We start from the raw sequence: 127775 nt of genomic DNA, 5'->3' as shown, positions 1-127775 counted from the left end.
CTCTCAGTGCAGCAGGTCTCAGTGCAGCAGCTCTCAGTGCAGCAGGTCTCAGTGCAGCATGTCTCAGTGCAGCAGCTCTCAGTGCAGCAGCTCTCAGTGCAGCAGGTCTCAGTGCAGCAGCTCTCAGTGCAGCAGGTCTCAGTGCAGCAGCTCTCAGTGCAGCAGGTCTCAGTGCAGCAGGTCTCAGTGCAGCATGTCTCAGTGCAGCAGCTCTCAGTGCAGCATGTCTCAGTGCAGCAGGTCTCAGTGCAGCAGCTCTCAGTGCAGCAGGTCTCAGTGCAGCAGCTCTCAGTGCAGCAGGTCTCAGTGCAGCATGTCTCAGTGCAGCAGGTCTCAGTGCAGCAGCTCTCAGTGCAGCAGGTCTCAGTGCAGCAGGTCTCAGTGCAGCAGCTCTCAGTGCAGCAGGTCTCAGTGCAGCAGGTCTCAGTGCAGCAGCTCTCAGTGCAGCAGGTCTCAGTGCAGCAGCTCTCAGTGCAGCAGCTCTCAGTGCAGCAGGTCTCAGTGCAGCCTGTCTCAGTGCAGCAGGTCTCAGTGCAGCATGTCTCAGTGCAGCAGCTCTCAGTGCAGCAGCTCTCAGTGCAGCAGGTCTCAGTGCAGCAGCTCTCAGTGCAGCATGTCTCAGTGCAGCCTGTCTCAGTGCAGCAGGTCTCAGTGCAGCAGCTCTCAGTGCAGCATGTCTCAGTGCAGCCTGTCTCAGTGCAGCAGGTCTCAGTGCAGCAGCTCTCAGTGCAGCAGGTCTCAGTGCAGCAGCTCTCAGTGCAGCAGGTCTCAGTGCAGCAGGTCTCAGTGCAGCATGTCTCAGTGCAGCAGCTCTCAGTGCAGCATGTCTCAGTGCAGCAGGTCTCAGTGCAGCAGCTCTCAGTGCAGCAGGTCTCAGTGCAGCAGCTCTCAGTGCAGCAGGTCTCAGTGCAGCATGTCTCAGTGCAGCAGCTCTCAGTGCAGCAGGTCTCAGTGCAGCAGGTCTCAGTGCAGCAGCTCTCAGTGCAGCAGGTCTCAGTGCAGCAGGTCTCAGTGCAGCAGCTCTCAGTGCAGCAGGTCTCAGTGCAGCAGGTCTCAGTGCAGCAGCTCTCAGTGCAGCAGGTCTCAGTGCAGCAGGTCTCAGTGCAGCAGCTCTCAGTGCAGCCTGTCTCAGTGCAGCAGGTCTCAGTGCAGCAGGTCTCAGTGCAGCATGTCTCAGTGCAGCAGCTCTCAGTGCAGCAGCTCTCAGTGCAGCAGGTCTCAGTGCAGCAGCTCTCAGTGCAGCATGTCTCAGTGCAGCCTGTCTCAGTGCAGCAGGTCTCAGTGCAGCAGCTCTCAGTGCAGCATGTCTCAGTGCAGCCTGTCTCAGTGCAGCAGGTCTCAGTGCAGCAGCTCTCAGTGCAGCAGGTCTCAGTGCAGCCTGTCTCAGTGCAGCAGGTCTCAGTGCAGCCTGTCTCAGTGCAGCATGTCTCAGTGCAGCAGGTCTCAGTGCAGACACCGCTGGACGCATGAACTGCAGCTCTTACTGCGGGATGTCACACCGTGGGCACACACACCCTCTCGTGGTCGAATAACGAGACACTTGTGTGCTTGAAGTTGGGTGTGTTTGGCCACGGGCGGCCACTAGAGGGAGACATTTCTCTTTACCAGCCCCGCAGCTCTCGCAGCTCTCTGATCTGATCTGTTCTGTATGGCAACAGCATCAGCATCAACATCAGACACAAGTAAGGGGAGTAAAGTTATTTCAGCAAAATAATGAAATAATAATATATATAATAATGTAATATAATCTAAAGATCAATAATGGGGGGGGGGGGGGGGATTAGGCTGGTCTAAGCTGATGGTCAAGTGAAAACACACTATGCTGGTAAGCTATGCTGGTTAGCCAGCTCTGACCAAGTCATGCTGGTTGTCTTGGTCAGATTGGTCATGCTTGTGGACCAGTTAAACCCTCAAACTCAAACTAAAACATGCCCTATGCTGCCCGAGAGCTGAGCAGGTCAACCAGCTGGACCAGGCTGGACCAAGTTTGTTGGCTAAAAACATAACAGAGGAGTAAATTCCAGCAGGTAGTGAATGTAACTGGTTACTACTGCCTCTGGAAATAGGTCACAGAAGTAAATAGGTCTCAGCAGTAGAGAGGAGGCCAGGTTTCAGCGCTGCTAGGCTACTGTAAAGCAGAACGTGGCCACAGTGGTTTTTTAAACCACATGAAGTATAAAATGGTGTGTTTTCTTTCCCCAGTGAGCCTCTTCTGCGCTCTGGTTTGCATGAATAAGTGCAGCAGAATGCGACCAGCTCATTTTTTCCATCCTCCCTCCAAAAAAATCCTGATGACAAAAAAGAAAACACTGCTCTTGCTATTTCACCATCTGCGTTAGTGTTTAAAGGAAAAGCGCAGGCATCGTCCCAAGCCAAACAAGCTAACTATAGCCGGCTATGCTTCGACCTTCTCCTCGTTTCCCCAAATTCTTTCTTTGGACTTAGATTAAACTTTAAAATGCTACTGACCTGATATCTATCTGTCTGTCTGTCTCACCTGAAAAAGGAACATTTTAATGATGTCTAGGAAACAATTTAGTGAGGAATGCTTAGTCTCTTTGAAGCAGCTAGTCTGTCTGCAGAAATATGGCCAAAGAATAAGTAATCAAGCCACAAAATGAAGGATTTGAACTTTCAGCATTTGAAAGGTATCTGCTTGGTTCATAGTTTCACTCTCCACTAAATGTAGCTTGTTTGATAGTTTAGCACTGAATTCTGGACTCTTGTTGGATTTGGTCCAACATTGTTAGGCCTAAATACAGCCTAAATAATTGCCTAATTGCTTTTTATTCCATAGTCTATCTATGTATCCATACATATTTTAGCAGAATACATTATTAATGAAGAATATACAATAATAAACCGTCCTGCTGCCCCAAAATGATCTCCTGTAAAATGAAAAAGTGGGGAATTCACACTGGGTGCTTGAGAAAGTTAGCCACTCTTAAACAGAACAGTGTTTCAAATGGTTTGTTGAGTGATGGTGTAGAAGGAACGGTTTTGTGGTGTAAGCAGAACAACGCCATTAAAATAACCGCTTGACTGTAATAGGGAGAACAGCACTGCTATCCGTGATACTCCTGGCCTTTGATGCCAGAAACTGCGCTGTGAAACTCTGGACAACGCTTGTGAGAATTATGTAGCGCTGTGTAACCCGCTTCTTACTTGTGTGCAGTCCTATAATGTTACTCTGCCGCCTCGGCCCACACGCTTCTTTCGGTTCTGTATCTCTCAGCTTGTCCAGAAATGCATGTAACTAAAGCCAGGCTTACATCTAGTGTTTACCCCAGTTCTAGCCCCCGATTCTCAGTCTGGCTGAGTCTGTGCTGGTTGGCTCTAGTCTGCAGATTTTCTCGTCAGTCGGGGTCGGCAGTTGGAGATAGAATCAAGTAGTGTGTGAAGGGCACAGACCAGCATTTCAGACCAGCCAGAGCATATCAGATTGTTTTCGACCCAGCTCTGAGCATAGCCTAATAGTGTACACTAATCAGCGACTCAGTCTGAACTCGTCCCGTCGATAGCCAATGAAAACCGAGCTCGGAAAGTGCAGTTTTTCTGCAGTTTCTGATTTTTATTTTTTGTCAACATCTGCCTCGATTGTAGGGTAGCTTCCAGTATGTGCTGTGCTGCTCACCTCACCTCCCTCACCTCAACTCCCATTAGACCATGCTAATTCCGTTGTCCCACACATGACCTTTCACCTTTCTTTCGCTTTCTCAAAAACATGGTTTTACGAATCTGTGTCTTCTAGTTAATGCGAAGTATGCAACAGACCTTTTTTCATTTGTCATACAAATCTAAATGAGAATTCCACTTCCTGACTGTAGGGGGGGCCCAATTCTCGCATAAAGCTGCTTTAAAAGGTTTAATGGACCTTTAAGGCAATTTAGCCAATTTAGATGCTCTTCACACAGCGGCAAACATAGTTATAGTTATAGAACCAAACCCAGTTCCTCTATGGCATCATTCAAAGAACCATTTGGAGCTCCTGTATTTCTTATTTAATGGTTAGACTGAGTAAGACTCGGACTATGGGAGAACCAAAAGGCTTTTCCGAGCTGTAAATGGGATTTAAAGGAGAGAGCGAGAGCTGTTCCGTGGGGAAACCGTGGGAATAGAGACTGTGTTTTTGCTTACGCAACTTTAGTTGTGTCTTTATTTATGGGCCAGGGCAAACAAGCCGGGATCGAGACGAATGTCTGCCGGCAGAAATGTTTCGAATTTCATGCTTATCAGCCAGACAAAGCACATTAACGTCTATTGATGTGTAGAGCAGGGGTGGGTGGGGGACTGAGGGCAGAGCTCCCTGCTCTAACACACAGACTACACCAGGCTACACCACAGTCAGGAGGAGCACAAACCTGTACAGGAATCTGACCCTTTAGGACTGGAGTTCCCCACCCTTACATTAAAGCATGAATGACACATAGAAATCTACTCTCTCTCTCTCTCTCTCTCTCTCTCTCTCTCACTATCGCTCTCTGTGAGCCAAGTAGGGGTGTATGTGTGTGTGTGTGTGTGTGTGTGTGTGTGTGTAAGATGAGTGCATAGGACTGAAAGTGAGCTGTGGGTTGAATAATGCATTCCTCTGATGCACTCACCCTATCTCTGCTTACAGCTTTTACCAAGCTTATCATGACTGTGCATTAGAATAATATCTCTCTCTCTCTCTCTCTCTCTCTCTATATATATATATATATATATATATATATATATATATATATATATATATATATATATATATATATATGCCCCTACCCCACTATTCTACCCCCTCCCCCTCTCTCAGTCTTCTGTTTACTCCTGGTCCTATTAATTATTACTGAGTTAATTATAATTCTGCATATTGTTATTATTATTATTATTGTTATTATTATTATTATGTCCAAATGTACTGTGCAGTAAAGGCTTGTGGAATGTAGGTCAGCTGTTTTCATCCGTCTGTCCGTCACTCTGCCCTGCTCTGTCTGGGCTGTGTGTCAGGTTCAGTTTTAGACTTCATTTTCTTAAGTAATGTCTGTCACTCAACACCCTCCTCCCCTTCCTGAAAATTTTAGCATGCCACTAGTGGCTCAACTGAGCACCAGTATCCATCCGTCTGTCCATTCACCCGTTCACTCATCTATCCATTCGTCCGTCAGTATTTATTCATTCATTCATCTATCCATTTATCCTTTAATCCATCCATACATCCATCTGTCCCTTCACCCAATATCCCATCCATTCATCTATTCTCATCCATCCGTGCCTTTATGCATCCATCCACATCCATCCATGCATTCATTCATCTGTCTATTCATCTGTCATCCACATCTATCCATCAACATCCATCCACCCATCCACATCCAACAATTCATTCACATTTATCTGTCCATATTCATCCATCGATCCATCCACATTCCTCCATCCAGTCATTCATATACATCGATCCGTCTATCTATCCATCTATAGACATAGACATCCATCTGTACACATCCATTTATACACATGCATCCATCCATCCATCCACATCCATGTGTTTATCCACTGTCCATCCGCTTATAGAGCTTCGGATATCTTTTACATACCTTTTGCATTGTGTTTTGCATATTCCTGATGTTGGAGTGTTTGCACAGTCTACATCATCTAATGTTTTCAGAGCTCCAGAGTTCAGAGCAGTCTGGGTGGATGCTTTAATGAGGAAATGGTTTGAGTGTGTGTGAGTCTGTGTGTGTGTTAAAAAGGGAAGGGTGTGTGTATGTGTAAAAGCTGTGTGAAAGGATGGCTAAGGCAGGGTTCTTTTAATGTTTCCATGATTTGTTCAACAGCAACGCTGGTTTCCTGCAGCCTGGTGTGTGAGCTTTACTCTATTACACACAGCGTTTGTTTCCCAGCACTTGTGTGTGTGTGTGTGTGTGTGAGTGAGCGAGTGTGTACTGGAAGGAAATCCAGGTTTTTCTTTAACTTTCTTTTTTCCTTTTTTTCTCCTTTTCTCTTTGTCCTTCTTACATTCCCTCCCTCCCTCTCTCCTCTTTTCATTTTCCCAACTTTCAGTCCCTCTTTCTCCTCCTTTTTCCAAACTCTCTGTCTGTCTGTCTGTCTGTCTGTCTGTCAGTCTCTCCTCCTTCTGGGCTCTCCTCATCCGTCTGGCTGGGTCTGCCTCCTCAGCCACTTCAGCTGTGCCACGCACTCCTTCCTCCACATCCCTCACTCCTTCTTTCCCTTTCCTTCTCTCCGCGTCCATCTCTCTCTCTCTCTCTCGCTCTCTGTTTCACTATCTGTCCTCGCACGGCCAGTGGTCAGCTGGGGGGGGTGTGTGTGTGTGTGTGTGTGTGTGTGTCTGTATGTCTGTTGGGGGGTGTTTGGTTTCCTTCCACAATGGAAACTCAATCAGGAAACAGAGCAGAGGAGTTGAAAGGCGAGGGACACACATGGGCCGCTGATGCCAAAGAGGACCTGCAGGAGAACAGGCGCATCGAAAGGTTCGACATACCGCTAAGTAGCCTCAAGAACATGTTCGAGAAGCCCCCAGCGCACAACACGGTGAGTAAGCATGTGTGTGTGTGTGTATGTGTGAGCGTGAGAGAGTGCTGACTCAGCCAGACTGAACTACTTAAACTGCTGTATCCGTAGAGGGGTCCACACTCCAGGTCCTTCCTCTCCAAGCTGCAGAACCCACAGAGTTAGTCTTTATACTTGGGTTTAAGAGGTTCTATCAAGTTTGACTGAGTTTGGATCCAGAAGCATCCAGCTTTTCACAGTGACAGCGCCGGTCTCAGACCTACGTCGACCTAAATGTATATATGTTAACTACAGTAGGGACGGGAGAGAAAGAAGGCCATAAATGGATTGAGAAAGTGTGTGAGAAAGTGAGAAAGAGAGTGAAAGAATGGACCACAATGCACCAGCTGCTTCTCTTTCTTCATTGCGCAACTTAAGCAGCTCAGAGACTCAGTTTCTCTTCAGATTTCCTCATCGGATTTTGACCCCAGTCCAGAAACACAGCAGGGCTTAGACAACACAGGCTGCGTTCCAATTCTGTACTATTACTAATACTAACTATTGTCTTAGTGTGCAGCATGTAGGATGGATAAACATGTCCAAGTTGAACATACTCAAATATCCACAGTACATTTGATGGACGCTATTATCCCACAATGCAACATGAAGCAGAAAGTGTCCTGTGAGCTTCTAGTACAGCTAAGCTCGACCCGCCATCCTTTAAGATCCACGGAAGACAAGCGTCCAGGGTTCTTTCTGTCCTGCACCGAAGTGGTGGAAGAAACTTCCCCTGGGTGTCTAAACTGTCTTCAAACGCAGACTGAAGACCCTTTACTTCTCTTGGGTGAAGTGTAGTGTCGATTATTGGGGTCTCCATACTGACGTTTGTATTTAGTAGTATCTAAGCTTAGAGGTCTCTTTTGGATGCTAGCCGGAACAAACCGGCTAAGGGTATTTTCTGAGTAAACAGTGAAGGAGTTGCTCTGGAAGGAGCATCTGCTAAACGCCTTCAATGTAAATGTAAAAGTAATGCAGCGGCAATAATGGCTGGAGAACTTGCTGGAGAGCAGTGTTGGCATAGCAATGCTTCATCACTTCCTGTTAGTAGAAATCTGGTTAGTACGTTAATATTTTGTGTACAAACCTGCCAAACTCACTATTAAGCACTATTAAGATTAGTGTATAGCATTCACCTTATAGTATTAGTGTGTAGTATGTAATTGGGCTTTCATGGTGTGCTCATGAATAATTTATGATGAGCTCTGCTCTGATTGGCTGGTTTACAGCAAAGTGGTTTCCACAGAATCAACGTAGCATAGCATAGTCTTCATTTTCAAATTCCTGCCAATGCAAGTCATACCTGATAGTGTGGCTTTCATGCCCGGCTAGCTGAATGGCCTCATCAAGGAAGGGTTTCTGACATGGTTAGCTTTTAGCCTGGTACCTGCTCGCATCCCATGATTTTACGCCTCCTCCGATACATGCAAAGCCAGCCACCGCCTCTTGTCAAGCTGCCACCGATGCAGCATTTTCAGGCAGCCGACACACTCTGGAGAAAGCAGCGCCTGTGCTGACCAACATCACTTAAGAGTGATAAGGGGAGAGATCGCCATCTACCCACCCAGAGAGAGCATTGGCAATTACGCTCTCTCAGGCTCCAGCTGCTGATGGCAAAGCAGCATGGCTGGGGATTTGAACCTGCAGCCCATAGTGGTAACGCATTAGAGTGCTGTTCCACTCAGGGCCCCCCTTTGACGATCCTTCCTAGTGGCTTCAGGCAAAGCTGCAGTCACGAGGTTCACATAGCAACACAAGCTCGCACTTTTGAGCCACAACTTAAACTAAATGGTGTTAGTCCGCTGAAAACCTCCATTGGTGTTGCCAAAACAGCTCTGACCTGCTGAGGCATGGATTCTGCAAGACCTCTAAAGGTCATTTGTGGAACCAAGCACAAAGACATTAACAGATTTAGCATTGTATCCTGTCCTATAACCTTAGATAAGACTTGCACATCCCACAGATGCAGGATCCGGTTGAGATCTAGGAAACTTGGAGTTTAGGGCAACACCATGAACTCTTGGTCATGATCCTTAAAACCGTTTCTGAACAATGTGGGCAGTGTGACAGGGCTGCTGATAGAGGCCACGGCATCCAGGAATACCATCATCGACCCACAACAATGTTTAGTAATTGGTGTAAAATTGATACCCACATGGAAACCCTTTCCCAAAGCATAGCACATCTAATACTGGCTTGTCCATTTCCCAGTGTGTATCCTGGTGCCATCACTTCCCCAGATAAACGGCACAGCTGTACCCGACCATCCATGTGATGTAGTGGTTGGTGTGGATAACAATGGACACCAATTAGAGTCCTTGGGCAAAACACCTAATGCTACATTCTCCTACCTGATTGGACCAGGTAACCTTCCATTCTTCCAAGGTCCAGTTCTGACACTCTTGTCATCTGACAATACAATCTGACAGCCGTAGACGCTTTCCACGGTGGACAGGAGTTAGCATGGGCACTCTGCACTGTGTGTTGCCCCACCCAGAATGTCTGTGACTCAGTAGGTCTCAGTAGGTCTTTCTCTCAGTTGGGACCAGAGTGGTGTACCTTTGGCGTCCAACACTGCTGCCGATTTGTGGAATGTGCCTCCTCAGACCACTGCTGACCAAGAGGACCCCACAGCTCCTGCTTTTTCGGAGATGTGCTGACCCTGTCATCTGGCCATAGTGATTTGGTTCTTGTCAGTTACCATAAAACAGGCCTCAGGTAGACCTTGACCACATCATTTTATCTCTAAGTGGTCATAATGATTGGGCTCGTGATTGCATAATTACATCTCTCTAGAATAATGGCAATGAATTCTGAACTGAATCTTTACCACAGAAAATCAAATCACAACCCTAATGTCTATTTGTTTGTTTGTTTGGTTGGTTGTTTTTTTGGCTGTGTACACAATTGGTTTTTGCATGTCATTGGTCAGTCAGAGTGCCATGGCTGAAGGCTACAGTGGCCAACTCGGACACAACCTCTTGTGGTGTTGTAGCAGCTTTTTGGCGTTCATGCAGGCAGCTCTGAGAAGTGTGATTCACCTTTTGGCAAGCCTGAGTGTGTGTGTGTTTGTGTATGTGAGAGAGAGAGTGTGTGTGTGAGGGAATAAGCAGGACAGAGAGATTAAATGTTTCCATTCTGAAAGGAACATTAAGTCCTTCAGTGAATATTCTGAGGGGAAGAGAGAGAGAGGGAGGGAGAAACACCAGGTCACCAGCAGAAACATCAGTAAGATGAAGATCAACCAAAAAACAGTTTCCCAGCTTTCCCCTGAACTGCCACCGCCAGAGCAAACTAACACACAGTAGCAACAAAGGCTGCAGCTGGTAATAAACTTGTAAGAGCGGGGAAACTGCCACTTCAAACACACACACACACACACACACACACACACACACACACACACACACACACACACACACACTCACAGCCCACATGAAAATTACAGGGTTATTTATAAGAAGGCCAATGTTGTGGAGAGAGTCCAGAAATAAAGTTTAAATAACAGAGTGCTACTTTGCCTGTGTGTGTGTGTGTCTGCATGAGGACATGTGTGTGTGAGCTTCCTGAGGTTTCCCAAGGTTATGACAGAGAGAATGGAAGTCATTTTTTATCTTTCCCACATGGAAAACTGGTTGGTGTGGCGCAACAGATAACACCACCACCTACCGTTGCATTACAACAACACCATGTGGGAGACCAGGGTTCGATTCCCAGTCTGAGTGACTATGCTGCGCTACATCAATAAGAGTCCTTGGGCAAGACTCCTAACACTACATTGGCCCACCTCTGTAATACGAGTAACCTTGTAAGTCGCTCTGGATAAGAGCATCAGCTAAATGCCATAAATGTAAATGTGAAAACTGATGTACAGCCAAATGTGCACATATATCATAAATAATTTGCCATAAAAATACAACAAAACAAAAATATATAATCATATTTTTTGGCATATGTACATATATATAAATATTTGATTGGTAGGAAAAGTACATATATGTCCATATATGTAGTTAAAAAATAAAAATAAGTAACAAATATAACATAGTTGAGTGTAGCATACAGGTATTTTCTGTTTCATGTAAAGTTACCATTTTAAAAATATATGCACGCTAGCACCAAACGTCTATTATATCAGGCCCCTGCAACTGATCCAGGATGCAACAGGACGGCTGTCTTCAATGTCCTTGGGCAAGCCATCCTTTAAGATCCACAGAGAACCAGCATCCAGGCTTTTTTCTGTCCTGGCGGAACAAACTTCCTCTGGGTGTCTGAATGGCAGAGTCGCTCATTGTCCAAAAGGCAGAGTGTAGTGTATGTAGAGTGTTGTGGTCTCCATACTGATGCCTGTATTTAGTAAAATCTAAGCTTAGAGGTATCTGGATTCCTAGCTGATTCAAACTAGCTATGGTTATTTTCTGAGTAAACAGTAAAGCACAGTGGGTTCGATTCCCGGGCTCGGCAAGCTGCCACTGTTGGGCCCTTGAGCAAGGCCCTTTACCCTCTCTGCTCCCCGGGCGCTGGAGTTGGCTGCCCACCGCTCTCTGTGTGTGTGTGTACTCACTGCCCCTAGTGCACTAGTGTGTGTGTGTGTTCAATACCACAGATGGGTTAAATGCGGAGGACACATTTCGCTGTACAGTGTACACTGTACAGTGACAAATACCTTTACCTTTACCTTTACTTTTGTGGGTCACTCTGGATAAGAGTGTCTGTTAAATGCCTTTAATGTAAATGTAAATAATATGTGTTATATATATATATTTTACATGTGGAGCTTTGCTCTTTTGCACATGAGCATCAGTTAGGAGCATGACATGCTCAGATGCATGTGAGATATAGGTATACACAGCCTAAAAATCACATCAGATTAGGTGAGAAAATCTGATTTGGGACACTTAAAATATAATGCAATGTATAACAGCAGTTTGGCGCTTTCATATTTTCAAAATAGCAACTTTAGATGATACAGAAAATACCTGTATTATACACATGTTACATATCTGTGCTATATTTGACATTACTTCTAATTTGAATTGCATATATGGACATATATGTCTTTGTCCTACCAATCACAAATATCTGTATAATATATATGCATATCTATATTACGCATGTGGTTGCACCGTGGTTGGTGTGTTGTATGTAGTTTAGTAGTGTAGGAACAGCGAGATGCAGTTTGAATGGAATGCTTATTAGAGATTTAGAGCGTCGCTCCTTATGTCTATCATTACTAGCATTTTGAGGATCGTTTCACCCTGCAGAAGCAACCATTACAACCATTATGAATGACAACAGTATGCTAATCAAAGCATGCTACACTCTAAACAAAAAGGGTTCTATACAGAACCATATAGGGATGGTTTTCACCAATGCAAAGAACCCTTTCTAGAGGAAAAGAACCATTTAATAACTGCAATGAGTTGTTATGCCTTTACTTAAGAATCCTTTAGCATTCAGCATGTAGCATGTAGCATGCTAAAGGGTGCTAATCTAACTGCCCATATTTTTGTGTCTTGTTTCTTTCCTTTGCTTGTTAAACATAGCTAGTTTTTCCATCCTAAGACTCGATTCTTAGACCAGATGAACTAAAAGGCCTGCAGAAAAAAGCCCACCGCCATTTATTTACAGTAACTCCTGATTCGTTCTTTTAGCAGACGCTGAAATCTAAGCTACATTCTCTGGATTTGCTCTTGGCTAGGAGTCACAGTCACAGTTTTTTCTCTTTGTGTGTGTGTGTGTGTGTGTGTGTGTGTGTGTGTAAGCTGTAGGCGACATTGATTGTTTTTCGGGTGATATACCCTCTGAATGGCGGTAGACTGAGGAGTGTGTTGCGGTGTCACTGGTTCCTCCAGGCTGGATTAGAGGATGGGAGAAGGCAGATTTTGTAGAGATCCAACGATCTCAACACTCTGAAACATGACCTCTCTATTCCCCAGTGCTGCTTAATAATTCACCAACTTTCTGCTCTCGCTCCCTCCCTCTTCCCCTCTGTCTCTCTCCCCCTGCCCCTCTCTCTCTCTTTAATCTTTTATGAAGCAGTCAGGGGGACTGACAGGAGGAGTGGCAGGAAACCATGGTAGACTTTCCCTCATCCACTCATTGCAGCACCCCACTGTCAGTCGGCATAGGCCACAGAACAAGTTGTGGTTTGGTGCATAAATAGTATGTATACTTTAGGACAAAAGTATTGGGACACTCGCTCATTCAGAGTATTAAAAAAAAGAGTCCCTCCTGCTTTGGTTGGAGTAACTGTCTCTACTGTTTAGGGAAGAAGAAGGCTTTCTACCAGATTTTGACTAAGCATTGCTGTGAGCATTAGTGAGGCCAGGATGCTGGATGATCAACACCCCACCTCATCCACAACTCACCCAACCTACAGTGGGCATCCAAATGTGGGGTCAACCTGGAACCCATCCTGGTTTCCTATTGGGCTACAGGCTCCATACAGGCCCTTTTCTGGAGAAACGTACCAAGTCAGAATTGTTCACAGCTGTGGTGATAAGGAGCAGACATCTGAAGAGTTTAATGGCTCTTAAGCTTTGTGCACTTTAGTAATCTTATCTTTCCCAAAAAAACATGTTGCTTAAAGATGAAGAGGTACAGAATAGACAATAGAGGCCAAAGAAAACATTACTTTGCGATTTGTCACCATTAACATTACATAAAAAACTCAGAAGACACTTGTAGGTTCACTGGAGGTTTGGGATAGTAAGCAAAACGTGCTACATTCACTATATGGCCAAATGTTTGTGGACACCTCTTCTAAGGAATGCATTCAGCTACTTTAAGTTGCACCCACTGCTGACGCAGATGTGCAAAACACACACACACACACACACACACACACACACACACACACACAGCTTGTCTAGTCTTGTTCAGACAGGCATTATAAAGTCCCCCAGCATTGAGCTGTGGAGCAGTGGACCTGTGTTTTCTGGAATGATGGATGGTGATCCATCCTATACTTTTGGGATGAATTGGGACGTTTGGGATGAGGTGGGGTGGGGATTATTCATGCCCTGACCTCACTAAAGCTCTTGTCGCTGAATGCAATCAAATTTTCACAGCAGTGTTCCTCCAAAATCTAGTAGAAAGGTTTTTTTTTCATGGAGTGTAGAGACAGTTACTCCAACAGGATGACCTCTATGTTAATGGCTTTGATTTCAGAAGGAAAAAAAAGAATGAGCAGGTGACCCAATACCCATAATACTACCGAGTGTGCATATGGGCCCACCCTTCAATTCCTCACTCCTACTGAATTATTCACATGCCACACCATGCCACATACCACACCATGAGTTCAAGGGCTCAGTATCTGTAAATGAGTGGTAAGAAATAGGCAGACACAACTAAAATAACCACCAGATGGCAGTGTAACATTTGGACAACTGTCCATTCGTACCTATAAATAGTACACCAAGCGATCATGTGTGAAAAGCTGTGTCTGTAGGGCTTAGAGTCATTTTAAGTATTTGGGATATTTAGGGGCTATTCTGTCTGGTGTGAGAAGGTCCAGACATCACAAAGTCCAGTCACATATTTGCTTGTTACAGTGGGCTGTCGGGGGAGGCTTATTTGCATAGGTTTATATAGCAGTGGCATAATAAACAAATGATGTTGCTATGATGACTAGAGACTAGATGAACACGAGCAGACTGTACATCATATTTCCTGGAGCAGACTTCATCCTGACCAGCATTTTCACCGAGCCACATTATGAACCTCTGCCATCGTGTCCGCATTGATCAGCAGGCCTACTGTATGACCTATGCATGATCTGTTGGTCATCATATAGAAAAGAGACTGTCTGTCTTACTCTCTTTCTGACTCACAGTAGAAACGCAACACTCAGTCTTTACTCAGTCAGATACTCAGTCTTTTTTAAGCTAAAGCTATGCTAACCGGAGCAGGCCAGCACCCCCCAGTCATCTGCTTAAGTACCCACATCCCTGTGAGACTAAATATAGGTTAACTGACACACACGGTAGCCTCATGTCTAAAAGTGAAGAGCACATAGGCGTGCTGTCATTCAGGCCTCTTTAAATACTCATGCTAATGCTACGAGTGGAGCTCAGGTTAAATGAAGCTCATGGTGCTTTTCGCTACCATTGCGGCTTTGTTAAAAAGGGACAGTGCTGCTAGTCCTGTCTACAATAACTCAGGGCTCTATGACGAGATGTTCGGCATGTTGGTGGCATGTGTGTATATTTGTGTGTCTGTGTAACACGTATGGGCTCTCTCTAGAGATATGATGTCAGTGTCAAGATATGATCCATCCACTGTCTTTTATTCTTTTTTTAATTTGAATAGAATAGAATAAAAGCTCAGAATCCAGTAGAACAAAGCATCACCTGTACAATACAATAGAATCCCCCCTGAGTAGTATGGAATAAATCATAAATATTATAGAATATGTAGATATAGAACAAGTCAAAATAAATAAAATAGAATAAGTAGAATAAGTATAATAGATCATAATAGAATGAATTAGAATAATAATAGAATAGAGTAGAACAACATAGGTAAGAAGGCAAAAACAATAGAATACAACAGAAAAGAATAGAATAGAACAGACCAGAATAGAATAAGTCAGAATATAATGTAATAAAATAAAATAGGTACAAGGGCAATAGATCTTAATAAAATTGAATTTATCAAGTCATAATAAAATAGAATAAAATAGAAAATGTCATACGTGCATAGAATAAGCCAGACTAAAACTAAATAGGTCAGAATAAAATTTAATATGTCCAAATAACATAAAATAGAATATGTCATAATATAATAGAGTCTATCACAAGAATGGAAGAATAAAATAAAATCATTACTGAGTTGAATGGAATACATCAGAATAGAATGGAATAGAACAGAATATTTCAGAATAGAATAGTATAGGTCATAATGGAGTTGAATATATCATATCAAAATAGAATAGAATACATCATAATAGAATAAAATAGAATAGAATACATCATAATGGAATAAAATAGAATAGAATAAATTATGTTAGTATAGGATAAGTCAGAATAGAACAGGATAGGTTAGAATACAAAAGAATATGTCCCAATAGAATATGTCACAACATAATAGAATACATCACAATAGAATAAAATAGGCCATAATTGAGTTGAATACATCATAATACAAAACAATACATAAAACAATACAGTATAATAGAAAATATCATAATAGTATAGAATAAGTCAAAGTAGAACAGAATATGTCAGAGGAGAATAGATCAATAGATCATAAAGGAGTTGAATACTTCATAATAGAACAAAATATAATACATTATATTAGAATATAATAATATAATTATAATAATCATAATCATAATAATCATAATAGAATAGAATAATTTACAATAGAATAGAATAGAATAATTTACAATAGAATAGAATAGAATAGAATAGGTCAGACACTAATAGTCTAATAGTCCCCTCAGCAGAAGGATCCCCTTCATGAATTACATTCTTCGCATGAGAGCGTGAGACTGTGGTGCTCTGATGTCGCCATGTTGTCTTGTTTGTCTGACTCCAGCTTGGTGACTAATGTTTAAAAATGTCCACTTATCAGAGACTGCAGAGTAATGAGAGCCTCTCACTGCTGCTTACACAAACAGGAAATCCCCTCTCACACACACACACACACACACACACACACACAACCAGTGTTTTAGCGGATCAGTGAGTATTTAACCACGAACAGTGTTCCTCCTCAGCTGAATAGATCTTAAATAAATGACCCTGAGCTGAGGTCAGTCTGAAAGGGCTTTGTAGAAATCACCATGCAGCAGCCTTCGCTGAATCACGGCCTGGAACTCTAAAAATAAGCAAGCATATGATTATGATGAAACGGCAGCTCATGTTTGACTGGAGTTATTTTGATGGAAACGTTCTCTGGGTCTGCATGTGTGTGTGTGTGTGTGTGTGTGTGTGTGTGTGTGCGTGCATGGGGCTCTGTCCCGTATTACAATTATTTAAAAAGCAGCCGGGGTGCTTAACTCCTTATAACTGTGGAGTGACTGGTCAAGACTAAATGTGGATCTCCAGTTGACCTCAGAGTATTTTAATATTATTTTAATATTGATACACTATTGATAACTAATAATACTATTGATAATATCAGTTCATTATATTGGCAAATCATCAAGTGATATGAATTTTTGAGGTAGGATGCTGGCCTAAAAATTGGAATGTTGCTATACTTTAATTGATCAAGCAGCATTATCACTAGCAGTGCCCCTAGTACTAGCAGGGTGAAGACCAGCTCATGTCTCCTCCAACACATGTCCAGCCACCGCCTTTTTCTTTTTGAACTGCTGCATTACTAATGCAGCATCGATATGGCAGCCAGTCCGCTCGGAGGAAAGCGCGGCTCCCCAGTTCCAATACCACAGCGACCAGGCGCCTGTGCTGGTAAACATCCCACTGGGAGTGGTTGATGTGGGCAGGAAGTGTCAGTAACCCACCCCGGACAGATCACAGCCAGTTGTGCTCTCTCTAACTCCGGCTGCTGATGGCAATTCAAGCAACATTATGGAAGAATGGGCATTTCTTGCTCCTGGGCTCCCCATACAGTCAGGAAGTGTACTTCAAGCTTTGAGCCACCCCTAAATGACACGCATTTCTGGACAGGCCGAGAGAGTGAAAGAAGCATGTGGACTGAGGCGGCAGAGTAATACTAAAAGATTTATCACAAATATGACTCAGCGTTACACAATTCTCACGAGTGCTGTCCTGCTCGCTTTACCAGAATTATACACATCAGTTCAGCGGAGCAGCAACATGATTCTGAAGCTGCGATTTTCAGATAAATCTGAAAGCAGGCCTTGGCGGACCTTGAGGTATGCTTGGGATCATTGACTCAAAGGTTTTTGACCCCCTGCCTCCTCAGGAATCTGATATCTGCCAGCGATAGCTTCCTCTGTCTGCCACATCCAGGTAGTGTAGCCAGTGTTCCTTTAACATTGAACTTGTGAATTCTACTTCCAGCTAAATCTCTAGGGACATTCAGTGCTTTGCTCCCTTTTTGGACCCTTTTCCTCGTTTATGAAGGCAGTGATCTCTTCTCTGAACTTTCTGGACAGTTCTCTTGACCTAGCTGTATTTCTAACATGCAGTCAAACGTGACAGTCAGCAAATTCCAATAGCCAGTCCAGGTATTTCATGTTTGGGGTTTTATCTCAAGCACACCTGATACGACTAATGGAGGCTTGGCCACCTGATTTGTACATGTGTGCTCTTATGAGGGATTCTGTTCAGCGGGGTTGAGTAGTTGAGAGACTGTCGTCGTCAATAAACAGCTGATATTTTGTACATTTTGCTAATAAACCTAATTTGCTCAATACATTTTATTTAGAAAAGTGAGGAGAATTCAGTTTTCCAGATTCAGGGATTTTATTCATTAGGCTATGGCTTAGTAACTGTAAGCGAGACCAGTAGGACCATTGTAAATATTGTAGTGGTGTGATGTGGTTGTGCTGTAGCCGTTGCATTGACACTAGGGTTAGTCAGTCATTTCCCCTTTAGCCTGACTGCCCTGGCCTTTCTCTCTCTCTCTCTCTCTCTCTCTCTCTCTCTCTCTCTCTCTCTCTCTCTCTCTCTGTGCGTGTGTGTGAATGGTCCCACCTGTTTCCCGCTGCGCTCTGACCTCTGAGCTCAGTTTAGGCCAGACCGCTCTGCTCTGTGTTTGTATAAGTACGGCCAAAACACTGTAACACCACTCTTCAAAACACACCCTTGACTCTAGTGTGTGAGTGTGTGTTAGAGAGCGCCGAACATGCTGATCTCCCTGCTGTCGGTATGGTCTTATCCAGCTGAGCGGTTGTCGTGGAAACGCTGCGGGGAGCGTATTTGATTTGCAAATATTTTTGGAAAACAAAGTAGCGAGATGAGATGGAAGTAGAGAGGAGATGGTGGAGGCTGATAGTGTGCGGCTAATATCCGCAGCTCTGGATCCTTTAGCGTTAGCAATTAGCCTAAAGCTCAGTGTGAAACAAAGCCATGATGAGCTGATCATGATCGGGAGGTTTTAAGGGCCCACGTCATAGAAAACGTATGGATGTTTTTAGCATATGTACACATTGCAAAGTAAATCTTTGATAAAGTTTAAAAATGGAACCGTTCATTCTTTAAAACTGCAAAAACAGACGGTTTAAACTTCACAAAAAACAGCAGATTTACATACAGCAGTTTTTCTGTTCGGCCTACAGCACTTCATCCCTGCCGGTTCAAGCTGAAGGCACGGTAATAAAAACAAGCTAAAATCAATTTGGACTTTTTTCATCCATTATACCACACAAAGGTGGACCTCTGGGGAAGACTTAACTTTAGTAAATGGATTAACCCCTTACAGTGTTATTGCAGGCTTCTATTACCAGACAATAGCCTCAACAGTTGTACAGAAGTCTCTGTAGACTGAGTAATACACCTTGGTGTGTAATAAACCTTGGAGATTTATTAAGTATTATGAATTTAAAACTTCTTTAAATTAAAAAATTGTGCTCTAGTAAAAATTTCCATTCCAAATGTTACAAACAGCTGAAGTAGACATTGAATGTTTGTGTGATTTGATTGATCAAAACACTCCTTTTTTACATTATCATTTTCCAACTTCCCTTATTCTTTCAAGTTAAACAGGTGGCTTCAGTTAACTGTTCCTTTAAGAGTAGAAATGCTTCCCTTTATTGGACGTTCCTCTTTATTCCACATTTCCCTTTATTGCACATTTCAGAAAGCTGTCTGGGCTGAAACGTCCTTTTAATGTTCACGGCATGAATGGACAGAGCTAATCTGTAGGCTGAATAAGCCTACATTATATACAGGCTGTTTTTGCAACAGTTTTGGAATTGTTAGAGACCTCTGTAGGCATTTTGTGATCTGCTGTTGGACTGAACTTGCTAGGATGGCCTGATCTGACCATGTTGAAAGTTGTTTGCAGTTGTAAATGATTTAGCTGACAGCCGGACGTCTGATTTCAAAGTGTTCTAAGATCTTTTTAAACCCCTTCCCAGACTCATCTGCATCTACACCCTTCCTTCTGAAGGCCTCAGAGAGCTCTTTGGATCTGGCCATGGCAATCAAGAGCAGACCAGACTAAATGAGGTTTAAATAAGACAGGCTGCTCCAGAATCCCCTCTAATGGTGTTCTAATCATCTGCAGCTGATGATGTGCTGCACCCATATATACATCATATTAAAAAATGAAAAATGGAAAAAATGGGGATGGATTAATCAGGTCTAACCAGGTCTGATCAGTATCAGTGTGGCTGATCGGTTTGAGAGTGAATGATTTAGTGTGTTGGATTTCTACAGTGATACTGAGGCTCGCAGCTGGTGTAGCATGAAGTTTTCCACGTACTTGTAGTGCTGCGCAACATGACTGCTCTTCAGTCAAGGACATCACTGTTTACTCAGCGCGGTTAAGCTAGAGAAACATTCCGCCCACCCTTTAACTTATTAAATCCCACTGTTGCTATTCTGCTCGGCCGTTCCACAGCATATTGCACAGCATATTCCTCTCACTGTTCAGTTTATTCGATTATTAATCTCTCAATTATTCAGCAAATTCTATCTAGCAAATGCAGGTTATATGGTTATGAGAAAGAGGAAATACGACCCATATCTATATCCTGGACTGTATGCCCACATGCACACATACACACACTCTCTCTATCTCTCTCTCTCTCTTTCTCACACACACACACACACACACACACACACACACACACACACAGAACTGCTATCCAGGCCGTACTTTGCACACATGGGTAACCCTTTCTGGTACATGCAAACTAACATAGGCAGCAAATTATTATTTGTGTAACCACCCCTCCCTTCCTCCCCACCATCTCTCTCCCTCTCTCTCTCTCTCTGTAGGAAGTAAAGGGTTCTCCCTCCTCTGCTAGGAGAGCTCTGGATCAAAAGAGCATAGGAGCGTCTGGAAAAGAGGTGTCCAATCAGAGTGAAGATATGAGCTTCTGTAAGTACCACCGTCTCGCCTCGTTTTCATGCCTGGCCCGATGATTTGATTGTGTCAGTTAATGTGGAGTGTTTAACCTGTGGGATTTCAGTGAACTGAGTACTGGCTTTGGTTGTGTGTGTGTGTGTGTGTGTGTGTGTGTGTGTGTGTGTGTGTGTGTATGTGTTTGTTTTTGTACATTTGCTGAACAAAAATGTCCTGACTTTGTAGGAAAACTACCTGTAATGTCAGAACTGATGGTTACTTTTAGGGTTAGGATAAGAATATTGTTACTACATAAACACCAGCCAGCCATAACATTAGCACCCCTGACAGATGAAGTGAAAAACTGATCTGAGATCATCTTCAAAGGGTGGATATATTAGGCAGCAGAAAGTGAACAGTCAGTTCTTGAGGTTGAAATTCAGATCAAGCATAAGAATCTAAGCCACTCTGACAAGAGCCAAACGGTGATGGCTAGACGACTGGGTCAGAACATCCCCAAAACATCAGGCAGGTCTTGTGGGATGTTTGTGGCATGTAGTGGTCACTACCTACCGAAAGTGCTTCAATATAGGACAACCTGTGAGCCAGAGACAGTATCATAGGCACCCAAGGCTCATTGATGCAATCCATGGAGGTCTCATCTCATTCAGGACTTAAGGATCTTCTGCTAACGTCTTGGTGCCAGATACCACAGGATGCCTTCAGAGGTCTTGTGGAGTCTGTGCCTTGAATGGTCAGATCTGTTGTGGACCTACTCAATATTAGGCACCATTGCGACCAATAGAAGTAAATAAATAAATAGAAATTTAATAAAAAATGTAATAAAAAAATTTGCATTCTCCTGTGCAGTTTACATCTAAAGTATATATATAAAGGGTAACATGTGGATAACTATTTATAGTTTCTTTTTGTGTGTCTTTTTTATATATTAAGAGGCATTAAACAGCCTCTATAGCCAATCAAACCTTTTACACAACAAGCCCTAAATCATCAGTGTGGCCTGTGCAACCATTTGGACATTCTAGAAAATCTGGCCTGAGGTACGTCACCAATTGTAATTAGGAACTTTCCAAGCTTTAGAAATCCTTTTCAAACCTTGTAGCAACACTCAGGTAACATGAGTGGGCTGCTCTAAGCTTCTGTGTAAAGATCTGAACATGAAAGTAGTCTATGCCCTAAAGGCAGCGAAAGGCTGTGATTCTGTTAGGAAATCAAACCAAAGCCTTAATATGACCACATGCCAAGCTGAGGCAAGAGAGGGATGGTGCACTACTCCACTGTGCAGCACTGCCTGCACAAACCCAACCTTCATTCAAGAGTTGCAAGAAAGAAACCCTAACTGTGACCCCATTTGAGGTATGCTACAGAACATCTAGACAAGCCAGATGAGCTTGTGTCATTGGGCCAAGGATGACTTTGAGGAATTTGTGCCACACTAGCTCTTCTTTGGGATCAGACCAGATGGGCTAGCCTGTCTAACCCCCTGTCACCAGTTCACCGGATGTCCTTCGCTAGAGCACTTTGGTAGGTACTGACCTCCGCATACCAGGAACACCCCACAAGACCTGCTTGATGTTTTGGAGATGTTCTGCCCCAGTCATCGTCTAGCAAAAGTTTCCCAACTGTAACCAAATAATCAGTGTTATTGACAGTGGTTTTGTTGTCACATACAGGACATTTTGCTAGTTCAGACCCTGTCTTCAGCTTATGATGATTTGGAAGAAGACTGGAAAAGAGGGGGGAGAAGTCTGAGGAGTTTTGGACTGGAGTTTGGGTGGCTTCTGCTTTGTGGTAGGAGGCCAGTGCCCCCTTTGATATGTGGAGCCAGGAATGATAGACGCCCGGGTTAAAAGGGAGGTGACGGGGTGGTGGAGGTGACAGGGGGTTGCGCAGACTTGCTGTAGACACTTAAACAAAGTAGAGATGGATTTTATAGGATGTTAAATTATGGAGGAGGGGCATCAGGCATGTTGCTCCTCCCACCATGCTGTTTTACAGTGTTTTTTTTTTACATATAGGTTATATAGGTGTTGTCAAGATGATATGATTGAAGATTCTTCCCTGTTGCCCTGTGACATCATGACAAGTGTGATGACAGACTAGGCTTAATGTGTGTGTGTGTGTGTGTGTGTGTGTGTGTGTGTGTACTTCTATCCATCAACTTTAGTTTGAAATAGACAACCTTGTTTATAGTATTACTTTTCTTGTTCGCTGGACTGACACACTGCTGTCTCACATAAACACACAAAACACACACACACACACGCACGCACACACACTACAATAACACTTCAACCCCCATCGCCACACACAGAGCATATTTTGGACTTGCTATTCATCACCAGAGTGTTTGTTGCTGCATTCCCGTAAGTCAAGAACTAGTTCTGCTTGGAGACTCACCGCGTCATGTTTAAGAATGGATGTGCCTGATGAGCAAATGTGCAGAGACAACTAGGCCATCTAAGAAGTGTTTACTGTGTCATAATTCTGTATGAAATTGTTTTTTAAATAATTGATATCAGTATTTATATTGAAGAAGGGTTAGATTGAGTTTACTCAGACAGAATAAAAGTGTTCTAATGCATAAAAGTGTTATATATGGGTTATACATATGTAAGTGGTTGGTGTTGCGCAACAGATAACAACACCACCTGCCATTGAGTTACAACAACACCATGTGGGAGACCAGGGTTCGATTCCCGGTCTGGGTGACTATACTGCGCTGCACCAATAAGAGTCCTTGGGCAAGACTCCTAACACTACATTGGCCCACCTCTGTAATACGAGTAACCTTGTAAGTCGCTCTGGATAAGAGCGTCTGCTAAATGCCATGAATGTAAATGTAAGTACCTACAGTATATGTAATAAAAAATGTTGTGTATATACAATACTGTGCAAAAAATATAGGCACCTGTAAAAATGAGAGGGGAAAAGCTGCTGATCTGGGCAGTAAGTGTTTATTAGCTCAGTAAAACACTAATATTAGAATAAACACTAATAAGATTCAGACAGAAAGTCGTGGTGGTTCTCCATCACTGTGTTCATTAAAACATTGAAATCTACTATTATTTATAGCCCATCAAACACCTAGTTTCAGTTAAATCAGGACTTAATGATGGTAAATCAGGTGAGCTGCTGCTAGGGGGGGGGGCGTCCAGGAGAAAGCTGAAGGAACCGAGCTCTGTTCTTCAGACTAGCTCACAGACAAGATCTCCCTACTTTCTTTCTTTAGAATGAGAAGATCTTGTTTCTCCTTTTTACTGGATTTATGTTTACCCGCATCTGTTCTGATGAGATCTGGAGTTTCTATAGTAAAACTCTCTCACTGATGAGAGAAGTGCTTTTTAATAATGTGCTTAATATATACACAGTCAGTAAATGACACTGGTCTGTTGAACACTTATTTAAATGTAGTGCTTTATCAGGTTGCCCCAGTCATGGGGCCACCCCATCCAAAGTGATATAAGCATAACAGGACACTTTTTATTCACGTTTTAATAATCTATTTTTAGCTTATAGAGATAATTCTGTCTAATTCTATAACCCAAATACTCCAATATAGGAAAATAGACATTTAAGGTCTCCATGATGTGTAATATTCATCTCAGACTTTACTTTTAAACTTAGCTGTTTGTCACCTATATTTAAGGCTGAAGTTTAGTCAGTTGTAACTAAATTAAGCCAGCTGTAATAGTTTCCTGCTAATAACAGAGCTGGTCTTAACTAGTCAACGCTGGTGGAGGTCGGTCGGTGCTACATGATCTACAACAGTGGCAGCATTCACATTCAAATGCTATGACAAGCTTATGAACATCCAAACACACAATATAAGCAGCTAGATTTCTTTTTTTTATTCAGTTTTATAGATTTATTTTATATGTTGAACAGCTTCTTGTTGACAGTTTTAGCACAGAGACAGAGTGCAGTGTCTAACATAATGGCTCAAGATATTATTGATCTATTTTGGCATTAATTAGCTGCAGACTCTCTATGTTGATTTAATCTCAGAAATCACCTTCATGTTTTTTCTTAAGTAATATGAGGGTATGGTTTATTTGTTTGCCAGTGCTCCTGGACCTTGCTTCTTGCGGTCAGGTTGTGTAACTACTGCCAGGCAAAAACGAGCAGACATTAACTTATGTATTCCATTATGATTTATCACTTTTAGTTGTTGCATACTGTATAGAAATTGTAGGTATTTTGTTCAATATATGCCATTTCCACCCAGACTATTTCATTTTGCATTTAGAATCTGTACTAAAAACTGCCTATAGATGCTTAATTAAGTTTTACTGTTCATCTGCTACTATACAGTTATTTGCCCTGAATGTAGTTCATATCTCCGGCCACTGGGGGGCCTTCTCCTAGACTTCTCTTCTCCAGCTGATGAAGATAGGTGCTTTGCTCTGGAGGGAAAATTAAGACCTGATCTTAGTGTTTCCATTTACAAATGTCAGTTCTAAAATTTTAATAAAATAAAAAACAAATAACAATAAAAATTATATATATATATATATATATATTAATATTTAAAAACATGGTTACAGGCTACTCCAATATTCAGGATAGTGCAGTGATTCTCCTTGATGATTTATTAGGTTCATATGGAAATATTGTAAACATTGGAGGTATTTCAGTTCAGTGCATCTCTTTTTTAGTGTACAGTGTTTTGTCCGTGTCAGACCCTTCCAACCTTCTACTATTTACAGACTACTCTTTACCCACTAATGCATTACTTCCACCTCATTGCCTGGTGACATCAGTACCTTTGTATAATTGACTGACTCAAAGCTTTCATACATAATATAAGGAGTGAAGCACCGTAGACATGTGCTTCCTGTACAGTGTGTCGCATGTTAGCCGGTCATAGCGTGTAATGTCAGTTTGTCACTTCAGTCAGAGCTAATGAACTTGTAATGGACTTTACTCAGCTTGTATTAGTCTTGGCTGTACAAGTCCAAAAGGGTAGGGCAAAGCTTGTGGAGCTTTAAAATGGAAAGAATTTTGATATTTTAACAGTTCATATGAGTTCATATGAGTTTCATAACAGTTCATATGAGTATTGTCTCATAAATGAAGGCAAAGATAGAAAATCAAAACGTAATACAAAGAATTTAGTATCAAAGTAAAAGTAAATGATTTAACAGATTGAATTAAGAGTTATAATCTCAATAGAATTATTGATTTTCTCTAATATCAAAACAGTGGCATTTTTTGGATGTTTTCACCTATTTTGTTGAAATTAAAACTTTTTGGACATTTGTTTCTTATAAAATTATTAAATACTTATTTACTAAAATAATATACTAAAATGATGACTCTTTCTTGACAAAATAATGATTATTGGCTGGACATTTTACATATTACTGGCAAGTTATAATTTCTTTTAAATATTTAAAATAATTTTGTTGAAATAAAGACATTTTTTTTCTTTTCTTTTTTTATTGAGATGATAATCATCCCACCTAAAAATGCACTTGCATTCAAATTCAGACACTTGTTGTTCCAAATACTAAGAAATTCTTAAATTCTGAATTTTTAAAGATTCTTTATATATTTTTATGCTGATAAAATAATTAAATAAAAACTTAGCATTAAAATGAAAAATAAAATGAAAATAAAATGTATTAGTGGTGTCTGACTGCTGTCATTTGTTAGCACTCGTTTCAGCCCATGACGTGGTGTAAGGGAATCAATGAAATGACTGAAACGTGATCTTGCGTGATCATCCCATTACATTCCCGTTCTCAAAACCCACCCACAGACATACATGTTCTCTTATTCACTCATTTCTACTATGTGCTGTTTTACTACCAGACTCTCTTTTATGTGAAATCCTCAATATTATACCTGCAGCCTAGCTTCTGTTGCTGTGTGTTTTGGTGCAACTCCATGTATAGACATACACTGTAGATTCACCTACATGTACATCAGCTTTGTCAGCCTTTTTCTGAAGTAAGAGTGAATGAGTCTGAAGTCTCGTTCTCAGACTGTATGTGTGTGACGGTATAGGAGTATTTGTGTGTGAGTGAGTGAGCGAGTGACACCGTCTCTCTCTATGACTTCAGGTTAAGGGCATGTCTGGCAGCCAGGCTAAAAAAGGGACCACCATTGCTGCCGATCCTGGTCATCTTTTTTTAAAGAGACGAGGTGGATAGAGGCTGGCGATGGGGGGAGGTTGGGGGGTTGGGGTAGAGGAGGGGGGAGTTGTCTAAAATAAAACCAGCTGTCTCCGTCCTCTGCCACTCTGAGGTGAACAGGACAGAAGCTGTCTGGAGCTGGTCTCCAAAAACTCACATTTACATCCATACACACACGCACAAGGAAAGGCACTGGGTGTCCGGGCTAGCCGAAATCTCCAGGTGGGATCTGTATCGTCCAGGTGACGCTGGTGACATCGGTGATAGACCTCTATTCGGTAAGTGCTGTTTCACTGAGATGGGGCCTAGTGTGAAGCATGTGGTGTAAGACATAAGGAGTGTTTTATTTATTTTATTGTTAGATATCTTTAATACCTGCATCCTGAGGACTACTGGGGTCTACAGGAAACCCAATAGAGACATTTATTAGTCCATGTGTTTTCCTTTGGCTTAATATCCTGGGGGTTGTGTAGTTATTGTGATTATATGCTGATCCATGCACAGTGTAGCATAGGTCATCTTCAGTGCATGGCTTTGAATTGAGAATCACCCTAAGCTATTTGACTCTAGCCTCTGATTTAATCAGGCCCTTGATATTCAGGCTAGTCAAGTCTCCTCCGGTTGGCGAGCGGTCGTTAATTATGTATTGTTAGCTCGCATGTAACTCGATTACATCACAGTGAAAAATGAATATTGATGAGCGTGATTTACATCAGGACAAAGTAATTAGAGAGCGCAGAGTCGCTCGTAATGAGTCACTCTATTGTTTTGAAAGGGAAGAGTTTCGAATGACGGCCGACTTACGAGATAACTAGTGTCAGGACTTCTCCGAGGGAATTATTTCCTGGTGCTTCAAAATACAGAGAGGATGAAGGATTTGACAAATCTAACACAGCAACACTTGAGCAATGAATAAAGTTAAGAAGTTAAGAGGGTTTTGATTCTGATGTCTCCAAATAGTGGCTGCTGATAAAATGCAGCCCAGCTCAAATGGACTGTATGCCTGGGGCCTCCGTAAGTGCTTTCAGAATAGAAGAGAGTCAAATGTTAGACCTCTCTGGACTGCTTAACAGCAGCTAAGGAGGGGGAGGAAGAGAGATTTATCCACCGAGCGGTTCATACCTGTGTATTTATGCTTGGTCCCCTAAAATTGCCTAAATGTTAAAAGAATTGTTCAGGAAGAGAAGTTTCACCACAGAGGTGGTTCATACGTGTACTTAAAGCCAACTCGCTTGAATGTGCTAATGTCATTTTAGAGGCTTTTTCATAAATTATATAATTGTAAAATAAGTTTGCGGAGTGCTTGGTCCTTAAAATTGCTTTAAAATGACCATAAAATAGACCATAAAGAGCTTCATACAAATATTTTTATGCCCGAATTGTAATATTATTATTATTATTTTTTGTTTAAAGTAATTAGTGTTATAATACAGTTTATTAAGTTAATCTTCTTTTCAGTTTGTCAAGTGCTTGGTCCCCAAATATTACTTTACATCATATTTAGTTATATTTTTCTTTTTATTTTAGTTTGTTGAGTGCTTGGTCCCTGTAAAATTGCTTTAAATATTGAAGGAATAGTCGAGAAAGAGAAAAATAACTACAGAATGAATCATACACATACTTTAAAGCCCAACATTTAATCAAATTGAATGTAACTTAATTTCCTATGCTCATATTTTAGTTTGTTGAGTGCTTGGTCCCCGTAAAATTGCTTTAAATAGGAAAGTAATGGTCTAGTAAAGTAAATCAAGTGTAAAGGGAATAGTCTAGAGAGAATATGGGTGGGAAACCAGTGGATTTTAGGAACCAGAAGAGCTTTCTGGAAATGCTCCCTCGTGCTTCTGACATTTAGGAAGTATCTCTTCCTGGTATCTCTCTCTCTCTTTTGCTATACCTCTGAAATATGACACTCAGCAGGCTTTTCTATAAATGAAGTGGTTTAATTTTATCTACTGCCCAGATTACTCTACAGCAGCAGAGAATGAAAATCGAATATATTGTTAGATATTGTTAAATTATATATTTCAAAATATAAACAGCAGATAGAATTTATTCTATATGCAGTTATTCCATATTTCATAATATAAATAGAAGGTGTAATTTACTGTCAGTGGGATGTGTTGGGGTATGTGTTTGAGCACGGCATGCTTTCAGCACCTTCGGTTCCACATTGTTGCTGGAGTTTTGTGCCATGGCATGCGAAGGCCTGTCTGTCTCCCCTGCTGATATGTCTTTCCTACCACCATGACAAATGGGTGCGTGATCCCTCTGTCTCCGCATCCCTCCATCCGCCTGTTTGAAGAGTGTCGAATGTCCTCTATCTCTCAGGTGTAGAGTTTCGGACCAGCTGCTACTAAAACCCAGCTTATTCGAGACCATCTCGCTCTTTCTCGCTCTCTCAGGATAGCTTTACACTGACATGCTCTAAATAGCAGGCCCTGCTAAAATTAACGGCCCGGGGAACATATCTTCGTCACATGGTGCCGTTGCGGAGGTTTAACTGATGTAAGAGAGAAGCGTGTAGGTTTATGACACAGTGACGGTGAGTGGCCTAAATGCATCACCGCTTAGCCGTGCGCAGCATCCCCGCCGCAGGCGTCATTCCTTTTGACACTCAGCTCCAAGAATGTGCAAAACAATTTCAGATAGCTTTTCCAGAACAGGGACACCGGGAGCGCATTGTGCAGTGAATGCCGAACGCCTGCAGTGAAAATTCCAGCACGGAAACGGCTCAACGTCAACTTCATTTAGACAACACTTGTGTTGACGTTTTAGGTCTGAGGTGTTTTAGAGGGCCCATATCCTGCAAAACATACCAGAACATACCAGTGGTACCTGCATGGGTGGCACAACCAGATACCAGATAGTTTTATCCACAGGTTCCATGTTGGCCCCACCAGAGTCTGGGTAATGGGACCAGGAGGGGTTAAACATGGGCCCCATTTGTGCATGGATTTGTACACAGGGGCCTAGATGGGGCCAATGTGAGATTAAGATGGGCTGTAATGATGGGGCTCATTTGAGAAGCCCAACTCGGTTGCCGTAACAACACATGTACAAACCCATTCAGAGCTAGTGCCCACCTGGAACCCACCTAGCTCACGTTCCACCCATGTGAGCCCTAATTGAGCATTTTGTCTGGGCTGTATCCACCTGTTCAGCCTACAGCAGTCTATGCGCTTGGAGGAAAGTGCAGAGTACCCAGCTCTGATTCATTGTCTGGCAGACAGCTGTGCTGGCCGGTATCACACTAGAGACCTATGGGGAGAGAGAGAGAGGAAAAAAAGAGCCATCTACCCACCCAGAGAGACACCCACCCAATTGGGCTCTCTCTGGCTCCAGCTGCTGATGCCAGGCTGCATGACCTGGCATTCTTTTGGCATTTTCTTTGCTTTTGCTGAAGGAAACCTATTATTTTCAGGCAAAATTCTGGTTTGTAGACACCCCTTCTAATGAATGCATTCAGCCACTTGCAAATTGCAAATGCACACACACACACACACACAGCATGTCTAGTCCACACAGACAAGTATTGCCAATAATATAGGACTCCCTGGAGCAGACAAAAATAGTAGAAAACCTTCCCTAGATAGTAGAGATTTTAATACCTTTTATTTCAGAGGGAGCTCTGCTAGAACACAATGGTAAAAACAAAGGATGGAAACTGGATCGGGCCTTGCAATATCAGTGGGATTGAATCAGGACATCTCTAATTTAAAGCACTGTTTCTAGAACCCTTTTAAAGGTTTAATGAAGTTAATGTGAAGATTCATTTCCAATTAGGCGGGGTGGTAATCATCCAACATCCTGCTCTCACTAACGCTCATGTCGCTGAATTGAGACAATGCGTCACAGCAGTGCTCCTTCAAAAACTAGTAGAAAGCCTTTTTCCTGGACAGTTAGAGACAGTTACAGCAACAAAAGCAGAATACACTCTTTTTAATGTCATTGATTTCAGAAGGAATGAATGAGCAGGTGTCCCAATACTTTTGTCCATATAGTGTTAATAGAACCTTTAAGTTTTCCAAATAATTCTATTTTATTATGCGCTTAGCAAATCGTTTTCTATGTAGTGATGCAAAAGATTATTTAAGCAGTAGAACTAATTAAGTGGTACTTTAAAGAACCACAAAAGGGAAGAACCGCTACGCAAAGAACTATTTAGGACTTCAGATGATTCTACATAGAATATAGAAAATATACTCTTAGTAAAAAGGGTTCTTTGACACAACAGTACTGGAACCCTTTGTAAATGACACATTGAACCATTTTAAATGTTTCTTTAAAGAACCATTTTAATCAAGCCTAGAACCAATAAGAACTATTACGTTCCCTATAATAACTAAAGAACCCTTAAAGAACCCATGGTTTACGGTTTTAGAGTACATGTAATAGACATCTCCACTGAAATCAGTTGGGTCTTCTTAAAGCTGAAGGTTGAGCTAAAGTCGATGTGTTGGTGATGAGGAGCGTGTTCTGAATGTTAATTCTGATTACAGTGGAAGACAGAGGAGGTGATTGACAGAACCGACTCACACATTTTACAGCAGCATACCTCACACTTCACTAAGACTGCAGGTCTAACTATAAGTAGAAAGAGAGAGCGAGCATTAGCCATCAGTCATTATTCATGCTGTCAGGATGGATATCTGAATATGCTGTTTTTAAAATGCTGCACATGGTCTAATGAAATATTATCATTGGGCCAAGAATGGGTCAGCTGACTGCAGCTGTGGGGGCACTTGAAGGTGTGTGTGATGGTGTGTGAGTCATCTGATAAAGTTCAAAAACAGTCCTAAACACTACCTTGTATGACTGCAGCTTATATAATTATGAGCTAAGCCAAATAGTCTCGCAGGTACAGGTATCTTATGGTGTTCCAGAGGTCAAAGAACCAGCTGGCTGTGAACCAGCCTGTCTTACTGCTGGTGCTATCCATGCAGCCATGCCAGAGGGAGCTCTGCTAGAACACAGTGGTAAAAACAAAGGATTGAAACTGGATCGGGCCTTGCAATATCAGTGGGATTGGATCAGGACATCTCTAGTTTAAAGCACAGTTTCTAAAACCTTTTTAAAGGTTTAATGAAGTTGATGTGAAGATTATTTTCCAATGAGGCGGCGTGGTGATCATCCAACATCCTGCTCTCACTAACAGTCTTGTTGCTAAATGCAATCAAATCATCACAGCAATGCACCTCCAAAGTTTAGGAGAAAGCCTTCTTCCCTGGACAGTATAGACTGTTACTCCAGCAAAAACAGGATGATTTTAATGTCCTTGATTTCAGAAGAAATGAATGAGCTGTTGTCCGAATACTTTTGTCCATATAGTGTATATGGAACCATTGGGTTTACTAAAGAATCCTGTTTATTTCTACTTTACGCAAATCGGGTTCTTTTTAGTACTACAAAAGATTATTTGTCTCATAACAGTAGTGGAACCATTATCAGTGATTAATAGAACCAGTTTAGAAGGTTCTTTAGAGAACCACAAAGAGAAGAACCGCAAGGCAAAGAACTATTTAAGCATTCAAATGGTTCTTTGTTGGACCATTTCTCTTACTAAAGAACTCTATTAACACATTCACTTAGCAAAAAGGATTCTATATAGTGCTCAAATGGGTTCTTGGACTCACAACAGTAGTGGAACCCTTTATACATGATACATAGAATCATCTTAAATGAGTTTCTAAAGAACCAAATAGAGAAGAACCATTTTAACCAAGCCGATAACCATTAAGAACCATTAAGGATTCAAAAGGTTCTTTGAGTCGTCACTTCAAAACTGAAGAAAGCTTGAACCCTTCAATACTCACAGCTCTTTTACAGTGGTGAAAGAGCTGTGGAGCCAAAACGGTTCTACGGCATCACTCAAAGAACCCTTCGTAGCAACTCCAGGACAATGTCTGCATGTATAGATTAGACCTGCAGTAACTTCACCTTGGAAAAATACCAAACCACCACCTGTCTCTGTCTCTGAATTTCAGTTGCAGGCAGCGCAGGTGTTTTAGGGGACCCACAAGGAGATACTGAAGGCGAGACTGTTCCTCTCAAACAACGACTGGCCTTGTATCAGGCTGCCATCAGCAAGGAGGAGAGAAGCCCTACTAGTGTGGTAGGCATCTACTGTACATGCATGCACTCATGCATACAGACACACTCACACACACACATACACTCACACAAAATGATCCGCTTACTATCTTCTTCCACGGAGAGGAGGCAGGCGAGAGGTTTCTGCTTCCCTGGGTTACTCTCTCACTTCCTGATTAATATTGATCACTGTGTGAACTAATCTGAGAGAGAGAGAGAGAGAGAGAGAGAGAGAGAGAGAGAGAGAGAAAGGACTCTCAGTGTTTTTCTACATTGCGACGCCTCCTGCAGGTCAGCCTAAGCAGCAGCCCGAGCAGCAGCCCTTTCTGTAACTTGGCTGTGTTTGTGTAGGTCATGGAGGACTCCGAGGCGTGCTCTCTGCCAGGTGGTCTGGCCAGTGTGAAGAAACAGTTTGAGAGTCAGAAAGTCAGCTCCTCTTCCTCCTCCCAAAGCACCGTCACACAGTACCATTACCAGCAAAGACAGGTAACAACCCCCCCACACACACACTCACACACACACAGTACACTGTCTGATGTCTGATTACTGCTATTTACTGCCATCATCTGTATTACATATCATTGCTGTTACGCAAAAACCCTGTATCTCCATTTACGGAATTGTATATTTCTTGTTCTATATATTGTGTCCAAGTGTCATGACAAATGGAGTGATGTGGGGAGAGAGAGTAAGCCATCTACCCACCCGTAAAGAGCAAGGCCAGTTGTGCCCTCTCAGGCTCTGGCTGCTGATGGCAGGCAGCATAACCAGGGATTCGAAGCAGGGACCCAGCAATCTTCGGGTCAATATTGGCCTGTGCCTCATTTATGCTGATATAACAACAGGGATCCCCAAAGTTCCCAAAAAGTTTGTCATTGTGGAGATACAACCTTTTTGCTTGACAGCGACACACAACAGGTTTACTGATCACATACTGGTCACATTCTTGGTTCCTGACACAACCATAACCCCGCTAACATGTCTATGTGGGGCCTGTATGGTTAGCCCAACTGGGAACCAAAACATTTTTGTCCTCTGGCTCAAATATATCCACATATGGATGCTCACCAGTGTCAGTGATGGGACCATGGGCCCCATCTGGGTTGTACACTGGGACCCATGTGATATTAAGGTGGGCTGTAACAATGGGGTCCATTTGGGAAGCCAACTAGGTCCAAATAACAACATAAGCCCAAACCCACTCAGAGCCCATGTCCACCTGGAACCCACCTAACCCACCTTCATATGATGTAAAGGACGCCAAAGTATTGATAGAATTATTCATTAGTTCACATTAATTTCTTTTTAATTAAGATTAATAGCATTAATACATATTGAGAAATGTCACACATATATTTTGCACCTATATGAACTTGTGAGATATCTAACGAGATGGTCTACCTGTCTACCCCTTCAGAAAGTATACTGAGTTGTGTGTGTATCCATGTGTTTGTGTGTATTAAATCTGTTAACAGGAGGTGGCAAGCTCATCTGAAATGAGTGTGAGAAGCAGTGTGAGAGAAAGTCACAGCACACAGGTATATATATATATATATAGATATAGATATTATATAAATATAATACAGAAAAAGACAAATGGTATAATAGTAATTACAGAGAGTTTACGAGCTGCTGTTGTTTACGACGTGTTTCATGCCGCTGCACAGGTCGCACAGGATCACAGAATTCAACAGGACGTAGCATCCAGTTTCGGGAACCACTTTGATGAAAAAGGTAAACTCTGCCACTTGCATCTGACCTCCAACTCCAAATTGTTCCTAGTTGCTCCCTACTGGTTTGTACTTTGTCTGTACATTAGGCAGTCATATACGCTAAACGGACAAAAGTATTGGGACACTTGCTCATTCATCATTTCTTTCTAAATCAAGGGTATTAAAAAAGAGTTTATCCTGCTGTTGTTGGAGTAACTGTCTCTACTATACAAGGAAGGCCTTTGACTAGATTTTTTAAGAGATTTGCTGTGAGGGTTTGATTGCATTGAGTGACAAGATTGTTAGTGATTGTTAAGATGTTAGAATGTTGCACCTCACCTCATCGCTACCACAGCTCAATGCTGGGGGGCTTTAATACCTCTCTAGCCCACGCCTGGCATTAGGCACGGTGCCAATAGGTTCCTGTTTATCTGCTCCAGAAAGTCCTATTCTATAGGCAATACTTTTCTACAGGGACTAGACAAGCTGTGTGTAGTGTGCATTTGCACATTTGTGTCAGCAATGTGTGCAACTTAACATAGCTGAATGCATTTGTTAGAAAAGGTGTCTACAAACACCTTATTCTAATTACATTTCGGCTCTCATTTCTTTCTCCCTCTTTTCTCCTGTTCTTCTCAGTGGTCATGATTGGAGGTCAGGAGCTGCCTAAAGTCTCCACCCAAGCTCTGAAACAGCAGCATGAAAAAAACATAGAAGGAGCCACTCCAAGCAAGCACGTCAAGGTAAAGAGGGATCCTGATCACACAATGTCAAATGCTCAGTTCATGTATTTGCGGTTTGTTCTTTTTATCTGAATATTTCTGCTGTCACTGGGAGGTCTTTCATAGAGCTGAAAAAAATAATTTGATCACTAATAATACATTATGATATGTTATTAAACTATGTGATACTTTGTAATAGTAAGTTAGGCCAAAACATTTGATCTTTCAGGTATTATCAGGTAAGCAGAGAATTTTGTAAAGGTTTCTTCTTTATCCTCTGAATCTTTGCTGTTTGGTTCTAGCCATTTCATACACACTATGTGGACACTCCTCATAATCATTGAATTCAGGTGTTTCATTTGGTCCCACTGGCACAGGTGTATAAAATCATGCAATCTGGCTTTACAAACATTAGTGAAAGAATGGGTCATTCTAAAGAGCTCACTGAAGTGGCTCAGCAGTTTAATAAGCTTCCACTACGGCCCGGGGGCCGTGAATTCGAATCCCGGGCCATGCCACTTTGCCATCAGCAGCCGAGAGAGTGCGGTAGGCTCTCTTGGGGTAGATGGCGCTCTCTCCCTTCACAACTCTTAAAGTGATGTTGGCTAACTTGAAGCTAGTGTGGCTAGTGTCTGGAGCATTGCTAGGTGTGGCTATGAATGGGTGGGTTATTTGGCCACAAATTATTTAGAAGAAGCAATTTGCTGATTCAAATACTGCAGGGTTTCAAACCTGCTATTAGAGCTGCAAAGGGGGGATGGGGGCAACTGTATATTAATGCCTACGGACTTAGAATGGGATATTATAAAAGCTTCTGTATGTGTATTGTGTAAATGTCCCAATACCTTTGTCCAAATAGTACATATATCCTTTAACCCCTCTACAAAATATGATCAAATCTTCGGCCGCAGTCTTTTGACCATAACCACCATTGTCCTTTTCTCCCTCAACAACAAAGATTGACCTTGATTACAGCCAGTTTCAGTGGGCACCGGTTAATGTATCATCAAAAACAGCAACAGAAGGTACTTATCAGTCAGTTACCAAAACCATGAAGGAGACCTCTTCTGCCTCCTCTTCCTCGGCTACTGCCCGTTATGACACCACTGAGCACTTTCCCCTGCCACCGCCTGCCACCGAGTTCTTTCAGGTACCAGCAGAGGTCCCAGAGCGCTCATCCTCTCCCCAGCCCGCTGATCAAGTGGTGCCTGGTGCTGCCCAGAAATACCCCGTCACCAAGGAGCAGTACTCCAAGCAGAGGAACCTCTATGAGTTGAAACGTTTGTACAAACACATTCATCCAGAGGTGCGCAAAAACCTGGAAAGGGACTTCATTACCGAAATGGAACACTCTCACATGGACAGCGACGAAGAAGTGAGTGGCGACGTACAGCAAGCACGGTACGTGTTCGAGAACAACGGCAGTAGCCCTGGGAAGTGTATGAGCCCGGAAAGAGAGTATCTGGAGTGGGATGAGATTTTGAAAGGGGAAGTGCAGTCCATGCGTTGGATGTTTGAGAACAAGCCACTTGATGCCATCAAAGACGACACACCAGATGAGAATGAGAGCAGGAACATCGCCCAGCAGGAAATCATTGCTGGGAAAGATGTGAAATACGCTACTTGGATGTTTGAAACAAGGCCTATGGATGCTCTAGGTACAGAAACACCTGACTCTACCGACCACAGTGGGAAAGTAAGAGATCTGGCAAGAGGAGACGTCCAAACTGCAACCTGGCTTTTTGAGACACAGCCTCTGGACATCATGAATAAGATTTATCGAGATGACCAAGAAGAGCAGGAAGTGTACACCAAAGATATCACAGGGGGCGATGTAAAAACTGCCAGATACTTGTTTGAAACTCAGCATCTCGACTCTCTCGGCCACACTGAGACAATAGACGAAACACACTTTCTACAACTGAAGTCAGAGCTTGAGGAGATCAAAGGGGAAGTCAAAACTACAACCCGAATGTTTGAGACCCACCCTATGTGTGTCATTAGGGGAGACTCTGGTGAAATGCTGCAGATTACAACTGTGCGACGTGAGGAGACGGAGAAAGGCGACGTGAAAACATCACGTTGGCTCTTTGAAACTCAACCTCTAGATATGATTAATAAAGACCCAACTAAAGTCAAGCTCATCTGTGGAGTCTCCATGGAGGAGGACTTTCAAGGCGGCGTGAATCGGGGCAGGTGGCTCTTCGAGACCAAAACTCTAGATCAAATCAAAGATGAGGAATGGGAAAACTCCAAAACTCAAAAGGAGGAGATCATCGGAGCAGACGTCCGGAGACACTGCTTGGCCTTCGAGACACAGCCTATGGATACACTGAAAGACAACACCAACGCTAAGCCATTCGAACCAGAGGACATCTTGGGAGGTGATGTAACTTCAACCAGACATCTGTTTGAGACCGTGCCAATGGAAAATCTGAAAGAGTTGCCTGAAGTTGGAAAACTGCAGAAGGTCATTGCCTCAGAGGAGGAGAAGGGAGATGTGAGGCATCAGAGGTGGTTATTTGAGAGTAAACCTCTTGAGCAAATCAGAGAGGACAAAAAGGAAATCACACGAACAGTTAGGCTACAAGACCTGGACAAGGGCGATGTCACCAACTATAAGGAGATATTCGAGACCATGGATCTGAGCAAGTGCACAGATACCCAGAGAATAGCAGTGGAAGGGGTCACAAGTGGTTCGGTAAAATCCAACAAAGTGCTGTTTGAGTCCACGCCCTTGTACGCTATGCAGGACAGCACAGGGCAATACCACGAGGTCAAAACCGTGCACCGTGAAGAAGTTGTCAAGGGTGATGTACGAAGCTGCAAATGGATGTTTGAAACCCGGCCCATTGATCAGTTTGACGAGAGCATCAACAAATTTCAGCTCATCAAAGGAATTTCTAAACAGGAAATTGAAGCGGGTGATGTCAAAACAGCCAAGTGGCTGTTCGAAACTCAGCCTCTTGATGGGATCAAATATTTCAGCCACATGGAGGAAGCAGACAACATGAAGAACGAGACCATTGAGATTCAAAAGGGCGATGTCAAGACCTGCCGATGGTTGTTCGAGACTCAGCCAATGGATGTGCTGTATGAGAAAGCAGAGGTAAGGTCAGAGGACACCACCGAGGTCCAGAAAGGTGATGTTAAAACCTGCACATGGCTTTTTGAGACCCAGACCCTCGACAGCATCAAAGATGAGTCTGAGACCATCCTGAAAACCTGCACGGTGAAGCAAGATGACGTGCAAGGCAAGGACGTCCGCCTGGCCCGTTTTCTGTTTGAGACGGAGAACTTGGATAATATCAGAGGAGGTGAGGATCAGGGTAACTTCAAAAGAGTGACACAGATAGACATCGAGTCTGGAGATGTATCAAGGATGAAGTATGTATTCGAGAACCAGTCCTCTGACATTATGAGCTCTTCTTCTGAGGAGACCATGCAGAGAATGAAGTATCATCAGGCTGAAGACATCAAGAGAGGAAATGTCATCAACTGCACCTGGATGTTTGAAAATCAGCCTATTGATTCCATCAAGGAGAATGCCGAAGAATCTAAAGTGCGTACAGTAATGGACGTTCAAGGAGGCAACGTCGACAAAGGGCGATTCATCTTTGAGACGTTCTCCCTGGATAAGATTCAGGAAGATTCTTCAGAGACAGAGATAAACAAGCTTCAGAGCATCACACGGGAGGAGATTGAAAAAGGAGATGTGAAAAACTACACCATGATGTTTGAGACCCAGCCACTATATGCTATTCGCGACAAGGAGGGACACTTCCATGAGGTCACTACGGTCACCAAGGAGGAAATCCTGAGAGGTGATGTGATTGGGGCAAGATGGCTGTTTGAGACGAAGCCATTGGACTCAATAAGAGACACGGACGAGGTTTATGTCATCAAAGCAGTTACACAGGAAGATGTACAGAAAGGAGATGTCAGCACAGCCAGGTGGAGATTTGAAACCCAACCACTTGATGAAATCGCTGAAGATATGAAAGTCACCATCAAGACAGTTGCGGATATCCAGGGTGGAGATGTTAAAACAAACAAGCAGCGCTTTGAAAGTGACGAGATGTCAGAAAAGTACGTTAGAACTGTTAGTGTGAGTGAAATACAGAAAGGGGATGTGAGAAGTGCTACGTGGATGTTTGAAACTCATACCATTGACAAGATCCGAGGAGAGGGTTCGGAATACAACGAGCTGGAGAAAGTGACACAAGAGGAAGTGGTGAAGGGCGATGTGAAGCAGTCGGTGTGGCTCTTTGAAAAGGAACCTCTCGATCGTATCAAGGACAGCGATGGGACAGAAAGCGTGGTTTCCCGCGAGGAAATTCCCAAAGCTGATGTCAAGACTACAACATGGCTTTTTGAAACCACGCCTCTGACGGAGTTTAACGAGACCAGTTTGGAGAAGACCGAAATCATTGGCAAGAGCATCAAGGAGACTTTACAGGAACTGTACAGTCAGAAAATGGTTGACTCTCAAGGCATTCTCATAGAAGCAGATGAGATCGGTGATGTTAGGATGGCCAAGTACAATCTACTGAACCAGAAGACTCCAGAGATCCAGAGAGAGGAGGTTATTCGAGGAGACCTGAATAACATCATGATGAACCTGCTCAACAGGCGCGGGGCATCAGAGAAAGTCATCACCATTGATGCAGAGGAGAGGGGGGACATCAGCACAACCGTCCAGCAGCTGTTTAGTCAGGATAGGGGTGTTAATATTGAAAAAGAAGAGGTCATCAAAGGAGACATACAAGAAGCAATCAACAGCCTGCTGAAGAGGGAAGGGTCTTCTAAACATGGCATTTTAATTCAAGAAGATGAGAAAGGAGATGTAAGGATGACTATATACTCACTCTTGAACAAGGAAGAAGGGAGCAGCCTTGTGAAAGAGAATATTATCAAAGGAAACGTCCGTGGCACTCTGCATATGCTGTTGTCCAGCTCTGATGTTCAGCAAGACTCCAAAATACAGGTTGACGAATCGGAGAGAGGGAATGTGAGCTTCTATTCAACCTGCATTGAGTCTGGGGCGCTGGAGTACCTCAAACAACTTCAGTTAGGATCAGATGAAAGCCGTGAGGAAAAAGTCAAAGAACAGATTATCGGAGGTGATGTGGAGCATACCAAAATGATCCTGAGGAAAAACCAGCAGGAGATTGGACGGACCGTGGCAGAAAACGACATTGTTCCTGGGGATGTTCACAACACTGTGCAGGTGTTTATGATGGAGCCGGTGGTCTCTTTAGACAATCTGCAGAAAGAAGAGATTGTCAAGGGAGACTTGAGAGCAGCCCTTGATTCGCTGACACAAGCAGTAAATCAAAGCAAAGTCGTTGAGAAAGAGGAGGTGGTCAAAGGTAACATCAACACCACGCTCAGGTCCCTGGAAGAAGCCCAGAACCAACTCAAAGAACTGGAGAAGCCTGAGATTGTTCCTGGGGATATAAGGAGTGCCCTAGAATCCCTTGAGAAGTCAACAACTGCTAGGACCGAAGTAACAATTGAAGACCTAGTCCCAGGTGACATCAAGGGCACTCTAAGATCTCTTGAGGAAGCAAAACAGGCAATGAAAGAGGTAGAGAAGCAAGAAATTGTTAAAGGTGATATCCAGACTGCTTTGCTGAGCTTACAGGAGGCATCAGCTGAGAAGAAAACCTTCCAGCATCAAGTAAGCGAACAGGGCGATGTTAGGGGTACCATTCAGCTCCTACTGGAACCTGGCTGCTCCCCTCATATGCAGAGAAGAGCAAGCACAGAGGGTGACGTGAAATCATCAATTAAATCCCTTTATGAGCAGGAACAAACCCAGATAGAGAAGGAGGAGGTGGTCAAGGGAGACGTTCAAGGAACCATCAAATGTCTCATGAAGAAGAAAGAACAGTCGAGTCAGAAGTCAAAAACAAATCCCCACAGGAAAGGTAAAGCTCCCATACGTAACCCAGTGGCTCCCCAGCAAGAGGCCTGTGAATGCCCTGCAGGTTCCAAGACTGATTCGAAGTCAGCGAATCCAGTTGTTTCAAAAAACATGCCTCAGAGTACTGACTCGCATGCAGGCATACAAAAGCAAACAGAGGTCAAAATTGATCATAGCCAGACCTCTGGTCAAGAGCAGCATTCTACAACTAAGCATATGACAACAGTTAACCAGACAGAGTCCTCTCAAGTCTCACAGAAGGCAGATATGAAAGACATAAAACAGAGACAAAACATCCCTAATCCCATTGCTTTGAAGAAAAAGAATGTTGAAAAGCAAACGGCTGAGAAAAAAAGTGAAAGTGCTGTTGTTATGTCTGGAGAGTGTCAAGCGTCAAGGGAGACGAAACAAACCACTGAGACAACTGTTAAACAAACACAAGAAATTAAGACGGTCACGCGGGTTCAGAGTGAGGTGAGAACAGTGGACACCACCATTACACAAAAGCAGAGCATGAAGAATTTAAAAGCAGAACAAAATGTCAAGAGTCTGAAATCCGAGCAAAACGTGAAGAGCATGAACCGGAACCTCAATCCCAAGGGAATGATCAAAAAGAAGCCCCAGCCAGAAATGACTTTCCCCCCTCCTCCAAACTTTCCTCCACCGCCTTCTGAGTCAGATCTCTCTCTTCCCCCTCCACCTTCCCCAGTGACGGAGACTAACATCCCTCCCCATCCTCCCTTGGTCATGAGGCAGGACAGTGATCTTCCCCTTCCACCACCACCTCCCCCTGCCACTGAAGCAGAGGCTGAATTCTTTCCTCCACCTCCCCAGGACTTGCTCCCGCCTCCCCCATCACAACAGGAACTCAGCTCTGTGACGCAACCAAATCTTGGAAAGCCAAAAGCACGGCCTTTATTTAAAGTGCCTAAGGCCGAGCCTCCGAAGCAACCAGAGCCACCCAAGTTCAAGTGGCAGAAAAAGCAAAGTGCTCCTGCTCCCCCACCACCACCATCACCTCCCCCCCAGATATCTGTGGTTGAACAGAAGGAAACAGTGGCAGCACATGTTACTACAGTCACAGAAACTAAAGGGAGAGAGAAAAAGCCTGCAGAAATTGTAAAGGCACCTCAAATGCCACTTCCAACAGATAGTGAAGCCCCCTCTGTAGTACCAGCACCAATACTAAAGGTACAGCCCGAAGAGCCACCACGCCCTAAGAAAGTATTTGTTCCTCCGATCAAACTCCCACCACCCCCCGAGCCTGCTGAGGACCCAAAGCCAAAACTTTACGCAAGGAAGTTCAAAACACCACTGATGCTTGCAGAAGAAAGGTATCGCAAGCAAAGAGAGGACGCTGAAAAGAGCAAGACAGGCTCCACTCCAACATCTCCTCATATTAATGTGCAGTTTCAGGATGTACCTGCTGTGAGGACTGAGGTGGAGTCGACCACACAGACACTTGAGCAGTCAGAAATTACAGATGCAGTACAACAGGTACAGGCTAAAGAGCCAGAGCCAGAGCCTTCTTCTGAGAAGAAGCCAGCCATGGTACCTGTAAAAAAGCCAGTCACTGTACCACAAGAAAAACCTGTGAAACCCATTCCTCCAAAAGTGGCTCAACCCCCATCAAAAGACAAAGTACCGGAGAGCTTTCAGTTGAGCAAGCCTTCCTTTCCCAAATTCGGCAAGAAATCAGGCACTGGGGCAACTAGTGATTCTGCAGATAAAAAGCAGATCTCTACTAATATCACCCAGACTACAGCTGAGATCAGTGTTCAGCCAACAGCTATCCAGCCTTCAGCAGCTGCTGAGCAACTGGACCACGTAAAAGCAAGCTCTCACACTACCATCTCCCAGCAAGACACAGCCCACAGTCAATCCAAGCAGCAGTCCACCATGTCTGTTCAGCGTCAGTCTAATATCTCTGTAAAAACTGAAGAAACTGTTAGTGAGGAAATGAAGAGGGTTCCGTCCCAACCTACAAAGATCCCAAAAGTCACTCCCAACTTCAAGGTCAAAACTTTTAAGATGCCCAAAGAGGAGTCGATCCAGAAAGAGCAAACAGTGGCGGAGGATGCAAAAAATGTACAGCACGTGTCCCAGGTTTCTACCGGTCAGGTGTGCTCCCAATTGTCTGGTCGTACACAAACAGAGATTAAAGTGGAGAAACAAGAGCATGTGGAGCAAACTGCCAAATTGGAGATACATCAGAAGACACCTAAGCAAAAACTGAAGATGGAGATCAAGCAACCGCTGCCTGTGGCACCTAAACCATCAGTTGAGATCCATCATATGCTACCATCCATGTCTATGGAGGTTCAGCATCAAGGGTCAGGGCAGACAACAGTTATCCGGTCTCAGCAGGCTATCAAGGAGGAACGCGTTGTGGTACATGAAGAGAAAGTGGTCACTCAGAGCACGGTTCAGCAGCAGAGGATTCAACAGAAGGGCAAGTTTCAGATCAATAAGCAAGTTAAGAGCCAAACAGGTGGGGAGGAGGCCATTGAGCACCTTCAGAAAGAGTTCGGCCAGGCAGAGATGAAAGAAGCACAGAAATCAGAGACCTCAGATGTTCAGAAGTGTGAGGAACTGCAGACACTGCTGAGTCATATCAAGGAGATGCAAGAAAAAGTAGGGAAAATGGATGCCAGGTCAGTAAAGATAATGCTGAGTATGATTCCCGACTGGTTGGTCGAAGCTGAGGAAAAGGCAGAATTAATCCGTGCACAGTTTAACAAGCAAAAGCTTCAGGAGATCATTGTCTATGTAAGGAACCTTGCTCAAGCAAAGTTTGCTTTTTTAGAGAGTAGTTTGGCTGTACTGGGAAAGTCAGAGAGCGAACTAGCTCAGGAGAAGAAGGCTGTCAGTGGAACCTCACAGAAAATGTCTAAAATAAGCATTGGCTCAGCTAAAGTAGATACTCAGAGAAAGGTTGTGCAAGAGCAGAGTGAGGCTAAAAGTTCAGACTTCAAAACGATGCCTCCAGAGCTTAGAATGAGAACTCCGTCCCCCACCTACATTTGCATTGAGACAGCCCGGAGGACAGACTCTCCCATGCGAGTCACCCCCTCTCCCCCACCACCTTACAGATCAGGAGCTACCCCAACACCCCCACCTCGCTGCTCTGAAACTCCCACAAGACTCCACAGAGCGACACCCTCTCCGACTATGAGTCGCTCGGACAAGCTAGCCAAACTCAGAGATACAACTGCTAAGCTCTCTCATGGTGCAACTCCTCCACCCATACCTTTGCCTGAGCATATGGTGATGGTGCAAGGCGAAATGGAGGAGTCTTTCTCATCCAGCCACCAAGGCCTTACTATTGAGTCACAGATGATGGAGTCCTCCATGCTGGAGTCCTCCATGGATATCCATGGTGACTCCATGATGTCTGTAAAAGACAAACGGGAGTTCTTCGAGGAGGCTCAGAAAGCGGAGATGAACCGCCATTATGCACGGAAGGATCCCATTGACATCCCAGAACGGCTGGGACTGGATGCGGAGGACGGCGAGATAGAGATCCCTATAGACCTCCATGAAAGGGCGAAAGATGATCTTCCCAAGGTTGACCTCTCCAAACTTGTCAATAAATTTGAGTCCCCACAGGCCACAGTCTATGTCAGGAAGGACCCTATTGCAATTCCCGAGAGACTAGGAAGTGACACAGAGGATGCTGAGGCCGAATCGCAGCGAAAAGCTTCCCAGGTGGAGGAGATACCGTCTTTTGACGTCAAGGCCCTGAAGAACGTGTTTGAAATGGGCGAGCAAGCCCACCAGTATCTCAGAGAGGAGAGAAAGAACCTGGAGAAGCAGGAAGAATCGGCTGAACCCACAGGTTTCTCAGAGACAAAATCTGTTTCAGAACACTACTCCACTGTCGATGACTTTGGGAACATGATCACTGGGTCAAGAAGTGAGATGACCTCTCACTCTGAGAGTATGACATCTCGCCGAGACCCTCCAACATACGCAGACGTGGTGCGAGGGAATGTTCCTTTTCTCGATGTACCACCTGAGGCCTCGGCAGAAGAACTTCTGAAGAGTTTCCAGCAGACATGGGCAGAGAGCGAGAATGTATTCAAGAATCTGGGATTTGGTGTCTCAGGACAGCGTGCCTCACAGACTGTATCCCATCAGCAGCAGACTGTCATCACCGGTAAAACTGTGTGATGAGGCATGAAGACACTAACAAGTGTACGGGGTGATTACTAAAAAAAGAGTGGTTTGTTTGATCATGTGATCAAGGCATGGACGCACTTTGTTGAAGCACTGAATACAGGAACAGTAGAAGCACTGTTATTGTTGTATACTGTTTAATATTGTTATGTGGAAATATAATATCTGAATTAAAATGCTGTTTTTTATGCTTTGTGTTGCTATAATATGCTTGTATACCTTCTTATTTTTTTATTGTGTGTCTCTGCTATGCCTTTAACTTTACACTACTGACACTAACCTGTGCCTGAGAGTTTTGGAAAGATTTCATATTACTATTTTAATAAATATCCCTCATTTCCCACCTTCTCTTTCACAGAAAATAAGGGTGCCAGAGTCCGAACTGTGTCGGGTATGTCGGAAGAGGGTGTATCCCATGGAGTCTCTCATAGCGGACAAACAAAACTTTCATAAAAGCTGTTTCAGGTGTGCCCACTGTAACAGCCAACTCAGGTAAATCAGCACAGCCGTTTACCTACATATACATAATACATAATATGCTATACATCCAAATATTTGTGGACACCCACTCATTACGTATCACAGATGTGCATATTCATACGCACAGCTTGATAAGTCTCTGTAGAGGCAAAGTAATGGCAATAGAATAGGACTCTTTGGAGCAGATAAACATGAACCTATTGGCTCCATGCCTAATGCCAGGAGTGGGATAGATGGGTATAAAGCCCCACCCTCCCCAGCATTGAGCTGTGGAGCAGTGGAACTGTGTTCTCTGGAATGATGGCTGGTCCTCCATGCAGTACTTATGGGATGAGTTGGGAGTTGGGGATGAGGTGGGGTGGTAATCATCCAACATCCTGACCTCACTAATGCCTTTACTGTTGAATGCTATCAAAGCCTCACAGCAGTGTAATAAAAGGTCTTCTTCCCTGGACAGTAGAGACAGTTACTCCAACAAAAGCAGGATAAACTCTTTTTAATACACTTGATTTTTAAAGAAGTAAATATTGAGCAGGTGTCCCAAAACTTTGGTCCATTTACTGTATGTTTTCCTTACAATTTAAATAAGCCATAATGTATATGTACTCATACACTCCGCACCTTCTCCAGCCTAGGAAACTTTGCCTCTCTCCATGGACGAATGTACTGCAAACCCCACTACAAACAGCTCTTTAAGTCTAAAGGAAACTACGACGAAGGATTTGGAGAAAAGCCCCACAGGGAGCTTTGGAGTGGAAAAAATCCGACCACACCAGAAAAGGCTAGTGCTAAAAATGTTCCTCCAGTCAAATCAGATACCAAAGCATCACACACCTCAAAAGAGCAGGACTTATTCCCAGCAGTGGAGGAAGACTTGAATAAGCTGGATGACAATGCCAAAAAGTCAGCAAGCAAGATTGCAATTGTTTGGCCGCCTCAAAACGAGGCCCCAAAGAAGAGCTTTAGCATGGAAGAAGAACTAACAGTGGTCAAGCCTACCTGGCCTCCTAAAGAGGAGCCTGTGCCACAGGAAAAAAATAAAAAGACAGAGCGAGCACAGAGAGAGAGGACATCACCAACAAAAGCTGAAATTGCTAAGGAAAACCCAGAGATAGCTCCAGCAGAGCCAATTAACCCTGAAGAGAAGGTCTCAGAGAAGGCCTCAGAGCAACCAACTGCTGCTCCTGCAATACAGACTGAAGTTACGGCAGCTGTCAACGAAGTACCTAAAGTCACAGAGGCATCAGATGGTATGGAAGAAAAGGTAGAGAAGCCAGCAGAAGGTGAAGAAGAGATAAAAGAAGAGATAAAAGAAGAGAACGAGGTTTTGAAGATGAATGGAGAGAAAAGCCTGGAGCAGATTGACAAAAAAGAGGTAACTGAGGAGAGAGAGGCCGGTGTGGAACTAAGTGAAGAGAAGGAGAACGTGGAAAAGGTGAAGGAAAACGAGGAAAAGGAGAACCTGAAGGCAAGTGATGGAAATGAAAAAGAAAAAGAAGCAGACGCTGTAAAGGTGACCGTGATAGACAGTGAAGCCAAAGATGAAGAAACGGCCAATGGAAATGTACACAACAGCAACAACAGCAACAACAACAACAACAACAGTAACCTGTTACTAGACAGTGATGCCACATGGGTGGGCTTGGATGACATTAAAGCAGAGCCAGATCTGCTAGACCTCAGTTCGTCCGCACCACCCACATCTCAGGTAGCTGAAGTCAGCACCAAAGAGAGAAGGCCTGCTGCTGACCTTTTACAGTTACTCCACCAGGACCAAGCCGGTCAGCCTCTAAGTGCCAACACAGAGGATGCATCCGAGGCAAAACTGGAAGCTCAGCCTGGTAAGGAGTCAAAGTTCAGTGCCTCGCAGTTCCTCGATGACATATTTGCAGGCTTTGGGGACAGTTCAGGGTTGCTGTTGGACCTGAAGGAGGACTTTTACACCAAAGAACCCAGCACGAAGTCAGCAGTCTCTCTGCTGGATGATCTTATGGATTTTGGAATGGAGACAGGAGAGGTGGCGGACAAGCAAACTGCAGAGAAGGGGAACAAGGACATGCTCAATATTTCTGACACCAAAGATGCCAGCTTGCTAGCTGATGAAGCCAGCCGCCAGTGGGGAAAAGAACCGGAATCATTGACTGTAGAGGAGCAAATAAAACGGAACAGATATTACGGCGATGATGATGATGATGATGATTGATGAAGTCTGATATCACCTTACAGTTCAAATGAAATCAGCCATGCAGCCCTTTTATACATACCCAAAGAAATGATATTTCTGTCCATGGAGAGATTATTGTCATAATTTTCTCATATTCTTTTGTACTCAATTTACAGTAATTCAGTGTTGCTATTCTGCACATTACACTTTTAAAAAAGCTTTATATGATGCACCTGGTGTGCAATACATAAAGGAAAATATGATTTTTTTTGTTCTTTGTTTTGCTGTATACTTTTAAGGTGGTTTCATATATCTTTTGCTTGTGTATGTTTTTTTTTCTTGTTTGTAATTTGGCAGATTTATTTTCTTGATCATTCTTAATATCTGGTTCTTTTATTGTCCTGTTTAGCGGGACTACTGAAATGTCCTGCCTTTGTAGCTTGTTGGAGATGATTTTTTTCTTAGAGGATATTGCTAATGCATTGATCAATAAAAATGCGTTTCAGAAATAACAGTAGTTTTGCATTCCATTACTGGTGCTGTTAAAGGACTCAACATACATACATAAGCAGGCCACATTTGTGACCTCGGGACAACATTTCTGCTACTGGGGCTCTGAGTGGTCCAGTGGACTGAGGCACTGACACTATGACCCGAGGATTGCTGATTCAAATTCTGAGTCATGCTGCCTGCCATCAGCAGCCAGAGCCAGAGAGAGCACAATCAGGTGGGTAGATGTTTCTCCCTCTCCATACTTCAATGTGATGCTGGCCGTCACAGATGTCTGCCGTCTGCTAGCTGATGCAGAAGATGCCTGTGGGGTACTCTGCGATTTCCTCTGAGCCTGGTTTGCTGCCTGGTGGCATTGCATCGGCGACAGTTCAATAAGTGGAGGTGTCTGGTTGCACATGTGTCAGAGGAGGCATGTGTCAGGCCTCACCCTCCCAGTGTCGGGAGTATTACATGTGATGGGAGAGAGTACTAACGAGTGGGTTGGGGAAATTGGCTGCCTAGCTTTGGGGAGAAACATTGGGTATAAAATGTCAAAAATGTGAATAGTTAAGGAGGTAAAAGATGAACTGATCTCCAAAAGGCAAGATTAGTGTATTATGTTTGTTTTGTACAAACATGAGTGAGTGAGATTTAAGCCCTCAGGTAACTTTTTGCCAGCACTTTCACCTGAATGGGTCTTAATGAGCTTGTTAGGGCTCTAGCTTGTCTACAGACATGATTAGGAAAGGTCAGGTGGTGCAAACTTCAAACTCCTCAAACTTAATCTCACAAATCAGCCATGGGCTCCTCTAAGCATTCTGAAAATTACAATAATTTTTGCCGACAAAGCAGAAAAGAGCATTTCTTCAGTTTGTAATCTAATTAACAAACAGCAGTCAAGACAAACAACACTGAGGTCTGTAAGACCAAGTAAACTTTCAGAGACAACTGCTGGTCTAGGATTGCTAGAAGGCCCTCAGGAAGATTGATCAGACTCTGGAGTGGTGGTGCACTATTCTACTGTGCAGTGTAATTTTCAAATGAATATGTAAACAAGCCTGAAGCTTTCTGAAAGTTAAAATCAAACAAAGGTAGAATAATGCATTTGAATAAACAGAAAAGAAGCCCTCTACAACTGTTAAGCAAAGGGGTGGGTTCATCATCCTTTGGGCTTGTGTTGCAGCCAGTGGCACAGGAAACTAGTTTCGCTAGTGCAAAAAAAAAGAATAGATAAATAAAATACCAGTCAATTCCTAAACCAAACATTACACCAACTTTAAAAATCTAGAGAATGAAAAGGGGATGGCTTCTGCAGAGGGAAAATTATCCTAAACACACCTCAAAATCCACACTGACCTACCTTAATGCCACTATACACACAATCACAAATACATGTGTTACATGTACTACACTATATCAAAATGTTTGTGTACACCCCTTATAATAAATGCTTGTCTGTTTCTCTTTAGAGCAGAACTGACAGTAGAATAGGACTCTCTGGAGCAGATAAACATGAACCTATTGGCACAATGCGTGTGTGTGCTCTTAAAGCAGTGAATGCAATCAACTCCTCAGAGCAGTGATCCTCCAAAATCTGATTGAATGCCTTCTTCCCTGGACAGTAGAGACAGTTACTCCAACAAAAGCAGGCTAAACTGGCTGATTTCGGAAGTAGCATTGAAAGAGCAGGTGTCCCAATACTTCTGTCCAATAATGTTGTCATTATAATGGTTAAACAGTTGGACTGTTTGTAATGTTATTCTCCCCGAAATAAGTATATCAGATACTGGGCGTATTTATCAGCCTATTTATTTATTTATTTATTTATTTTTTAATTAGTAAGAGGGTAGGAGGTGTGCAACATGTTTCCCTACTGTTCCTTTAAGACAAAATCTGGCCCTTGAGGACGTTAGATTTAGAAATCTTATTTATTTATTTATTTATTTATTTATTATATATTTAAAAAGTAAGAATACCATGATCAAAAGTATCAAATTAAATGTCATATAAAAAACTGACCCACTGACATACTGTAATCGTTGATGATATACACTATATTTAATTTATAAATAATTATTCATTTTTAAAAACAATAAATATTATTAATAATAATATAAGCTAAAGAATGTATTACATAAATCTCAGCCTAAAATTATAAATTAAAAAACTTTTGTCACATCTTCTCTAAACCACTGAACCATCAGATTTAGCTGCTCTACACCGGAAAAAACAGGCGAGCTCACCCGCGGCGTTTCCACCCAGGATCATTAGCTTCGATCTGCATTCATTTTGGGGGGAGGGCGCTGATTGGACTGCTCCCCACCCCTGCAGCGATCATTCCGTCCACCCGTTTTCCCACCAGCCCAACCCCTCGTTATGTCCCGCCTCCTCCGCTAAATCTGGCCAGGTGTGATCCAGTGTCTAGCGCTGTGATTGGCTAGTAGTTCTTGGTCAGCTCGACGGACTGGCTGGAAGTGCGAGCCGCTAGCCAATCGTGCCGCAGTGGGCGGGGTTTTCCGGAAAGCGGGTGGGGGGAAAAACAGCGCCTCACTTCAGTACATGGGTCAGCAGCCAGCTGCGAGCATCTACCATAACAACGGAAGGCTCGAACAGAGAGAAGGTAGGTTCATAGGCTTTCTCTACACGCTCTCTATGAACCGTCTGTCCTCCCCTCACACCCCCCTGAACCTCGGCTCGTATCAGCGTTTGTGTTTTGCAGGGCTCTGTGTGGGGTTCTGTGTGTGTCCTCCCCTCAGTACAAAAGGCAGGCAGAGCAGCAACGTGCTCGGTGTCGAGTCATGTGATGCTGTATGGATCTGGATCCTAACGGTGCTGAGGTGTATCTCAACAGCGTCAGGCTTCAAATGTAAGCTTCCAGTAGCTCTCATAGTCTCAGGTACCTTCATAATCCAGCATGAGTAGTGTCTGAAGGGGACTAGTTAGGCCACTTCATTTGAATTCCACTGTTTCTGTTATTTCGGACTCAGTTTTGTGAGGGATGTCTGCTTGCAGTCCATGCGTCCTCCTGTGTGTGCAGGAATGCACTGCCTAATACATGTAGCCTCCAATTAAATCCCATCAGCATCTGCTTTTGTCAGCAATGCAGCTCCGCATTTCCTTTCTATATATTGATTTTCAGCTGACCCTTAGGCTTTTAGACTGTCCAGACTATTGTGGGTCTTTATGGATGATGGGAACCTGAAAGCAGACCTGAAATTGGGAGCATGGGCACAAAAAGTTCAAAGCTTCAGATTTTCCTTGAAGTTGGGTCACCCGATCATTTAGACTCATTATTCCTCGTTCTGTGATCAGCTTAATCATTTTGGCCCTTGTAATCTACAGAATATTGAACCCAAATGTAATATTTTATCACCCCTAAAAAGCCTATGGCCTGTAACTTCTATATTCAAAGAGGAGCCCCACCAGTTCGTACAGAAGTCCCTGTAGTTACTGAGTAACACCTCTAAGCCTGGGAGTCATTTAAAAGGTTACATGGATGAAATCTGTATTCTGTGCAGTTGATTTAGGTTTTTGTTGGAGCAAGGCTCAGCTGATGGCTTGCAGATTACAGGGCTTCTAATAAAAGAATGGCTGTTAGGGGGCTTTCACACCCACGTTCTCTGGTGTGGATCAATCAGTCGTTTTCTTTAATCCGCTTCAGTTTTGACGGGTGTGAACGCTCCATCTGTACTCAGCATGCCTCAAACACCTGACCCAAGGGGTTTCGGAAAATCAGATCTTGCGCCACTTCAGTGTTTCAACATCAGGGCTTATTACTGCTGGTCAGCGCTGTCATGTCCATTAATCTGCATTTTTTAACATTCAACTCCTTACAGACCCTTTTTTTGATAAGCTTGGCAACCGGATTGGTTGGGTACAGGGTAACCAATACTTTTTTTTTTTAAAGTCAATTAAACATAAAGAAGCTCCAGGCATTTAGACTTCAGGCAGAATTGTGCATGCTATAAAGAATCTGCTGTGTGTTAAGGATAGGTCTGGATTTCTACCATATATACTGGGAAACTGTGGTGTGAACTTGGTGTGGAAAAAAAGACTCTGTGGAAACTGATTAAGCTATGTTTAGATGTTCAGCCAGCCCAAATCCCATTTTTGGCAAATCTAGGTTGTATCCAGATTTTTACTTGTACAGATGCTTCCCAGTCTAGAAGCTCTGACTCTCAAAGTGTCTTTTTTTCATCCATCGCAACACAACAGACAATGACCGTGTCAAATCCAGAGCGATCGCCATCTCTCCTGCTTCAGCGTATAAAAGCAGAGAATTTATGAATGAGCCACTAGTCGGAATATGAACAGGAGTCCTCGTAATGCTCAGCATGGCTCCTGTTTACGGATTAAGTCACTTTTTTAATTGGTTAAATTTCTCCCCCTTTTCTTCCAATTTGTTACTGCCAGTCGTTCCACCTGCTCATAGCTCCCCAGAGCTCCCAACATTAGGAGGGTAAGGACTTCCCCGATAGGACACGTCTCCTCCGATACATGCAGATCTAGCCACCGTCTCTTTTCGAATGAAGGCACCGGATCCCCAGCAACTGACCGACGCCTCTGCCAGCCAACACTGCTTTAAGAGTGATAAGCGGAGAGAGCACTATCCACCCACCCATAGAGAGCACAGCTAATTGTGCCCTCTCTGGCTGTGGCCGCTGATGGCAAAGCGGCACGAATCGGAAGTCGAAACTCATGTCCCCCCGGGTCATAATCAGCTTGCTGGCAATGCTGCAGGTGGTGGAAGGTTTACCTGCTAGGGAGGAACGCCCTCCTCCATGTGGAGATCTGCGCTGACGCAGGTTTGAGTATTTTGGTCTCTCTCTATTCTTAGAAATAGAAGCCTGCTGATTCCATCACGTTGCAAAGACGACCGCCGAGTGAACATGAAAGCACATACGTCATTACCACGGCAACCCACCCAGCTTGTTATGATCCGATCTGATCGCGCTGACAGACGTCTCACCAGGTCGATTTTCCCTGCAGTCTGATTTGGTGTTTAACACTGAAACAAAGGCTACAGTCAGACTGCAGGTTAAAAAAAGGCTCAGATCCAATACATGCACCACTTTGATCCAATAAGCACAGCTGCCTTCCATCAGTATTTAAAGTTAATAAAGATCCTTCACACGATGCCAAAAATATGTTACACAATAAGTTACACAAACCACAATTAAAAAAAGACAGTTACTCCAGCAAAAGCAGGATAAACTCTTGTTTTAATACCCTTGATTTCGGAAGAAACTAGGAACAAGCAGGTGTCCCAATACTTTTGTCCTTTTAGTGTTGAACTACAATGCTACAATGATGTTAATGGTTAGGTGTTAATGGTTCTTTGTAGGAGCTTCTATATGAACATTAATGGTGGCGTGTCAGATAACAGGTTACGCCGCAAGTCTGGAGGTCCATTAATGAATAGTCGCTTAGCTTCAGTTTGGACGTCCACTCTTAATCCATGTGGATTTGATTGACAGCTTTGTGACACACGACTAAAAAAAGTTCAGACTGTTCAGACTGCAAGTGGCCTGAATCTGATTTGCTAATCTAGGTTTTTGTTGGGCTGCTCGCATAATATTTTAATGTGAATATAATGTGGCCTATATCTGACCCCAGTCTGAACAGATCACACTTCTGAACTGAGCTCGAAAGACAACACTCCAGCTGGCCCGTCCTTCCAACAAGCACAGCTGTCCATATTCGTTTAATAAGGATGTTAAATTTGTTAAATAGCTGCTCATTTAATTGTTCTGTTACACAGCATTATGTGGATTTGTTTACCCACACCTTCACTTGTCCTCCAAGATGAACTAGGGGAATTGTAACCATAGTAACAGACGTTTAGATGAAGGGACTGAAAAGGGTCTTTTCTCACCAGTGCAAAGTTATGATGAAAAAGATCGGGCCGATGCTCCAATGCCAGTCTGGCTGTTCTCGAATGTGTATCGGATCTCAGTACCATGCATTAAAGCAGAAGAAGATCCACTTCGGTGGTTTTGACAGTAGAGGGTTTTTTTTTTTAACCCAGGAGCACTTGCTCTGAGAGTTGGGTCCATTTGATCAAGTGTGGAAGCTGTTTTTGAGCCTATAGGAGCAGTCCGGAGAACGGGTTTCTGGTCCTCCTGAAAGCTGTGGTTCGCTTTAGGCGGACTCTGGTTCCAGTTGTGGGGTTGCGAGGTCCTTCCATTTTCCAAATGTGCTCAGAAAACGATGTTGGAAATTGTGCGATTGCTTCATGGCTTCATGGAATTCATCTCTGTGAAAGAAAACAAGGGATTTCTAAGCCCAGAGGAGTCCAGAATCACTCTTGGGTGCGGACTGGTATTCAGAACAAGGGTGAAAACGCCCATAAGAATTTGAACTCTGCCCTTAACCCATCTGTGCAGTGAACACACACATACACGCACTAGTGAGTGCGAACACAATAGGGGACAGTGAACACACATGCCTGGAGCGGTGGGTGGCCCTTGCTGTGGCGTCCTGGGAGCAGCTGGGGGTTGGGTGCCTTGCTCAAGGGTACTTCAGTCATGTCTGGGATGAAACCTTTTCTACCCAATGCCCCTTTTCTACCCAATGCCCCAACACTAGGAGGGTGAAGACTAGCATGTCTCCTTCGCCACCTCTTTTCGAACTGCCGCTGCTGCAGCATCGCTAGGTGTCCAGTTCTCTCCCCAGCTCTGATACAACAGCTAGCAGACACCTGTGCTGACCAACATCATGCTAGGAGAGATATTGAGGGTTGTGCCATGAACACATCCCGAGAAAGCAAGGCCAACTGTGCTCTCTCAGACTCCAGCTGCTGATGGCAAGCAGCATCAACGCCTTAGTCCACCGGACCACTCAAATTCCAAGCGGGGACCTTTCTTCACGCATCTCTATTACAAGCATGGTTCTTTATAGGATCTAGAGCAGTTCTTCAGTGGCATCGCTCAAAGAACACTTTGTAGCATCCTTTAGTTTTAAGATTTAGGCGTGAAGAAATGGATCTGATTGGGCTCGCTGTGTTTTTTTTTTTTTTAAAGCTGCAGCGTGAAACGGCATGTCTGTCCGTGCTTCCCACTTCGCTCTTTCTTTTTACTCAAAGCCCACTCACACATGCAGAGCCGAGGGACGAAGTTATGTTCCATTTCATTTGAAAGCGTCCTTCTGGAGCACTTCAACCTTTAACGGCAGGAAAGGAAAGGAAAGGGCGGTTAAGTTCCAATTAGGTCCCGCAATGTTTATGTGACGTTAAGTGCTTGTGTGAGAAAGATGTAGAGCTTTTTAAATGGCCGTTGCCAAGTAGCAGATCTCTGCTGGCCTTTGTAGCAATAGGAAGATGTAACGGTCCTTATTTGGTGGAATGCAGGACTTAAATTAAGGCCTTTGCTAGCTGCTGTACCAGCCAACCCAGCTTGCAGGCTAATGACGAGGAGGGCCGTCAGTTTGGCGAGTTAATGAAATGCTGGGAATAAACTCTCAGCATGATTTGTAGGCCTGACTGGAGCCCACTGATTGAGCTGTACACCTCAGAGCTCTGGCTCCTCAAACCTTAACAGATCTATGTCCGAAGTCTGCAACTGGGAGGAGAGGAGAAGAAGCCTTCCTGTAACTGAAGACAGTTCTGGCATGACGGACAGAATGGCATTCGCGCAGAAGCAATCAAGGTCAGTGGTGATTGCGTCTGACGTGCTGTATATCTTTGTATTAAAACATGTGGCGTCCTCTGACATTTTCTGTCATGAAGGATTTACTCATTTGACACAAACTCATCTCGAACCTCCTCATGGCAGGACGTTTAGCAGCATGGCCAAGGATTGTGTTCTCCCAGGGCTGAAACGTGAGACATTAGATGTCCTCTTGCTGCCCATGTGGCATCGCCTGGAGTCGTTTCTGAAGTGTCTTCATGTTCGGACAGTGTCTTTTCTGATAAGCACCCACCAGTACTGGCTGTACACAGATGATCCAAAACATTATGACCACTCTCAGATGAAGCGAATAATGAGTGTTGCGCACAATCTGGGTCAAATTATGTGTTCATAGTGATTGGCAAAGCAAACACAATTTGGACAGGCCTTTATTTTCATTTTTACACAAATTCCCTACCCAATTTTAGATTTAGACACAGGGAGGGTGAAGACTGACACCTGCCTCATCCAATCAGTCACTGCCTCTTTTTGAACTGCTGTCAATGCAAGGTCACCAGGCAACCAATGCACTCGGGTACCCAGCTCCGACACATCGACTAGCAGACACTCGCACCAGCTAGCATCACACCGAGGTGATGTCGGGCCAGAGTGAGACACCTGTGAGGCCAATTGTGCCCTCTCTGGCTCTGGCTGCTGATGACTCAGCGATCCTCAGGTCATGGTGGGAGCAAAGAGTCTTTCAATTCTTGTCTTGAAGACTTTCATCCATTTCAAGACATTTTTCCTTGCAAAAGGCTTCTAGTTCTCTAAAGATTCTTGGGCCATCCTGCTGCTTTTGAGGGATTGTGACGACCATGGCCAGACCTTCAGCTTGCACCTCTCGAGATAGTCCATTGTGGATTCTGAGGTGCGTTCAGGATCATTATCCCGCCGTAGAAGCTATTCTGTTTTCTTCAGCTTTTTTCCCTCATAGGTTTTCGTAGTTTTCTCATAGTCAGATTTGATTTTATTAACCGCAAAAAATTAACCAGAGTGCCAAACATGGGCATTGCAACTTGGCACCAACTACAAAATGACAACACGACTTGAGTGGTGTACAATGCTGTATCGCTGCAGACTGGTCAGAGTGCCCATGCTGACGCCTGTTCACCATCCAACATACAATGGGTGTTGGAACTGGACCTTGAAGCAATGGACGGCTGACTGGCTCGAGGAGTCCCGTTTTCGTTCATGTAGACGGAGGATATGTGTGCACCTGTGATGCACCTGAGGAAGTGATAAAGCTTTGCCCAGATATCACAGCCACTAGGAGACCCTCAATCAGCATAGATTAATGAGAGGCTGCCCCCCTTTTCTTATACACAGCCCCCTTGTATGGGGCCCTTTTTTGCAGTTAACAGAATATCCCTTTATCAACGGATACTCAACCTGCAGGAAGAGAAAAATGAGACAATGGGCCAGATTCCCATTCCCAGATTAAGGCTAATCGTAGACTAAGAATTTCCTGTGGCGACTCACCATTGGCACTGTAACTTTCTGGGCTTAATTCATGTTGAAGAACAATGACTCTGACTGTTTAGACAGCAGACTTTTGCCTAACACAAGACAAAGTGAAGACAAAAAGGACAGAAACCAAAGCCGTTGCCTCACTAAGAACCTCATAGCATGACCTCTGTGAGAAGCAGATTAATATGTACCCTCTACCATCACTGTATATTTCCATATAAAGGATTACAAGGCAAAGTTTCTTCTCCAATCTACCTTTCAAGGAATTTCCTGCACTGTGTTTGCACAGTCACTGCGCAAATAGAAGCGCTCTTCTGCAGGCAGTGTGGAGAATAAGCCCACATGAATACTAATCACACTGCCTTAGAAACGTGTTTATAGAGTCTCTTAAATAAATCTTTCAGTGCTGAACAACAGTATACCAACAGCACTGCCCTGATATCAGATCACAAAGATGAAGCTGGAAGACAAGTTAGATATACCTGCAGTAGCATAAAGGCCTTGTCAGGTGTGGTCTGGATAAGAACAGCAGGCTGAACCCAGATGCTGAGTATCAGACAGTCCAGCCCCACAGTTTAGATCAGATGAGCTGCTGATTAATCAGTTCAGTAAAATCCCTTTTTATATAATCAGACTTTCTGGACTGATGAATATAGTTTAGTCAAGACTTTGTATAGTATGTTTAATAGTCTAACTCTCCTCCCTGACCAATCAGCTCCCAGCTCCTTTACAACACTGCAGTCTAATCAGTTCCTGTGTGTGTAAGGTGTGTAGTGATACACACTCTGGACTGATATCGGTGGTTGTTGGTCTACTGGTGTGTAACAGCTTTTTTATAGTGGGTGAATGTGTGTGATTAGTGTTTCTATAGCTTTATCTTTCTAAAAAAAAGCTTTTCCTGAAGGGTTATTAAAGCACCTTAAGAGGTTCCTCCACAGTTTCAAATTTAAGAACCTCCAAAGGTTTCTCAAAGAGCTTCTACTTTTAACAGTGAGTCTTCTAGTAAATATCTTCTAGTCTTCTAGTAAAAAATTCTAGTAAATATCTACTTATTGTCGAATAATTATTTAGTAATTCTCTTTCAACTGATCATTTTAGAGGCTGACCTATTGAACATGTTGAAGAAAAGATTGGAAGAGAATATCAGATGTTCTTAAGTGAAAAGTTAAGAAGAAAATCAGAAAAAAGGTTTTGAAGACAGAAAGATTTTTGAAGAATTTAATCCTTTTTTTTTACCTTATTTCTTAAAGCATGAAGTTTAGAAGAAAAAGCACATCTAAGAAGAATTTCTGTCTTAAGACACTTTTGTAAATCTATCCCCAGAAGGTACATAAGTGAAATGGGCTCAGGTAATGCAGTCAGCTGGGAATCTAAACTAGATTAACAACAATGGAAAAACAGTGGATCAATGATGTTTTGGGCTTGTGTTGCAGCCAAAGGTACAGGGAACATCTCACTGGAATAGATCCCATTAAATACCAGCAAATTTTGGAAGCAGACATCGCACTGTCTGTAAAACAGCTGAAGATGAAACAAAGAAGACAGCAGGACAGTCCCAAACACACCTCTGGGCCTCTTGTGGGACTACCACAAGAGGCCCATCTGAGGGCTTTGTCCTTTTCCTCGAAGTCCCTTAACCTAAACATCATCACAAATCTGTGGATCGACCTCAAAAAGGCAGTGCAGCAAGACGACCCAAGAATCGAAGGGTCGAAATCCCCCAAGTCAAAGACTCATGAGCTCTAATACTTACCAAAGGGGTGTTACTAAGTACTGAGCATGCAGGGTGCCCAAACCATTGCTCCTTTTCCTTTGTTGTTTTTATGAAGGTACAATATATTGACTAAAGTATTGGGACACCAGCTTATTTACTGTGAAACCAAGGGTATCAAAATAGAAGCCATCCTGTCTTTTATTGGAGTAACTGTCTTTACTGTCCAGGGAAGAAAGCTTTCTACTAGATTTTGGAGCATCAGATTTACATTCAGTGAATTCACATTCATAGTGTAAATGAGGTCCTCCCCAACTCATCCCAAAAAGTATTGGATAGAGCACCAACCAAGCATCATCCAGAGACACACAGTTCTCCACTACTCCACAGCTCAATGCTGGGCAGCTTCATAACCCTCCAGCCCATGTTTGGCATTAGGCAGGATGGTGCCAATAGGTTTTTGTGTTTATCTGCTCCAGGGAGTCCTATTCTATTGCCAATACTTTTCTACAGGGACTAACATTTGGATATAAAATATTTTTTTAGCAGGAGTGCCCAAATGATGTGTCAGAAATGATGAAAAATCAAAGCAAATCAACAAAATCTGCAGTATTGGATGTTCTGGAAGTTCCCTGTACTGCAGGATCTTTTAAAGACACTAAGGGTCAGGTCCCCAGACGGGGATTAAGCCCAATCCTGGACTACACAGCATTTTGAAGATTTTGGAGGTTTTCCATTGAAAAGAAAACATGACTCGGCCTAATCCCTGCTCTGGAAACTGGCCCTATGAGTTCTTGCTGTTCTTGTGAGGTTAAACATCGACCACAGACTGTTCATGTGGGTCGGGCCCTAATCTAAACCGTGAGGCTGCAGGGTTTGTTACTTTAGGAAGCTTCTATGAAGTGCTATGCTGTAAAATGCCAGGCAGCAGTTTTACTTCTGAAACCGCTGACTGCCGCTGGCCATTTGATTTTCACTAATACAGTATGTTTTGTGTGCCTTTAGCTCATTAGTCCAAGACACACAAGCAAACGAAGTTAGCGTGACTCGCTGGTGGATCAGAGCAGATGTGGATGAGCACTCGGTACTTTCTACTCCATTACATGCTGTTCTGTTTTGCTGTAATTTAATAGAGCCTATTTCTTAAGCTTAAAAGACTCATGGTCAGTTTTTATGTAACACAAACCACAACCAAAAATAAAAAAATCCATCCATGACCATCTGTTGTTATGCAGAATCACTGCATGCATTTGCATAATTTAACTGGTCTCAGTATGGACGGGAATGGCATGTTTTCATGTGTCTTTTGGTAAAGAGATTTCTGTTAGCAGCTTGGGTGTTAAAAGCAGGCCGAGAGTAAGCGTTTTTATGTTTTAATGAGCTGCGTGTCCACGGCATTATTTTACAAATGTTTTACGTCTCATTAACTCGTGAACACTTTTCTTTTTCATAGCTGTACACTCCGGATCTAGTATGCTTTAGCAGTTTTTGGAACCAGCAACTTCAGTAAAGGTGCTATAGAATACATTTACTCCGTATTTAAGTGGAGTTAAGTAGTAAAGATGTGGCTTTGTGGTTGGCTGTCATTAACACTATTTACTAGGGATGTCCGTATCCAGTCCAGTGCTTGGGGAGGCATTTTTAATGGAACGGTTATCAGCTTTTAAGGGATCCAATCCTCTTCCGATCTTTAGATATCTTTGCTGTAGCAGAGTGCTATCTGGAGTCCACTAGGCGCCTTTTATAGACATGATCCTCAGCTGCTGCAGACGAACGTGACAGTTCAATTGGTGAACTGGGTTGGTCAAAAGCTAAAGTTGCCTTCAAATGCTCACTCTCCAGTCCACCTTAAATAGTGCTGCAGTTACACTGGATCCCTGTAGCTGCCCGCATCAGATTTAAAACCCTGACGCTGGCCTACAAAGCCAAGAACGGACCAGCCCCTCCGTATCTGATGGCAATGGTCAAAAGCCGATCCGCACCAAGAGCCCTTCAAGCTTCAAGTACGGCTCGGCTCGACCCACCATCCCTCAAAATCTGTGGAAGACAAGCGTCCAGGCTTTTTTCTGTCCTGGCACCGAAGTGGTGGAACGAGCTGCCCCTGGATGTCCGAACGGCCGAGTCGCTCGCTGTCTTCAAACGCAGACTGAAGACCCACCTCTTCAGAGAGTACTTGGACGAATAGTTCTATGGTCGCTTTATTGTATTGTGTTTAGTAATGTCTAAGCTTGGAGGTATCTTTTGTATTATTAGTCTATTCTAACTAGCTAAGGCTTTTCTTGGGTAAATAGCAAAGCACTTTGTAAGTCGCTCTGGATAAGAGCGTCTGCTAAATGCCGTAAATGTAAATGTAAATGTACAGAGCAGCAGCAGAACGAAACTGCTGCATTATTTAAGGTGGAACAGAAAGTTTGGGGGAAAGGAAAACTTTAGCTTAGTTAGCTCTTAGAGCCTCGCTGTAAACGTGACGCAGCAACAAATGGCTCACAGAGCAGCAGGTAAAGAGTGTGTTAGTTAATCTGTCAGAAGAGAAGGAGTTAAACTCTTCACTCTTCCAGAATATTAACATTAACATTTAAGGCATTAAGCAGACGCTCTTATCCAGAGTGACTTACAAAAGTGCTTTGCTATTTACCCAAGAAAAACCTCAGCTAGTTAGAACAGACTAATAATTCAAAGATACCTTTAAGTTTTAGACATTACTAAGCACAAGTCAATAAGGCGACCATAGTACTCTGCTATTCGCTCAAGTATTCTCTGATGAGGTGGGTCTTCAGTCTGGGTTTGAAGACAGCGAGCGACTCGGCCGTTCGGACACCCAGGGGAAGCTCGTTCCACCACTTTGGTGCCAGGACAGAAAAAAGCCTGGACGCTTGTCTTCTGCGGATTTTGAGGGATGGCGGGTCGAGCCGAGCCGTACTTGAAGCTGGAAGGGCTCTTGGTGCGGATCGTCTTTTGACCATTGCCATCAAGTACGGAGGGGCTGGTCCATTCTTGGCTTTGTAGGCCAGCGTCAGGGTTGTGAATCTGATGCGGGAAGCAGCTACAGGAAACCAGTGAAGAGAACGCAGCAGTGGAGAGACATGGCTGAATTTAGGAACGTTGAAGACAACCCGTGCCGCTGCATTCTGGATGAGCATTAAGACTGGGATTCGGTAAATTAGGGGAGGGTTAAAAACCTTGATAGGGACATCCTTACCATTTACCACCCTGTTATTTTGCCTTTCTTGACTTATGAGAAGAAAATCATAAGCTCTGCTCTGATTGGCTGCTTTATAGCTCACAGAACCCACATTTCATTTGGTTTTAACACTAAGAAAAAACTACTGTAATTACAGGGTAATGGGTCAAAGATGTTGATGGATGTTCTTCTGTAGGAGGATACGACAGTGTTTGAGGTTCACTAAACGGGACTGAAGGATAGCCGGTAATGGCTGCTCTACACAAAAGCAGTGTCACTGGACAGCTCTGTAACAGACGCCCACCCTGGCTAGCATCACACTGAGTGAGGGGGGTAAATAGCGCCTCCCTGAAAGACAGTGTTTTGACAGCGGACACTCTTATGCTCGTCCTATGCTCTTTCAATTCCTGTACATTGATAACAGACTGCACCTGAGAACAGAACACACAGAGCATATGCTGCTGACATGAGAAGAGAAATACACACACACACACACACACACACACACACACACACACACACACACACACAGGAACTTGAGAAGGGAAAGGTGGACCACTGAGACATTTACATATGTAACACCTCCTTATTAAGTCATGAGACTGTCTCTCTTTCTCTCTTTCTCTCTCTCTCTCTCTCTCTCTCTCTCTCTCTCTCTCTCTCTCACACACTCACACACACACACACACACACACACACACACACACTCTCTTTCTCAAGCTTTCCTTAGGTTACTTGTAAGATCTAGGCCAGCGTGACCCATTTAATTCCACACTTTTCCTCTCTCCTTTTACTCGTCCGTTTCCTGCAGCATCCTGCAGATCATGATCAAAGAAATGTGCTTCAGCAACACATCTGACACAGAGTGCTTGTGTCTGTCTGTGTGTGTGTGTGTGTGTGTGTGTTATAATTCTGTTCACTAGATTAAAATGACATCTTGTTCAGATCTAGGCATGAGGCTTGGGCGATACGACGGTAATACTGTATACATATATGCAGTATTTACAAATGTTGACGGTATATTAAAATAAGGACGGTATTTCAAAATAACGACGTGTCAGATTTCTGTTCTGTATCTGTATCTAGTGCACAGCCAAATAAGCTCATTACTCCATGTGCATTTAAGAGAGCGACAGGGTGGGGGCGCTGTGGGAGCTCACTGAACACTCTTAAGACTCTCAGATATGAGGCTTTATTCTCTAAACGGGTGGGATTTGAGCCTCAGTTAACTGGAACATGGCCTGTGCTGTGGTATTTGGCATACTAGCTAACTTCTCTAAGCCTAGAGACCCGGCTATGAGTCCAGACACAGCAGAACCGGTCTCTCATTTCACCTTTCTGTTACTCCCAACACCAGTCACTGGACATCGCTCTCTCAGACACAAGTTTTTATGGTCACACTTGTGTCAGACGAGCTTGATAAGCAAAGCTTGATGAACAAAGGCTAGCTTACCGAGCGAGCTACAGATCCTAAACCACTGGAAAAATTCAGCTTTCTGTCCTTTCAACAGCAGTCGCCCGATCATTAGTCACCAGTCGCTCCAGTCATTCTCGTCTAAGCGTTTATAAGTGAGGTTTCAGTGAGACTGTTATCCAGCTAACCAGCTTCTCTCTTCTGATTAAGAGCAGTTTAACATTTGTTATGGTCAGACTGACGGCTTAACGTTGTCAACCTACATGCAAACTTCACTCTGTTGGTCATTCAGTATAGGGGTATCAAAAAAGGGGAAACCGGACAACCTTACTAATCATCTCCTATCTCAGTTAGGGGAGCTCAGGAGCAAGAAATTCTCACATACTGCTGATTTAAGCAACGACTGACAACAGTCCCACTTGGTAGAATGAGTGATCATATGTAAATATGACTATCCTCCTGAGACCCGGACTTTTGCTTGGTGTGCATTTTTTATTTCTCCTATTTGGGATTAGTAAAACCTAAGAAGTGTATATATATATAAAAATAAACTTAGTCTTTGTACAGAAAGTCATTTTTTATATGAGGCCAAAGGGGCAAAGTTTGAAAAAAAATTGAAAAAAAAGTATCATGGTGCAGAGAAGCAGAAACGTAATGTCCCCATATGAGGACGCAGGGTCTCAAGAGGTTAAAGCAATGTTAATGAATGTGCTCGTAGTTGTGACCTCATAACCGTGCTGAGTTTAAAATGGGATCCCATCTCATCCCCAGCTCCCAGACTTATCCCAAAAGTATTGGATGGAGCCCTTACCATCCGTCAAGAGAACACAGTTCGTTTCACTGCTCCACAGCTCAATACTGGGGGGCTTTATTACCCTCTAGCCCACGCCTGGTTGGTAGTATTTCCGTACAGGGACTAGACAAGAAGCCGATGCAACCTAAAGTAGCTGAATGCATTCATTAGAAAGGGTGTCCACAAACATTTGGACATGTAGTGTATTTCTCTATGCATAATTGAAAAGAAACGTTTCAAATGAAGACGGGGTGTCCCCAAACCTTTGATGGGCAGTGTGCGTAATGCGCCGGGATTTTGTTGTGACAGTTTCGCTCCAGCTCACCCGTAGAGCTCACACTGTGGGCTGTTGACCTCCTGCTCAGAGAGGACAGGGGAGAAGTCCCAACATCACACACACACACACACACACACAGACACTGATTTTAAGGCCATCTGTCACAGATGGTCCAGCCAATGATAATAGTGCAGTCAACACCACCACGTAGGCCCACACACTCACTTGTGCACGCAGTGATGATGGTGGCAGGTAAGGACAGTCCAGCACTGAAGGTTAATTGGCTTTGCCTCCTCACTGTCCAGCTTTGTATCCCACGGCAACAACGAATCGGCCCACAGCAACCGCCTGCAGGTGCTTTCTAGTGAATTCCAATGCAGTGTTCACCCGGGACTAGAGGCCAGATTCTTTAACACCAATGTTAAGTGTGTGTGTGTCTGTCTGTGTGTGTACGTGTATTAGTAATGATCCAAATGTCCCTTCTCAGAATCCCTTAAGCCACTACTGTCTTTTGACGGCAGATAAATGACACTGACGCGACACGAGAGAGAGAGAGAGGGAGCCCAAAAAAGAGCGAGTGTCAGAGCCGTGATGTAATTGCCATTCAGTTTGAAGCCCTGTGGCTTTCTAGGGGAGGCAGGCATTAACACTGTCATACATCACCACTGCTGTCCCCTGCGTCATTCATTATCAGCTCTGCTTCATTACGGCTCGGCTTTCCTTGTGCGAGAGAGCCAGGCCTGATTGGGGTTTAATGGAAAATTAGTAGGAATGCGCTTTAAATGCCAAGTGTCTGCTGATTTAGTTAGGCTAAGTAATTGCAGGAAACACTGCACCGGTTATTGTTCTGTACAGCTTAACGTGCGGTGCGGATCAGGAAAAACGGAATGCTAGACCAACAGAAATAGTCCGAAATTACTTCTCCTGTGGAATTTTTTTTAAGCAATGATATGTTAATACATGTACAAATACAAATATCCCTTTCTGCTGTCACACTGTGAATTTCCCCACTGCGGGACTAATAAAGGACTATCTTATCTTATCTTATCTTAAGGTGCACACTGGTATTATTGGAAGGCCTTTGTGGACGCAGTGTTCTTGGTGTGAGATTCAGGTTGGTCCAACTTTCGGAGAGAACTGCCTGGATTGTTAGAAAGCCAAATCAAAACCCTTGTCTGACGGCAAAAGACCTTCAGGAAGTATTAAAAGAGTCATCAGAAATAATGGGCATGGGCTTTGACATGATGGTGGTGCTCCATCCAGCAGTTTTTGGGATGAGATGAGGAGTTGAGGATGAGGTGGGATGGTAATCGTCCAGCATTCTGACCTCACTAATGTTCTTGTTGTGTAATGCAATCAAATCCTCACAGCAATGCTCCTTCAAAATCTAGTAACACGCCTTCTTCCCTGGACAGTAGAGACAGTTAAACTGTTTTTAAAACTATAAATGAGCAGGCGTCCCTATACTTTTGTCCATATAGGGTACGTTGAGGCCTTGCGTTGCTATTATTCGAAAGCATTTGTTGTTGCCAGGGCTGCCAACTTCTACAGCATTCTTGGAGTGAGATTTAGGTTTGTTCAACCTCAAATGGGTGGGGGTGGATGTGCTCTGATTCACTTCGCTGATTCGCTTCTCATTTCTTCAGAAAGTCTCCTCACAGCAGGAGAACGGAGAGAACTGCTTGGAGGACGGCTAGAAAGGCAAATCTGATTTTGATAGAAGAGTGAGCAGATTTGAGCAGTGGTGATGTACTGTTTTACTGTGCAGGGACACATGTACAAATATTTATGCCATCATCTATCCTGCATCCTCACCACAAATGTTAGTCAGATGATAGTCAGAAGGAACATCTAAGAAGCCTGATGCATTATGGCCACAATAAGCAAAGGTATGTTTGGAGAAGACGATGCAGAATTTCATGGAAAGATGCCCTCTCCAACTGTTAAGGTTTGTGTTGCAGCCAGTGGCACAGAGAACATTTCCCTGGTAGAAGAAAGAGTGGATTCAATTAAATAGCAGCAAATACTGGAATCTTAAATCATGAAGATAAAAAGAGGACGGCTTCTACAGCAGGATAATGAACCTAAACGCACCTCAAAATCCACAAGGTGGATTGAGAGGACAATTTTGCCATGGGCCTCTCAGTAAAGTAAGTTAACTAATCCTCTACTGGAAACAAGGGATGTCCTGATCCGGGTCAATCCAGATGTATTTTAATGAATCGGGTATCAGCTTTTTAATTCCAATCCAGTTCTGAGTCTTTGTTCTAACCTCGGTGTTCAGAGCGCCATCTACTGGCCTCAAGGTGCCAAAGCGGACATCGTTGCCAAGCCATCAGCAGTGCGGACGTTCTCAGAAGGTAAATAAAGCAGTTGAGGTTCTGCAGTGTGGAGCTATTTTATAGTGGAACATGAAAACAGACTGTAATATCTGAACCTTTATAAAACCATCACTGAAATACCCTGTTTTACCAGCGGGAGAACCGGAGAACCTCTCGCCTCTCTCTGTTTTTACACCAGCACTGAGGAGCCCATTCAGAACTAACGCTAATGCTAATACACACATACTAGGTATAGAAACCCAAATCACAACATCACATTCACCCACTATAACCACTTATTTCACACCAGTAGACCTACAACCACAGATTTCAGTAACAGTAATCGGGCATTGGAATGCGCAGCTGTGTTCTCTGTAGAGGACCTGTGAACTTATTTTCACAATCAACAAGGCATGTAATTTGATCGGGGTGGTCCGATATCCAGCATGGCTGATTGGGCAACATTTAGGTCAAAGCTGAACTGTTGCTGAAAAAGTGGCCTTTAGTGTGGGGTCTGAATGGGGTGTTAAATTGGCTGTACCACACGGAAGAAGAGCTGGGAAAAGGCCTGCTCTGGTGTGTGTTTAAAGTTAAGTGTGTTTGGTGAGGAGGTGGATCGGTTGCCCTTTCTCTGCCTCCCTCTCTCTAGCTGTGTAAGTGGGTGTGTGTGTGCACTGTGGATCGCTCGCAGAAAGGTCATCCTGGTCAATCAATGTTTATTACTGTGTATTTGAAGCTGCCTCCTCCACCACAGAAAGTGAATTGGAGGGCTGTGTCTGTGTGTAGCCATACACACACACACACACGCGCACACACACACACACACACACTGTTACAGTGATAAAAAAAAAAGTTCTGCCAAATGATTTCCAAGGGTGTTCTTTGCCGAAACCTCTCGCAGCATGGAGCGCTGGATGTGTGATCCTGGCCTGACCTGCACTCGGACCCACATTGCCTCCAGAGAAAGAGTGCAAGCATTTAAAGGAAGGCTGAAGGAAAACGAGGCAGAATAAAGGAAACCGTGCATGTGAGTGTATTTCTCAGCTTGTGGCAGAGGCATCTCAGCTGCCAGGAATACTGGGACTGATTACTCAGGGCTCGTTGGTGGAGCAGAAAAGATCTTAAGGTAGTCCATTGTGGATTCTGAGGTGTGTAAAGGCTTTCTTCTGACGACTCTTCTATAAGGAGAGTCATATTGGTGCGGGTGTCGCCGCACAGTAGAACAGTGCACCACGACTCCAGAGTCTGCCTAATCTCCCTTCATCTTTTGCAGTCAACTTAACTTTTTTAGCAATGAGCAGGTCTTTCTAATAGTTTTCTCAGTCTTCCAGACTTCAACTTAATCCCCAGAGTTTCTTAATTACATTACAAACTGAGGAAATGCTACTAAACACTATGCTCATTTCTTTCTAGCCTTCTCCTGCTTTGTGGGAATCCATTATTAGAGTCCTGTTCAGAGTGCACGGCTGCTGATTATTGGGATGAGGTTTGAGGAGCTTTGCAATATACATGACCTAGCCTTTCTTAACAATGATTGTGGACAAACCCTAGCCCTAACAGGCTAGTTAAGGTCTGAGTTTTACATGGAAGGCATGTAGCAGATGCTCTTCACTGTTTACTTACCTGTTTAATACCCTTAGCTAGATTGTACCATCCAAAAGATCCCTCCTAGCTTAGATACTACTAAATACAAAAGTCAATATGGAGACCACAATACTCAACACTACACTTCACCCAGGTACTCGTGGTAGAGGAGGACAGAAAAAAGCCTGGGCGCTTGTCCTCCGTGGATCTTAAAGGATGGCAGGTCGAGCCGAGCCGTACTTGAAGCTGGAAGGGCTCTTGGTGCAGATCGGCTTTTGACCGTTGCCATCAAGTACGAAGGGGCTGGTCCAGTCTTGGCCTTGTAGGCCAGCTTCAGGATTTTAAATGTGGTGTAGGCAGCAGCTACAGGAAGCCAGAGAGAACGCAGGAGAGGAGTTGAACATGGCTGAACCCTGATGACCCGTGCCGCTGGGGCCTGATGGAAGACCAGCCAGTAGTCAAGTCTTGAAGTGACAAGAGACTGAATGAGCACCTGGGTGGCCTCTCTTGAGAGGAAGGATCGAATTCTTTGGATGTTGAAAAAGAGAAATCTGCTTGGCCGAGTCAGATTTGCAATATGCGTTGAGAACGATAACTGGTCAACCAAAGGTTGTTGCTTCTGTAGATGGGTTGACCAGTGAGTTCTCAAAGGAGATGGCAAGATTATTGTGAAGTCCAGCAGTTCCCAGGATGGACAGCAGCTCTGTCTTGCTGGGGTTGAGTTTGAGTTTTCTGAAAGTTCAAATCTCTTAATCTAAATCTTAAGCTAACAGTTTGCGAAGTGCGGACCACGCTAGCTGAGGCAAGGAAGGAGAACTCGAGACATTTGGGCTGGAGTTCTGGGGGGCTTTGAGCGGATGAGACCCGAAGCCAGACCTCCCCTTGCCAGGTAGAGGTTGAGTATAATGGGATCATCTGGAGGAGCAGGGGTGGTGGTGGTGGTGGTGGTGGTGGGGTGTAAGTTTTCGTCGCGAGAACGAGAAGAGAGAAGAACGTTTTTATTTACATTTACATTTACGGCATTTAGCAGACGCTCTTATCCAGAGCGACTTACAAAGTGCTTTGCTATTTACCCAAGAAAAGGCGACCATAGAACTATTCGTCCAAGTACTCTCTGAAGAGGTGGGTCTTCAGTCTGTGTTTGAAGACAGCGAGCGACTCGGCCGTTCGGACACCCAGGGGCAGCTCGTTCCACCACTTTGGTGCCAGGACAGAAAAGAGTCTGGACGCTTGTCTTCCGCGGATTTTGAGGGATGGCGGGTCAAGCCGAGCTGTACTTGAAGCTCGAAGGGCTCTTGGTGCGGATCGGCTTTTGACCATAGCCATCAGATATGGAGGGGCTGGTCCGTTCTTGGCTTTGTAGGCCAGCGTCAGGATTTTAAATCTGATGCGGGCAGCTACAGGAAACCAGTGAAGAGAACGCAGCAGTGGAGTGACATGGCTAAATTTTGGGACATTGAAGACGACCCGTGCCGCTGCATTCTGGATGAGTTGCAGGGGCCTGATGGTGCGCAGAGGGAGACCAGCCAGAAGAGAGTTGCAGTAGTCAAGTCTGGAAGTGATGAGAGACTGAACAAGCACCTGGGTGGCCTCTCTAGAGAGGAAGGGTTGAATTCTCCGGATGTTGTACAGGAGAAATCTGCAGGACCGAGTTACGTTTGCAACATGACTTGAGAACGATAACTGATCATCCATGACTACACCAAGGCTTCGGGCTTCAGTAGAGGGAGTGACCAGCGAGTTCTCAAAGGTGATGGCAAGATCGTTTCTTGGTCCAGCAGTTCCCGGGATGTACAGCAGCTCCGTCTTGCTGGAGCGTAGTAATGGAGGGGAGGAGTTTGGGCGTGGTCCTTCTCCCAAACTTTCAGTTATTACATATAACTCCATTTAGCTATGATGCAATTACCAACTCTAATGCTCTGTCCCACACCCTTAAACCCTTCACGCTGCCCCCATTGTCCCGACATAACCCCCTGCCTGTAGTTTATTTTATTTCAGTTTGAGCAACGGAAGCTGAAACTTTGAGAGATTGGGGACGGTTTTTAAAGAGTAGCCCTCAGCATCAATAAAACGTGTGCGCTCATTTGGAGACTCTATAAATCATCATTATTTTACAATATTTTCAAGAAATGGGAAAGGGGGGCTCCAGAGACTGCATTTACACAGGACCCAGACATGTGTGGAAAGCCCCCTGGCAGCTACTGTTCTCATTTCTGCTCTGATGACAAAACGTGCATTATAGTGTATTATGTAGCTGTGAAACCTTGCTGCTGACGTTACTCTCTTACACTATATGGACAAAAGTATTGGGACACCTGGTCATTTATTGTTTTACTTGAAACTAAGGGTATTAAAAATATTTTATCCAGCTTTTGTTGGAGTAACTTGTCGCTGCTCTCCAGGGGAAAAGGCTTTCTGCTACATTTTGGAGAAGCATTGCTGTGGGGATCTGATTGCATTCAGCAACAAGAGCAATGGTGAAGTCAGGATGTTGGATGATCACCTCCCCACCTTATCATCCCCAACTCCCCCTCAACTCATCTCATCTGTCAAAAAGGACTGGATTGAGCACCAACCATCATTCCAGAGAACACAGTTCCACTGCTCCACAGCTCAATGCTGGGGGGCTTTATATACCCCTCTAACCCACACCTGGAATTGGCATGATGCCAACAGGTTAATCTGTTCCGTAGAGTCCTATTCTACTGGTAGGACTTCTCCACTGAGACGCAAATGTCTACATTTGCAGATCTGTGTCAGCAGCTAAATGCATTCATTAGAAGGGGTGTCCACAAATATTTGGACTAAAATGTACTTTCCTCATTCAAATGCATTAACAGTTAGAAGCACTATTTTACAAACACTCAGATTTTCATTCCCCGTTACAAGCACCATGGAAGTATGGAGGTCTGTCCGGTGGGAATATCCCTTAGCTCTCCTCCTGGCCGACAGGCTTGACTTTGGCCTTGCGTTGTCTGGTCAACAGAGCTACAACAAAGATAATTTGATAATTATCAAATAACAACATGCCTAGCAGCAGTGTTGACTGCAGCTTTTGAGGGCTTAGCTTAGTCATGGGTCTAAAGCAGTGCTTCAAACCAGTCTGTACCGATGGTGCACTCTTCATCCGCCCCCCCCCCTTCCTTTACCTGTCCTTGTTAAACCAAGCTGTCAAGCCTTCCAGCCACTAGCTATCAATCAGATCGTGAGCATTTAATGTCCAGTAAAAAACAGCCCAGAGTTCAGATTCTGAAAAACGTGCACTGCACATCAGGATGGTCCGGCAGCAGCAATCTGCACTGATATGGAGTGGATATATTGGTTTTCATGGTTTCATGATTCATGTGTGCCCTGAATGACCTCTTGGATGTTAGCCTCTTAGACAGCCTTGGACATAAGCTGGTCTCCAGTTAGTTATAGGGTCAGACTGCTTATGGGGTCACTATACGTTGAGTTTGACCCAACAACACAGCCTTTCACAACCCGCTCCTGAAATACACATTTACATTTATATTTATGCCATTTAGCTGACTCTCTTCTCCAGAGCGACGTACAAGGTTACTTGTATTACAGAGGTCAGAGGGCCAACGTAGTGTTAGGAGTCTTGCCCAAGGACTCTTATTAGTGTAGCACAGCATAGTCACTACCACACTTCCACATGGTGTGGTAGCTCACTGGCAGGTAGTGGTGTTATCTGTTGCGCCACATCAACCACTTTCTGCTGCCCAGAGATCCCATATGGTTCAAGCATGCTCACCTGCCCACATCAGCTCCCTCACACTGTGAGGAGGTTCATACATATGGGCTGTGTTCCATGACCTGTATTGCAGTCTATTATGTTTTCTATGGACTTTAGAAGTGTGAGGAACAATGCAGTGCTCCTGTTTTAGTGATGGCGAGGTAGCTTGAGGGTTTTAAAAAATCCAAAAATACATCCATCTCTGCTCTTGCATAGCCTGACAGCCCACCCTGTATCATTCAGGGCTCAGTTTCCCAGGTGCATCCTAATGTCAGGATCAGCCTAACTGGTAAAAATGCTTGGTGATGTTTGCTCAACCACCTACGAATCATCTTTGTGCTTTATGCAGGCCTGCTGTCTTCTATGCAAAAACAACAAATGGGCTGTTCTCATTGGCTCCAAAGTCCCACAGGTTGGCGTAGAGCTGGCATACTGTGTGTCATTTGAAATACACTGGAAAATAATTGCTAGGTATGTTATCTACCCGAACGCTGGGTTGTCTCTTGGTTCATTTGCTGGGTTATTTCCACAACACAACAACACCACAGCCAAAGGGTCTGTTTTCAGCAAAATACCCTACACCCTGCATGTATACTGATTTTGAAGGCCAGTTCCAGGTGCCAGTATGCAAACACTGAACTCACTATTGCAGTATTTGTGACTCTACACAACAGAAAGAGCAGAATAATGCGCTGTTAAGTTTTAACAGGGTTGAAAACTGTGACGCAGAACGTCCACAGAGATGAGAGGAGCTAGCAGTGAGAGTAGCCTTGGCCGCCAGCTGGGGGCGAGCAGTGGGCTAACGGTGACGGATGCTGTTTTTGTGGGTGTTATTTAACAATGTCTACAGAGGCCGAATCCATTTGCTGCGGCGTATTTACTGGACATGGTTTATTCTAACATCACTTAGCAACACTTGAAGGAATCGTCTTCCACTGCTCCCTTTCTGCATCCATTAAGCAACAACAGCAGCTAATGCACATAACCCAGAGTTACTTAATGTGACAACAGGGATCGTTACATTCAACAGCCTTGCCACTGATAAAGTTACCAAGCTGCAATATTGAGGTCTCAGTGCTCTCCTCAGTCTCACTTTACCCACTCACACAAGTAAACACACCCCTCTGGTTTGTAATTCTAGCATAGCGTAGTGTTATATCCTCTCTGTGAGGTGTGTGTGTGTGTGTGTGTGTGTGTGTGGTTAAATAGCTGGTCAGCTGATGTTAGCTGTAGCCACCTGCCTAACAGATACGTCATAATTCTGAAATACCGTCCTTATTTTCAGATACCGTCTATAGAAACACAGAGGTATGTGGTATTGCCATTATACCGGCCAACCCTAGATGTCACCTGTGACCTATACATGATACATGGAAGGCTAGACTTGCAGATTTTGTTGGCCCATCGTAAAATTGGTCGCCTGCTTATGTGTGTGTGTGTGTTTGAGTAAAAGGAAAATGTCTCTACAGCCATAATTTATTTACCTCTTTTCTCTTCTTCTATTTGTTTGTCCTGTGCCTTCACAAATGGGATGGTGTGACCTTCCTGCTGCAGTGCACTGCAAATGCAAAGGGCTTGATGGAGGGAGAGAGATAGAGAGAAAGAGAGAGAGCGCGAGAGAGAAACACTCACTAAATAAGTACAGTGAGTCCAAGAAGTATTTGATCCCTTGCTGATTTTCTTTGTTTGCCCACTAATAAAGACACTATCCTTCTGCACTTTTAATGGTAGATATATTCTAACATGGAGAGACAGAATATCAAGACAAAAATCCAGAATATAATTTTAAAGAATATATTTTAATTAATTTGTATTTCAATGAGGAAAATAAGTATTTGATCCCTCTTGCCAAACACACTCAATACTTAGTGGCAAAGCCTTTGTTTGCAAGCACAGCGGTGAGACGTTTGTTGTAGTTAACCACAAGTTTAGCACACACACCAGGGGGAATTTTGGCCCACTCTTCTTTGCAGATCCTCTCTAAATCATGAAGGTTGGTGGGCTGTCGCTTGGCAACTCTGACCTTCAGCTCCCTCCATAGATTTTCGATCGGATTGAGGTCTGGCGACTGGCTGGGCCACTCCATGACCTTAATGTGATTTTTCTTGAGCCAATCCTTTGTTGCCTTTGCTGTATGTTTAGGGTCGTTATCATGTTGGAAGACCCAACCACGGCCCATTTTCAGATCCCTGGCAGAGGGGAGGAGGTTGTCCCTCAGGATTGTGCGGTACATGGCTCCATCCATCTTCCCAGTGATGCGGTGAAGTAGCCCTGTACCCTTGGCAGAGAAACACCCCCAAAACATTATGCTTCCACCTCCATGCTTGACGGTGGGCACAGTGTTCTTGGGGTCATAGGCAGCATTTTTCTTCCTCCACACATGGCGGGTGGAGTTGAGGCCAAAAAGTTCAATTTTGGTCTCGTCTGACCACAAAACCTTCTCCCAATAACTTGGTTCATCTTTCAAATGATCATTGGCATACTTGAGGCGCGCCTCCACATGTGCTCTCTTCAGCAGGGGTACCTTTCGGGCACTGCAGGATGTGAATCCATTGTTGCGCAAAGTGTTGCCAATTGTTTCCTTGCAAACTGTGGTCCCAGCTGCCTTCAGGTCATTTGCTAACTCCTGCCGAGTGGTTGCAGGACGATTTCTGACTGTTCTCAGCATCATTGCCACCCCACGAGGCGAAATCTTCTTTGGAGCACCGGGCCGAGGTCTGTTGATTGTCATGTTATACTCTTTAAACTTTCTGATAATTGCACCAATAGTTGTTACTTTCACATCCAACACCTTACTAATCTTTTTGTAGCCCATTCCAGCTTTGTGAAGGTCAACAATTCTGACTCTGAGGTCCTGTGACAGCTCTTTGGTTTTACCCATGTTGGAGACTTGAAATCTGTGTGATCTGTCTGATTCTGTGGACAGGTGTTTTTCACACAAGTGATTAGTGAGAACAGGTGGCTTCAGGTCAGGTAACAAGTTGATTGGGAGTGTCTAACTGGTCTGTAAAAGCCAGAACTGCTAATGAATACTAAGGGATCAAATACTTATTTCACTCCATGAAATACAAATCAATTAATATATATTCCTTAGATTTATTTTCTGGATTTTCTTTTTAATATTCTGTCTCTCCATGTAAGAATACATCTACCATTAAAAGTATAGAATGATCATGTCTTTATTAGTGGGCCAACGAAGAAAATCAGCAAGGGATCAAATACTTCTTGGACTCACTGTATGTACATGCCTCCACAGCACAACGCAAAGGCCTTCTATGTGTTTATGTGATTTTTATTTTTTTTATTTTTTTTAATCTGCTAGGTTATATCTCCTAAATTATGGCTTTCAAACTCTAATGAAGTAAGATGCAAGCGAGCAGGAGCGCAGGACAAACCGAGCCAAGAAAAAGAACAAATACAGCATGAGGGTGTGCACCCTGGTAAAAAGAATGTGCCCTTGTATTTCACTGCATTACAGGGAAAAAGAGCAAGAGAGAGGGAGAGAGCGAGAGTATCATCTTTCATAGGCACCTGCAATAACGCAGTGCGGAAGGAACCCTATGGTGATTCTACTTGTAATTGAAGCCGAAATGAGAGGAACAAAGAAAATGGGCTCTGCCTCATATAAACTCCATCTAGTCTTCAACCCTTAACGACTGCTAAGCCCATGAGATCTTCTGGAGTAGTACTATTCTGTATAGGTGTGAGTGTTTGGGCGTTTGAGAGGGCTAGAGAGGGTGTGTTTGCTGCTGTGGCAAACAGTAACAGCATGAAAGTGCATATTTGAGCTGCAGGCTCTTATTGATTTCCTGTTTAATTGGAGTTAAAGCACACACTGCACACGGAATGGCTCTAGTGCAAGTGCCTTTGAACTATAGACACCACCTCTCTGGTCTCTCTCACTTTTTTTTTTTTAACTCACATTTTATACCTTGTGTACCTTTTCTTCTTTCCCTTCCGCAGAGCGCCTGCTTGCCAGGAGTAAGGGGCAGAGGAACAGTGAACCAGAGCCAAACATCTCAGCAAGGCTGCTTTCTGCTTCAAGAAGTTGCTTGAACTTTCAGTGAGCTGCCGACTACGCCATTGCACAGCACCTGAGATTAAGCTCTTCGTCGTCAAGCTCTTAACCTGTGCCATGCTTTATTAATGACCGCCGGGACTGACGCACTGCAGCGATGACGGATGCACACAGATCATAGCGGACAGGACAGGAGCCCTCTCTGATTGACTTGAGGTTTCATCCAAACTGGAGAGGAACTTGACAGCAGCATGCTTTTGAGTTCTAGGCATGGTTATGAGGACAGTGATTGTTTTCTTGAAGTCCCCAGCAGTGGATGAGTCTACACTGACCTTAAATGTCCTAGCGCTGCAGTAGAAATGATTGGCAGGCTCGCGGTGGCCGTTGCTATAATGTCTGTGAATGGATTTTATCAGTGCTATGGCTAAACATCAACTTAGCATGACGGGACATGCTGTGACCGAAGCGATGTTCTTCAAATAAGTGCACGTGATTGGCCAGCGGGCTGACCACTCGTGACTAGATGACCACGTGCGGCGAGATGCCCTCGAAGGTGTCCTGTCTGTACCTGCTCACTGTGCTCTGCTGGGCCAGCGCTCTGTGGTACCTCAGTGGCTCGCGACCTTCCAGCACCTACGTTGGCCAGATGTCCATCCCCATCCGCAAGCAGTTGCCCAGGATCCTAAAGAACATGACCTTCAGCAACATCCGCACGCGCACCCTCAACCCGCACAGCTTCCGCTTCCTCATCAATGAGCCAAGCAAATGCGAGGGCGCCCCGCCCTTCCTCCTCATCCTCATCAGCACCAACCACAAGGAGTTCGATGCCCGGCAGGCGATCCGGGAGACGTGGGGTGACGAGAGCATGTACGGCGACATTCGCATCGTCACACTCTTCCTTCTCGGCCACAATTCCGAGCCTGTGCTCAACCAGATGGTGGAGCAGGAGAGCCAGATTTTCCACGACATCATTGTAGAGGACTTTGAGGACTCCTACCACAACCTGACCCTGAAGACCCTGATGGGAATGCGCTGGGTCTCCTCCTTCTGTCCCAACGCCCAGTACGTCATGAAGACTGACAGCGACATCTTCGTCAACATGGACAATCTGGTTTTGAACCTTCTGAGACCCAACGCTAAACCCAGGCAGCGCTTCTTCACTGGGCACGTCATAAACGGAGGGCCCATCCGAGACACTCGCAGCAAGTGGTACATGTCCAGGGAGATGTACCCTGAAAGCAAGTACCCCCCTTTCTGCTCCGGGACTGGGTATGTGTTCTCAGGGGACATGGCGGAGTTGATTTTTAAGACTTCCCTGCACACTCGCCTCATTCACCTCGAGGACGTGTACGTGGGCTTGTGCTTGCGCAAGCTGGGGGTTCACCCCATCCAGAACAGTGGCTTCAACCACTGGAAGATGAGCTACAGCCTCTGCCGCTATCGCAGGGTGGTCACTGTGCACCAAATCTCACCGGAGGAGATGCACAGGATATGGAACGACATGTCTAGCAAGAAGCATCTCAAGTGCTAACAAAGACCAGACCCTAGATGTTGCATTGGCTTGATCTCTTCCAGGTCAGGTGGTTCACTTGTTGATGGACCCTGTTATCATAGATGGGTGCTGGGGTTTGAGTCTTTATCTGTCAACATGAGCAAGTGTACAGATCTGGGATCATCCCTTCCCCTGATTAATGTAATCCCATCCTGTGAAAAATGCAGAAAGGCAGAAATGTTATCCTAGACGATCCTAGCACTCTTGCTCGATGTGACCCTAGGTCTTTGATGGAACTCTGTGACTGGCAGGTTTTTAAGTCGTCCAGTGAAAAACCTGAGCCGTGCTTCAGTGCTGTGCTGCACAATACTGATCAAAAATTTGTGGGAAACTACTTTGTTCACTTGCTCATAAAGGGGTTTGCTGATTTCCAGAATCCAGTACCTGAAAAAACATCACACTGTACACCACCAGTACAGTACCTTTGCCTCTGGGTTGACAGAAAAGCTACAAGCACAAAGTCTCGACTTTTCCCAAATGCAGAGTCCCCATCTATAAAAGCCACATTGCTGTTAAAAATCAGTATTGGCTTCGAGGCATGTCTGTGAATTCATAAAAATTCCAATCCACAACTGTGCAAATAGGTTATAAGAAGCAAAATCACACCAGCAAGGAGCAGACAGGGAACGAGAAAGCAGAGAAAACCCTAATACCAACTCTGTCAGGTTAACAGGAGCCTGGTTTCTCTTGGATGCACTGAGATGCATCAAGGTAATCTGTTTTTAGGAGTCTCCTGGGAATGTGATGGAAAAAAATAGTGTGCAGCAGCCTGGGCGGTTGCAAAAGCCTGCTACACCGTAAGCAGGGCATTTAGTTCAATTTGAACTCAATTTTGGTCTAGTTTTACTGTTACAGTACATCTGGGCTTCGGGCTGGAACCAGTAGAAACCAGTGCAACCTTTTTCATGTTTGTTTGTTTGTTTGTTTTTTGTAAGACAAGAAGATTCATCTCAGTAAATATGATCTCAGTGTATCCAGGATGTAACCTAGTGGCTCAAAACTGGGGTGCTGGGTTCCTAAAGGCCAAGTCCACCCCCCCTGAAATATTAATACATGCTGTACCAAGAACAGTGGCTTTGCAAGGCAGTAGATCTCAGTAGTGAACCTCAATGAAACAATTCAAACAAACGAATGCAGAAACACATGCACTGATTCTCTGAGTATATTGCGAGAACATAAGGACACACGTTTATGCGCATACATCTTCAATCAACATGACACCCAGTATATACAGCCACATTAAGTGCAGTTTGTAGGAAATTGGGCAGCAACAACACAAGTTTTTGTTGTATTGGCTTATCAGTCTTCCAGCACATTTTATGAGGATAAGCCATAGTGTATCCTCTCTGGTGATCCTTTCAGGGATTTTAGTCTGCTCGTCTTTAGTGAGTGAAATTTATGGGCTCAGATCAGTTGACGTCCTGGCCTTGAAGACCTCTGCTTTCTTCTGCAGTATTTCCGAGCTTAATTTCTTACTACTTTTATCAATTTTATTAAAATTATGGTACGTCTTGGACACACTTATGACCCCATTCTGCATAAGGTTCCAAACCATTTGCTATCCAATTGCTCTTGCCCAGTTGGTTACCAGCTTGGCGGCTGCCGTGGCCTAAAGGTTAGAGAAGTTGGCTTTGGACCAGAAGGTTGCTGGTTCAATGCCTATGACTAGCATCCATGGCTAAGGTGCCCTTGAGCAATTCACCAAACCCCCTAGTTGCTCCCTGGGTACCCACCAACATGGGTGCCATTCCCACCAGCCCAGGGCATCCAACCAGCAGCCTTCCAGGCCCAGTGACACCTCTCCAACCTGTAAGGTGCCTCTATGACAGGTTGTTTACTATCAGTATGCTCAGCAATGTGCTGTTTCTGCTTAACATTGATTTGCTTAACACTTGATTTTGATCCATCAACTGTTTGAACTGGTTGATGTCTCTGGCTAATTTAGCCAAATCAGGTTGGCCTGTTTTAACAACACTTAAAGGAGTCCTTCTGAAGCCACAAGCTGAGAGAAAACTCCATAGACTCCAGAAATAAATGCCAAATGGTAAATCTCTTGCATTTAAACTAGGAGGGCAACAGGGCTGGGGTTCAGCACAGTTGGCTGATTTCCCTGCTCTAACAGACCTACAAAACCTGGCAATTTACAGGTGAGTTGAAATCAGGTGTGCTTAAGCAGGAAAAGCACAAACCCATGCAGGAATTGAGCCCTCCAGGACCGGAATTGCCCTCCCTTTAACTAGTGATGCACTGACATAGCCTGAAACACTTCTTTTTACTCTTCTACTATATGTTAATTGTACTGGGCTTACCCAGTATAAAATTGTGGCCAATACCAATTGTAAGGGGGTAAAAGATTCTGTAATATTAAACCGTGTAAATTAATATTTATTTTTTTGATTTTCTAGATTTCAAACTGCACTTTTCTGACTGATATAATTGTTAGTTCACAACTGTCTCAGTTCCTTAACTCAAATAAACAGCAGAAACTTAGTCTTTGGTACTATGAATGTTGGAGCTTATTTTGTATCATGTCTTAAAATAGTTTGTTTTTACAGTCGAGGATACAGTACTGGGTTTTTCGTATTTGTTGCCCTATCATCAGTAGATCTGAGCGCATTCGAATCCCATTATTCTCACAACCAAATACAGTTGGCAGTAATTAGTAAATATTTTGGGCAGTTCAGATATCACTGTCTATATCAGCAGCCCATCAATAAATCAGCTGTGATCAAGAATTGAATGGATTTGGGCTCATAATCAGTTTCATGTGCTGGACCACAGAGCCAAAACAGCAACAACAAAGATGTGTCACTGTCCAATTCCTCAACAGACTGTAGCGTATATCCTCCAGAGCTTATGGAGCTTTGCAAAGTCCTGCTAATGTAGAGAAACGTGTTGGAACTAAACCTCTTAAGCTTCTACAGTATGCCAGTGATTACCTGTAAGTAACAAACAGTGTTCCCCATTATATTACCATCAGCCATACTTACGACCTTTGCCTTTCTCAGCATTTTCTGGACATATTTGAGGACAACCATCTCAAAGTGTGAAGTGTGAAAGTGATGCTTGTTTGTTAAAGCCACAGTCAGGGAACTGTGAAGCTCTTTTAGGGTGTACAACCTCCCCCCGCCCCAGTCCGGTTTAGTTGGACTCGTGTGATCGCTGACCGTGCCGGAGCAGGGAACTCAAACATGACGGCGGTGATGCTGCCTCTGTAAAAATCTCACGTCTTACATGTGCAGCATGATAAACAGGACATTGCTGTGTTTCAGGGTGTCCAAACAACTCTGTAAGCATCAGAGTAACTCAAACCTGTCAAATTGACACTGTGCATGCATGTGCAGGTGATGCAGATCGTGTAGCAGCGCTTTTCTTCAGCCCAAAAAGCTGCATAGTGATGAGGTAAGCGCGCTTGGGCCCGGAGTGGTGAGTGGGTACAATCATGCTCAGGCACGGTACAAAGCCACTGGGCCTAGTGTGAGTACGCCCTTGGGGCGCTTTCACACTTGTCCCGAATACGCAAGTCCGTACCCAGGACCAATTCTTGGCTTCTTAGGGGGAGAGATTCATTATCACTGGTTTGCTTTCACACAGAATGTTCGAACCGTGGATTCTGCAAAACGGTAGGGCCTAGGTTCATCCATCATCCAGCGCTTTTCCTTATTTTCCCTGGAAACAAACACTCAGGTGGTGAAGAACAGCTCTTTCTAAAGTCATGCCATTTCACTGTGCACGAACACCTGCAGGCGAGGAGCCGTTCTCGTAGGAGAGGGGTTTTAGCCAATGCGGGTGATAAGTCAAAGCGGACATAATGGCCCCAACATGCTACGCCTGGAGCAGATAGCTTCCACCACAGGTGCAGCAGACCGCACCGAGCGACCCCCAGACCAGCGATTTCAAAAGGACCTGAGATCGGTGCTCTGGGCTGCCCCTGGCCTCGAAAACAGCTTTCACGTTTGACCAAACGTATCAAAAAACTCTCAGAGCAAGCTGACCTACAGTGAGTACGCCCGTAGACTTTAGAGCCCTGAGCCCTAACATCCCGCAGCCGTGGCCCTGAGGTTATCATGTATAGCTGTTAGATGCTAACATGATTTCCCTTGGTTTGATTTTCTGTCATTAATTGATTCTTGCTCTTCTTATGAGCTTGCACAGAGAAGCAATGCTCCTGAGCAACTTCTTCCTTTAGGCCTGACAACAACGTTTGCTGTTCAGACGTCCCTGGCTGTGGCTTTTGGCTATGTGCATAATGGTGATGGCTGGAAGGCAGGAAACAGGAAGACAGACCGGTCGTCTGCCACGCATGGCGGTAATACATGAGGTCCATGAGACCCGGCACTTTTTGAACTGTTGTTAAAAAAAAGGCTGCAGATTGTGCACTTTACGCGTGAGGAAATGGGTTCCTTGGCAAGACATCTCTGAAGATTTAATAAAACATATCCTTCTTTTTTTTATGAAAAAAATATTCAATAAAAACGCTGATGATTCTGTTTGGCTTGTGTCCTGTTTTCTGTGCCTTCAGAGGAAAATCTATGAGCAGAATGTAATTTGCTCGCGAGATGCTGGAAATGAAGTGAATAGGTCTAAGCTGTGAGAGATCTAAGCTGTGTCATAGCAGGAGGTTATACCTTCTGGCCATTTGGAGACACCTTGTCCAAAGACACTGTGCCAGGTTCTGCCTGAGCCAAACGATTCCTCTGAGTCGTGTATGGGAGCATGCTCAGCAAGTGCCAAGGTCAGCTTGACTGAAATTGCAGGCAAACTCAGCACAGTACTGCCACCTGTTGGTCAACAGCTAGGACAACGTCAACATTGTCTTCCCCAGCCACACCCCTGCATCGCTCATCACAGGACCCTAATACAGTTAGGGCCTTGTTTGAACATTATTTAGGTAATAATGTTCAGGTCCAGTTCTGGTCCACATCTAGGGGTGGGCAGTAGTGGCTCAGCGGTTACAGCACCGGGCTACTGATGACAGGGTTGTGGGTTCAATATCTGGGCATGGCAAGCTGCCACTCGCTGTTGGGCCCTTGAGCAAGGCCCTTCAGCCTTCCTGCTCCCTGGATGTCTCAGCAGTGGCTGCCCATCACTCCAGGCATGTGTGTTCACTACACTGATGGGTTAAAGGCGGAGGCCAAATTTCTTCTTGGAGTCTTGCAGCAGTTGAGCCAGTTTTGACCAACGATACCCCTGCCATCGTACTTTTCACATTATGGAGTGTTTTTGTTTTTTATTTTATTAAAATATTATTTATTTTTTGCCAGTAAATTGACAAAAATCTGACCAACGAATTGTCTTTTTAAACTAGAATCCTATTAGACGTAGTAGGCCTGTCCTAATACAATAACAGTGGCTTATTTTCCTGTTCTGGTCCACATCTAGGGGTAGGAACACAGCCAGACACAGCTGTGGGCAGTAGTGGCTCAGCGGTTACAGCACCGGGCTACTGATGACAGGGTTGTGGGTTCAATATCTGGGCATGGCAAGCTGCCACTCGCTGTTGGGCCCTTGAGCAAGGCCCTTCAGCCTTCCTGCTCCCCGGGTGTCGCAGCAGTGGCTGCCCATCACTCCAGGCATGTGTGTTCACTACACTGATGGGTTAAAGGCGGAGGCCAAATTTCTTCTTGGTGTCTTGCAGCAGTTGAGCCAGTTTAGACCAGTGATACCCCTGCCATCGTACTTTTAACATTATGGGGTGTTTTTTTTTTTATTTTTTATTTTTTTTATTTATTTATTGCCAGTAAATTGACTTAAAAATCTGACCAACTAATTGCCTTTTAAACTAGAGTCCTATTAGACGTAGTAGGCCTGTCCTGATACAATAACAGTGGCTTATTTTCCTACTGATCCACATATTTAACAAGTGGATATCAGTGTATATCACAGTGTATATCACATCAGTGTATATCAGTGTATATCACATGATTATAGAATAAAATAATAAACAGTAGATGACCCTGACCTTACTGCATTCCCTAAAACCTATTTTGGAAAGTTTATAAACTGAACTTTAGGTAGAAAATGTGTTTAATGTTCAGTTTTCCCTCAGAAAGCCTGTATTAGTGTCTCTACATTAGTGTAGCCTGTTGGGACCCCCCCCCCAGGTAAGTGTGTGTGTGTGTGTAAAGACAGAGTTAATCCTCAGTTTTACTGTGTAATTTCCTCATTAATTTACTGTGATGGAAGCTGAGGTGTCTCCCAAATATCTTACAGGACTTAAAACTAGCGGATTTCCTTTAAATCAGGCGGACGTGGAAACAGCCCGGGGTCCTTCAGGCGTGTGTGTGCGCTAGCCTGCTGTCGGTAGCAACACGATGCGCGGTGTTTGGGCTGCGTCTAAATTACGCAGCGCTGAATTTCTATCTGCACTTTTTGGTTGCATAACGGTATATTACGATATTACGAACCGTCATACCGCCCAGCTGTCCCAATACCATGTGCCCTCTGAGCACAGCTTTCTGATGAATGTTCTGCAACATTAAAAATGGCCATAACACCCCAAAGTTCAAGTTCTGTGTTTATTTGGTGATATAAAGGTGGTACAAAACTGATAGATAGGGTGGTCATCGCGTAATAATACATGCACAGAGTACATTAATATATTAGTGTATTTAAAATAAACTATTTCCCTGATATAGACACATTTTTACAATGTAAAACTACAAATACATTCACGCTTAGAGCGCTTCTACACTTGGGTTAACATGCGGTTTCTGTCCAGATCGTATCTGGACAGACTTTGGACAGATTCTAGTTCCCCTTTACTAAAATCAGGCCTCCTCCAAGGAGACCAGGCAAGATCCAGTAGTACTTTCCCACTACGTTAACACTACCATTGTTTCCGATTTACTTAGTAACCTGTAACCTGTAAGTATCAGACAGAACTGCTCTCTCCATTAAGCATGTTGAGCTGTCCAATGACAGAGGGCCCTATTTTAACGATCTTTTGGCGAGCCGCCAATCTCTTAAAAAGTCACTTAACTAATCATGGATGTGTTTTTTTTGGGGGGGGGCGTCATTTGGATTTCCCTTTAAGAGCCAGGTGCGGTCTGACTTTGGCGAACTGCTATTTCAATGGCGCAAACTGGGAGTGTATGCGCATTGTACACGTGCCTGTGTTGACAATTCACTGCCAAGATAGCAACAAACGTCCGAATCTTGATGTCTGCTTAGGTTGTTTGCAGTCAGTGGTGCACCTGTGTTTACTGCTGTCAACAACAGCAATACGCCACAAATGTACCTGAACACACCTCATTTCGAGACCACCACGCCCATTGGCGTAGATATATTCACAAGGCTATTTATGCAGCACAGCCAGAAGGTATGGATATTGACTGTAAGATAGCAATGAGCATTGCGCCGCGCCTTGCGCAGGGTGTGAGGTAGGGCGCTGTGTGTTATTGGGAGTTTAAAGTAATAGGCTGTGCTTCATGTATCTTGTAGGAAGCAATGAACATGCTAGCCTTCATTGTGTGTGATGGGGAGCGCATCATTAACAATAGCTCATAAAAAGTAGAAAAAGGTAGTTCCAAGTGGTGCAACCATCTAAGTGTTGGTTCAAACATTAGGAGATCCCAAGTTCAAGTCCAAAAAAGCACCATTTAGCTGTACTATGATGCTTCATTATCAGCAGCTTGAAAAGATGCAGTAGATTTTCACGTGATTTGGTGGAAGCACATACCAGCCTTTCCAGCACTGGTAGCATAATGTGATAGGGGAGTCCTGACTAGTGGGTGGGAATCTGCAACAACTAAAGAAACTAATCTAGAGGAAAAGAATCCTCTTAGAGGATCAGTATACGGAAAAGTAACCCAGATGTGCTGATCTGGGATCTGCATTTATTCATCTGATCTTCATCTTTTAGTCTCACTTGGAGATACTTTAGCCTCTTTTCTGCTGTAAGGTAAAGCGGTTAGCATGGCTGCATTGTGCTGTTATAGGCTGGCACGGACCCATGCAACTGTTTTTTTTGCGGTGCTGAATCAGGACTATTAGGAACCTGTAGTGGTGGCAGAGATGGCGGCCCGCGTATGAAACATCGATGTTATGGTTATGTAAGCGGATATATAACTTATATATAAGCACACTGATAATATTCCATGATAATAAATGTATTCATAAATTCACACAGTGGAAGTAAAGATTCCCAGTGTAGGTTGTCATGACATTTCAGGGATCTACAAACCCTTTACCTGCTAATATTTCAACACTTGGTTGTAAATCCATGGTAATCGACTGTGTGTTACAGCTACAGCAGAAACAGATTAGGTGGACACTTCCTTTAAGCCATCCCACTCAAGCAGTCCTGCTTCTGTCAGCATAGTCTGTAAGCGTTCTGTGCCAAGCCTCTTCCCGACGGAACAGCCACTCTCTGCTGTCTGACCTTACAGTGGAAAAGAGGCTTACATGAACACTGGCCTGGGTCTCCTACACTACAAGCTCCTGTCCATTCAGCTTGTGCTCCAGGTGCTGGTGGTCTCGGTGCATGTATGGCTGTGGCCTGGAGTTGGCGGAGGGTGTCGGGGGCTGGGAGGGGGATCTAGAGCCGCGGCTGGTCTGGCTGTGTCTGGCTCGGTTGCGCTGAAGAGCATGTGGGCTACAGCGCCTCTCCTCCAGCCCAACGTAGGTGCTGACCTGAGATGAACTCAAGCTGCTCATCCGGCCGTGAGCTCGCGATTCATACTGCTCCGCTGGCGTCTTCTTATAGCTGAGAGAGAGAGAAATAATAAATAAAAATAACAATATCATAACGGCTAAACAATTTGGCATCCAACATAATTATAGACACTTAAAGGTAATCAGATTTTTATGTACCTATTTACCCTTTTGTGGCAAATGGCGTGTTTTGTTGATTTTGTAGGTGAGAATAAATGAACAGATCCTCTACAGGAAACCTCTCTCAATTTCCAGTTTATATTTATTTGTTGAACTTACCAAATATAAAAAAATATGAAAACATAACATATAAAATGTGGCATAACCGTCGTAGACCTTTTTTCTGAGGACAAAGGTGCGGAACTCTGGAGGGTTAGGTTCCTGCATAGTGTTGTCCTCTTCCTGTTTAAGCATACCTGATTCAAGTCACCCATTAATGGCAGGTTTAGTCAGTATGTTGGCAGAGCTGCCAAAGTATGCTGGACTCTGGTCCTTGGTTTCCCATCCCTGACTTCAAAAATTTACAAAGCGTAATCTGATTCAAGGGGCCAAAACTTTTGCATATGACTGTGCATGGGTCAGTCAGTCAGGTATGATTTTTTATTCTTAATATTATCCATGAATCTTTACAGCTGATTTGCAACACCCCCCACCATCACCACCAATTAATCTGACATCCTGATGCAAATGAATCTACTCCCAAAATGTGTCATGTGATCTAAAATATAATATAATGCATACATATATATTGTGACGGGACAAGGAGCTGAGACACTGCGTTTCCCCATTACCTGGTGCCGGGAGCTCTCACATGATCATCACATTCAGGTGCAATTGACTAAGGAGTAACTCCCAGGGGCCTTAAAATGCCCCAGCACACACACAAGGGAGAACCAGACCACTGAGAAAGCTGAAGAGGTGAGAGAACCAGAGGGACTATAAGGCCAGTAGGCCGTGTGTTGTCTATGATTTTGTGGTTTGTAAATAAACCACATGTGGTGGCTTCACATCGCGGTGTGGTTTTGTCTATGGTCCGTCACTGTTTCTGGGGTTATCCAGTTAATCATATTCTGTTTACATGGCCACAGGTATTCAATTCCACTGGTGTTCAAACATCCAAGAGACTATTTCATAGCATTTTCTAAAAGATGCTCTTTTTTCCCTCTAAACCACTCTGTTGTGCGCTTGCTGGGTGTACTGTTAAATGATTCATTAGCGGTGTGTTGTGTACTCACAGACGCAGCAGCAGAGAGGAAACCACCACAGAGACGGATGAGGCAGCCATTGCTGCTGAACCCATCCAGGGCTGGAGCACCAAACCAGCGGGCATAAAAACGCCTGAACACAAACACACACACATACGGACACATTCTGTGAACAGCTCACTGTTACTGGAACAGCAGAAATGATTCAAAAATGAAATAAATAAATTCTGTAGTTGGGCCTGGGGCATAATTTCTAGTAAGATACTTGGTGAACTCTAAATCACTGAGACTGAAATACTGGGGTAACCTGTAGAATTATTTAGTTCTATGAAAGATCAGGTCATATCCAAGAATCTTTTAGGACCCCACATATATAAGTAAGTAAAGTCAATCTAAAAACATTACTCATCATTTGTGCTCTACTGACCCCATAGTAGAGCTTAGCTCAGTGCCTGGACCCCAGTCATTTGAAGGAAGATACTAAATTCTCTTAGTGGTTATGACCATTCTATAGCAATTTCAGACAAAAACTAAAATGTACGATGAACAATTACACAAATTAACTTTTTAACCCACCATTACCCAGCTATTAACTACAACCCTCAGTATAATCCAATGTAAGTAAACTAAACTACTGCAACAGTATTTTGCTTTTTTTACGTTCAGGTAATGTTCGGGTAGGGTAGTTCACCTAGTGGTGGTCCACAGAAATATTATATCTGATGATGACCATACAATTACATGAGATTTGCTGTGTTTGGATGAGAGGTGGAATGTCTGATGGCAGGAGACTCCACCAGCCCTCCCAAAACTAAACATTTACCAATTCTTACCATGAAAGCCATATTTATCATTTAAAACAGCACCTCTTAGAGAAAGGCAAGTTGTGTTTGCAGGTGTGATTAATGTGTTTTGTGTTTGTTTTCCTTACCTGCTGCAATCGGAATTCCCAGCAGGTTATAAATGAGAGCGAACACGAAGTTGATTCGGATTCTCTGCACAGTCTTTTTAGACAGCTCAATACTGGCGACCACGTCCAGCAAATCATTCTGCATCAACAGAAAAAAACAACCCAAAAAAAACCCAGTGAAAACAAGACCTGCATTCATCATTTCCCAATCAGTTCTCAGCCCCTCCTCCACTGCAGAGGTGGACTTCAGTAAATGATGAAAATAAGAGCAGCGTTGCTTTCAAATTTTTCTGCTTCTCATTGGCAGCCAGGTGCTCAGGGCATCATTTGCATCAGTGTTGTTCTGTATTTCATTAAATATACATCAATCAGCCATAACATTAAAACCTAATCTAAAACCTAAAAAAAAAAATCTTATATTGATATTGAGTAGACCCACCAAAACAGCTCTGACCCATCAGAGCATTCACTTCACAAGACCTCCGAAGATGTCCATTGGTACCTGGCACGAAGACTTCAGCAGCAGATTCTTCAAGACCTGTATGTCATGAGGAGGGGCCTTGAGGGGTCAAACTTGTTTGACCAGCACATTCCCAGTTGCCCTTCCTTGGGGCCTTTTTTGGAACACCCCACAGGACCTGTGTGATGTTCTGACCCAGCCTGACGTGGCTCAGATTTATGGGCTTGCTCATTTTTCTTGCTTTCAAAACATCACCTTCAAGAACTGACTGTGCATTTGCTGTCTAATCAATCATCCCCCTGTAACCAGGTGACACTGCAACTAGATAACTTTACCTGTCAGTGGTTTTGATGATATGGCTGATTGGTGTAAAGAGCGATGTTCCTCAAATGAAGTCTTACAGTTACAGTTTTAGTGTTTTTCTGCTTTTATCATTAATTAGGATTTCACTTGTCAACATGTAGGTTTTGATATAGTAATTGTTTTACGTTATTGTTCTACATACACATCATTTAAAGAAGCATTATGTAGAATTTTACTCTAAAATCACTTCAGAATCATTTTACAGCAGCAGTACAGATAGTTGGTATTTCTTGCTGCTTGCATTGAATATCAACAGCGCTTTGAGACACCACTTAAAGACACATATTTCAGCACTGGCAGAGAAGCATGTGATGGACTAAGGTGATAGACTAACATTACAAGATTTGACAAGAATATGGCTCAGGTTACACAGCGTTACGCAATTCTCGCCGCCACAGTGTCCTGCCCACTTTACCAAAGTTAGATTTGCAGTTAGTTTTTGCAGTTTGCAGCGTCCCAAGCCTGGAGTAACAATGATAGTGGTGCTATTCTCCTTATTATTATTTAATCTCCCTATTATCCCAGGATTTCACACTGTCGTATTTGTGTAAAATCCTGTCATATTATTCTACTGCCTCAGTCCACATGCTTTCAGTGACTGTTCTGTATCTCTCAGCTTGTCCAGAAATACATGTGAAAACCATGTCCTTTAGGGGTAGCTCAAAGCACAAATTACACTTCCTAACTGTACGGGAGCCCAGAAGCAAGAAATACCAAATCTTGCACAATGCTGCTTTAATGTGTTCACAGAAGTGTTGAGTGTTCCATTTTTTCATTAAAACAATAAAAACAATGTCTTCTCAGGATATTAAAAATATAATTTGTTAAAAATATATAGATATTCAAATAGAAAAAAGGGTAAAATGCTCATTCCTAGATACTGTATGGAAACAAAGAAGCGATATGGAATCTTTAGACCCTCAGGCCCTGAGGACGTTACCATCTATAGCTTCATCAAAGAAACAAAGAAGCAATCTTCAGTCAGACTGACCCGTATCAGAACTACATCGGCTGCCTCAATGGCTACATCAGTGCCCGTGCCAATGGCGATGCCCAGGTCAGCACGAGCGAGGGCGGGCGAGTCGTTGACCCCATCACCCACCATGGCCACCTTCAGCCCCTTCGCCTGCAGCTCTTGCACCTTCGCCACCTTGTGAGAGGGCAAGACTTCAGCAAACACTTTCCTGATTCCAACCTGCAGGTAAGAAAGGAAGGTATAGTCAACACAGTATCCCCTTAAATGCACGAGTCACTACTGATCAGGGAGCACATTTCTTCTCTTTTTCTTTCACTTTGTACATAATTATAATATCAGAATGTCGTAAAATATATTATATCACAAATGTTTTGATGGGTATAACCCCCTAATTAATCACTTACAACAGAAGCTAACTGGCCACTGGCCTCTCCATGCAAAACCTAATATATATGGCTATATGTGCACATATTTAACATAAACAACCTTTTTACCCACATAAATAAATGTCCCTGCATGTGCACATGGGTGTGTGCACAGTGGACTTGTGTGTGTGTCTGCAAACCTGTGTAGCGATGGCTTTCGCAGTGCGCCTGTTGTCTCCAGTGATCATGAGAACATCAATGCCCATTCTGGTCAGTGTGTGGACAGCCAGAGCGGACTCCTCTTTGACTGTGTCTGCTATAGCCAACATGGCACACAGTACACCTGATACACATACACACAACACAACACACAAAAAGGTCACATCATTTTCATTTCTACTGTAAACAGACAAAAAGAGAGATGAGGGGAGGGTGTCTGTCCTATGGCTCTTTAAAATCCAAGCCTGTAACCAACATTGCAACATAGGCTGTCAGTAAGCATTGCATTCAAAGACATCATGCATGCATAATACAAAACATCTGGGATCTTTCAGACCCTCAGGCTCTGAGGATGTTACCATCTATAGCCACCAAGATGGCAGTTTGGCCTTTAGTCTCATGGCTGCTCATGGCTTCATCCACATCAGCTGTGACCTGTATACCATTCCTTTGCATCCACTGCCTGTTCCCTATCAGAACACAGTATGTAGGGGGTCCTGGGCACACACAGAAGGACAGAAATACATACAATCAAATACCTTCAGACTATTAAACATTTCTGGGAGGCAGTATATTGTTGCTGTCAAATCAAGGCCATGTGATTCTTTACATTGTGTGGAATAAAAGAGGTCCAGAATTTCAGTGTCAGCTGACGTGACACTGAATTACTGTGACAGTCTGACCACTAGAGGCCAGTAAAAGCACACACGACTGACCTGGGCTGAGACCCAAGTCTGCAACCAAACTGCTCTCGTCCGTCGTGGCTCCCTGGAGTGTGAGATGGGTCTGAAGTGTGTGTGTTGGTGTGTGTGGGGCCTCTGTCTCTAGGCTGTTCTGCAGGAGCTCCTCGATGTTTGAAACTTTGCAGCTGATTCCGCAGCCCGGCACTGCCTGGAAGTCGTGGCAGTAGCCCAGCGTCTCTGTGCCCAGCTCCTGCAGGGGAAGGCGAGAGTGCAACGCAGAAAGAGAGAGAGTTTAGAGAAAGACAGACACACACATATACAGAAGACCTGGGCCAGAGAAAACATCTGATTCCACTCCAGCACTTCAGGCCCCCTCAGTTCAAGCCGCTCACTTCAAGCTGACTGCCTTGTTTAACACCATGCATGCATTCAAATCTGTGGGTTTGTTTTTCAGTTAGACTTTAAACCGATAGATTTTGAACCCCCATCTACAGTCACGTGAAAAAATTAGGACACCCCATGAAAACCTTTTTTAATGTATGTAAACATCTGGACATTTCATTATCATTTAAACAATATTAAGAGATTTTTAATATAGTTTTTAATATTTTTAAAATGTAATTAATAGAAATGCCATTTTCTTGAGAGGAAAATGACACCCTATGCCCTAATAGCTGGTATCCCCTCACCCACCCCACCCTCTGACTGTAATAACTTTAGTTAGACGTTTCCTTTAATGAATTACTGTCTCTGACATCACTGGGAGAAAGTCCTTCCTACTCCTCCATGCAGAATTCTTTCAGCTGTGAGACGTTTCAGCTTTAGATTTGAGACAGATGCTCTCACATTTTCCTCAAGCGCCCTTTGATACAATAAAGAATTCCTAGAGGATTCTATGTTGGAGAGCTCTCCAGTAAGCTCCCCAGCCCTAGCAGTCCCTAACCCAAGAGTAAACCAAATGTAAACTAAATGTCTGAAGTTTAAATAAATAAGACAGGCTGCTCCAGAATCATCTCTAATGATGTTCTGATGTGCTGCATCTGATTCTCATTTCAGTTTGGTAGTTTAATATTGTTCAAGTGAAGATCAAATGTCCATCTGTTTAAATATGTTGTCCTAACTTTTGCACATGACAGCATGTGTGTCTATACGTGTGGGTTCTATACCGCTTTGCAGTGTTTGGCAACTGCCATGCCCAGTGGGTGCTCGCTGCTGGCCTCTGCAGTGCCCACAACGGCCAGAACCTTCCGGAGGGGCAACCGTGCTCGATCCCACAGCACCAGCACCCGGGTCACCCGCGGCACACCATTAGTGATGGTGCCCGTTTTATCAAACATGACAGCTTTGATCTGCAGGAGATAAAACACAGAAGTTGAAATTCTTGTAGGCATGCACAGCTTCCTTTCCACTACACAGAGTACAGCCTCCTTTCCACTACACAGAGTACAGCCTCCTTTCCACTACACAGAGTACAGCCTCCTTTCCACTACACAGAGTACAGCCTCCTTTCCACTACACTGGAGTAACACTGTAGCACGGTAACACTGCAGACCAGCACATCACCACCAGACTAAGAAAAAATATCTGTTTTGATAATCAGGCCTTGTGCCATCTCTTCAGCTAGCTAACTGTGCACTTTGCCAAGAGGACAGCAACACTATCTGCAAAGAGAAACATTTACAATGACCTTGTTACAGTGCTAAAAACAAATCTATGCTATGCCATGCAATACTATGTGGCTTCTGTGAGTTATTGCACTGCCATAAACCAGCCAATCAAAGCAGAGCTCATTAAATTACTATGCACAAGCCCACAATAAAAGAGTAAACGGGACAAACTCATTTTAATATCCTTGATTTTAGACAAAACAACGAATAAGCAGGTGTCTATATGTATTGCTTTTGTCCATATAGTTTATTTATACATCAACTACTTAAAAAAACTCAATAAATGCTTTCTATGGCACCTGTAATGTAGTGAAAGGTGGAGAGTGTATAGTTTAGTTAAAGATGTGAGGTTGAAACAATCCACAATAGCTTTGTGATTGGTGAAGGCACTGCTTACATGAACAATACCCAAGATCAGGCCCTCGCTATTTATACTGAGAGTTTTTGACTGGTCATTGGAACATAAAAAATCTGGCATGCTTGAATGTGTATACTGTTTGCCCTCAAGAGCAAGATTAGCCTACTTAGAAAGAAAATATGGATTTGGTCCCCTAGGGCTTTAATGCTACATTCTCCAGCCTCTGTAACATGATTAAACTGTACGTCGCTCTGGATAACAGCATCTGTCAAAAGCCATGCGAGTAAATGTCACAGGAGAGAAACTGAGTGAAAAGCATTGCCTTGTGGGCCATCTCCAGCGGCTCTCCGCCTTTTATAAGGATGCCATTCTGGGCGCCCACCCCGGTGCCCACCATCACGGCTGTGGGGGTGGCCAGGCCCAGAGAACAGGGGCAGGCGATGGACAGCACTGTGATGGACGCTTGGAAGGCAAAACGCACAATCATGTCCGTCCGGGGAATGTTCTTATCGTAGCCCTAAACACAACAAACACCAGTTACATATGGAAAATACAGTACAGTACAGTAGAGATAGAGCCTTAGAGGCCCTTTAGTTCAGAGGGTACAGCAGCAACTGATTATGGAGCATTTGTGAATTAAAACATTAATAAACACTAATAAATGAGCTGCAGCTGAAATTACTTAAATAGTGGCTCCTCCCCCTTAAATTTGTTTACTCTTTTTTCCCATCTGCAGGTTAGAACTCCCCCTATCACATGGGTGGGAGGCCTACCTGTTCTTAGAGTCCTGATCATGAAGAGCTGTGGTGTTGACGAGATGCAAACTCATAATCCACTGTCTTTTAACAAGCAGACAGTTAGACAGTTGCGCCACTGTAGAGCTCTAAGGTGGCCCTATGATCTAACTGCTGCTAATCAAGCGTGAGGAGATTGTGCTCCTCTGTCAAGGGTCTGTGGCTAATTTATAATAAATAAACTGAAGGAGGCCTGTAAGCCAAAATGTGTCCTTCTAGTGTTACCAATCCTACCGTTCTTCAGTTTGGTATTTAAATAAAAAAACAGTAGCATTGACAATCAGTCATTTCAGAACAAGCTTCCCCAAACTGGTCCCAATAAAGGAAGTCATTTGGCAAATTTGTGTGATTGGTGTAATTACTCACAGGAAAGTACTTGACCACAATGTCAAAGTCCAGAAACCCAATAATGAGCCACGCAGCCAGTGTTGCCACGGAGACAATGACGATGAAAGGGACGAAGTAGCCACTCAGTTTGTCTGCTAATTGCTGGATGGGCGCCTGAGTAACACAGTCGACACACATTAAAGGAATTATCCCATTGACTCCTAATTAAGGAAAATTGGTGGAGCATGATTTTGTGCCTGTTTGATTGTGTGCATATGTTTATAAACACTAATATTAGATTAAATACAGATAATATCAATACAATGGTCATGATTTTACGTATGTTAGTGTGCATGCATGTGTTAGTTTAACAATTTCCAAACTTCTCCTTCAAAAAGCTCAGTATTATTTGTAGTCTTTTTCCACAATACCATGTTACTGTAATTGTGGCTCAAATGAAGATCAAATGTCCGTTTAAATGTTCATACAGATACAGGTGTTTTATGTGGAGTTCTGATTTTTTATGGATTTAACTAAATATAGAGAATATTCAAATATACATTAACATTTATAGCATTTAGCAGGTGTTTTAATCCAGAATGATTTGCAAAAGTTCTTAACCATTCAAGACACCGAAATTAGCACCCAACAGCTCTGAAAAGGAAAATATAGGTCCTTAAAAATACAATAGCAATTTATTTTGATATCCTTAAGCTACAGTGTTGTTTTTTGGCTACAATAGTTTTTGATACATTTACATTTTAGTTGTTTTGTATTTTGTACTTTTTTTTTCTTCACAACTTGCCAGTTCCCACCCACTAGCTTGGTCTCCCACTACCCACATGATGCCACAGACACTGTGCAACTCACTGGGCTGTTCAATGCTTCTGGAAAAAAGGTAAGTGGCAACTTCCTCCGGAAGCTGAGAAAGGCCTGTCTCCCTCCACCCATCCTCACCCTCTTCTATAGAGGGACCATAGAGAGCATCCTGAGCAGCTGCATCACTGCCTGGTTTGGGACCTGCACAGCCTCTGACCGCAAGACCCTCCAACGCATTGTGAGGACAGCTGAGAGGATCATCAGAGTATCTCTCCCCTCCGTCATGGACATTTACACTGCCCGCTGCATCCGCAAAGCAACCAGCATTGTGGATGACTCCACCCACCCTTCACACAGTGCCACCAGGAAGAAGGTACCGCAGCATCCGATCCAACACGACCAGACTTTGCAATAGCTTCTTCCCCCAAGCCATCAGACTTCTTAACTCCAGAGACTGAACTGATGTTGTTTTTCTGTTCCATGCACACACACACTCTCTCTCTCTCTCTCCAACCATTTACCCCAGACAAGATGGGAAGCATTTTTGCACAAAGCATTTTGCACAAATAACTTTACTACCTCACTGGACTCAATATTTATTGCACATTGCATAATTTGCACACTACCCTCTGTATATAGTTGAAATGATAATAAAAACCCACTTGACTTGACTTGACTTTTTAAGGTCAGACACCTACAGTGGCCAAAAACCCTAACGTTGGCCTACAAAGCCAAAAATGGAGCAGCCGCTCTGTACTAGATGGTCGTGGTCAAGCAGTAACCAATCAGAGAAGACGTTCTCATGCCCCCTGGCTCATAATGCACTGACCTTCATTACTGTCCAACATTTGTGCCACTGACTTTATATGAAAACGGAGGGAGCTCACAGCAGCTCACAGCAAAACGTGGGGTCCAGAGTTTACCGAGCTGGAGTTATGCTTATACACCTGGATCTTGATTACATTTAAGGTGTGTTAAGTGTGGTGCTATGCAGGATGTGTGTATCTGTGTGTGTACCTTGGAAGTCTGTGCTTCCTCCACCAGTCGAACTATCTGGCTGAGTGTGGTATCTGCTCCAACATGTGTGGCCTCCACTAGCAGAGCTCCATGAGCGTTAATGGAGCCAGCGATCACACAGCTGCCCGGCTTCTTCCTCACAGGCATCGGCTCTCCTGGATTTACACACACACACACATTACTGATAAACAGAACTGTCCATAGGCAATCAGAACCTATTGCTTTAACTGCACATTAGTTAATATTTAAAAGAGATACAAAGCTTTACTGTATGATTCTGGGTCTGAATTTGTACCCTCTGAAATACAGTTAAAACCTGACTGCTGAGGATCACAGATCCACCATTATACTTCACAGAGGTTCTCGTCTACATCCCACCATAAAAATATAGATTTTTAGTCGTTTGTTTGCCATAATACAAAAAATGAGTCGCCTTGCATGTTTAAGATGGTAGTAACTTCAGGCTCCGGCAGATTTTATTGCACAAGGATGACAGAGGGGTGTGCGACAGGATTCATAGATTAGGAAGAAGCGGTACAGTGCAGTGGATGTCTCTTTGGATGTGTAGAAAATGGGTAGAAGTGGGAAGTGGCAGAATCTGCAGGTGTATGGAATCGTACGGTCATACAGGTCTACCAGCAGTTGCAGAAATCCCAGTCTACAGGAAATTCTACAGCAGGGATTGCCAGCAGGTGAATAACTGATGAAAATCAGCACCAACTTCTGAAAGAACACTTCACAGGGAACTGCAGAATTTCCTGTGGACTGGGATTTCTGACACTGCGGGTAGACTCTTGTGACTAATATATGTATATGTGCTCTTGCCGTTGTTTCCGTTTAAGTTCTTATCCTCAGTCCTGCCTTTTGCAGGCTCATGTTTCCTCAGTTATCTAGATCCATATTCAGCCCTACCCGTGTTTGTTTTGCTCCTGGATTTCCAATAAGGCCTTTTTCGCAAATATATCCAGATTCTTTTTATATGTGACATGTACAGTTACAAACAAGGATAATTTAATGGCATGGTTATGTCAGTGTGGTTGCCGGGTTCACTTAAAGTGAGCCAATAACGTTTTAGGGTTAAAGGTTTGATGTCTGGACCACTGGCTGGTCTCCATGTCCAGTAAAGCCAGTTACCTGTGATAAGAGACTCATCAGCCATGGAGCTTCCCTCTATCACTTTCCCATCAACAGGAAACTTTCCTCCGGGCGCGACCTTCACCACGTCTCCTCTCTGTACCAGCTGCACAGAGACCTGCTCCTCGCTACGTCAGAGAGATCAATAAAAACATTATACACTGCAATACAAAGCCGCCAATATACGGTCAGTTGCCTAAGGTACATTGCTCAGGGCTCAAACATAACACAATACGAATTACTGTGTGCCATCAATCTTTGCATGTTAACTATTATATGTACTGGGTCTCATTAGGCTAATGTGTGCTTGGACCCCGAGAATCGCTGTTTATGAGTATCAAAAAGTGACACTATTTTGATATACTGACTTTTTTCACATCCTATTTTCTGACAGACACAGCTCTAGGCCCAGCAGAGACTGCATCACCTGCAATTCTAGGTTACTATTGGGGTCATTTGTTTTATTTACAGCACTGTATGGTATGTTAAAAAAACTGTAATCTTACAGTATCAACTCATCATACAAACACTTCACAGAACTTCACAGACTCCACTACCCTACATTTGTGGGTTTGATCCCAGCTGCTCTCACCTACTAACAAATGTCCTCTACAAGACATTCTACTTTCAGGGCTGTCTGCCATTGTTACAGTCATTTTCAGCAACGCCTCAGCTGTCTGATATCATAATAATAGCTCATACCTGATGATGGAGTTGTCATGGCTGAGAGTCACTATAGTGGCATCCGTGGCCTGGAGGGACATGAGCTTGGCCAATGCCTCCGACGTCTTACTCTGCAAGGACACAAAAACACTTTACTGTGAGAGAGAATCTTAATGCAATAGAAAATAAGGGATGTAAGTAATAGTGTTAACACGTTAAAAACACTGATTTGAATCTTCAGATTCATTTTATTATAAAATCGTCTCCTTTTCTGCACTCACAGAGCTGTAACAGAGCTGCGTTCAGTACAGAGTGGTTTGACCTTATCCCAGAATAAAACATAAACAGGGAAGTTTAGGGTTTGGTTCTATAGTTACTCATTAAATCCAGCAAAGAAAGTGAAACACCGGCTCCTTAAGTGATTTCAGCTTACAGACAGCTTTTACGACGAGATATCTTTGCCATGTGTCGCAAGCTGGCCTGGAGCATGACTAGGCAGAGATAACAGAGCCTGACTTTAACCTTAGTTAGACCTCAAACAGTGAGAACGGCCTGGAGCAACAACCCACACAGGGAGAGGATGACTCAATCAGACGTCATATACAGTGAGGTGGTTGCTTTTATACTGGGTAATATAATGTACATCAGCCTTGTGCTCTTGATAGCATTCAATCTCAGTCCCATGCTAGATATTTTTTAAAGTAATAACATATACATATATTTTAAATATTAAATATGGTAATATTCATAAGATTTTAATACAATAAATAAATAGAAAATAATGATAAATGTAAATATTTTATAATATTAAATCCAATAAATGTGTTTAGGATAATTCATGTACAATACAATTTTATATTTTGGAATATTTATTTACCGTATTACATAAAATGTTTGAATCTTTGAATATTTTTTTGAAAATATATATGAAATATTAAATATGGGAATATTTGTTACATTTACATAAAATAGGATAATGTAAATGTAAATAATACATAATGTAATGTAAATAATGTAAAAAATAAGGTTGCACAGTTTGTAATCTGAAAATCACTAACTCAATTTTACTCTGCAGTAGATGTTGTGTGAATTTTATAATTATTATTTTTTGTTTGTTTGTATATTAAATTGTATCCAGTGGGGTCTTGGATAATGTTTGTATTAATATGGATACAAATAATCTATTTTTAATATGCTGTTAAATAAAGTTATTTGAAAAAGAATGTGCTGTACAATATGTCTGCACTGTTTGAGATAAAAGCTGTGTCCCAATTGAGGGGCTGCAGACTTCACAGGACATGGTATATGAAGACGTAGCTTTCGAAAGGCTGTGCAAACCGTAAAGATCGCACTGAAAGGAGACGCTCTGCTCAATGCCGGATTTCCTGTTTCTGACACAGCGACGCTGTTTTTGTCCTTTTTTTTACCTTGGCAATGTGTTCCAGCCAGCGTCCAAGGGCAATGAAAACAAACAGCATAGGCGGCGTATCGAAAAATGTAACTGGACTTTGCTTAGCCCCCTCGCTCATGGCAACCAACAGCACAATGCAGGAGTACACATATGAGATAGTGGTGGCCAGGACGATGAGCACGTCCATATTAGCCACGCCATGTCTCAGAGAGCGGTAGGCCTGGATGTAGAAGTATCGTCCGCCGAAGATCTGAGGAGAGCAGAGACAAAAAGAGGACCAGAAAGAGGGTTATTTAGACAACCATCAGCCCATACCAATATGACTCTGATATCACTGTGCATCTGTAGTTTACAGCATTTGCTTTCAATAATGAAATATACATATTTATTTACAGCACTTAATCGCACTGTATCATACTGCATTGTTGTATTGTGGCATAACAGACACTGCATGGTAACACCACGCTACACTAAAAAGAGTCATTGATGAAGACTCCTAGAACCCTACATTCACCTATAAGGTATGGACAAAAGTATTGGGACACCGGGACATTGTTTCTTATGAAAGTAAGGGTATTAAAAAATAGTTTGTCCTGCTTTTGTTGGAGTAACTGTCTGTACTGTCCAGGGAGTCTTTTCCATGAGGCATTTTAATGAACTCCTTTTTGTCACACTGAGAAATGCACTGAATCTGCATCTCTGTATTAAATTCTAAATTTGATAAACCATTAAGATAAACCATTAAGATGCTAATTTACAGCATTTGCTTTCAGTAATGATGTAAAACATTCACAACACAAACATTCCCAAAATCTGCCACTAATACGGGGCAACTACGAGTTCTCAGGGTTAAGCTAGAGATGGGCACTTAAGTCACATTCAAATCGACTGCAGACTTGACCTGCACCTCGTCTCTAAAGAGCTTTCGACTCGGGCTTGTCAAAAATAACACAGTAACAATAAGCGTCTTTCTATTATTCAGGCATGGTGTGTGAAAGTTACAGAACGTTACTGTATTTCGCTGATTTGGAGAGCAGCCCATTTTATTACGACAAATGTGTGTAAGCAGGATAACGGCCAGTGGCATCAAGCATAAACAAAGCAGTGTAGCATGGCTTCAGCTGGAGCAGCATATGTGGTAGCCTCTAGCTACAGAGATCTCAAAATCAAAATTAGACATAACGCAAGAGTGGCGACAAGCAAAGACACAAACAAATTAGAAACTAATTAGACACATTGGATCCACCACATCAGACTTCATAAGGTATCTGAAAACAGACTCAGATAGGTTTTAGTTCAGCCGATAGCCACTTTTACCGTCACTATGTATAACACAATTCTTTACCATCTCCTTACCCTAAGCTTACACTGGCTTTTGTCCAAATGTTTGTGGACATTTCTGCATCCAGCATTTTCCAGCATGGAACTGGGAACATGTTAGACTTTGTTTTTGATGCCTCATCCATCCAATAATTTATTTATTTATTTATTTATTTATTTATTTTCGTCAGCCTAAACTCCTTAGGCACAAAGCAGGAATGCCCCCTGGACAGGGATTGCATGCACATCTGACTAATGAATGCACTCAGCTACTTTTAGTTGCACCCACTGCTAACACAGATGTGTAAATGCACACACACAGCTTGTCTAGTCCCTGTAGAGAAGTATTGCCAATAGAGTAGGACTCTCTGGAGCTGATGAACATTAACCTATTGGCATAAGACCTATGTGTCTAATGCCAGGTGTGGGCTAGTGGGGTATAAAGCCCCCCAAAAATGAGCTATACTTTTATTATATACACTTTGTGTATGTTAAAGTGACTTGAGACCTGACTTGGATTCTAGCCTAAGGACTCGTGACTTGACTTGGACTTGTGTTTTGTGACTTGTGAACATCTCTGGGTTAAACCACTACAGAATGAAAGCAAGCAGTACCTGAACAGGCGTACAGAGCAGGAAGAAGACCAGGTTGAGGATGGAAAGTCCAGGCAGGATGTTCTGCTCCTCTGGCATGGAGCCCCCGTGCTCAGAGTGCTGGCTGTCCATCACCATCATATAGATCATCAGCCCCATCACAGGGACACCACACACCAGACTGATGAGGAACGAGCGCTTCCACCTGCAGACACATGAGAGCCAGCAAAATCAGCCATGATCACTTCAGTGCTGTATTTTAGTCCGTATCAGCTCGGGGTTCAGTAGTGGTAAAGTCAGTTGTGAGGGTTAGGTTTTGGGAGTATGTGACAGGGACAGAGGTGCAAAATTAGACACTTGCTGCTGAATCTCCTCCTGATGACTCAAACCATCATTCTTTCTCAAGTCATCACTCCTTATTAATGACACTCCAAAGCCCAGACCCTACAGCACAGAGAGAGAGAGATAAAGAGAGACGCCTCAGGTCAGGTTTCACCATAATTCAATCTGAATAAGCAAATTATTTATTGAATATCATCAAAGTATGATTTTAACACGCCAAATTAATTGAATAGAATCACCATAATTAGAAATGTAAAACAACATATTTTACTGCATATTTATATTTATAGTTACTGTGGCTAGCATGTTAGCTTGTAGCTACAGGGTTCGATCCAGTGGCAACCTAATGACTACTAGACCATGGCCTGCTGTCCAGGCCTCAAATGTTGAGGTGCTAATTTATGCTAGCCCTCTTTTAGCACTCTAGTAACGTAACAGCAATGCACATGAACCTTTTTTCTGCCTTTCTAGAGTAAACGCAAACGTTCAAACCACATAACGGACATTGCATGCTTAACGCCATGCTACACTAAAAAGAGTCCATGGTCAAGACTCCTAACAATACTTTCACCTACAAGGTATGGACAAAAGTATTGGGACACTGGGACATTGTTTCTTATGAAATTAAGGGTATCCAGAAAGAGTCATGGGTGGTCCAGCAGACTAAGGCGCTGTCACAACATCAGAGGATAGCTGGTTCGAATCCCGGTCGTGCTGCTAGCCATTGGCAGCCGAGCCACATCACCTAGTTCCTGGCTGTTGCAGACTAGTGTGCTGGAGTCAGGTATGCGGTTGGTTGCCCGGGGGTGTTGTATCGGCGGCAGTTCAAAAAATGAGTGGCTTGACTGCACAAGCGTCAGGGAGACGGACAGTTGGGTAATTTGAAGTCCAAATAGACTTTACTGTCCAGGGAGGACTTTCCAGTAGACTTTGGAGCACTATGCTGAGGGACACCACTGTATCATAGTGTATTCATTTCTACATTTGGTGAATCATTAAAACGCTAAAAGTAATAACATTTTAACTGTAAAATGAAATGATAAAAAAAAACAAGATGGTTCATCATTCCCTCAGGTCCAACCCCACATCAGCGACCACCATTCACTCAGAATGAATTAGCAGAAGGACACATAAGCACCATCTTCAATTAGTCTGGCTATTTGCATTATGCTAATAATCACCACAGTGGGATCAAAGCTGGAGCCACAACACTGAATTCAATCAAAGCCCTCGATTCTCAAACAGCAAACGTGTGCTGTATTATACCAGCACAGTACCTCAACAATTCTGATGATGTCACGGACCCCAACCACATCTGGGTCGAATTTCACATGAGCCTTGTTGGTTGCCAAGGAGACGGTGGCCTCTAGAATACCCTTTGATCGGCGGAGCTTGCTTTCGATGTTATGGACGCAAGAAGCACATGTCATACCCGTCACCTGGAGAGACATCAGACACCAGGACCAGAGTGAGTCATCAGAGCACGCTGCCCGTTACACCCTGGTTACTTGTAATCTCGCATATGATTGGCTGAGAAGAAATCACATTCGAGGATGTGCAGTGAGATATTGGCAATACACTCTTTCAAATGGTTCTTTGAGTGATACCACATTAGAACTATTTTGGGTTCCACCAGGAACCATGTTTGCAGTAGTTTGCAATAAACTACATGGACAAAAGTATTGGGACACCTGCTCATTCATTGTTTCCTGAAGGGTATCAAAAGAGTTCATTCTGCTTTTGTTAGAGTAACTGTCTCTACTGTCCAGGGAAGAAGGCTTTCTACTAGATTCTGAAGCATAGCTATGAGGATTTGATTTACATGCAAAGAGTACACTGCTAACTGTAACAACACCTCTGAAATGATGCTGCGGTTGTGTTACACATAGTAATATCTGGAGATAGTTTGACAGTGCAAAAATAACAGATACCACCAAACCCAATTTCTAATATCAATGAATATGAGCCAATATTATCTGCCAACTGATACTACATGTTCAAATGTTTGTGGACACCCCTCCTAATAAATGTATTCAGCTTCTTTACCCATTGCCATTCTTGCACCCATTGCTGACACAGATGTCTAGTTCACGTAAAGCAGTATTGCCAATAGAATAGGACAGATAAAGCGGAACCTATTGGCACCATGCCAGGCTGGAATGATGGTTGGTGCCTCATCCGCTATTTTTGGGTTCAGGAGTTGGGGATGAGGTGGGTTGGTGATCATCTGACATTCTCACCTCACTAACGCTCTTGTCGCTGAATGCAATCACATCCGTTCAGCAATGCTCCAAAATCTAACAGGAAGTCTTTCCTGGACAGTAGAGACAGTTACTCCAACAAAAGCAGGATCCATTCTAATATGGTACTCTTGATTTCAGAAGAACCAATAAATGAGCAGGTGTCCCAGTACTTTTGCCCATATAGTGTGTCCATCAGACATTTTCTAAATCATCTAAATCATTTTTTGGTTAATCGCCATCGTGTCATTTATCATGTATCATGGCCAATTGTAAATGAATCATGTTACAGTACCACTCAACAGCAACAGCTTCCTCTTCTTACCTTTATATCACTTCATTTGGAGATATGCCCATAAAACTGGACGACTTCCAAACTTAGCTTCCCATCTGGGTAATTATTAAACCACACTTGCACAAAACAGCTCTGACTCACGGAAAGGTCCAGAACACCGTCATTAACGGCATCATCCTCCACCAGCGACGCTCCAAAGCCCAGGCCGGAGATAAGTCTGACAATCTGAGCCGGGTCCACGTCTTCCGGGTCATACTTTATCTCTGCTTTACCCGCCATTAGAGCTACCAGAACCGATTTAATCCCTACCAACACAAACACTTATTAGCAGAGAAACACACAGCACACGCCAAAAAGGCTAAATCATTCTACTGTTCAAAAGTTTGGAATCACTTGCAATACATTTGCTTTATACAATAATCCAATATAATGACAACTTGTATATAAACAGATTTCATTAAAGGTAAAGGTAAAGGTGCACGTATTTGTCACTGTACAGTGTGCACTGTACAGCGAAATGTGTCCTCCGCATTTAACCCATCTGTGGTAGTGAACACACACTCACACACACACTAGTGAGCTAGGGGCAGTGAGTACACACACACACCCAGAGCGGTGGGCAGCCAACTCCAGCGCCCATTATTATACATTTTATTACATTTTATTGATTTTATTAATATTATATTATGATAAATAAGCTCCCTAGACAGAAAATTAGGCACCCAAAGAATTGGGCTCCTGTAGATGGCACTGCACGAGGGTGATATAGGGCCATAAATGCATGCAAGAGGTTTTATAGATTGAGAAGAGGCGGTATAGTGCAGTGAGTGTCTTGTTGGATGTGCGAAAAATGGGTTGCAACGCAGATGTTAATGATTAGCAAAAAGTAGTGATTGCATTTAGGTGTGTCAAATGCCATAATTTTAAGGAGGTAGCTGGATCTGAAAGTGTATGGAAGCGTACGGTTAAACAGGTCTACCAGCAGTGGCAAAAATTCCAGTCTACAGAATATTCTCCTTAGAATTGTCTGAAAGCCGAAACTGACGGACAGGGAATTGCTTCTAGAAGTCAACACAGATCCTTCACCACCCAATTTCTGAAAGAACACTTCACAGGGAACTGCAGACCATCAACATATGGAGCAGAATGGCACGCAAGAGGCCTTTGCTCAAGAATGACGGAAATTGCAGAGCCACCCCTTGCTTAAACCACATGGAACATCTCCAGTAGTGAGAACACGTCTAATGAAGAAAATCTCTGGCTGTATGCTATGTGTGAAAGGAGACGTCCGGATAATGTCCGGACCTGATTCTCCCAACATCTTCCTGCAGCCTGAAAAGTCTGATATTATTAAAAACACTGATTCCAAACATTTGAATGGTAGAGTGTATCAGGGTGAATTAGGCACACACCTTTATGCTTCAGCAGGTTCCTCTCAATGTTGGCTACACATGAAGCGCAGGTCATCCCTGTCACATGGACGAAGCACTTCTGGGCCTTCTCTTCTTCTGGGCCTCCTGTTCTTTCTAAATTAGCCGAAGCTGCCTGAGATCTGGGGGTTTGGGGTCGGACCGCTGGTGGGGTCGGGTTCTTGGAGCGTGAGGATGTGCTTCTGTGTGAACCCTGAGCCCTAGCCTGGCTGCCATGGCCAGAATCTTAGATTGGAAAGATGAGAGACAGGGGAAAGATGTCAACCCAAAACCCCACCATAAAATCTTAACCAAGCTCTAAAATGACCACAGTCTTGCTGAGTGCTAATCTGAACAGCCTCAGCAGTGAAACGTACAGAGAGTGGACAGAGAGAGAGTGAGGGGCAGAAAGAGAGAGAGAGAGAGTGGGGAAGTAAGTAATATAAGCCTTCTATAATCCGATTAGACACTCACTCTATTTCTTGGCACTTGCATGCCATTTAAAGGTTGCCATGTCTGGGTCTGAGTTATTCAAGAACACTTCATGTTATTTTAGAATGCCCACTTCAACGGTAACCACGGAAACCCATGTCCCCCTTCAGAATCTATTGGCTGAGGAGTCCGGCGCAGATTAGCTCATCAGACAATCTTCACATTCACACACAGCTGCCTCTGAGATGACTGATTAAACTTGCTGGCTACTCTCTCTCGTCGTTACAAAACAGTTGTAACCAGTAAAGCTCAAGCAAAGCATCGACATCTCCATTTTTCAGTGTCTCTGTCCGTGTGAGAGAATTAGGAGAATAACAGCTGAGAGTAACTGAGGGGAAATGTGCTGGGCCTGAGAGCTTAGACTGCACAAGCATTGGAAACAGTCAAAGCACTACAACCCAGCATTTTACTCCAAGGCTTTAACTCAAATGTCTCAAGTCAAACGAGTACAAATGTGTGCACCTATAACAGACTATATGGACAAAATTATTGGGACACCTGCTCATTCGTTGTTGCTTCTGAATTCAAGGGTATTAAAAAGAGTTCCCCAACTCATCCCAAAAGTATTGGACAGAGCACCATCCATCATTCCAGTGAGCACAGTTCCACTGCTCTACAGCTTAATGCTGGGGGCTTTATACCCATCTGGCCCAGGGAGTCCTATTCAAGTCTATTCTAGTGGCAAGATTTTTCTAAGGGACTAGGATAGATCTGTCTGTGTGTGTGCATTTGCACATCTGTGTCAGCAATGGGTACCACTTCAACTAGCTGAGTGCATTCATCAGAAGGGGTATCCACAAGCCTTTGGACAGATAGTGTAGGTTGGTTTATATTGGAGGTCACAAATTTAAACAGTTTCGGACCTATAGTTTGGTCATCTCTAAAGACTTGAGAAGACATTGAGAATGTTCCTCTTCCATCACTCTGACACGTGTTAATCTCTGCAAGCTTTCAAATGGACATGCAGACCCCCACTTTTTTGCCCTCACTTTTGCCTTCCATGGTTTACTATTAATAAACTCACCAGTGTGTCACAACAATGAGCCAAATAAGTTTCAGACTCGTGATAGCCCGCTGAATAGATGCTTGAGTTCAAGATGCAACTCTAGACCTTTTTTTAGCTATAATTTGCATGATTAACTCATGCAAGGACAAATAGCTGGTCGAGAAACATCTGAGCAGTTACACATTTCCTCCAACACAGTTCACCCGATATGGATGTGTTTACAAATACAAATTTAAGTACAATTTAAATACAACTTCACCAGCACAGCATTTCAGTTGGATTGAGGTATAGACTTTGAGAGGGCCATTACTATCCACTGATGCTTTCTTTTTCAGCCATTCTATTGTAGATTTGCTGATGAGCTTGGGATCATTGTCCTGTTGCATGACCCAATTTTGGCCGATCTTTAGCTGTGGGATAGATGGCCTCACATTTGGCTCTAGAATACTTTGGTATACAGAGGGGTTTATGGTCGTCTCAATGATTGCAAAGTGCCCTGCAGATACTGTGGCTGCAAAACAAGTCCAAATCATCACCCTTCCACCTCTGTGTTTGACCACTTTGGTCTTGTCTATCCAAATGACATTGGTCCAGAAGTTTTGTGCTTTGTTCAGATGCAACTTTGCAAACTTAATTTGTTCTGCCATGTTCTTTTTAGAAAGAAGAGGCCTTCTCATAGCGCAATTTCATGGTGTTTGTTCAGTCTTTTTCTAACTGTACTGTCAGGAACTTGAACATTAAACATGCTAACTGAGGCTTGTAGAGTCTGAGATGTAGCTCTTTGTTTTTTGCAATTTCTCTGAGCTTTAAGAAGTGATTTGGATGTTCATCCAATGATGAACTTCAAATTGTTTGAAAATGACCTTATATACCTTTCCTGATTGATGGACAGAAACAATTGCTTCTCTAAAATCACTGTTGATGTCTTTCCTACTTGGTGTTGTGTTAACACACGCCTAAATGCATCAGACCAGCTAACTGCCAAAACTTCCCTGATTAATTACGCCACTATGGTGTAGTGTGTCACATGCTGTTGTTCATCTGAGGTTGTATTTACCTCATTTTAAAACCTGCTAGTGACCAGATGTAACATCTAGACAGGTAAGGGCCTGATGTCCTGATAAGTAAAACCATAGAATTAAAAAAGGGTGTAGTTTGTTTTTCACATGACTGTATAACCTTGAACTAAGGCCGTCAGCCTGCGTTGTCAATTCATTGTCTGAATCAAATCCAATGTGGTAAAATACAGAGACAAAACTAGGCAAATGTGTGACTGAATGAAAGAATGAAAGAATGCTGTATGTGTGAATACTGTACCTTGTTCCAGGAATGCTTCAAAGCCCATGTCCTCAATGGCATCCCTAAGCTCTGCAGAATTCGTCAGCCTGGAATCAAATGTAATTACTCCCTTTTCTTCCTTTAGATAAACTGTGATGGAAAGCACACCATCCTTTTGGGATATCAGTCCTTCAATAGACTGCACACAAGAGTTGCAAGTCATTCCTTTTATTCCTATTGTCACCTTCTGGCATTTGATGCCATCCACAGAATGAGGTACAGACTTCGGGGAATGTATTAAGCCATTAGTCCTTGGCTCATGGAAAGACAATTCTGGACCCTGACCTGGAAGGGTTACCTTAAAATTCCCAGGAGGAAGCCCCTCCAACACCCCTTTAATTGTGTCCAAGGTCACTAGAGATGGGTCATATTTCAAATCCACGGTCTTGCTTTCCAAGTACACAAGCACAGTCTGAACACCCAGCATTCCAGTCAAGCTCTCTGTGATGTTCTTCACACATGACCCACAGTGCATCCCTTCCACACCTAACCTCACCTCCAGCCAGTCTGGTGGGTTAGGATCAGCTTGGGCTGGATGTGGTACCGATGGTTCTTTTAGAAAAGCCTCAAAGCCCATGTCTTCAATGTGTTTCCTCAGTTCCTCAGGCTTCACTGCGACAGGGTTAAACCATATAAAAGCTTCTCTCTCGCTTAAGGATACTTGGATCCCCTTGACTCCTTGCATCGCTCCAATGCGCCCCTCAATGGTGCGTACGCATGAGTGGCAGGTCATTCCCTCCACACTGATCCTCACCAAGCTTTCCTCCAGCCTTGGCAATGCAGACAAAGACACCCAAGCATTAGACACTTCAGTCACTCCATAGCCCATTCCCTGGATCTCCTGTAGGATCTCTCTGGTTGTAACTGTGGATGGGTAGTACTCTACCCAAGCTGGACCACCAGACTGAGGAATAGACACAGCCACAACACCGCTGAGGGCAGAGAGCCATGTGTGAGGGGCCTGAGTGCAGTCTGGGGACGTGGGGCCACTGAGGAGGAGAGAAAGTCTAGCAAGGCGGCCTGAATTTGGTCTAAGTTCATTGAGACTGCCCGGCTCATAGGCCAGATTATCAAAGGCATGTTTCTTGGAGGCCCACGCCTCAGTAGGACCTCTGTTCTCCTGCAAAAACACAGAGAAAGTATTAAACAACACATGTAGGATATTGTTAATGGGGTCAAATAGGCCTGGGAATGCCTGGGAAAGGGGTGCCATGTACAGTGAGCATGTTCGTGGCCATGCTGAACTGAACTGAATGAACCTGTGTTAAACCAGAGCCACTGTGTAAGTGCAAGCTAATCACACACACCAGAGTATTAGTGCTAAAGTCCCACACCACACCGAACATCAAAGAGCAGATTATACACTGGGCAAATCTGACTTATCACATGACCCCAACTTTCAGGGGGCCAGGCACTCATGCAGGGAGAGATGATTTGGTGGCTATTTAATTACACCTGTCCTGGTGGGTAATTGAATACTCATGTAAAAGTATTATTACTACAGTAAAAACAAACACTAACTTACATTTGAAGAGAGAAAGTAAACAAAAGAACAAAAGAAACACATTTTCTACTGTATCGACATTATTTGCATTAAATGACATCAGAGAGAATTAAATGGTTATACTATAAACTGTTGGTATGAAAAGCATGCATATGGATTAAATAGGTTTAGCCTATCATTTGTAAACAAAAGAAAAAGGGGATGGATTCTTTTAAAAAAAATATTAAGATAGAAATTCTTCTTGAATGTGCTTTTTCTTAACTTTATTAACTTCATACTTACAAAAACATTAAGACATTAAGTTATTCTTCAATAATATACAGGAATTTTCAGATTTTACTTTTTAACTATTATTTAAAAAATAAGGACAATTGGTGTTTTCAAAAAAAAAATTCTTAAATATTAAAATAAAACCTTATGAGAGCTTCACACTTAGATTGTGAGAGTTCAGAAGGTACAACCCTCTGGTTGAATTACTAGAATAATGTCTGATTTAACAGGATTAAGAGAGATTGGAGATTGTTCCTTTAGTGTCCATGTATAGAAAGGTTATTTCTAGCTCTTGTTTACTGGAAATGTTTAAACTCTGAGTTGTTGTATCTCCACTGCACAGAATGTTACTGAATATAGAACATTTAAAATGATCATTTTGCATTGTTTATGACAAGCTGTGAAAAGCAGCATAAATTATTATATTATAAATGAACGACTACTTGAAGTGTCTTCAGATGCTCTCCATAAAATAATGCTTTCTTAAGAGATTATTTGAGAACTTTCTACGGTTGTTTGGAGAATTGCATTAAAGAATATTCTAATAAACATATAAATTAAGTGTTTATCTTAAGTTTTTTCTAAGGAAGGCTTTTGTGAATCCAGCCCGAGGACTTTAATTTGTCGTATGATCCACTGTCAGCTGTTGTTTTAGGAAATTGCGGTTGGAGCGGTCAGCCAAAGACTGACAATTACTGTCATCACTTCCTTTGTAAAGCTTTGAAGTGGATCAATGATTCATTAACTAAATGTTTATTACTACAATTATTAAAAATTAGATTATTTTCCTTGCATAGAAGTAAAATTATCAGCTGAAGCATACAGGACAATGTAAATCCATCCAAATCTTACTTGACTACACAGAGCTGAATAAATATAAGCTCCCATCCTACCAATGCATTGTATATATATATATATATATATATATATATATATATATATATATATATATATAGTAAGAGTATATTTTTATTCTTCTGCATATTTATCACTGAATGCAGCAGTATAACATCACTGGTATGCTAAATGTTTATAGTCTGGAGTCACACCCAGAGAAAAAGAGTTATTGTCTGGTAACTGTGAAACATTATGGAGGCTGAACAAAACACCAGAGATAAGAAGTGAAGTGAAGAGCAACGATCAGTGTTCTCAAGGTACAGACAGACACACAAACACACACACACACACACACACACACACACATGTACACTGACCTATCTCAAAACCAGTGACACTGACCTTTATGCAGAGCAGGGAGCTCAAGTAAAGGTACTGCTAATCAATGAAATAATGGCTGGTAAACGTTATTTGTAGCACAGCACAGACTGAACCGGTATGATTAGGTCAGGTCACTTCCTTTTTTCAATTTTAAACTCAAAACTCATCCAAACCATTTTACAGTGTATATGAGTACAAAAGAAATAAGCCAAACAGCTCATCCTACCGAGCTTCCAAAATACCCTAGAGAACTGCAGTGAAGCTCATTACTACATCCAGTATCTACAAGCATAGGAGCTAAAGGTAGGCAATATGGCCGCTAGATTTTTATTCATAAAAAGCTCACTAATTAAATAGTCTCTTTAATTAAACATGCAGTTAGTGTTCGTTAAGTATGGATAATACCCAATGACTTTAGAAAGAAGTCGGACTCTAGCGACAGATGTTGAATTTTGGTATAAATATGAAAATCGAGTTGACGTTGGCATTAAAACCCCAAGTTGTACAGCCAGTGATTTTAGTTTGGAGTTACATTCCAGCTAACAATTTATGGTTAGTAGAACGTTGTCTGAATGTTGCAACTTTTAGTTCTTAAAACGTTCAAACTGTCAAGTTTTCTGGATGTTTTTAGAACCTTTTTTCACAAAGAAACATCACCGGAGCGTTAAAAATAGTTTCTAAAAACGTTAAACGTTTGTCTAACCTTCCGGTAACGAGTCTTAGTTCATTACTACAATCAAATCAATATTAAATATCAAAAATATCAAATATACGTTTTTCTCATTCTGTAGGCATATTTTACAAAGCAACAAAAATTCATAATTTCAATTTATTTTAGAATCAGTGTAATATTATCTGAATATGCAAATATGCTGAAAATATTCTATTCTATGTTTAAATACATTCTTTAGTAATATTATGTACGCAACATTCAATAAACATTACATATCAGTTGTATCAATGTTTTTTTTTTTTTTTCAGGAATGTTACTTTAATACAGTACTTTAATGGACGTTAATATGATAACGTTTAGCAGACGTTAGGCTTTGGTCATCATGCATCACAGCTAAATGTTCCTATTCTACAGAACATCTAACTGACGATGGCTTTAGACTAGTTGTCCAGACAATGAATACATTCAACCAGATAACGTCTATCGACGTTGCCGGTCGGCTGGGGAGTTGTGCTAAAGTCACAATAACGATGTTTCCGGTGATTTTGGGCTAAACTAATAAGAAAGTGGAGAAATGTGAACCACAACAAAGCCTTTATTTTTTTACACGAAAAGTGACCTAAAAGTGAAGGAATACAATGGTAGTAGTTTCACAATGGTAGTAGTTTCACAATGTTTACCCCCAACACTTGCTCCACTTGTAGGCTTCTGCTCCTCCAGACACTCACCTTCCCCTCCTTCAGCCCGTCTCTGCTCTGTGAACAGCGGCAGACACACGGCTCCGTCCCCGGGCAGCGACACGGAGGAGCACAGTCCACCATACACACCTGCTCCCCGGCCGAGCCGTGCCGTCTGCGCTTACCGAAGTCCAGCTTATTCATCATTCCAGCTTCGGGAAGTTGCAAATCGTGCCTCGACTGGCATCCAAGCACTGATAGTCCCCCGTGAAAGCGAGCTGCTGGCCCTGAAGGCGGACTGGGCGCTTTTAGCTCTCCCTCTGCACACGACCCCCGGCTAGCAGTCAGCTCACACTCACCTGCTCGGCGTGGCCCAGTGCACTGAGCAGCGCTGCGGCGCACTGTGCAGAGTAGCGGCTGCCATGTGCCTTTGACCCAGAGGCAGAAGGAGGGGGTCAGTTTACTGAAGTGCCGTGTGGTTAAGCAGAGTTTTTAGGGATTTGTACGTTTAGAAGTATTATCAACGTGCTACTTTTACTTGTAATCAAGTCTACAGTGGCATGCAAAAGTTTGGGCACCCCTGGTCAGGTTTTCTGTTGCTGTAAATAGCTAAAAGAGCACTTTTGGACATTTTTTTAGTTTCAGAAATGACAATAAAGCAAAAGTAAGCAAAGGTTTGGGCACCCTGGCTGGTCAGTATGTAATAACACCCCAACATTTCAAGTATCACAGCCTGTAAACATGTTTTATCAGGTTCTTGTTTGGGGGATTTTCAACCAGCCTTGCAAGAGGCCTCTACTTCGACGAGGTTTTGGGCCGCCTTGCATGCTTTGCATGATGTTGAGGCCGTGGGGTTGTGAAGGCCATAGAAAAATACCCAGCGTATGCCTCTTGAGGTCGTCCATTGCAGACTTTGAGGTGTGTTCAGGATCATTATCCTGTTGATGATCAAATCATCTTTCAGGAAGGTTGTGGACCAGAAGAACAGTGCACCACCACCAGCAGTCTCTCTAGCATTTGCCTTCCTAGAAGTCCTACGAGCAGTTCTGTTGGGAAGTTCTTTGGTCTTCCACACCTCAACGTGACGCTCCTGTTAACTGCAATTTCTTAATTCTGAACTGAGGGACGGTTGAACCTGAACAGCTTTGCTATCTTCTTGTAGCCTTTCCTGCCTTGTGGGCATCAGTAATTTTAAAGGTCAGAGTGCTGGACAGCTGCTGAGGAGCCCTGCCTAGAGGAGCTGCTTAGAAGAGTTGGGACAAGGTTCCTAATGATGATTGTGATGGTAAACTGGTAGACCAGTGTGGGTTGGATGGTTTGGAAGATCTAAAAGCACAACTAACACAAACTGGTTGATCAGCTCATCCAGACTGACCAAGCTTAGCTGGTCTACCAGCTTGACCAGCTTGACAAAGCTGGCTGACCAGCAAAACCAGTTTGACCAGCTTGACCAAGCTGTTTTTGTTCACCTTTTATGGTTTAGCTGGTTGACCAAAGTGACTAACTGGACCAGATTGGTTGGCCACCAGGACCAGCTCAAAAAAACAGGTCAACCTTCTTAACTAGTCCAACCTTTGACCAGTGAAGGGTATGTTTTTGGCTAGTCCAGTTGGATGTCCATCTAGTGAACCACCTTAGGCCACCAAATAACCATCAGAGACCAGTTCCTGAAAACAGCTACCAGCAAAAGCCAGTTTTGGTCTTGGTTCAAGTGTTTAGCAGACTGGACTTTGAAGCTTCAGCATTTCATTTTCCACCAAAAACAGAAGAATTGGACTGGAAATTAAAGGGAATTCCACCACTGGCACACCCGACCGAATCTTATGGTATAGCACAACCTAATTATTATTACATAACTGAACGTGTCAGGTGAATGGTGCCTCTCACTTCCCCCATTAATTGGAATTGGAATCAGAGTCGACCCCCCCCCCCACCCCCCCAAATGTTCCCAAAATTAATAAGAAGGCTATATGTGTCAAACAAATACACACCTGTTTATAATATATATAATATAATTGAATGTATATTTTATATACATTATCACAATGCTATAACTGCAGGTATTATATCTCTCACTGTATCTCTTGTCAGTGCTGAGCCTTGTGTTTTAAGCACCCTAAGCTTTGAGTAAGTCATCGAACAGGATCTATATGATCTTTACAGTTCTACATGACATAGCTCCAGATCTTTACAGAGAGAAACAGGGCTAATAAAAACACTGGACGAAACTACACACAGGACTGAATATTGTTTCTTCATAACACTTTTAACACTGTAGCATCTGCAACCTACCAGCAGAGAGCGCACTAACACACCTATGAAGGAATGAAGTTCTTCATTTTTATGATATATATGATTATAATATAATAAAAATATATATTTATTTTTAATGTTATTGTTATTATGTGTCTCTGTAAATAAGACATCAAATATATTTATTTATTATGCACATTATTATGCAACTCCAGGTACACTGCATTGTGTTATAGTTACATTGTGTTTATTACTTTACTTGGATGGTCTATTGCAGATGCCTCATAGACGCTCACCTGACGTTCAACTAACATTCAACTAGAATGTCTTAAATAACAAAAAACTGAACAAGTTGAATGTAAATGGTTGTCTATGGTGTTTTATATATCTGTGTACATATAATGTGTATATATGTGTGTGCGTGCAGCATAATTACTGTTACTACACAATGGGGGAAAAAACAATAACATAAATATGCTGTTTTAAGAGGGCCAGCTCTGTCCTGGGGTGCTTCTTAGACCCAGTGCAGGTGGTGGGAGACAGGAGGATGATAGCCATGCTGGCATCCATGCTGGAGAACAGCTCCCACCCCATGCATGAGACTCTGAGGGTCTTGGCTATCCCTTTCTGCTGTGACACTGAGAATTTCCCCACTGTGGGACTAATAAAGGATTATTTTCTCTCATCTTTTAAATTCAGAATTTCTTTCCCCTGTAGAGGATTTATTCACTTAAACACTGAACCTGGCCTAACACACTCATTTAAAAAGTCCATTATTACAGTTAAAACATTTGCATGATGAGGCACAGAAAGAAAATCCAAACCCTTCCCTTGTGCTCAATGACCCAAAGAAACACACACCAGCCAAGCGGACAAGGCCTTCAGCAGTGTGTTGTTGCCCTGTGTGAATTCTTCTGCTGTTTACTCATTACTGTGTGTTTTGCATGTAGCGTCCAGAGTGATTTGGCTGTATGTGCTGCAGAACACAGAGAAGCTGCTTAAACATTTACACATGGATAAACAGAAGAACACACTCACCCTCTGTGTGACCTCCATGGAGCCGTAGGACATGTCTGGACTGGGCATGGTGTAACTCTGTGGTAATGCACAGTATGAGAACCAGGCTACTCTGGAAGGACGTATTTCTGCTGGACAGCCCTGTTTAATGACCACATGACGGTCACAGACATTCAATTGTTGCTCTTCCTGCCTGATAAGACCGTACATGGGACTAGAGCCAGAAGGGCTGATGTAGTTCCTCAAAAAAAGTAATGGATTACAACTAATTACTTCTCTATGACTGTGATAGTAATGACTTCACTTACTTTTCCCAGAGAAAGTAATTAATCCAGATCTGATATTCCAGGCCATACATGCACATATAATCATAATCTCAAATATGTTTACATATTTATTGTATGTTAGTATCATGTACTGGTCACATATGTGAAATTTATATGGGTCATACATATATTTTTGAATATCAAATATAGTACACATGTATTATATGTATATATATATATATATATATATATATATATATATATATATATATATATATATATATATATAGTGCCTATATCTGATATATAGTGCGAATGGGGTAACTTTTCCCATACAAATACTGAAATAAAACTAAAAACTGAAAAGTGACAACCAACAGTACTTCAAATAACTTGTAAAGTAAAAAATTATAATTTTTAATAAAATAAAGTTTTATCATCATTTAAATGAATATATTTATCACAGTTAATCCTGGGTTATAATTGGACTTGGCTAATACTATGTGTAAACCTTAACATCAGAACTCAATACAGTCCAAAAACATCTGCCTCTATCTTATATCTTTATGAATAGAAAATTCAAAGCTTACCATGATCTCGGAGTGAACATAGTACTTTACATTACACCTCTGGTATTCTTAACATAAATGAATCTCTAATCTGGCTTGTCATGGTCAAGGGGAGGCACTGACAGACCAATTCCAATATGAAAACGACAATAACAGCATCAAATGTACACAACATATCAACACTAAACCCTTAGGATGGACCTTGGTCCGGACATTCAGGCGTTAATAAGCTCTTAGCCTTTCACACACACACACACACACACACACACACACACACACACACAAAGAAATCACTAGAATTCAAATTGTACAGACATTTCATTTAGGTATTTTACGTTAACATGCCTGAACCAATCCCAAGTCCAGCCTCATTATCTTTACCCGTCTTTTTATTTACCTCACCTCAGTCAGTCTTTCAGGTCTTCAGCAGTGCTCTAGCACAGGGCTGGCAGTAATGAAAGCTGGGTGCATCTATCGTATTTGGATTTTGGTTATTTGATTGTTTTGGGGGCAATTACTTTTTCACATACATGCTGTTGTTTTTTTTTTCCCCAAACAATAAATGAAATGAGCTTTTAGAAATTGTACTTTGGTTAAGCTGAGTGGTCCAGCTAAAGAAGGCGGACTTCCTGGTCGCTGGTTCGAAGCCCGGCCACCTGCCATCAGTAGCCGAAGCCTGAGAGAGCACAGCTGGCCTTGCTCTCTCCGGGTGGGTAGATTGCTCTCTTTTTCTGGAGATCACTTCAGTGTGATGTTGGCCAACACAGGCGTCTGCTAGTCGACGGATCAGAGCGCATTGGTTGCGTGGTGACACTGCACCGGTTGCGCATGTGTTGGAGGCGGCACGTGTCAATCCTCACTCTTCCAGTGTCGGGATGGGAAAAGTACTAACCAGTGGGTGTAACACAAAAAAAACTTTAACTAAAGTACATTATTCTGAAGATCTGATTCAGACATTTAAGTTGCTGCCATGCAAAAAACATCCTTGACATCCATTAAAAGGTTCTGACATCTAGTGTAAAAGCTTTTCCAGAAGGCAGAGGCTGTTCCTTTAGAAGAAACGAGCAGTTGAATGAGCGTCTACAAACCTTTGGAAATCATATTGGATGATGTCCAATCTGAAATAACTGAATACTTATTAAGTCAGTAACTGTAATGTGATCATGTGACCAGAAAAACTGAAATTGTAATTCTTTCTACTACTTCATTACAGGGAAGAGTAATTACATTACTTTGCACCGTGCTTTCTCAGCAAAGACAGACGCTCCCTGAGTCACTGCTGCAGTGTTTACATGTGATTTATGTGAAAACAGCCGAACCAACTTTTTTCATCATGTGAGGTCTATATATGCGTGTCTGGCAGATTTATGCCATGCACAGTTCCTCTTGGCACACAGGTCGTTTGTCATTTATGGACCCTCTGTCAGCAAAGTATAAAGACAGGTTCTGAACTAGACTGGGCAGATACTTCTGCGACACTTTATTAACTTGCTGTTTTTGCCCTAAAATGGTCTCTCCAATTACCATTAAGGAGTGAGCACAGTCCTCCATTGTGGAGACCACAATACTGCATTGATATATGATGTTTGGAATTCCAGTGCCATGTGTAACATCTCAAGATGCAGCTTTTTAGTGACTGTTTTTGTCCTGTTCGCTTAGCCAGGCCACAATTAGGTCAGAAAGAGAGCACTGCCATCCAGACCGGTCTGTTTATTTACATACAGGCATTTAAACATGATCTGTACGTCTTCATAATGATAAAACAAGATCACATCCATAAAATCCTTGAAATTTTCCCTGGGTGCTGACTAGGGTTGGCCGGTATCCACTTTTTCATAGTTCACTTTAATAACAGGGTGATAAAAATGTGGTGAACAAGCGCAAATTTTAAATCAACCATTCAATAAATGTTAAACCATCAGTCTGACAACAAAGCTAAATGTTAAACTGCTCTGAATCAAGAGAGAGAAGACTACTTTCGGCCCGCTCGCTAATCTAGCCTTTGCTTAGCTAGCTCAGCTACAGATACACAGAGTATCAGGCAGCCCAGAGCAGCTGCTGTTGACTAACTGCTGAACATCCGACGCAAACTCGCGTCTGAGAGAGTAAAAGAAAGGCTAAAATGTGGACGGTCTAGCCGTGTTTGGACTCATAGCCGGCTAGCTTAGAGAAACTAGCAGTTAGTTCCCCAACAATATCGGCCACTTCCGCATATTGCACATTTCCGCCTTAGATGCACAAGATTACAGCGCTATTAGAGATGTTTAAATATTATTTTTAGATGTGATTTTTTTTGCAAGAATAAAGTTGAAATGCCTCTCTAAGGCAGGAGCTGACAATTTTTGAATTTTTGAAGTTATTGACAATATTGGGGCTGGTCATTGATAGGGGACTAACTGCTAGCTTAGTTAGCAGGATCACAATCTGCTCACCACAGAACAAACTTAGTCCGACTGACTGAAATCTCACTTATAAATGTTTAGATAAGAATGTTTTTTTCCAGTGGTTTTAGATCTGTAGCCCACTCGCTAAGCTAGCCTTCACTTAGCTAGCTCAGCTACAGACAGCCCAGTGCAGCTGCTGTTGACTAACTGCTAAATGTCCGATAATAGTGTTGGCGAATAAAACTTGTGTCTGAGACAGAGAAGTCGACTTAGAGGCTAAATGTGAACGGATTAGCCATGTTTGGACTTGTAACCAGCTGTTTAGGCCTAGAGAAGTTAGCTCGCAGGCTTAACACCACAGCACAGGCCGGGTTCCAGTTACCTGAGGCTCAAATCACACCTGTTTAGAGTATAAAGCCTCATATCTGAGAACACAGAGTCGAGTGAATGGTCTTAGGAATGTTCTCGACTATTTTCAGACTCATTCAGTAGACTGTTCTCATCCAGGTTTGCTTTCTCTGCCCTTCAGACCTTATCATGTTGCTAAACTCGTAAGTGCAGTGGGCTTGTTTGTTTCCCACCTGTTTTCAAAGTGTGGCATCACAAATCAGAGAGCTCCCACAGCGCCCTCTCTTAAATGCAGACGGGGGTAAGAGCTTATTTGGCCGTGTACTAGATCAAATCAGACACTTTGTAACATCCTCATTTTAAGATACCGTCAACACTTTGAAATACTGCAGTATACAGTGTTGCCATTATACCGCCCAACCCTAGTATTGACCACTCAATAATAAAAAAAAAGACATTTAACAAAAATATGCTGGGGTATCAGATACGCTTCGCAATATCAGTTCTTTAGAAAACACAACAAAATGGAGGTTTGCACAGACGTTCAGCTGGATGTACAGATTAGAAGGCTCTCCATTTTAGGCCAGAACTCCCATGGCCTTCAGCTGGCAACACAGACAAATAAATGTCGGGACACAACTTCAGTGCACAGGTCTAAATAAATAATGAGGCAGTAAAATCCCAAAATTTCAGAGCAGATTTCCCATTGTTTTCCAGCCAGACTCTTTGCAGCGCTAGACTTGTTAAGGGGAAGTAAAATCACACTTGCTCCTTCAGCTCATGTTATGTTGCAAAGCTTGGGAAACATGTCATCATGTCCTGAATCGTCTATGAAGCTCCACAGTTGCTGTCCTCTTCAGGTACTGTATTTAAAAAAGACCGCTGCAGGATTGTGGTCTCTTATAAAAATATAATTTAATGAGACATCCTCCCGGCCTTGGTTCTGGGAATGCCTGGGCACTATTTCAGTGATTCCTGAAGGTGGCATTAGCAGATATTGCTGGTATTGTAAATGGGCAAGTTCACATGTCCTTAAAAGCAACCACCCCAAGAGCCCTGGAGAGCCGGCAGCAGTTCTAGACCTGCAGTTCCAAGACATTTCATGTTCTAGATTTGTAACCTCTTGCATTAGCATAAGGGCTAGCATAATGTGGGGTATTTGGTTGCCAGCTAACAAACCAATGGCTAGGAACAAATAGCAACAAGAAAAGGAGCAGGGTGAACCATGGTGTCTCTGAACAGTGAACAGTCAGGTCTTGAAGATGATGTGTTAATAAAAGGGTCAACGGGCAAGCATGAGGATCTGAGCCATTGTGATGGCTAGACCACTGGGCCTTGTGCGATGTTTCTGGTATGCAGTGGTAAGCACCTACCAAAAGTGCTCCAAGAAAGTACAACCTGTAAACAGGGTCATGGGCCACAACTTCTGATGCTCAAATCTGCAGCTAACGTCTTGGAGCCAGATACCACAGGATGCCTTTAGAGGTATTGCGGAGTACATGCCTAGAATGCTCAGATCTGTTGTAGCAGCACAAAGGGGGCTCACTCAGTATTAGGCAGGTGGTGTTAATGTTATGGGTGAGAGTACATGCTCGCTAGCTAGCATAACTGTCCTATCAACCTGTTCTTATGATGTTTGAGAGTAATGTTCTTCTTACATTCAGGGTCTACTTGTGTATATTTATGTTAGGTAGCTAGCCAGCCCTTAACACTAGGGGGCGCAAACTTAAAACCTCAGAGTGCCTAACTCCAGGTCTAGAACTACTGCTGGCTCTACAGGTCTGCAGGTGGAAGATGCTGGAGGTGACCATTACAGTTTCACACATGACTCTCATCCCCTTCCCACTTGTTTTGTGCATTGAGATGCTCTGCCTGGTTCCTGCTGGGAGAGCCCCCTGATTCGCTTCCATCTGTGGACCGTCTCAAAGAGACGTTTCCCTGGAGAGGGAGCTTGGACGAGTCAAAGGCCAGCGGAGGGATGGTGTTGACCAGAATGAACTGCAGCGGCCTCCTCTGCTCCCGATAGCGGCAGCGCATGTAGCGGGCGAACGCGGCCCGGTAGGTCTTGTTGAAGAGCGTGTAGATCAGTGGGTTCACTGCCGACGAGAGGTAGCCGACCCACACGAAGACGTTCAGCAGCCCAGTCATGAGGGTCGGGTCACAAGCTGTGGAGCCACAAACCACCGACATGACGTTGGTAATGAAGAACGGGCACCACATTATGACGAACAGGAAGAAAACCACACCGAGGACCTTGGAGGCCTTCTGCTCGTTGCTGATGGACTGCATGGTACGGCGGACAAAGGGCCTGGAGGTCCCGACAATGGAGTCAGGACAGAGGGACCCCCGGCCGAAGAGGCGCTCGGAGGACAGTGAGCCTCGTGGCAGCAGCTCCATCATGAACAGCCACTTTGGACGCACCATGAGCTGATCCAGGCACATTGTCGCTTGACTTTGCAGGGCGCTGATGGTCAAAAAATATGTGACCACCATGATGAGGAGCGGCACGAAGAACGCCACGAAGGACCCAATTAGGACAAAGCTGTTGTCCGTCAGCTGGCAGCTGCCGTCCTGGAAGACTTTGGAGTGGTCGTGGAGGCCAAGGACAGGAACTGGCATGGAGATTCCTGGAGAGAAAGTGAGAAAGAGAGAGTACAGCTTTGATTCTCTAAAAAATAGAAAAACATATCTGTAAATGAAGAAGTGTGAAGAACCTTTTATTTAAGTTTAAAGAACAACCACATAACGTAAATATTCTAGGACAGTGGTTCCCAAAAAGGCTTCTGGAGAATGACCTCTTCCTGCACAATTTAACAGTTTCCTGCTTATTAACGCCTTAAGTAAAGGTTAAGAGCTTGTTCCGTATTAGCTGGATCAGGTGTGCAGGTAAGGCAGGGGGTAAATCAGGTTATTTAGAGAACCAACAGTGGCATCATACAAAACCCATTTATGGCACCTGTATGTAGGCCTACACTTCAGCTCTTCACTGTTATAACTGCATTACTCTCATAATTACTATCAGTTTCATAGACCCTAAAATAGAACCCTGTGGGACTCACAAAGTATGCTATACTGTTACCAAATAATTCATTGTAGTATCTGCATTAATAACAGGTCTTATAATAGAATAACAAACCTAGGGTTCAAACGGTCAAGAGTGTACCTCAGTTCAGTGGTTCTGAATCATCTACCCACCTTCCAGGACAAAGATCATCTGGGTGGGTTTGAGGAGTGGTTTGGTTGGAACTGGCCAACCAACCAGGCTCAATTAAAGCTCTCTGAGCAAGAGATTGGGTGAGGGAGTAAAAGTATTGGTTGTGGAGTACTAGAAGTAAACTAGAAGACACGTCCACGCTTACCTACAGAGATGGTCCAGGCTGCAGTGATTTTGACCCGGGCTCGGGAGCGGGAGTTGCTGCGGCTGTGCTGGATGGGATTGCGGATGGCGATATAGCGGTCCAGAGAGATGGCGCACAGATGCATGATGGACGCCGTGGAAAACAGCACATCCAGGTAGATCCAGATAGGACACAGAGCAAAGGGGAAGGGCCAGGTGTAATCTATAAGAAGAGGCATAGAAACACTGCTAGTCCTGGTAAGGACAGTAGGAGAGTACCTGAGGTCATATTGGGGAAGGCTTCCTGAAACATTAGGCATGCTGAAGCTCATCATATTGCCTTTTTGTCCAGCAGAGGGTGCTGTTTTTGTGTTGTCGAAATAGATTAGAGCAAGGGATTGTCTTCAGATAGAGGATCAATGACTGGATTACAGGCTTGTTGTTTTCCCACTCCCACAAATCAAACGTTCAAAAGAAAAATTGACACCAAATGTAGTTAATCAGCCAGGACATATTTGATGCCTGCTTCTTACGTATAGCACTAAGGCTACTATGCTAATGTAGCTTTAAAGTAACACAAGCTTAAACCTCACCAAATGGCAAAGATAATGGTGCCCTACCGTGTCAGAAAACCTTTATGAACGTCTATTAGAGAGTACCTAACAGCTCTTAACTATGTTTTGAGACAATCGAGCCAATATGCTCATAAGTGGAGTGAAGAGTGGACAAGGTGGATTCTAGGTGGGCATGAGTGGGCTCTGAGTGGGTTTGTACATACGTTTTTTTTTTCTGGGACCCAGTCGGGCTTCCAAAATAAGCCCCAAAAATACAGCCTACCTTAATCTCACACGGGTCCCGTCTAGGCCCTGCATTCAGTGTACAACCCAGATGGGCCCATGTTTAACCCCTCCTGGTCTTATCACTGACCCTGGTAGCCATCCATATGTTGGGCCAATGTGGAACCTGAGGACAAAAATTTCTGGTTCCCAGTTGGGTTTCCCATACAAGCCCCACATGGACGTGTTGGCTGGGAAGTGTGTGATGAGTTAGGCATGAAGAATGCACAATGCTAGTATCTACATTAGCCTTGCATAAGTGCAAATGTAAAAGGGTTTGCTTGCAAAACGCATTGGATGCCATTTTCATCCATTTCAATTTTACTGTTTTTGACAGAGTAATAAGGCGTTGCGAGAGAACTGGAGCTGTATTTCAGCACTGATATTCATGTGACTGATGATTCATGTTGCTGTTATTACCATCCTTAAAAAACAGCATGGACCAGCTTAGCTGGTCACTAGAAACACCAGAAGACTTTTGAACACTGGTATGCTGGTCAACCAGCACCAGACCTGCATAAATCAGTTGTTTTTATTATCACTGCTGAAAAAGATTAGCTTTTCACTAGTATTGGGTATGTTTTTTTTATTTTGATGGTTTAGCTGGTCTACAAGCATGATCCACCTGACCAAGCTAGACCACCAGCATGACCAGCAAGACCAAGCTTGTGGACCAGCATGACCAACATAACCAAGCTGTTCAACCAACATGGCAAGAAGGACCAAGCTGGTTGACCAGCATGAACAGCATGACCAAGCTTGTGGATCATCATGACCTGCATCACTATGCTGGATGACCACCATCACAAGCATGACCAAGCTTTTGGACCAGCATGACCAACATAACCAAGCTGGTCAACTAACATGACAAGAAGGACCAAGCTGGTTGACCAGCATGAACAGCATGACCAAGCTTGTGGATCATCATGACCTGCACCACTAAGCTGGATGACCACCATCACAAGCATGACCAAACTTGTGGACCAGCATGACCAACATAACCAAGCTGGTCAACTAACATGACCAGAAGGACCAAGCTGGTTGACCAGCATGAACAGCATGACCAAGCTTGTGCACCAGCATGACCAAGCTTGTGGACCAGCATGACCTGCATTACTAAGCTGGATGACCACCATCACAAGCATGACCAAGCTTGTGCACCAGCATGACCAAGCTTGTGGACCAGCATGACCTGCATTACTAAGCTGGATGACCACCATCACAAGCATGACCAAGCTTGTGGACCAGCATGACCAGAAAGACCATGCTGGTTTACCAGTATGACCAAGTTGGTTGACCAGCATTACCAGCACGACCAAATTTACCCACTGGTCCACCAGCATAACCAAGCATGACCAGAATCAAATGCAACATACACTATGCTGGTCAAGAGCTGGTTACCCAGCTAGCTTATCACCATATGGCATGTTCTTGTCTGTATGACAACCGTGTCTGTATGGCACCTTGATCAAAGACCAGCTTAAACCATCTGAACCCAGCTACCAGCAAAAGCTGGTCTTGAGCTGGATTTTTCAGGAGGGATTTTATGAATTTCTGAGCACATTCTTCTTTATACTGTCTGATACCATAGAGGAAACACTTGCCTTCCCTTAACGGTTTTATTATGCTGTGGGTCAAATTGGCCTGTTTCAAAATACAGGAAAATATTTAAATCATTTTTGGAGCATAAAGCCCTTTCTGCTGGGTATAATTAGTCTAAAACATAGAAATGGATCAAATGAGAGAATACCGATGGCTTGTACCACAACCAATCCTGCAAGGTCAAATAAAATCTAAAAGTCTAAAAACAATTAAATAGAATAGAGACTACTGTATATACTGTATAACTACTTTATAACCACTAACACTGTTCTGCTGAGCTGAGCTGAGCTGAGCTGTGTGAGGTATGAAAACACTGCTTCAGGTGCTAAATGTCAGTGCTAAATTTACACTGCTTTTGTATGTCAGGATCTTAGATCTAACAAGGAAAGGGCCTTTTTATTCAGTGTCTCAGTTTATCTACAGCTGTTTTTGAACTTCGCAGGGCAGATCATTATTTATCTAGCTGCACAGATGAAGGTTACTGTACGCTGAAACACATGATGTTTTTTATCTACTAAATACAATGCAGTTAAGCCACCTGAAAAAAAGTCAGATAACAAAAATAAATAAACTAAAAAATAGTGAATTATCATACTACTGTGTAACTTTCTGACAGTCACAGAACCATTATGGCTGTCCCTTATAGGATATGGTACATAAACGGAGGGTTCTAAAAGGTTCTAAAATAGACGTATGACCTCTAAAGAACCTTCCCAGCTGACATGTCCATGTGGGGCTGAATGAGTAACCCAACAGGACCCCATAATGGTTTGTCCTCAGATTTCCTGTTGGCCCCACATATGGATGCCCACTAGGGTCAGTAATTGGACCAGGATGGGTTAAACATGAGCCCCATCTGGGTTGTACACTGCATATAGGGCCTAGATGAGACCCATATGAAATGAAGGTGGGCTGTAATGATGGGGATAATTTAGGAAGCCCAACTGGATCCCAGTAAAAATGTATGTACAAACCCACTCTGAGACCACCTGGAACCCACCTATCACACTCTCCACTTGAGGTAAAGTAAAGTTCTTTACAATTTTGAAGGTTTTTCAAACTCACACGTGTATTTTGCAGAAATGATTCTTCTCGGAACCAAAAGAGGTTCTTCTAAGCACAACAAAGGAAACTGAGCCATAGAGTTTAAGTGTTTTCTTGTGTGATGAGTGATGAAACGGTCCTGATCTACATCACACTGCACCTGCTGTCTTTCTCCCAACCTGTGACCTTTTGACTGCTCACACTTCTTTATCGCTTTGTGATTTACAGTCCCAGTTGTGTCGGAGCGAATGATGATATTATCAAGTTGTCAGATATCCCAAATGACATGAAGATTTGTAGCTCATTTTTCAGTACCCTAATTGTGTCATCGCTTGTCATTCATCGGCCCAGGTGCGAACATGTGTCCTACTAGCTGTATCGAAGACTTTCAGCGGACTGCACTTTACAGTGTAACCCACAGGAGGGGTTCATTGTGACACATTAAGAAGTTAGTTAAGATAGTTAGGGATGTCCCAATCAGGTTATTTTGCCCTTTAATCCGAGTATCTTAATGCTGAGCATCAGCCGAGACTGATCCCATCTGATCGTTGTGTTAGTATAAATAATCCGGGC

General features: G+C 43.3%; 4 protein-coding genes across 9 annotated transcripts in view; 2 read left to right on the top strand and 2 right to left on the bottom strand.

Annotated features, from left to right (window-relative positions):
* The first annotated feature begins 6085 nt into the window (after positions 1-6085).
* Positions 6086-46482, top strand: xirp2a (xin actin binding repeat containing 2a). Its single transcript, XM_072683584.1, has 10 exons — positions 6086-6522; positions 20424-20526; positions 32636-32763; positions 33093-33227; positions 34217-34279; positions 34409-34475; positions 35093-35196; positions 36134-45263; positions 45642-45775; positions 46394-46482. Exons 1-9 carry the CDS (start codon positions 6358-6360, stop codon positions 45734-45736), a joined length of 9990 nt encoding a protein of 3329 aa, XP_072539685.1. The 5' UTR covers positions 6086-6357; the 3' UTR covers positions 45737-45775; positions 46394-46482.
* Positions 46483-50974: 4492 nt separating this feature from the next.
* b3galt1a (UDP-Gal:betaGlcNAc beta 1,3-galactosyltransferase, polypeptide 1a) lies at positions 50975-88521 on the top strand. 5 transcript variants are annotated; one of them, XM_072683581.1, is made up of 3 exons: positions 50984-51039; positions 74128-74212; positions 76537-82631. In XM_072683581.1, exon 3 carries the CDS (start codon positions 77115-77117, stop codon positions 78120-78122), a length of 1008 nt encoding a protein of 335 aa, XP_072539682.1. In that variant the 5' UTR covers positions 50984-51039; positions 74128-74212; positions 76537-77114; the 3' UTR covers positions 78123-82631. The 5 variants fall into 5 exon arrangements, 4 of the variants coding, with proteins under 4 accessions (XP_072539681.1, XP_072539682.1, XP_072539683.1 ...); XM_072683582.1 differs by lacking the exon at positions 50984-51039 and adding an exon at positions 51253-51285; XM_072683580.1 differs by lacking the exon at positions 74128-74212 and having other exon boundaries at positions 50975-51039.
* On the bottom strand, positions 84665-113908 carry atp7b (ATPase copper transporting beta). 2 transcript variants are annotated; one of them, XM_072683576.1, is made up of 21 exons: positions 113598-113908; positions 109184-110324; positions 106372-106614; positions 105101-105264; positions 103702-103863; positions 102444-102526; positions 102104-102287; positions 100186-100419; positions 98798-98889; positions 98096-98223; positions 96962-97116; positions 95165-95299; positions 94327-94521; positions 93146-93328; positions 92013-92229; positions 91656-91793; positions 91278-91420; positions 90728-90931; positions 88935-89052; positions 88034-88136; positions 84665-86850 (listed from the first exon to the last, which is right to left on the bottom strand). In XM_072683576.1, the coding sequence occupies exons 1-21, from the start codon at positions 113751-113753 to the stop codon at positions 86571-86573; spliced, it is 4458 nt and encodes a 1485-aa protein (XP_072539677.1). In that variant the 5' UTR covers positions 113754-113908; the 3' UTR covers positions 84665-86570. The 2 variants fall into 2 exon arrangements, with proteins under 2 accessions (XP_072539677.1, XP_072539678.1); XM_072683577.1 differs by lacking the exons at positions 84665-86850; positions 88034-88136; positions 88935-89052; positions 90728-90931 and having other exon boundaries at positions 91337-91420; positions 91634-91793.
* Positions 113909-119716: 5808 nt separating this feature from the next.
* Positions 119717-127775, bottom strand: part of htr2ab (5-hydroxytryptamine (serotonin) receptor 2A, genome duplicate b) — a 23649-nt gene continuing 15590 nt past the window's right edge. The window contains exons 3-4 of the mRNA XM_072683579.1: positions 123743-123943; positions 119717-123010 (exon numbers count right to left, since the gene is read on the bottom strand). Coding sequence (XP_072539680.1) covers positions 122202-123010; positions 123743-123943 — 1010 coding nt within the window. The 3' untranslated portion in view covers positions 119717-122201. The remainder of the gene's footprint in view (positions 123011-123742; positions 123944-127775) is intronic.

This window comes from Salminus brasiliensis, chromosome 7, assembly GCF_030463535.1.
Source record: "Salminus brasiliensis chromosome 7, fSalBra1.hap2, whole genome shotgun sequence".
NCBI lineage: Eukaryota > Metazoa > Chordata > Actinopteri > Characiformes > Bryconidae > Salminus > Salminus brasiliensis.
The sequence above is the reverse complement of the archived record's forward strand: the minus strand, read 5'-3'. Positions and strand labels throughout refer to the sequence as shown.

Coding starts and splice junctions, on each gene's coding strand:
- xirp2a (XM_072683584.1), top strand. CDS start 6,358: ATGGAAACTCAATCAGGAAACAGAGCAGAGGAGTTGAAAGGCGAGGGA. Junction 20,527..32,635: donor GAGTGAAGATATGAGCTTCT/GTAAGTACCACC, acceptor TCTGAATTTCAG/TTGCAGGCAGCGCAGGTGTT. Junction 34,280..34,408: donor GAGAAAGTCACAGCACACAG/GTATATATATAT, acceptor GCCGCTGCACAG/GTCGCACAGGATCACAGAAT.
- b3galt1a (XM_072683580.1), top strand. CDS start 77,115: ATGACCACGTGCGGCGAGATGCCCTCGAAGGTGTCCTGTCTGTACCTG.
- atp7b (XM_072683576.1), bottom strand. CDS start 113,753: ATGATGAATAAGCTGGACTTCGGTAAGCGCAGACGGCACGGCTCGGCC. Junction 100,420..102,103: donor TGCTCTGTACGCCTGTTCAG/GTACTGCTTGCT, acceptor TGCTCTCCTCAG/ATCTTCGGCGGACGATACTT. Junction 92,230..93,145: donor TTGCCAAACACTGCAAAGCG/GTATAGAACCCA, acceptor CTTCCCCTGCAG/GAGCTGGGCACAGAGACGCT.